This window comes from Anguilla rostrata, chromosome 4 (genome assembly GCF_018555375.3).
Source record: "Anguilla rostrata isolate EN2019 chromosome 4, ASM1855537v3, whole genome shotgun sequence".
Classification (NCBI taxonomy): Eukaryota; Metazoa; Chordata; class Actinopteri; order Anguilliformes; family Anguillidae; genus Anguilla; species Anguilla rostrata.
The window spans coordinates 32,900,989-33,015,307 of NC_057936.1; the positions used below are offsets into that span (position 1 = coordinate 32,900,989).

General features: G+C 42.1%; 6 protein-coding genes across 11 annotated transcripts; 4 read left to right on the forward strand and 2 right to left on the reverse strand.

Annotated features, from left to right (window-relative positions):
* The first annotated feature begins 1,682 nt into the window (after nucleotides 1-1,682).
* agtr1b (angiotensin II receptor, type 1b) lies at nucleotides 1,683-10,435 on the forward strand. Of its 2 annotated transcripts, XM_064332311.1 has the most exons (3): nucleotides 1,683-1,873; nucleotides 2,335-2,428; nucleotides 7,281-10,435. In XM_064332311.1, the coding sequence occupies exon 3, from the start codon at nucleotides 7,357-7,359 to the stop codon at nucleotides 8,428-8,430; it is 1,074 nt and encodes a 357-aa protein (XP_064188381.1). In that variant the 5' UTR covers nucleotides 1,683-1,873; nucleotides 2,335-2,428; nucleotides 7,281-7,356; the 3' UTR covers nucleotides 8,431-10,435. The 2 variants fall into 2 exon arrangements, with proteins under 2 accessions (XP_064188381.1, XP_064188380.1); XM_064332310.1 differs by lacking the exon at nucleotides 1,683-1,873 and having other exon boundaries at nucleotides 1,978-2,428.
* Nucleotides 10,436-12,975: 2,540 nt separating this feature from the next.
* cpb1 (carboxypeptidase B1 (tissue)) lies at nucleotides 12,976-18,427 on the forward strand. Its single transcript, XM_064332309.1, has 11 exons — nucleotides 12,976-13,084; nucleotides 13,178-13,253; nucleotides 13,384-13,508; nucleotides 14,584-14,680; nucleotides 14,782-14,883; nucleotides 15,076-15,180; nucleotides 15,294-15,404; nucleotides 15,815-15,905; nucleotides 16,706-16,908; nucleotides 17,265-17,349; nucleotides 18,184-18,427. Exons 1-11 carry the CDS (start codon nucleotides 13,020-13,022, stop codon nucleotides 18,369-18,371), a joined length of 1,248 nt encoding a protein of 415 aa, XP_064188379.1. The 5' UTR covers nucleotides 12,976-13,019; the 3' UTR covers nucleotides 18,372-18,427.
* A 3,599-nt stretch (nucleotides 18,428-22,026) lies between these two features.
* Nucleotides 22,027-43,102, forward strand: gyg1b (glycogenin 1b). The gene is made up of 7 exons (XM_064332312.1): nucleotides 22,027-22,183; nucleotides 26,168-26,303; nucleotides 27,633-27,807; nucleotides 28,133-28,295; nucleotides 38,273-38,399; nucleotides 40,449-40,665; nucleotides 41,833-43,102. Exons 1-7 carry the CDS (start codon nucleotides 22,177-22,179, stop codon nucleotides 41,989-41,991), a joined length of 984 nt encoding a protein of 327 aa, XP_064188382.1. The 5' UTR covers nucleotides 22,027-22,176; the 3' UTR covers nucleotides 41,992-43,102.
* A 4,094-nt stretch (nucleotides 43,103-47,196) lies between these two features.
* On the reverse strand, nucleotides 47,197-90,463 carry nck1b (NCK adaptor protein 1b). Of its 5 annotated transcripts, XM_064332314.1 has the most exons (6): nucleotides 90,284-90,463; nucleotides 70,348-70,398; nucleotides 68,768-68,839; nucleotides 66,675-66,918; nucleotides 51,923-52,644; nucleotides 47,197-50,888 (listed from the first exon to the last, which is right to left on the reverse strand). In XM_064332314.1, exons 4-6 carry the CDS (start codon nucleotides 66,898-66,900, stop codon nucleotides 50,688-50,690), a joined length of 1,149 nt encoding a protein of 382 aa, XP_064188384.1. In that variant the 5' UTR covers nucleotides 66,901-66,918; nucleotides 68,768-68,839; nucleotides 70,348-70,398; nucleotides 90,284-90,463; the 3' UTR covers nucleotides 47,197-50,687. The 5 variants fall into 5 exon arrangements, with proteins under 5 accessions (XP_064188384.1, XP_064188383.1, XP_064188385.1 ...); XM_064332313.1 differs by lacking the exon at nucleotides 68,768-68,839 and having other exon boundaries at nucleotides 90,284-90,461; XM_064332315.1 differs by lacking the exons at nucleotides 68,768-68,839; nucleotides 70,348-70,398.
* A 5,194-nt stretch (nucleotides 90,464-95,657) lies between these two features.
* Nucleotides 95,658-105,479, forward strand: prmt9 (protein arginine methyltransferase 9). Its single transcript, XM_064332318.1, has 13 exons — nucleotides 95,658-95,848; nucleotides 97,282-97,481; nucleotides 97,605-97,753; nucleotides 98,335-98,571; nucleotides 99,181-99,348; nucleotides 99,443-99,545; nucleotides 99,982-100,091; nucleotides 100,322-100,514; nucleotides 101,349-101,532; nucleotides 102,002-102,680; nucleotides 103,115-103,268; nucleotides 104,311-104,433; nucleotides 104,687-105,479. Exons 2-13 carry the CDS (start codon nucleotides 97,284-97,286, stop codon nucleotides 104,966-104,968), a joined length of 2,580 nt encoding a protein of 859 aa, XP_064188388.1. The 5' UTR covers nucleotides 95,658-95,848; nucleotides 97,282-97,283; the 3' UTR covers nucleotides 104,969-105,479.
* Nucleotides 105,480-107,042: 1,563 nt separating this feature from the next.
* slc35g2b (solute carrier family 35 member G2b) lies at nucleotides 107,043-110,547 on the reverse strand. The gene is made up of 2 exons (XM_064332319.1): nucleotides 110,187-110,547; nucleotides 107,043-108,512 (listed from the first exon to the last, which is right to left on the reverse strand). The coding sequence occupies exon 2, from the start codon at nucleotides 108,483-108,485 to the stop codon at nucleotides 107,235-107,237; it is 1,251 nt and encodes a 416-aa protein (XP_064188389.1). The 5' UTR covers nucleotides 108,486-108,512; nucleotides 110,187-110,547; the 3' UTR covers nucleotides 107,043-107,234.
* Between the last annotated feature and the right edge of the window lie 3,772 nt (nucleotides 110,548-114,319).

Consider the following 114,319-nt stretch of genomic DNA (forward strand, 5'->3'; position numbering starts at 1 on the left):
CACTACACTACATCTTCTGGGCTTATTATAGTTTCAAAAGCTTTATTTTACTCAAGACTCTTGGTTTCCTAAAGATGGTTTTCTCAGTTTCTCAAAAGATACCATTAATTCACACACACAATTGGACCTCTTGATGAATCTGCTAAGAAATCAAGAGCTTGTGTTTTCTCTTGCTTTTTTCCCCAATGGGAAAAAACAAGTGAAAAAAAGCAAGAAAAGCGACCTTTATTGTTAGCTAAAAACAACATCCTGTCTCAGTGACTGTTTGTTCACTAACCATGCTGGTTTAAGAAAAGAAAAGCTTTTGAAAACACTGACAAAGTGTAAATCATTCTAAGGAGATGTTCTCATGGAGTGTGCAGTCAGTGGTATTCTAACTTTTCAGGTTACAAAATAGAGAAACGTGTGTAGTTCACTTATTATTCTTAAGTTATTAAACTTCATTAAAATTATTACACCAATGAGCTGCTTTATGCTTTCGCTTTCTGTAAATGTCTGTCATCCTCCACCTGCAAGTGCACAGTATCAGAAGCATCTTGCAAACAGTTTGCATTTTAGTGAACAATCCAGATAGATATAAATGAAAACAAACAGGAAGACTAATATTAACTGTGGCCCCAATCCCAATGCTAACCTGAAACATCTGCCCTTAGGCTTCAACCCAAAGCACAACAGGGGGAAATAGAAATCCAAATGTCATTTTACACTAATGAAAGACTAAGACATTAGCATTGAGGGTCCAAGAGGAGAACTGAAACTGAGCAGGAAGTATCTCTTTAATTACAGTACCTTTTTAGTGTCAGTGAGGAGGAGTAGACCATTTCACAGACTGACATTTCCTAGTTCACTTGAGCTAATGAAGCTATTAATGAAGCTATCTCTATATGAGAAGATCCAGCAATTGTGTCTGCACTGCTAAAGCACTCCAGGTTCTTTGGGAACTCTTCCACAGTCCCTCCAGAACAGGGCAGCCATTCCATAGCCTAAACAGAAGTAATCTCTCTGGGCTGACAGATGACCCTGCTGGCCCTCAGGGTCACAGGGATGGGCCAGGAACTGGCTGGAACCGGTGGGTTTTTACAGAGGCGGTCACCGCAAAATGGCCTCACGGTTGGCTTACCAAAACCAACCCAACTGGACCTGGCCACTTACCTGAGGTATTTGTTTGTTCATTTTTTCCTCATTTGTCTTGAGTGTCAGAGGATTTGTGGATGGACGTTTTCGGCATGGACATTTGGCCCATTCAAAAGGAAGCCAGACAAGAAACAACAACTGCTTAGCTAATCCATCATTTTCAAAATCAATGGAAGAGACATACATGCAGAGAATGTGACTTAACACTCTACACCAATCTAGAAGGACTGGTATAGCAGGGAGCAGCCTATAAATAAACTTTGTGCTACTAAATGAGTTAGCTTATGCGTTACATATTTAAGCCAATATGACTGTCTTATTTGGATTTTCCCCAGATCATTACAGCGTTGTTGGGATTCATAATAATTAAGGTTCTATAGCAAGTGATTTTCATTCAAATAGACAAGCATATGAAATGTAAGCCATAAGCCTTCCACATTCCAGCAATACCTTGTCTTGGATTAAATTAATTGTATTACAAAGGTAAGCAGAAACCTCTCAAAACCTCTCCGCCCAAGCAAATCTTGTTATTGTCTCTGTTTCCTTAAACCAGGCCAGTGCCAAGTAGACTTGCTCAAACCAGAAAATATCCCTGAAAAAGCTCCTGCGTCATTGTGAGTTATGATTTCAGTCAGAGATATAAAAAACCAATATCACAGCGGATGAGAAAAGTAAGAAATGTGAGATGGACCCAGCCAGTGGTGCACAGGCATCTGACAGGGGCAAAGGAAAAATATCTGTAAGTGACAGCTAAAATATAACAGGTATAATTAGGTTTCTGAACTTTGTGTGTGTGTGTGTGTGTGTGTGTGTGTGGGTGGGTGGGGAGGGGTTGCTGGTGAACAACAGTAATTCAAACTGACTAGTTTCCTCTGTTCCATTACCATACAGGACACAAATGCAGTCATCCTCCTGTGACAGATCTAATTATTAAGGGTTTCTGAGCTCAATTAGCTCAGCAATGTTCTCTTTGAACTGTGGAGGGGTATGACAGGAGGAGGATATGAACTCGCACTAGAGATGGGATACCATGGTGGGGGATGTGTTAATGTTTGGAGCACTGATAAAGCAGACAGAGACAGGGAGGAGCGGCTGGTGTGTGTGTGTGTCTATGTGTGTCTGTGTGCGTGTGTGTGTGTGTGTGTGTGTGTGTGTGTGTGTGTGTGTCAGGCAGTATCACAGTTCATCTCGCTTTTCCAGCAAACTTGTGTCAGGACCATTCAGCCCTGAGGAGCTTTCTCTACCTCTGCCTCTCCTTTCTGAAGTATCTTTGCCAACCACTTGTTACTTGCAGGTAAGCACTCAACCTACATCTGCTGCTTTACACTTTTAAATGTAGGTATTTTCTTTTTGAATGGGGCTTTTACACCTAAAAATTAGCCACATCCCACACCCCCTAATTCAGCGGAACTTTCTGGCTTATTACCAACTTCAAAAAAATTTCATTCAGCCATTAATTATATAAATACTGATACTGAAGTCATGATTTTGCTTATGCCATAATACAACATTGTAAATTTTGCAATTGCTAATCATTGTTTACTATCCAATAATTGGCACAGTTCATTAACACATCTTATACCAGACTTTTTGGCAGGCTAGCCTTTTTATTTAGAATTTTTTCCCTGAATTGTTTTTTAATTAAATAGTAGTTTTTCATGTCCATATCAAATATGGTCAGTAGATGGTAGGTTTATATATAGGTTTGTATAGATTTATAAAACATCCTGTTTTCTTGCATCAGATAACTTCGCTTAATGCAAGAGTCAATCCCATGGAGAGAACAATGTGTACAAAACCAGAGGGCTGATCCCAGAATTCCCGCTGCGGAAAAGTTTCACTTCCTGACCAACAACAATGCATATTCACTGTTGTTTATTTTTCAGTCCCCTTGAGAGTAAAACAGGGATATAGATGGGGGGACCACTGCAAAACACCGATTACACAATAATAGTTGAATCACAAGCTATTTCATGGGGGAAGCTCGGGTTGTTTACTATGTTATGTTGTTGAAGTTATGTCTAAGTATCTTCTGTCAAGTAGGAATATGCATGCTGGCCAAAATGTAGATGTGTGTGTGTATAAATAATATAAATTATAAATATAAAATAAAATGATAATATCGATACTGTGTAAGGCACTGAAATAAGCACAGATAACAAATGGGAAAGCTCAACTGAACTGAGATCAATTTTTGCATCTGTCACAATATGAACAAGACCTTTGTGGCTGTCTCTATCTATTAAGTATGGAGCAGAACATAACAGAGTAATGTAAACATCATTGCCATATTGCTGTTATCAGTAGATCAGCAGCATCACCTGAGGCATGATTCAGATGAATTATTAACTCATCGTAGTCGCTCATAATGACACCGTGCTTTGCCAGCCAGATGGCTGTGCTCATATCAAACGGCTGAGTTGAAGGACCAGATTGATATTCTAGTTGAGGGGGAGCAAAAACGTTACACTCAGCGAGCTGTTCACTTATTGCAGGGCTGCGAGGCAATGCGGTGTTTGGGGAAGGTCAACATTTTCGCAGGATTAGTGTTAAGCGCTCCTGTACACGAAACTCACGATATCAAAGTTCCTAGCATAATTTGTTTTCATGCATCTGCTACTTGCATAACATATGCTTCAGGCTGCCCATCCAATCAACTGCATTTAATCAATTAAATTAAAATCAATCAAATTCCATGTGTGCGTGTAACTAGTAAGCTACCATTTTCAAATGTGTGGGAAATTGATGCACTCGCATACAGTACGTTTAGCAACACCATAGCAACTGTATTGGCTAAATATGAAAAAAAAACAGTATTAAAATGATGTTCCTTCAAACAAGTGCCAACACCAGTGGTGATGCATAAGGACAAAGAGGCCTGACAATTTTACATTGTTACTGTGGTTTTAAGTATCCTACACCTGGTTTTAATGGAAGCTGCACATAGACTTCATCTAAAAGCCCAGCATTTATTTTGGCCATTTTGATAAGTGCATGTGGCGAGCACTCACATTCAAGAGCTTGTTTGCTTAGCTGTCTGTTGTCACCCTGGCTTTATGGTGGCAGCTCCGTTATGTCCGCTGTGCGATTTCCAGTTGTAATCACAGTGTCACCTTCTCATGGCAACACAAGAGGGTTGCTCACACTTTAGAATAAGCCTTTTAGTTATAGCTCCCATTGCTACTTTGTTTATTATGGGCTTTATGCTGAAGTGAGATTAATGGTCACAGTTTTGGTATTGATTATACCAAATTGTAATGATTTGTAAGTCACATGGTTTTGCAGATTAAAACCTTATATAAAACTAGATCTGTTGTGTGACTCAGAATAATGGATAGTTATGAAAGCTCAATAACTTACTAATACATATGCATTTTACATCATAAAAATATACCATTAGTATATTACATACCTATTCTACCCTTAAAAAATAATTTATTTATTTGTAAATACCAGGCTTTGTATTATTATATTTACAAATATTTATGAATGATTTTTTTTTCAAGAAGCAGTTAATAATGCGTGAAGAATAACGAAAACTGCACTATCTTCAATTTTGTTCTCTAAACATTGACATTTTGTGATTAACTTACATCCTATATTACAAGCCATGCAATAGAGAACATATTTATATTGTGCTTTGAGTCTGTGGAAATTATTCTTTATTTAAGAACAAGGCACTGATTCTTCAAATGAAATAACTATTCTATTTTATTCTTAATGTGGTTACTTTGCACAGAACATGTGGCAGTGGACATTTCTTGTATATTATATTATCTTAGACATGGCTGAGCAGCGTGATACATTACATGCCTGGCATAGGAAAATTCCAGAATTAGAGCCAACATGCGCGCATGCAATAATACGTTTACATAATTTGGTTGTTTGCCTTCCTTTAAGACTTTCCAATATCAAAGAGTCTGCTCTTTGTATTACATTTTATGCTCTTTGTATTTCAAAAAAATGTTTTATGTACAGTGTTAAATAACTTATCAAATTTGCACTGTCATATTTAGCAGGGCGCTTGTCAGGATATCAAGAAAAAAGTAATTCATGAATATGTATGACTGTAAAACCATAAAACTAAATTAGTCTCACCAGGTATGTTGAAAATGCTCAGCAATATTTAAAGAAATTAAAAAAATATTCACAACAAATATGGAATCTTTTAAATTAAACAACAATGCTTGTGATGTGTGCCCTGCATCTGGTCTAATTTACAGCCCACCACTGTTATAATCATTAGCGAAAGAAAACACTTTTAAATCTAACTGGTGACATCTGTGTTGCTGGTTTATTGCACTGGGCCAGCAGAGGAAACCCAGAGTGATATTTCATTATTCTGTTGCCCTTGGCACCCCATGTCCTCCACTTGCAACAATGTCCACATCTGCAACTGATATCTTTGTTAGTTTACGGAGGAAGTGTTTTTTTTTTTTAAGAATGCCTGAAGCATGTAGCCCTGCTTGGTGAAGTGCGTGGCATTTTCCACTGAGGCCACACCGATTCATCAGCTGAAAGAGACTCTACCGGGATTTTTATATTTATATATTATATAACGATGCAAAGAAGCAGCTTTTCTGTGACCCCCACCTTAAACATCAAAGGTGAAGCGGAGTCCACCATGCCAGTGTTTGAGAATAATGTGTTTGTGTATGGAGCCTAAGTATCAGCTGCCACACAAAGTAATAGCTGCAATAATTTTTTAAACCCAAAAGTGGTGGCAGCTTCAGGGACCTTGAAGATATATGGGAAAATGATTTTCTTTATTTGCATATTCTTGAGCAATTCATATTTTTATGGCTTGCATTTGTGCTTAAAAGAGTTTTAACACCTTAAGTGGTTAAGAAAATCAACACATCATATAATTTGTTGGTTGGAAGCAAGAATAACTAACAAATACTTTCCTTTTATAACGTTTTTGTTAATTTTTTCATTTTCATAATTGCCCAGCACGCCTTGATTTAAAGGAACAAATAAACGCTTTTCAAATGGTCAAAGAGAAATACTGATTAAATGTCCTTATATGTGGGGGTTAGAGAATTATTTCCGTTCTGATGTTTTCATGTCATTATCACTATTATTTAAGTTATGGTAAAGCATTGTATTATTTTGCACTGGTGTCTAAATATTAAGCTAGGTAGTAATTGATGGCCCAGACAAATAATTTCCAATTATTTTTAAACCACAATGTAATGCACTGAAAGACATTCTTGTCAAAGGTAGACATTATTTAAATGTAGAAGGAAATAAGTAAATAGGCTGCCACCTTGTGGCCAACGTCTTTTCAAATCATCTTTGCTGCGTCCTCTGTTATTTATTCTCTTGTTGGTTTACCGTGGCAAATAAAACATAAGAAGAAGCTGTACAGACACACTGAATACAACTGCGTTGTACCTCCAATATAAGTTATGAAAACTACAAAAAGAAAGCTAAATGCAAAGGACTGGTAAGGAGCTTGATTTCCTCCATCTAAAATGACACACAATGTGTTAGGTCAAATTTTCCAGACCAAACAGGTTTTATTTTCTCACAGTGAAAGTGGAATATTCCTGACATTCCACGTTGGTGTTTGTTCAGCTGTATGTCGATTAGGAGCTCCCACACTGTGTATCACACAGCACAGTCAGCCTTAAACATGACTGGCAGTGTGCAGTGACATTCTGTCAACTTCTTGAGCATTCATGACCATTCAGCTCATATTTGCTATACCACTTTAATGCTTAATCCTTCTTTGCGCCAGTCATAATGCACAGAAATGGTTTCCTTCTGGACATTGGCCATTTGTCCAAATGGAGTGCTTAAGTGATAAACACTGTATAGTTTCAGTAATGCAACTCATTAGTGAAAAAATGTTCAAAGTAAAAAATAAATTTAAAAAATGAAATCCAGACAATCAGTATAATGTTTTAAGGTGCATTAAAAAGACAGAATAATACAAAACATGTGTTTTAAAGGTTCTTTTAGCACCAGTAAGGTGGACCCCAATGGATATTTTTATTGGGTGGGTTTTAATGACAGTAAGCACCTTTCAACTATGGTCATTTTGGTTATTTTTATGGTTAGGTCCTGCAGTAATGAGCAATGAGAAATATCTTTTGCAGATTAGTCTCTGACGTTTTCACATTTTTTGTGTTTTCTAATAGGACAGTGAGACACGCTCCGTCAACTCAACACCTGTTGTACTTCCTGTAGTACTGTGTAAAAATAAATAAATACAAAATGGGCAATTATACAGCTGGAACTACAGAAGGTATACATCTAAAGTGCAACATGTCTGGAAACCACAATTTCATCTTCACTTTGATCCCCGTTGTCTATGGCTGTAATTTTATCATCGGCATTGTGGGGAATAGCATGGTGGTGGCTGTCATCTACTGGTACATGAAGCTGAAGACAGTGGCAAACATCTTTGTGCTCAACCTGGCCGTGTCCGACCTCACCTTCCTCATCACTCTGCCCATGTGGGCCACCTTTACCGCCACAGGCTACCACTGGCCCTTCAGCGGCTTCCTGTGCAAGGCCAGCGCTGGGCTGGTCATCTTCAACCTCTACACCAGTGTCTTCTTTCTCACCTCGCTCAGCATCGACCGCTACCTGGCCATCGTGCATCCGGTGCGGTCGCGGCAGCGCCGGACGGTGGTCTACGCCCGCATCACCTGTGTCCTCATCTGGGTCTTCGCCTTCCTGCTGAGCGTGCCCACCGCGCTGACCCGCGACGTCTTCCAGATCACGTCCTCCAACATCACTGTCTGCGCCATTCTGCAACGCACCCAGCCCAACCAAGCGCTGGTGGCCATCAGCCTAATGAAGAGCGTCCTGGGCTTCCTCATCCCCTTCATCATCATCATCACCTGCTACTGCCTGATAGGCAAGGCCCTTCTGGACTCCAACTGCATCCAGAAGGACAAATCGCACAGCGACGAGGTGCTGCGGATGCTGGCCGCCGTGGTCCTGGCATTCTTCATCTGCTGGGTGCCGCACCAGGTCTTTCACTTCATGGACGTGCTGGCTCTGCTCAAGGTGATTGAGAACTGCCGCACAATCGACATCATTGACACGGCCATGCCCTTCACCATCTGCATCGCCTACTTCAACAGCTGTATGAACCCCATCCTGTACGGCTTTGTGGGGAGAAACTTCCGGAAGAACCTCCTGCGGCTGCTGCGGTGCGCCCCGCCCGCCGCCAGGCCACACCCAGGCGTCGCCCACAAGACCAGCAGCCTCCCCTACCGCACGTCGGAAATGCTGCCTCTAACCACCGGCAAAGAAGTCTCCTTGCCCGATGTTAAATGAGGTCCTTGTCTGAGACTCTTACAAAAACTGTTCTTAAACAGTCAAAATTTTTCCCATGTGTTTATGTCCCTTTTTTATCCTTTTCACCCATTTCTTTCCTTTTGTCACAGTTTTTTATGCTAAGGTACATTCATAGGCCCATTTGCAAGGTCCTCCACCAATTCAGGACAGCATAGGAAAGTACAAGCTATAGCCTTTATGCTTGTTACTGATTCTTTTCAGTCTGCAGTACACCAGCTGTACTATGCAGTGTTCTAGTATTACATTTCATGAGCAGTAACTGCAGGCAGACTGCAGATGCCTGATTGACCGAGTCACTGTTGTGCGATGAGATGATGACAGCTCTATTGAATGAAACCCTCCTTCCCCCAGGAAGACTATGGCCACCCTATAATCCCTTCATAAGAAGTTTCATATATCAAACTCTTGGTGCTTTTTTTCCTCATGTAAAGCTCCTGTTTAACTTCTGAGTAACATTTACAATTATTTGGCCAAAGAGGCTAATGGATTTATTGTCACCATAAAACAAAAAAAGTATTTGTAAATTACCGGTCATAGAACAATATAGGATTGGCAGTCATTGGAATTACTGGAATATGCTGTGTGATTAACAAACATTTCTGGCTTAAATGTATAGTTACTCAAATATTCGTACCTGTTTATTTCCCAAAAATACTTTGGAAAGATCATTTTGGCGATCAAATAAGTTAGGCCTTAAGTATACATATACTCCATATGTGTGATGGAGACCTACATATTAGCTTGTTCACTACATAAATTTAATTAAAATAGAGAATATCATTCATAAATTAAGAATTGTATGTGGGAATCAGTACATGTACAATTGCAATTTAAAGAGATTTTCTAGTGCTGGACTATTATCACATGATGACATATCACCTGATTTGTGGGTGGAGGAACGTTGTGACTGGAATTGAGAGATAAAATACATTGGGCCTATTGTCCAAGGAAGAAAATGTTAGTTTTCATTTTTATCAATCAACCAATATTGGATATCCATTCTGATATATATATATATATATATATATATATATATATATTTTTTTTTTTTTTTTTTTTTTTTAAACAATAAATGCTGATTCTGATTACACCATCCACCCATTTAAATGTCCCTTATGGTGGCCACACACATCTAGAGCTCAAACCTGCAGGACACTGGATTGGCAAGACACACAGAATATTTCTTGATAACATTTCTTGATAGCTATTTATTTGCACCCTGGGAGAACAGGCAAACTCCACCCAGACAAAATGTAATTATAAATCATATATAATTTAGTTTTCTGGTGCTATGTCTTATTTTCTCTGCCATGCATTGGTACGGAACATGAAATTGTTGTTTGATTTAGAAAACTGGAATATTCATTTTCAAATATTAATATTAGAAAGTAAACTTAAATTCAAACACATATGTAAGTATACTGGGCTTTAATTTTGAATCATCTGAGTTAAAAAAGAGAGTTTCTTTTTTTGATATGGAAACTACTGTGCCCTGTACTGACCACAATTGTGGTCAGTACAGGGCACAGCAGTTCCACACTCAATGCTGGATCTTGAACAGGAATTACATTAATCATTTGCTGGTTACAGCTGAGAATAAGGACTACTTCAGTAAGGTCCATCTAGCATCCATGTCTTTAACTCTGGCATCATTCAAACCATTTTAACTATTTGTCTTCTTTCGTTGCAACAACCTGCATATTCTGCTACTTGGTCAAGGGATTGTGTAAATATGTGCTAGTATACAAGTAGAATATTTTTGTACAGATTTTCTTGTGTTGCAATGTGTTTTGCTACTTCAAAATGTTTTTGTCACATTGCCTAGTTGCCTTTGGTTCATATTTAAGTACTTGGAGGTAATGAATTTGAGTGGCAAAGCTGAGTTTTCTAATTCTAAGCAGCAAAATTTAAAAATAATATAAATCTGGGGGACACAAATAAAACTGATTTTCAGAGACCTCAATATTTAAAATTGTGATAAATATGTCCGTATATGTGTGATATTTAAATGATCAAAGATTTGCGAAATGTGGTTTTGTGCATTGTGCATTTGTTTTGTACAGTGCCAATCAGATGAATTTATGAAATGTCTAAATAATGATGAACTCGCATTGTGTTAATTATTTAACATGTCAGCCATTTTCCCGATCAGCAATTGCTGCTGCAGCAAAAATAAATAAATAAATAAAGAAAGAAAGAAACCAATAGAGCATGACAGCCTGTCCAGCTGGCAGAAGTACATGAATGAATATGTCAAGTGATCATGACCATCAGTGATCTAGCTCATGCTATGTTTAAGAGGATCAGCAGTCTGTTTGGTTAGACAGCATTTGGAATACATTGTTTTGTTGTGTGAGGTGGCAAGCTACCATACTGTAAGTGAACCCTTGGTTTTGAAATTGGGCTTGGATCTAAACCTGTGCTGGACTAATACACTGAGCTCTTGTACCACTGTGCTTAATTTTAGTTTTTTTTTTTTTTTTTCATCAGGCAAAGAACTTTAACACAGGTTCAGAACTGAGCTCAGTATATATTTTTTTCTTTTTATAAGTGACTCACAGACCTGTGTCTGATGCATATTTACATTTAGATTTTTTACAGTATTTAAATATTGGAATTTTGGACGTTTTTCAATTATTTCAAGTTACACTGACCAAAACAAATTTATTTTTGCAGTATTTCAAAAAAGGTTTTGAGAAAGCAGACCGGAATAAGCATTGAACTATACTATGACACATGACATATTGTCCTGTTGATTGATGAAAATAATAACATGATAAATGGTAACCAATCAATTACACACAACATTTACACAAAGTCTACTTAGAGTACTTATAAATACATTCACTAAATTATTTGCAATCACAAATACTTAATCAACTTGAAACTGATTTCATGAAAAAATATTTGAAGGTCATTTAAATATTCAGATTTTTATTTTACTCAGGTCAGGTGCTTAACTTTCTGATTAAAATCTTGTTTTTGCAAACTCATCCACACTTCTTGGCATCTGTCTGAAGCCCACCTTACGAAGACCAGTAAATAGAGGTGCATGGCCCATTTTCAGTGACATCCATGTCATCATTGTGACTTAGGTCAAGTACGAGTGCCATTGTGCTCGCATTCGAATTTCCCCACTTTTTCAGCATTGCCGGCTCTTACTCACTTAAAATATAGCTCACAATACTCCATATAATTCAGATTTAATAATATATATTCATAATAATAATAGATTATTATGTAATCTTAAATGTGATACAAACTTACGCATAGCCTATATTTTATTTTTTTAAATTAGCTTTTGCGCTACCTTCCTTTCTCATACCTATCATTGCCCTGTCCCATGTTATTGTCGTCTAATGGAGTTCACTTCCTCCCAGCCGTCTATGAAAACCCATTAGAGCCGTAGGTGGCTATTACCTGCATACGTTTGTTCTACAGAGGATGAGTAACTGCATGGTTTTATGGGTTACTTCCTCATATGATAATACTGCCCCCTCCATTAAAGCCAGACGGAGCATGATTTAATGGTCCAGCAGCTTTGAGCTGAAAAAGAATCAGAGGACTCCAATGGAAGGCAAAATGGGAGACATCTATGAAATGTGGAGACTGAGCTATAAGGATGAATTTAGACTAGATTTATACATTTTGTCTTATTCATTTTTTAAATTCATTTTTTAGACAGCAACATATTATGTTGCGTAAACAGTTTTTGTGTTTGCTGAAATTCGCCAGTTAAATTTCTGGACAATCCACAAAGTAGAAGAACCTCGAATCCACAAGGCGCTGGATGCAGAACAATGGTAGGCAGAATCCTCCTTCATTTTGTAAATAGTCAGTTGCACAACAGTGACCTCGAAAAATTAAACAAAACAAAGCAATTTAAATATGAAGCAGAATTTGTTTGTGGAGATAAAACTGTGCACATGGCTTCTCTATGTGCAAGCAGACCAATGACTGAAATGACCCATGTGACACTAGATTAATAAGTAATCTTAAGAAAATGCACAGCATGAGATAGAGTTACATGCATGTGGTGTTTTAAAAGATGACAGACTTTCAAAATGAACAATTAAGCAGCAGTGCCATTCAACACAATTCAACACATTATCTGTTTGATGCATTTGAGAAAAATGAGCTGCACAATGTTTACTTGACTACCGACAAGACACTGAGCCTTCGCAGTAATGCCAGAGAATCACAAACAATACAGGCGTCACATCTGTTTCCCTCAGGTACGGTCAGCAACGATGCATACTGTAGAAGCACATGTCTAAAGACCAGCATACATGTCCTTGGCTCAAGACCTATCCTTCCACTGGAACAGCCACGAACCTGTACAGTCATCTGTTAATTATTGATTGAGCATCATTCTGGTGTCAGTCTCACTGATTAGAAGTTGTGCATTGCCTAAAGGAACATTTAAAAATAGCAGGTCCCGGAAGCACAAAGCAGATAGCATAGGGCACGTCATACGTGCCACCATCCAGGCTGTAGGGATTGGTGGAGTGGTAAAAGGAGGGGGTTATAAAGGTCGAGCAGACTGCGAGGTCGTTCACACAGTCAACATGAAGGTCCTCCTGCTCCTAGGGTTTGTCGCGGTCGCTCTGGCTGAAGTGACGAGATTCGATGGGTATATTTCAAATATTCAACAAGACCTATAGCACCGAACCTACAGCTTGGGCTCTGTTCCTGACGTTTTCTGTGTTCTGCTCTCGATTTTCAGTGAGAAAGTCTACCGTCTCAGGCCAAAGACTGACGAGCATGTGGCCATCATCAAAGAGTTAGCTGGCAACATTGAGGTACAATGCTAACTACTTATGTGTTGGGAGATGAGCTCAGAACGTGTGTACATGTAAGTGTGTGTGTGTATGTGTGTGTGTTCTGCAGTCATACAACAGTCTGCTACTATTTGTTTGTCTCCCCCTGCAGGTGGACTTCTGGAGCCCAGAAGGTGCTGAGCAGGTGGTGGTGAGCACTGAGGTGGACATCCACGTGGACGCTGCCCACACTGATATCGTCAGCACTCTGCTGCAGCAGAGCGAGATGGAGCACGAGTGCGTTAGTGAGGCTGAGAGGAAACAAACCATAATCTCAGATTCTAATATCAATTTTTACCTCTTTTTTACTTAGACAATTACATTTGAAAAAAGAATGAGATTTTCATGCATTTACATATATTTTCAAGCCCAAAAATATTTTTTTCTGTACCTTTTTGTTTTGATGAAAACATATGTCTAATTTTCCTTAATAGGAGTAGTGTATGGTCAGTGTACTCCTGGATAGTGGGAAAAAGATTAACAGAAATTGAAGAATTATTTAGAATTTATTTCAATGTGGAGGAGCAGAAATTCTTCTGCTAGGGCTGCAGATAATCAATCTGTATGTCTAAACTCTTTGTTTTTACTCTCATTCTCTGTATGAAATGTTAGTGTTTCTGTGCAGTTAACACAAGCGGCAATGGTGTCCTGTAAGGTTTACAGCAGACAGCCTAGTGCTAGCAGCTTTTCTGTAAGGTTTACAGTAGACAGCCTGGTGCTAGCAGCTTTTCTGTAAGGTTTATAGTAGACAGCCTGGTGCTAGCAGCTTTTCTGTAAGGTTTATAGTAGACAGCCTGGTCAGCAGTTTTCGTAAGGTTTATAGTAGACAGTCTTGTAGCAGACTTTTTGTAATTTACAGTAGACAGCTGGGCAGCAGATTTTCTGTAAGGTGTTAAGTAGCAAACCTGTGTGCTACAGCTTTTCTGTAAGTTGAGTGCAGCTGGTGCTTCACAGCGCTTTCTGTAAGGTTTATAGTAGACAGCCTGGTGCTAGCAGCTTTTCTGTAAGGTTTATAGTAGACAGCCTGGTGCTAGCAGCTTTTCTGTAAGGTTTACAGTAGACAGCCTGGTGCTAGCAGCTTTTCTGTAAGGTTTACAGTAGACAGCCTGGTGCTAGCAGCTTTTCTGTAAGGTTTACAGTAGACAGCCTGGTGCTAGCAGCTTTTCTGTAAGGTTTGCAGTAGACAGCCCGATGCCAGCACATTTCTGCATTCAAGCATGGATCAAGCACTGTCGATATTCTGTGTAAATTCCGGATGTTAAAAGAGGCAAAGGGCAAACTGAGGTATGTGTCCATTCTCACTCCCCAAAAGGGTGCTGGTTGAGGACCTGCAGGCTTATGTGGAGGATCAGCTGGACAACCAGGAAACTAAGGCCTACAACTACATGAAGTACAACAGCTGGGACAAAGTAGGGGACTCTCTCTCTCTCTCTCTCCCATTTTTGTTTATCCATTTTTCCCCTTCTCTTCAAATGACTCAACAGCTCATGTTTCATATGTATTTCCATAGATTGAGGCTTGGATCTCCTCCATGGCTTCATCTAATCCCAGTCTCATTAGCACACAAGTGATTGGTACAACCTTTGAAGGACGTGCTATGACTGTCATGAAGGTATTGCTCTGTTACCATTTTTGGTAATAATCGAAACCATGCATGATTTTCAATATTATTTAGCACATTTTTTTTTAGTTCAGTCCCAAGCTTTGAATAAATGAATGAAATAATTAATGACTGCAGGTTTTAAGTTTATCACATATGTTACTGCGATGAAACACAAGAGCCTGTTCCTCTTGTCACACGCAGATTGGTAAGCAGTCTAGCTCCACCAAGCCTGCTATCTTCCTGGACTGTGGCATCCATGCCAGAGAGTGGATCTCCCCTGCCTTCTGCCAGTGGTTCGTCAAAGAGGTGAGGTGTGGAGGCTTGTCACCGGCAGATGCTGTGTGTTATCAGTGTGTGTCTGGCTTACCAATGACATTGGCAACGGTGTCTGTTAAGTGATCTTTCCGGCCTTACATCAGGCTGTGGAGACCTATGGAAGCGATGCCCAGATGACCAGTCTCCTGGACCAAATGGACGTCATTGTTCTGCCTGTCTTCAACATTGATGGCTATGCATACACCTGGTCTAATGTGAGTTCTGGCTTAGTAAAATCTGGCTTTTATCTGTTATGCCATAATGAACACACAGCCATTTAATGCTCTTCATAACCACGCATGCATTTGCGAGCACCATGTTGACACTGGATGTAGCCACCACAAACTGTCATAGAAATATATTTACGACATTCCTTGAAATCAATGACAAAATTGTCAAATGATGTCTTCATCATTGCCTCATGGTAACTCAAATGAATAATTATCTCTATGAAATTTCAATATTATGTTGGTTATTGCATGTCACACACAAATTCAGTGCTCTTTGGATGATCAAGAAGCATGGCTGACTGAATACCAAGCTGAAAATGTTATATTTGCCGCAATGTAAAGATTATGTAATATGGTGGTGCTTACCATGTGACACTTGGTACTTGAAATTGTAGAACAGAATGTGGAGAAAGACCCGCTCCAGGAGGTCCGGTTCCTCTTGCATCGGTACTGATCCCAACAGGAACTTTGATGCTGGCTGGTGCAGTGAGTACTTTGATACTGGCTGATTCAGCCCTGTGACTTTGGCAACAGTGTTAGTAGCCTGCAATTCAGCCATAATCTGTTACTTATCTCTCACAACAAATATGGACAAAAGATAAAGACAAGTTTCCAGAAGAAGCTATTGAATCTGAAAGTCCATTTGGCGCACTGTATACAAATGAATATAGTTTTTTTTAATGCAAGAAATCGGTCTTGTTTTTTTTTGGTTTTTTTGTTTTTTTAATGCAACCTCAGTCCATCACAGGTAAACAGTTTAATTAGGGTTTAATTCCAAAATAAAATGGGCAGAACCTTTTTTCACAAATAAACTTTTTATGAACAGCTGTTTTATTGGCAGCTTTTGGCTACATTTAAAGGCATGAGCAATTGAATAATAAAGGACAATAAATGGAGGATATCAAGTCATAGATGGTTATTAAGAATCATTGTGACCCACAAGAAAGCATTAACACTACTGGAGGGAGTAACTCAATTTAAAGTCAATTTTTTTTCTGTTGCTTTCTTTATAAATTTATACCATGTTAAAATCTTTAAATACTTTTTTTTTTTTAAAGAAGTACATTTGGGAACTTTACTCATCCTACAAATCTTTCTCATAAATTACTATTGGTAATTATTTTTAGTTAAATAGTTCATAAGTAATTGCAGTATTAATGGGACTACCGGATTCTGTAGTAATTCCTCAATGTAGTATTTCATTTCTTCCAAATTATGCTAATTAGATTTCCTAATCGTGTTTGACAAGTTTCACCCACCCTGACATCTTCTGTTCATCACCTCAGCCACTGGAGCCTCCAGCAACCCCTGTAGTGACACCTACTGCGGCTCCAAGCCCGAGTCTGAAGTGGAGGTCAAGGCCGTGGCTGACTACATCCGCAGGAACCTCTCCACCATCAAGGCCTATCTGACAGTCCACTCCTACTCCCAGCTGCTGCTGTTCCCATACTCCTACTCCTACCAGCTGGCGGCCCACCACAGCGAGCTGGTACTAGCCCACATCGCACACCACACTTCATGTCTCTGCTTTCGGCTCCATGCTCCACTGGAGAAAGACTTCCCTGGTTTGTCATTAGTATGGTGCAATTATGAAACTGTCAGGCAACAAAGTGGCGTGTGTGGGTTTAGAACGGCAGAAGCAGAAGTTTCGAAAAGGAAGCAAACTATCACAGGGTCTGTGCCACGTGTATACCAGTGAAAGTGTCCAAGGTTTCAGCTCATGTGCATTTGAATGTAGTCTCCGTAAACTGACACGCTTGCACCTCTATTGCTGTAACCTCATCAGTATTAAACTTTTGTCTCAGTGAGCTGTTATCCAGCATCCTGTCACTCTGTGTCTTTCAGCTTCAGGTAGCTGAGGGAGCAGCCGAGGCTCTACGCAGTCTGTATGGCACACGATACACCAGCGGCCCTGGTGCTACAACCATCTGTAAGTAACGACCTCACTTCCTGTTTCATTCCCATAATTACTTACAGGGAAATTCAACTTACATTATCAAAGCAGAAACTGAGTCATGTGTACATATCAAGAGAACACACAGACACACACCACTTGGTGAAATACAAACCACCTAAGCATATATCATGTATACCATGCAGTAAATCCTTCATTCTAAAGTAAACTGAGACTAATTTATTCTATGGAACATGTCTCATTTGTGATAGTGGCATTAAGTTATAAAAATGCGTTTGTCCACCTAGCATCTACATTAACGTCTTTCCTTAGAAATACATTTTAGTTCATGAAATTAATGAATATGCATCAAAGCATACAAATATGTCCATCTGTTATTTACCTCTGGAGAAGGTTTAGCATTTCACACCTTAAACACCTCAGTTGCCCCATTTGTTAGACCTGCTATACATAGTAATGCTTGCTGTAGCAGCAAGTAGCAGCCACTGCTTATCCTGCATTCCGACATGCTGAAGATAGGTGTTTTTTAAATGCAAAACTGGTAAAATGTAGAGACAACATATGCACACTATTTAACTTGTATATCTATGATTCGCATATATCTATGGTCTTGAAAATGAATCAACATTTGTCCTTAACTTTGACTTAAAACACTGGTAGCTAATTAAAAATACCAAAGTAAAGTGACTTGGCATGGCATTCGGCCAATGCAGCCTCTATGTGCCATGGCATTGAGTCCACTGTGGAATCCTGCAGGAGGACTGTGACTGCATTCTTCCACCAGAGTTGATTAACTTTCAGTTAGCTGATGGAAGTGAAAAACTGTATACTTAATCGACTGTCTTCCAGACCCCGCTGCCGGAGGCTCCGATGACTGGGCCTATGACCTGGGGGTGAAGTACTCCTACACCTTCGAGCTGCGTGACACTGGACGTTACGGCTTCCTCCTGCCTGAGAGCCAGATCAAGCCCACCTGCGAGGAGACCATGCTGGCCGTCAAATACATTACTGCCCATGTGCTGGAGAACCTCTACTAGGAAGTTGTGCTTCAGCCTGTGTTGAAGTAACACGTGCAATAAAGTATCTAAAAATCTACAGGACCAATGTTGTTGCTCTTCTATGACTAAGTGTTAGTGATGACTTCATGTGAGTGTGTGTGGTACAACCATTTTCTCTGTGCTGTGTAAAGACTTTCTTCTCCTATTTCCATCACCCACTAACAGGAAAAGATGTCATAATTTCAAGAAATGGTCTCATAATAACAAGAAAATGAGTTTATCACTTCAAGAAAAGAATCTTGTTGACTTGTAATTACTTTATTTATTTCACTTTTTTTATTTCACAGTTTTCACATTTTAATGCATCATGAGCCTAAGAGTGCAGGAAGACAGTTCAAGAAAACAAACAAGAATAAGCACAAGACAATAAGGTAAAACCACAATAGAATATTTTTTAAAAAATAAAAAGGGGTACATTTTGGAGTCAATTATAACTTCAATGGCATGTTGCTAACAACAAGCAGCACAACATCACAGCTGATCTCAAGGTTGCCATACTCAGACAAAAGTATCTTTAGACCCTTGTAGAACAAACCTGATCTTTTCTACCTTCAAAAATTGTAATGTATCTCTAATCCAGCATTTAAGAGAAGGAGGAGCAAACTGCCTTCAGTCAGCCCCAAAAATCATCCCCCTGGCTAAAAGAGTCACATAAGCAATGTAATTTCATTGTGTCTGAGGAAGATGATCGTCCTCATGCTGGATACCAAACATGGGTCTATTAACCTTTCAAGTATTTTAGATATGGCACCATAGATAAAGGACCAGCAACCTGAAACCCTGGCAAGACCAGACTGTATGACTAGTGTTGCGGGTGCATGTTTACATCGCCGGATTAACTAGAGCCAGGAGGGGTGTTGGCGAGCAGGCGTTAGCCTCCTTTTGTACCCTGTACTACCAATGACGTAAGTCAGAAGCCAATATGTCCAAGCGCTGCCATTTTTGGCAATAGACATAAAAAACATGACCTTCCTAATTAGTTACTGGTTTTAACACCCATGCACTGTGAGAATATTCTTTTGAACCAACAGCGTCTTGTCCTGTAAATATTGCACATATTAACAATTTATGGGCTTATTTTTTGTTGTTATGATTTTACCGCACCTCTGTTACAAATCTCACAGAAGAAGTTATAAATGACCATTTTGGCACAGTATGTCAGCCAGCCTACAAGAGGGAACTTAATTCTGGATCTGGTGATATGTAACGATCCCAACAGAATTTGTAGCAAAGAGGTAATATAGGCACTTGGGACTAGCAATCATTCTGCAGTTAGTTTTGATGTATTTTGACAGCCAAATTTTTTTATTTTAGAAGAGTCTATTTTAACAAGATGCAAGCGATTTTAAGTAATATTGACTGGGTGCAACTTCTTGACTGCACAACTGAATGAAAAGTGGGGCAGGTTCAAAAGGGTTATTCTTGAGGCACAATGTAAATTTATGGAAGGAAAAGTAAGTTAAAAAAGCAGCCTCCCCAGTGGATGAAAGCCATACGCGGCAGTTTGAGAAAAAAATGTACTGTATAAGACGACTGAACATTGTAATATGTAAGCAAAGGTTAAAAAAGAACAATGGGAAGCCAAGAAGTGCTTTGAAAGACAAATTGCCCATGATGCAAAAAGTAATCCTAAATGTTTCTTTCAATACTGTCGTAGGAAAAGGAAAGTGAAGGAAAATATCAGGTGCATCCGCACTGAAGGAGGAGCATTGCTTTAAAGAATAATGTTGCTGATGCTTTAAATAGTTACTTTATCGAGAGTTTTAGAGAAGACGTTATGAATAGACTGGGAGGCATATTCAGTATTCAGAATGTCAGTACGCAGATATTGAGGTAGAGGATGAAGAAGTACTGGATACATTACATCAACTAAAGTCAAATAAGGAAGCACGTCCTGATGGCATATCCAAGAGTACTCGAAGAGCTAGGTGTGATCACCTTTGCCTGTAATGTAAGCTTTAAAATACCGGCAGGTACTTTTAGACAGTCTTTAGAAACAGGAAAAATGCCTGTGGACTGGAAGCAAGGTAATATAATAACAATATATAAGAAAGGGCTGATCATACCAATCCATGAAACCACAGGCCTATCAGTTTAACTTGCATCACATGTAAAATATGCATTCTGTGTACACTGGAATCTATCATTAGAGATAAGTTAGAAGTGTTTCATGAAAATAACAATGTCCTAAGGGATGGCCAGAATGGTTTTTGCAATGAAAGGTCATGCCTGACAACCTCTTGGTATTCTTTGAAGAAGCTACCAAGTGGAGAGAGAGAAAAAAGATAGACTTGTCCACTCATATCATCCTAAAGATCAAGGAGGGCTGCCGTATTCTTCACGTGTATACAGTACATTATAATTTGTAGTTGTACAAGCCTGTCCTAGAACAGGCCCCGATCCAGGCTCTGGCTGTGCTCTATCTCTGGATAGTTGCATAGCTGTATGGCTGAATAGCTGTCAAATACTATCTCACTGCCAAGAAAGTATTTGACAGATATACAGGCCTGGCTCTATAGGTGTCCCTTCACCCAGTACAGCATGTCTCTTACTTGGAAAAGAGCAGCATGTCAAATTTCCTCTGTATGGGAACCTTGCATAGATCTTACATGTTTCATGCTTACCTTACATATGGGTTTATACTTTTTCATTGGTTATGAGTACATGATTATGAATTAACTGCTGGATAATTTAAAAGATGAGAATTGTTATTGTGTATAAATGTATGTCTATCTGTATTAATTTACATAGCAATACCATCCGCAGCACACGATGTTGTTTATAATATTAGCAATTAATATATTGTTATATGATACATAGAGCTGAATGGTGATAATTTCAGAGTATGTCGTCCTTGTTAAACCCTAAACATAGACCAGGGGGAAACTCAAGATGTGTCAGAATTACCTACTGTTATGTAATGTGAAGTAAGGGCTGACAGGAAAAAGGAAATGCATAGAGACATAGCAGAGTCTTTTTTGTCACTAGGTGGAGCCCGTCAATTGAAAACATTTTACAATCATGATGACATCATTCGCTCCTTTGTGGGGTACGTTTACGGCATACATGCCGTAGGGTTTATATGGTAGTATGTTCTATGGAATCCTTGAAAAGAACAGTTATACAACAAAATCTTTATATGCGAATACTTCTGGTTGTCATCATAAATCTTGGGGAAACCAAACGGTATTTTGGTTGAAAAACTTGTAGGTGAAAAAAGAATGTCTCAGATTTATTCAGTGTTGGTCAAATGACGGGTCATACATTTGAATGAAACATTACCTTGTCAATTTACATATTTCCGAGTGTCATATTACAAAACAGTTATGAGATTGTGAATTATGATATTAATAATTTAAAGTCAATTAGAATTACAATCATAGTGACTATTATTATTATTATTAGTATTATTATTATTATTGTTGTTGTTGTTGACAAAATGTTGTTGACCTGAAATGTGGTACAAATAGTCCTATACAAAGTATACAATTAAAAACGATAACAATTATCACAATTATCGCTTGCTTTAATATACCATTAAGACAGAGAAGCAGTGAAGTACAAAAAGCAATAACGCACAAACGTCGAAATGGTGGCTACAATGTGCAAAGGATGGTGGAGGAGTGGCTGGTGCAGTAGCGGTCACGTGACAAAGAGTACATAAAATGGGAAGACCCCCTGTTGTAAATCCACCACCTTACTGTGTACCCGTCCTTTCTGGAAGCGTGGCTGCTTTTTGAAATCCGAAGTCTTGGCTACACAGTAGCTTTGACTTCTACGAACCATGGCAGGTATGTGGATACAGTCTATTTCATGGAACTATCAAAAGGGGGATGCCGAGGAAATGCTTATGAAAAATGAGTTACAGTATAGTTGCTTTACATTTTTGAAAACCATTGATCGTAGAATTATTTTGTTATTTTCATTTAGAAAGGTTACGAAAATGTTGATTAGTTTCCCCTTTTTTGGATGTTCTCGAGTTTTGAACGCGGATGATCTAAATGAGGCAAGTTGTCAGCAGTGGTGGAATGCACAAAAAGGGGCGTGGGCCTGTGGATCTCCTGTGTCTAACAAAAGAAGCGTTTTCATGAAAGAAGTTATTTCATATTTGTTGGTTGTTTTTGTATTACGTAGTTTTGTATCACGTAGTTTTGTATCATTTCTAGTCTTTAGCTGGTCGTTCTATTCACAGGCATGTAAAAACGGAAATTTTACATCATTATGTAAGGTACTGTTTGCACGTATACACGCGGTTTTTTATAGGAACTTCTAACACTCTGCAATTAATAATAAGCATAGTCTGGTGTTTGAATGCTATGTCAATCATGACCGTGTGAAATGGTGCCACTTTATCGATAAACGAATATTGGTTGCCTACCGTTGATTATGAAGTGGCTTTTTACATTTTCACGCCAACAGGAGATAATGCCTGTCGTGATGTGTAAGGTTTCAGACGTATGTAGTTGTGTAATAGGATATGAAGCCTGCGTGCTGAAAAATAAAACGTGACAAATGAAAAGGCAAAGAGGGGAAACCCTCATTCCTTTCACGAATTACATGAATGCTGGACTTCTAACCCAAAAATCACAAGTTTGATTCCCAGGTTGGGCGTCTTTGAGCAAGGTACTAAACCTAACTGTCTCAGTAAATGCCTAACTGTATAAATGAAAAATGTAAGCTGCCCTGCTTCAGAGCCTGTGCTCAGTGTGTGTGTGTGTGTGTGTGTGTGTGTGCGCATGTGTCTCTCTCTCTCTCATTCGCTCACTTCTACTTATCTACCCAACCAGCCAGGGAGGGAGGGCTCAGTCAGAAAGTTTACCCAACCCCCCCTCCATTATGCAAGAGAGACTTCTTGGATCAGTCAGATGTCTGCAGTCCAACCAGATACCTAAGCAATGCTTGTTGACCTCTCAATTCCAAAATATATAATTGTCCATGGCATTCTCCATGGAGGAAATGCTTCCTGCCTCATTATGCATTAGCCACTCCTGTGGTTATTTGGGGCTCTCCGCCCTGTTGCTGGACCTCTGGGAGGGGAATAAACAATGCTTCACAGGATGCACTTTATTGTCTGTGCGCTCCAAAATTTATGAAAGATGTTATAGCATTGGTAAATGCTAACACATACAATGCAGCATTACGAATCTGGAGGAAAAAACAAAATGAGAGATTCAAAGATGTTTACAAAATTGATTGACAGGTGTTTGTGTGCTTTCAGAACTAGGTTGGTACACACCAGATGACCATACCTCATAAGTGTAATGCTACTGGGTAATATGTTAATCTTTTTCTGGCACAGACCTATAAATTGATTTATTGAAGTCTTGTCATCTGTAGTATCTTGTGATATTTATATAGAGTAGTCATGCACTTTTGTCATCCCGTTTGCACTTTCTAGTAATATGCTTTGTGATACAAGATGTCATTTGTTTTCAGTAGCTTATCCTTACACTTCCATTGTACGGTGTACACATTTAATACATTTTTGACGTAAAAATGTGTGGTGCTGTGGTGAATTAAAAAAAAACAAAAAATGTATTTACTAGTTTGTCATATGTTGTCTAGCCCTTTTACACTAGCTAGTATGAATGGATTTGGACAGAAGTGAATGAGTTTAGCTAACTGCATTGGTGGCAATGTTGGTTTGGTTAGAATCAGATTCCTTTGTAGCATGCAAAGTGTATGTATACAACTGGACCAATTCTATTTTTTCTTTATAGCTAGTAAAGCAAACGGCAGTAAATAATTTATAGTAATCAACCATTTGAAGATATATTTTTCAGTCTATTGGCAAGCATGCTACTGTAGGAAGCCAGGTGCTTCAAGAGTACGATGCATTGAACAAATGTGTGTAAATTGTAGGTATTCCTTAGTTAACCGTCAGTGTAATTGTTTTATTGATATAACCAATTATTTTCACTATATCAGACCATAGCTAAACATAGTTAAGAAATTATTTTAGTATTTCGCTTTTAAAAAATGCTTCTCAATCAATGAGTCAAACTTTATATAGCACTTTCCGTACAGTCAAATGCAATACAAAGTGCTTCCCTTAATGAAACATGAGATCTACACAAACACACAAATGACACAACAAAACATAGAATAAAGCAATGGATAGTATACCCAAGGAGAGTCCAAACTGGAGAGAGGAAACACTAGTGATTCGGTGTATTTTATGTACAATATAGGCTGTAAGGTTTTGAGCTCGTAATCCTGTGGTCTGTGTGCTGTTTATCAGATTGAGTGGCGGATTCTTAAAGAGTTGCAATTTAGCTTTAACAGAGGTACTCAACCCTGGTACTTGGTGGCTTCATTTATTGCAGGCTTTTCTCCTACCCTTCTTCCTTCTAAATACCTCGCCTAGCATTTGTCTTGACCAGGGGCACACAACTTTGGTCCAAGAGGGCCGGTCTGCATGCTGGTTTTTGTTCCAACCAATTACTTTAGTTTTAGTTTTCTGACAGCTCTATATACTATGCTGCTTCGCTAATGTATGTAAGCACAGTGAAACCTTTATGATACACTTATGATTGAGCTAATTAAATAAGTAAGGGCAAGTATTTGGCAAAAAATTCAGAAACAGATTAGCCCTTGAGGTGCACCCATCTTGACTGAACAAATATTGCTTCTCTTCACAGTTCTATGCATGTTAGTAGTTAAAAGAAAGCTGAACATTTTGCAGGGTTGTTGTTCTCCAGGGTCAGAGTTGTGTAATCCTCATCTGGATTCTGTTTTTTATAATCAAAATTGATATACATTAAAAATCAAGCTGTAACATCCTGTATGACTGAGTATTCATTGCAGAAGGCATACGCGGGATAGTTGCCTAAGCAAATTACGTTTTTCCTACTTGGACCTATTTTTCTGAACAATTTCCACCATGTTGTTTGGTAATGATAGTAAAACATCTTTCTTTGTTGAGCTTTTGTCACCCTGCTTTGCAGTGCAGTCTGGGGCCACACTTTAATAATGGTGTTCATTTTCAATACTTTTTTGCACTGTAGAAGTACTTGCATGCACTGTGTCAGGCTGTGTTCATGTGTAAAGGGGGGGTTGTAAAGTGGCTCAATACAGTAACTTCCTTGGCAACTCATCACATGCTTCTCTGCTTGCTGTAGTTCTCGTTGAGAACAATGTATGCTTCTGCTAACAAGGAAGTATGTCAATTGAAACACCCAATACCTGGTAATGGACTGATGGAAAATGATATAAATGAATGTCCCCTTCAGGCTATGCAGTTACTGTTTTGAGGGAGGTTATTTTATGGGCATTTCAAGGCTGGTCTGTGTGGCCCATTGGTCTGCATTGCAAAGCAGAGTGGAACGGTTCTCTGTGTGACCAAAGCTCAACAAAGAAAGATGTGATAAAATGATCATCAATACTGATCACCATGGTGGAAATGGCTCAGAAAAATAAGTCCAAGTTGAAAAAAAGTTATCCTTTAACATTGTTGATTTATGCCAGACCTTGTGCTGTCAAGGTGAAGTATGTACTGTAATGGGTGCAGGTGTAGTTTATTGACCAAGGGGGTTTCAATAAAAGAAAAAGTACCCAAACTTCTGTGTAACCGTAGCATTGTGCAGACACGAGTAACTTTCTAGAGGATGCTCTTTACTGTATATTCCATTCATATAAAAAACATTTTCCAAAGACTGTTATGTACATGTGCTGGCTGTAGGAACTGAGCCATATAATTTTTTCTAAATTTTTTTTTTTTTCAGGTAAAGGGAATATTGTCCAGGTTTATTAAATGGTTTTCTCTGTTTTTACAGACCAGGCCTTTGTGACCCTGGCCACAAATGATAACTATGCAAAAGGTGCGATGGTTCTCGGCAGATCTTTGAGGAGCCATAAGACATCCAGGAAGCTGGTGGTGCTGATCGGTCCTCACGTCACAGACCCTTCCAGGTAAGACTCTTTGGAGGTCCCACTTATAACAAATTCCCTCAATGAAAGAGATTTACCTGCTTAACTCACAATTAGTTTACTCTTCAAATGCTCAAACCAGGCATCAAAACATTAGAAAATGCATTGCTTGTTTCCATAACATTCTTCATCACTATCTTGGAAGATAACATGGAAACTGTGGACTTGCATCTAATAATGGGGGCACCCTTAAGGCAACAGTATACTTGCTGCGGATACTTACTTCACTAGTTCATACAAATTAATTTATGAAAAATAATCACTCTGGAGAATACAAAACATTGCATTGCCTTCAGCTACTGCAGTTTGCACATCCCTGGCTGAACTAGCCTAGATGTTCACATAACGATATCAATGCGGAGATTGCTTGCAATTGGTCAAAAATACCACGTGGGTGGCTGCATACTTTCCATTCCTTCTCCCCGTCTGATTGAGAAGATGAACATACCATCTTCTCTTTCTTCTTGTCTTTTTTTCAGTGCTACACTAAAGTGATTTTGAAATCATTGTCTTTCATCTGTCAACATTTTTGCTCCTTCACCATTGCAGTCATTGCTGTGTTTGATACTGTAAATGTGGTCACTTCCATGTATCCCATAGTTACCACAACTGCAGAATCTGAATCTTTGCCCCCACTGGCATGGAATGTTGCTAATGGCCTCCCTGTTTTAAAATTCTTTGAGGTTTTAGTCACATTAAACTATTAGCTCTCGATGTGCCTTGGTTACCAGATAGGACACACTACGCGTTTAACACGTACAACCGCAGAGAGGGGACAGTGAACGGTCGGAATGAACCGTGTCTGCAGAAAAAAATTCTGACAAGCCAGTCTTTCTGTCGGGGCGTCGTGAGGCGTGTTCCACTTCACAAAATGAAACGACCGATTATCATCCCCGATGCTCACTGTCATTCTCGATGCCCCACATCTGTCAAACTGTGCCATTTTTGGGCTAATATTGTATAGTCTGAGGAGGCCATAAACAAACACTTTTAAGATGCAGTGAGTATGCAGCACTGTGTTTGGCTGTGGTTCAATTTAGGACAAGTTTGCTTTGTCAAGTATATGGTCATTCTCACTCTTGTTCAGGAGTGGTAGGAAAGATAATGTATGCCATGACGAAAATTAGCACATTTTCCTATGTAATGCTTGAAAATTGAAGCCATAGCGGGAATTACCATGGGTAGCTGTGTGATGTATTTTGTTAAGGAAAATGGAAATTGCTTTGATATAAGCTTACAGCATCCCTTCCCTCTACCAGTTGGTGAATGATGAGCTTGTTTTTGTATCTCCATCTCACCCCACTTTTTTAGGGCAGTGCTTCACAACATCTTTGATGAAGTAAGGCTGGTGGATGTGCTGGACAGTGGTGACGCTGCTCACCTGGCTCTGCTGAAGAGGCCAGACCTGGGGGTGACCTTCACCAAGCTGCACTGCTGGACCCTGACACACTTCTCCAAATGTGTCTTCATGGATGCAGACACTATGGTCAGCCTCGCTACCCAAAATTCAAATCAAAGCCTACATGAGGCAGAGCGGAATCTCATTACAGACCCTAATCGCATATAACCTGAAATACATCTCACTGTCTTATATCAAGGCGATTCAGAGTACAATGTAGGCGCAGTAAATTCATAAATGTTAACAGCCATGGCAATTTTGAAAAGTGAGTGGGCTAAATTTGTCATCAACCAAATTTCGATCTTTTTTTCTGCATTTCTTTGCATTTTTTTGCATTATTTTTAGTTTTTTTGCGTTGTTATTTAAATAATCACCAAACGGTGAATGATAATTACCTCTCTTCTCCATGCAGGTATTGTCGAACGTGGATGAGCTGTTTGATAGGGAGGAGCTGTCTGCTGCCCCTGACCCCGGATGGCCCGACTGCTTCAACTCTGGCGTGTTTGTGTTTCGCCCTTCCAAGGAAACCCACAAGAAACTCCTCACATTCTGTACTGAGCACGGCAGCTTCGACGGCAAGTCCCTCCCAATTGCCCTTAAGACCACCCTTTCATTTATTCTATTTCCAGTCATGTCAGCCATTCAGTGGAAATTCTTTTTTTTAGTGTCAGCCTATAATGCAAGAAACATATATTTAGTGTAGAATTATAGAAATACCACTGCATATAATATCAGATTTATCAGTCATTTTTCACTCTTTCTTTTGTGCACACTACTACCACTTTAACCCCTTCATGCAAGCCCCCTAGTGGGCAGGACACCGGTGTCCTGAAATTGATTTACTCAGACATTCAGTGCTCCTGCAATCAAACTATGCCTGGAAACAAGCTCTGTGTTCTAGTACATTTATTATTGATGATACACGACAACTATGCAACTATACTTTTGGTTTTGTAGTGTATCTGGACACCCCTTTGTCTGGGGCTGTTTTTCATGGTTTGGGCTAGGCCCAAAATTCCAGTGAAGAAAAAAATCTTAATATTACAGCATACAATCACAGTCTAGACGATTCTGTACTGCCCCAAGAGTTTGGGGAAGTCCCTTTTCTGTTTCAACATTACAGTGCCGTTGGGCACAAAGCGATGTCCATATATAAATGGTTTTTTTGAAAACGTGTGGAAGAACTTGATTGCCCTGAGCAGAGCCCTGACCTCAACCCCAACCAACACCTTTGGGATCAATTGGAACGCCAGTTCCATGCCCAACATCACTAATGCTCTTCTGGCTGAATGGAAGCAAATCCCTGCAGCAGTGCTCCGACATCTAGTATAAAGCCTTCCCAGAAGAGTGGAGATTCTTATAGCAGCAAAGGGTGGATCAACTCCATATTAATGCCCATAATTATGGATGAGATGTTAGATGTCAAATGTCCACACACTTTTGGTCATGTAGTGTAGTTTCTGAGTGCCACCATTGTCTTATAAGTCTTCCATTTCACAAGCTCCCTTCCCTGCAAGTTTCGCATCTGAAACTATACTCCCAAACATGACACACTGGAGGATGGCATCTATCTGGTAGTTCATAAAAAAATTATTTCAACACCAAAAATTTGATTTCCACCATTGCAACAAGATAGTCAATAACCTGAGTATGCATACAGCGGAAAATACTCATGATAGTGAAATAACTTCAACTGTACATTACGAGAATATAAGCACTCATGAGTAATCTTTTCTTGGTTTTGGAAGATTTTACGAATTATGCCAACTCATTAACATGGCTAAAGTGAAATTTAGCATTGGGGAAGTAGGTCAGAAAAAGAGACAGAAACATGAAGTCTAGCCAGGGTACGCAAAGATATACATTTTGCTGCTTGTAACATTTCAGTTATTTATGTTGTCATATTTTTTATATTTTTATATTCACATTAGCTGTGAGAGACAATTGTAAGCCTTTGCTAATAATGCTTGGCTTAGTAGTATTGGGGGATTAATAGTTGTTAGTATAGGGGTTATTGTTCACATACCCTGCACAGTGTTAGAGTAGTGGCTCATAGTGACTTGCTTTGTTAGATTTCATACCTCTCCCAATGAAATTGAGTTTTTTCAAGAGATCTGCGCTATTCTCTATTGTGGTCATTTCACATACTGTAGTGTAAGCATTCATAGGTGGCTCAGTCATGTGGAGGCAAGCAACTTCATTTTTGCATTTTCGTCGATAACCGCATTTGTGGCAGTACATTTTTAGCTACATTTAGAATGTAAACTAATTTAAACTGATCTAGTATGTATTGTTAGTACTGTAAATGGTACAGGTGTCTTGCTTCATTCAAGCCATTTCTCAAGTGTCAGTGATGCTCGCATCTGGATTTATAAAGCCTAAAATAGAACACACCCTAAACGGGCAAAGATTGGCCAGATTTGGCATCTGTGCCAAGGGGGTATGTCTTCCTATCTTTCAATCAACAAACAAGTTAAAGCTGTGTCCTCCCAACAAAAGTTGTTACCAAAAGTGTCAGTGACATCGTGACAGAACCCTTTGACTTCAAAAGTGACTCTTAACATTAAATCAAACAGCTACCCAAACACACCTTAACTGCCTTTCACATACTGTAGTGTAAGCATTCATAGGTGGCTCAGTCATGTGGAGGCAAGCAACTTCATTTTTGCATTTTCGTCGATAACCGCATTTGTGGCAGTACATTTTTAGCTACATTTAGAATGTAAACTAATCTAAACTGATCTAGTATGTATTAGTACTGTAAATGGTACAGGTGTCTTGCTTCATTCAAGCCATTTCTCAAGTGTCAGTGATGCTCGCATCTGGATTTATAAAGCCTAAAATAGAACACACCCTAAACGGGCAAAGATTGGCCAGATTTGGCATCTGTGCCAAGGGGGTATGTCTTCCTATCTTTCAATCAACAAACAAGTTAAAGCTGTGTCCTCCCAACAAAAGTTGTTACCAAAAGTGTCAGTGACATCGTGACAGAACCCTTTGACTTCAAAAGTGACTCTTAACATTAAATCAAACCGCTACCCAAACACACCCTTAACTGCCTTTTGCAGATTTCTTGTCATGTGCGTGTAAAATGGCTAAAGCAGATATTTCTGATTAGATATACGATTATTCAACTGCATAAGGAAGGTGAAAGTCAAAGGAAAGTGAGTGAAAAAAACTGTTTCCAAAATTGAAGTTCAAGAGATTATTGCAAGTTACAGAGAAAATAAATGGGACTCCATGGGACAAAAATGCAAGGAATGGTAGACCACTGAAACTATCACCATCATTACTTACACTGTGAGAAGACCACTAAATGACATGAGTCTAAAAGCTGTCAAAAATCCCACTATACTACATGCCACTCATGTTACATGTACCTCCATTCCAGTGCTTATTGTAATTTGTATTTCTGTCCTAATATTGTAGCTTGTACTTCCCCCTAGTTTGACTTGCATAAGTAGGTCAGAATAATGTTCACTGCGTGAACTGAACTGTGTTTTTGGCTATGAATAGCTGTACGAAATTAGTATTGTACCTTATCGAGCCTGTGTTTTGTAGTTGTTCCAATTATCTTGATATGCACTTTTGTACATCACTTTGGATAAAATTGTCTGCTAAATAAATGTAACATAATGAAATAAACAAAAGAGGAGAACATTTTTAGTACACCGAAACTGGACACCTGAGATGTGGAGTAAGGTTTTATGGACCAATGAGTCAAATTTCATATTTTCAGAAGTATGAGTATGTACAGGTATGCCACCAAAGCGCTGAAAGACACTGGGAACCATGTCTACAAGCATCAGTGAAGCATGGTGGAGGATCAGTACAAGTTTGAGGTTTTATAACAACATCTGGAGTTGGTGCTGTGGTTTTTATTGAAGGTATCATGAATGCTGATAAATACAAACAAATCGTAACATATCATGTATTACCTATTATACAATATTTGATTGGGAGAAAAATCATTCCACAACAAGATAATGACCCCAAGCACCCTGCTAAGAAGATCAAGCTGCTGGTGTTCTCAGAACAATAGACTAGCCACCCCAGAGTCCAGACCTCAACATCATTGAATGTATTTAGGATTACTTGCATTGAGAGAAGCAGAAAATGCAACCAACAAAGACTGACCTTTGGAGATGTTTACAAGAAGCGTGGAAAAATATTAAAGTATCCCTGCAGATTTCTTTGGAAAACTCAAAGCAAGTCTCCTGAAAAGAATGTAAGGCAGAGGCTGGACAGACTAAATATTTATAAGATTTTATATTGTACATAGTTGTAGAGGTTTTTGTGTAATTTGTGTTTAATATATGCTTTGCTACATTGTTTTCTGACACTGAAAAAATAAATAACTTGCACTGAATGGCTGTTTTCACTGGAAAGTAAATAAAAGAAAGGATAGTCTCTGATTTTGGCACAGTACTGTATACATTTTAACAGAAGGCAAAGTATCACAGTGTTTCCTTAAAGAACAGTGTGATACAGGGGAGAATTATGTGTTTTAATTAGATTTTCATCTTCAACTATGATGTAAGCCCAGGGTTTTGAGGCTGTTGTCTGACTGCGTGACCACCAACTTACGTAAACTTGATGCAACTTCAGAAAATGGCTGCCTCATACAGACCTTGAGTTGCTCGAAGTGTTGGAATGTGTTATGTAACCCTATATAATAGCAGTGTGGGACTGAACACCTTGGCTTCGGGGATTTAAATAAGCCAATGAATGTGGCCTCTGAAAGTTTGGAATGTTTGTATCTAAAGTGTTCTAAAATCAGAGCTTCCAAGTTATGTGAGAGTTTGTGTTGTAGACGCAAGCCGTTTTCTCGTCTTTATTCCTCTTTAGGTTTTGGAGGGTTGACAGTTTAGTAAAGGTCTCTGTTTATAAGTCATACAATATACATGTTTACCTTTGAATCAAATAACTTCTTTATCAAGTTTGGTGGCTAAACACTGAATTTGTCTGTGACTGTAATGCTTTTGCTCATGTTATTCTGGGCGTCTCTCTTTTGGGGGGAAGGGAAGAACGAGAGGCTCCAGTTTGCCACAACCACATAGTTGTACACACCGACTGAAGGTGAATTGTTTCCTTTTCATTCTGTCTTAAACTTAATGACAGAATGTTGGCAGTGTATTTCTGCATAAGCAGCCCATTTATTTGAGCTGTATACATTTTTAGTACCATAGCTTTAGTTTTAGTCTATTCATTCATGCTAGACTTGTAACATTGCCAAGTGGAATTGCATAACGAAGCCGCCATCCAAGTAATGAATCAAGTCTCGAAGGACATTCAGGCTGGCCACAGTTCTCACTTGAAATAAGACTTTCATTGCAGTCACTTTGTATTTGTGTCTTATAAGCTAATCTATTTTTGTACATTCTTTATTTGATTTAAGTACCAATATGATTTTAGTTCTGTAGTAGTTGATTGCATTAAACTTCCTGTGCTGTTCATCTCCTGTAGGTGTTTTTGACGTTTAAAAAAAGATGAATAGGTACTGCATCGCTTGGCGGGATTTTCTGATTAGTTACACATAGCCTCCCGGCAGGTTCTCCAACTGCTTATTCTCACTTGAAAGAATGCAAAGAAATGGGCTAAAGTTTATGTCTGTTGTTTTAGTTTAACAATTTTAGCAGACACTCTTATCCAGAGCAAATTACACAACATTATAGCATTATAGCAACATAGGATTTGCACAGCTGGATATATACTAGAGCAATGCAGGTTAAGTATCTTGCTCAAGGGTACAACGACAGTGTCCAACCTTAGAATCAAACCTGCAAGCTTTAGGTTACAAGACCAGCTCCTTACCCGTTATACTACACTGCCGCCTTCAATTGACGTTCATTTTTGTATTTGTTTTGCCAAAAATAGTTTTTTAGGCAGAGATTCCATGAAATTATTAAGGAACCAATCAATTATTTAGTTCAGTGGTGAGTTTTAGTTTAGTTTCAAGAACTTTTTATATTCTGAACAATTCACATATCTGCCTGTTTTTCATATGTTCACATTATTTCTTGGATTTTTCGAAAATTGCTTCAACTGTTTGTTTCACTTGAAGTCAACAGCCTATCTCCCATCCAGATGTTTGTGTTTTTGTTTTTTTGGTGAATTGAATGACATGTTAATGGGCCTGTGGTGTGCTAATTGGTAAAGCTAGGGTATTTTTAGCATTGACAGTCTTCTATATCCACAACATGGTTTGCAGGTTCTTTGACCTTTAACATTTGTTTCCACTCCTCTGGTATGAATAGGCCCAAGTGTGTATGTATGGGTACAAATGCTGAAGGCTATAGCAAATATGCTGAGACTGTCAAAATTGAAAGGGGAATGGCAGAAACTCGCCTTTTGTTGCTGTGTGTATGTAGCCCTAGGCAGTCTCTTAGACTGTAGTTATAGTTTCATCCAACGCCAAGAGAAACATCAGCAGATGATGCACATTCTTGTAGAGGTCTGATCATCCCTTTTTTTAAATGAAGAAGCTGAACCCATATAAAGTTATGGAGCAATTTGCTTGAGGAAACCCTCCAAGGAGTTTCAGCATTCTGGGCAATACATAGTGACAGCACACCTGTTTTAAACTGCATTAGCACTTGGTCTTTGCTCTGGAACTCTTCATGACAACTCATGCCCACGTATTTATCACTGTTGGTGGAAATTGTGGAAAAGGGTGACACCTTTAATAAATGCCATGTTTAGCGATGAGAATAACAGACATGACATGTCTGTTAGAGTTAGCTGGGTTATGGTTGAATCTGTAGGATTATTTTTTATTTGTTCATGATTCCATGATGGTTTACATAGTTCATTTATACTTTCTACTCAAAAGCTGAAATATTTCATGTTTCTAGTTCCTACAAACTAAAGTTTTTACATTTACATATGGAGATAGTAGTGATTGGCTGTGCTGTTATGAACTGTTTGTTGCTCTTCAGTGGTGTCTGGCTAGATGTATTTTGGGCTTATGAATAAACTGTAGTGGAACAAGCCTCACTGTAGCCCCCAATGACCATCAGGCTACTTTTATGCCTTTGGCAGTGTAGTTGTTTCGCCTCGGCTTCTGAAAGAATGCAGCTCCTCCTTTTTTTTCCCTTACTGCGCAGCCCATGGGAATTCATGCGCTTAGTCATTTGCAGGCTAATCCTGTGTGTGTTCAGCTGCCATGGAAATTTCCCAGATTGCTCTTCTGAGAGATAACAGGTGCGGAGAGCACTGAGCATATGAGGACTGAACAGTCCAGAGACTTGGAACATCCCCCCTACCTTAAATCTCAACAGCTCAGGCCCACTTTCTGTATCTAATACACTTCTGTATATGCCTCAGTTTAGCTTGGACTAGCAGTTCTATCTGCACTATACTATAACATACTCTATTAAAGTCTAGACAGCATGCTATGGTTTAAGTGACAATAAGTGTTGACAATGCCAAAAGGCATTGCAATGTATGTAAGAGCTTCTACATGACGAATGTCATGAATGTGTTTTCCAACATAACTGCCTTTCAAGTTGGCTCTGTATCATGCATGGCATCATTTTGGGTGAAATGTGTTCACCACTTGGTTGGTCAGTGGATTGGGTTTCTGAAGATTGAAACATTATCCCATACAGCCTAAAATATTTTCATAGCAGTAAGTCTAATTGACCATGATCACAATAAAAAGGGTCTAAACAATGAATAATAGGTTTTTAAAGTAATGGCTAATTTGCTTAAGTTTAATTTGGTTTTCATCATATACAGTAACCCCAAAAGTGAAATTATATACATAATTATATCAAATAACAGAGCCCTACATACACTTGACATATTTGTTACATAATCAAAACATTATCCAATTTCTGAAATTACTATTATTAAATTGGTTGTCATTGCGCTGTAATATTTAATATTAATATACTAGCAAACTATACATGTGAACCGTAAAATAAATTGATCAGTTTTCCTTCACAACATTGATTCTGAGCTCACTGGCACTGTGTAAAATGTTGTGGCACTGGGGTTCTGGCCAGCTCGTGGCCTGACTGCTCTATTAAAGGTGAATGCATGTTTAGTGCAGTGGTTAGAGCAGTCGCCACTCCCCCTGAAGAACCAAATTTGAGCTCTGCCGGGTCCCTGCCTTTAGATTGGTGTCAGAATTGGGAGACGGGGCCTTGATGGACAGGGCGGTGTCTCAAGGGGGCGGCAGTCTGTGAATAGCACCCGAGTGTGAGGGCATGCTCTGTGGAAGGCTGGGAGTAGTGTAGGGATTAGTTTAGCCTCCTTTCCCCCATAAGAGTTCAAGCCTCACCAGACCTCTACCTTTACAATATCTTGCAGATAGCTACTATTCTTCCTCAACCAGACGCAAACTACAGTGAGCTAACATCGGTGAAGTTTGTTGGTTAGATAAAAATAGTTTGTTGCCAGATGAAAATAATTAAGAGAAGGTAGCGGGGTAGCAATGTAATATTCCCAGAGATGCCAGGTTATGCCTACTGTAAGTGAAATGACAGCACAAATGACGTCCCCAGTCAGAACAGCTATCTAGCTAGCAGACTCTTAAAATGGATGCAGCAATGCTGGCAGTAGCTAAATAATGAGTATTTGAGTTTCACAATACATATAGCTAGTTGTATTGTAGCTTTAGGTTAGCATGCAAACTCAATGCAGTGCCATCACTGAATTTTAGTCAATGTAGAAATCTGAGGTATTAAACCTTAAAATGATTATTATTAAGCCTTTTTTTAACTAGATAACTTATTGGTAGTGCTGATTGTTGTTGTCAGCTGGTACTTAGCTCAAGATTGGATTTGCCCATGGCTGTTACTAGTAATTCCAACTGGCAGTGGCAAGCTGGTCCTGTATTGATTGCAAGCAAGTCAGCCATTGGTAACGGCTGACAGCATGCCAGAGTTTTGAAATCGGCACTACAGCAGCTGTTAGGAGGGGGTAAGAAAACTTACCCATGTTTTGTTTGTTGTCTTTCATATTAATATATTTAATATGTAATAAGGGTGCTTACAACAAAGCTATATTGGCTCAGTTCTGCTATCACTACCTAAAGTTGTCAGCTCTAGCATGGAAACTGGCAGTGGTGGTTTTAGACTCTTTCTGAATGCAGACTTTTTATGATTCAGCAGGAGGGAACTAGGCTAGCTACATGCAAAACCGCCCTGCACTATTCTATTTATACAGGTCTAAAGGTATGGAGTCAGGACTAAACGCTGCAAGGGTGTGAATGATGCTTTTCACATTATCCTGTGAATAGGTTATCCACAAAGATAGGGTTGCAGACTGTTGCCCTTTCACCGCATGGTATGAACTGAGCATGTCGTTCCATTCTACTGGCTTGACTGCTGCTCTTTACATTCATGACCTCGTATACATTACAGAAAACCCACAGTAAAGCTCCTCAGCAACAGCAGCTGCGTATACATATGGCCAATCTCTGATGGCCTCCGTGGACAGATCTTTTAAGAGCTGCTCCTCACAGTGAACATTCAGCTCTTTTTTTTTTTCCCAAGGTGGAAGTTAACAAAAAATGAAATGCCCCGGAGGGTAAGCTCAGTCTTCCCTAGCTCCCACGCCACCCCCTTATAATGACTGACTAAAAACAAAGCTGTCTGTTCTGGAGCAATATGTTCTTTTATGACTTTACAAAGGCCTAGTTAGCTGCTCATTGGTGTGCACTTCCTGTTGTCTGAGTGATGTTTTTGGAGCGGGTTGATTTCCGGAGTGCTGCCAGCATAACTAGGCCGGGGGTAATTGCAGTGGGTGGGACAGGTATATGGATCACTGTGCTGTCACTTCCACTAAATTACCATTCATCATCTGTCACAATCTAGTTTTTATCCAAAGTACATGTCATTGAATATTTAGCTCGGTTCAAGTATTTCAGCCATTGCTGTGCAGAATCTGAGCAGTTTTATATGTGCAATGCTGCAGGCTGACAGCATTGGTCCTTCATTAGAACATATGGGGCATTTACAGTACACTGAACATATTTTTAGATCATTACATCTATGAATGGCCCCTATATATGGAGTTTTCTTTTTTTTTTTGAAGTGGGACAAAGGGGAGAGATGATGAGAGAGAGAGAGAGTGAGCAGAGGAGGGAGGGAGGAAGTGTATGTTGAATGCAAATCTGACCAGCTAAAATACATATTGGAGGGATTCTATCCTCTTTAAATTTGGCTCCCAGTAAATGGGAATTCAGTTGATTGGAATTTTTACATGTTTTCAATTGTAAATTGTTTGCAAAACCCTGCTGAATGCAAATTTTATACTGAGTTGTAATTGAACTGAACTGAAAATCCATGATTAATTATTGATTCCAACCCATGACTGCAATATCAGAAATGTGAAGATGCTATAATATTGAATGCTAAGAGAATATAGAGAATATTTATATTCTGCAGAATTGAATTGTGGACTGTTAGATTATAGAGCACAAATTCTGCACAGTTTCTTATGTATTGGGTGGTGGTGAACAGATTTTGATTGCTTGTATGATTTGAACTGTCTTGTGATCTCTAAATGTTTATGTGTGACTCATTGGCTTACTCATCTGCAGGTGGGGACCAGGGAATTCTAAACAGCTTTTTCAGCAACTGGGCAACAGCTGACATTTCGAAGCATCTTCCTTTCATTTACAACCTCAGCAGCATAGCCATCTACTCGTATCTTCCAGCTTTCAAACAGTAAGTATCTTTCAAAAAAAAACATTTGGCGGGCTCTCCGTGCTGCAACAGCACTGGCATCCTTGTTTGAACTGATACTACCTGTCGAGTCTGTGGGACAGTCTTGGGTGTTGTGTTAAAGTTGAGAAAGCGTAAGAGGATCCAAGGTCACATGTCCGTGCCATGACATCAGGTTACAGGAGATGAGGGGAGCAGTGGCCCCGGGTAACGCCTCGCCAACCCCCAGCCTCCTGGCCCCGCACTTGAGTATCCACCACGGGCTCCACTCCACAGACACCAGCCGCCCAAAATAGATACATTTATTTAAGGACCCTTTACACACGCATGAGGAAGGGGTGGTTAGTATGTGGCTGGACACTGGGGTGTTTGTGAGGTTTGTTTTTTTTCCTTTTTCCTGCGAACAGCTTTCCCTAGAGGAAACAGCCCAGTGGCTCTGGTTACACCGGATTAATGGCTTCTAGTGGCTCCCCTATCAAAGAATGAATGACCAGCATGTTTTGGCCTGTTGTGACCTCCCATCACGGGGACTCAAAGTCCTGGATGATGATTGCTTCTAAATGCAAGTCACTATTAGAGAGCAGTGCTATGTATTCAGCAAATGAACTCATAAAACAAGCAGGTCTTTTCAAAGTTGTTGAATATATATATATATATATATATATATATATATATATACATACATATGTTTGTTTGTTTGTTTCAATTAGTTAATTAATTCAGAAAATGTAAAAAAAATAATTAGTCATGTAAGTGCTGCAATGCTTTATTCAATTATGAGTTTGGCTAGTACTAATTTTAGGCCTAAAATAGAAACTTTAAAAAATTACAATCTATTTATCTTTAGATTTTATTTGATACATTTGCTGAAATGTATCATTGTAACCATCATACTATTACAACTATTTGATCAGGACCATGGTTAAATTAGAAAAAAAGTTTAAATCTTCTGAAAGTGGTGACTGTGAAAACTGATGCAATCCATGCAATCTTTGGAGTGGGTAGATGAACCAGTGGGTCTAAAATAAGTCAGGAGACCAGCAGTTGTGAGTTCATCAGGCGTTATAAGTAGGGGCAACAGTTTGTCTTCACCATGTGACCTACAGGGATGTAAATTTGTATTTCAATAGTTATCCTCCAGGGGTCCCCATAGGCACTCCAAGGGCATAGTTAAGTGACTAATCAGACAACTGAGTTTCTCATTTTTACCTTTATAAACAATTATTTGATCCAATATGGGGAGAGTCAGGAAGGAATGTGAACATGGATAGAGTTTAAATGCCATGAAAAGCATCTCTTTGAGCCAGTGGACCTCATTCCTGTTCACGGAGAGCCGCAGGGCCTGCTGGCTTTCATTTTTATTCAGAAGAACTTGAGCAGCGCAGCAGTTGATCAGTTAAAACTGTTGATTTCACAGTTAACTCAGGTCTCCTGGTTTCTTGGGTCTGAATTGGCTGCTGATCATAAGAAAAAAAATAAGAAAAAAACCAGCAGACTCTGTGGCTCTCCAGGACCAGGATTTAGTATCAGTGCAGTAAACAGAAAAATGCATCCATATAAAGCAGGAGTCTTGTTCGGTTTTTGTTTTAGCCCAGCATTAATGCTCCTGATTCTGCTTAAGGTTATCCAGCCCCTTTTCAACATTTAAAAATACTGTAGCATGTCCACAGTAGTAAGTAATAAAACTAATTTTAACATGTGGGTGTTGCTTGTAAACATCCCTGTCAATCGTCATCTGTGCTTAATTAGTGGAAATTGCTTTATCAACTTAAGGTTATTGAGGTGGGGCAGATGGGATAATTGTTTGAGAAGAGGGTTGACGAAGAGGTTACCGTGACCTATAGCTGGTGGAGGACTGAAGCACTATGCAAGAAAACACAAGGAGTCAAACTGGTGGCCCTAATTAGAAGATCGTGCTACATTTCAGATCTAGGGTTTAAAGTATTGTGTAATGTCACATCTGTGAACTCCCTCTCCCATTGTTTACCATGGCAAGGTTGGTCCCTGCTGTTTGTCTAGTTGCAGAGCCTCACTTTCACCTCACTTTCACAGGTACGGTGCCAATGCTAAGGTGGTCCATTTCCTGGGGCAAACCAAGCCATGGAGCTACACGTATGACACCAAAGGGAAATGCCTCAAGGGTGACCTCCAGGGGTCCCCCTCACACGGCACCTACCTTCAGACGTGGTGGGAGATCTACTCCACGGCTGTGCTGCCCATGCTGTTCAAGGAGTTTGGAGACCAGCCCTTCCACTCTGGATGTGTTGCAGTAAGTGGGATGGCCGTCCTTCTCCACACTGTGCCATACATGAGAGAGGTTAATGGTGAGCTCTCTCACTGTTGACGGGTACTTGATATACGAGTGCATTCCTCTTGAAGATTAATATTAACCTGAGATTGCAGTGTTTCTCTCTCACCCTGACATGCACAGTGCATTAGCACTTTTGAATAGCACGTTATTTCCTAAAGTTAAACAAACATGTTTGTCCAGTTTGAGTTTGTCACTAAAAAGTTTTTTTCAGGAAATAAGTTATCCATCATTTCTTTTTGATAGGTTCATACGATGTTAAATAATCGCGTTGTCTTCAAAGTTTTCTCTTAGGTTTCTTGAGGCTACCTGAAAGCTGTTTTGCTGCCATAAAATTTACGTTATTGTGATGTTTTAAAAGGTGTGCTCTTGTCTGTTTTTCAATTAAGTTTAAGTTCACATCTGACAACCTAAAGTAGGTATACAGAGGATCACATGCACTGCGCCTCGTTGCTAATGCAGCTGACTTGTGAAACCTTTCCTTATTTCATTCAACTTAGTGTTGTGGTTTCACTGAATCCGGAATTGTTTGTTACAAGTTAGAGAGGAGCAAACATATGGGAAGGTTTCTGCTGTTCTGCCAGCTCTGGGATCAGCTCATGCTCTACTTTACAGTTGATCACAAAGGCTTTGGTCAAGCTTGTTATCTAAAAAAAGAGAAAAAAGAACAGACAACTGTCCTCCTGGCTGTGAAGCCTAAATAAGCATGTATATTAACGTCCCTTAGACTCAGTTTCTGAATCCAGACAGCATGCTGTTTTGGGCACCAGACCGAGGGCTGTGAGATAACATGATCTGTAATTAGTGACGCTTCAGCTAGCCATGTCATATTCCCACCGATTAGCCATGACGATTGGGTGGACAGGTCTCATGGCAAATAGCATTTATCCTTCCTCAGCTCTTCAGTCACTATTGCAGAAAAAAATGTGCAACAAATATGGACATAACTTATTTCAGGGACACAATGTCATTCTGGAATGCAGTAAAGAAAAATGTTTGGCCTCTGCTTCGTGGCTGCTTCGACGGTTGCGTTCCAGTACATTCCATAGAATTCAGCCTGCATTCACTGTGCATTCCCTCCCCCTCCCCCACAACCATCCCCTCCCCTCCTGTTCCCCTTGCACCCAGGGTGAAAATGGCTGCGGCGAGCTGGATGCCGTTACCCACAATGTGCCTCTTATGTCCTCAGAAGAGCGGAAACAGCTGTGGGAGCAGGGCCAAGCAGACTACATGGGAATAGACTGTTTCGATAACATACAGAAAAAGCTGGACTCTTTCCTCAAGTAAAAACAGTGATAGAGAGAGAGTAATGAAATGCATCTAAGGCTATGCAGTAATACTGGTTGCTTCCACGATTGTGTATGTGTGTTTCTGTGTAGTCCCTATGGAAATAACAGTCAATGTCATGTGCTTATGGACTTTTTTAAATTCATCTTTTAAAAAAAAATGTTTGTGAATCCACCCTCCTGCCATCTTTTCATGTTGGAACCCCAAAGATGGCTTGGACATGATGCTGTTGCAGGAGAGGTAGTTGTTGTAGCAGCTCATTCTAATAGTGCAGCGCTGTATTTAGAATCTCTTTCTGGCTCTGTACCTTTTCTAACTTCTATAACAAACTGACTGCCACGCACTGAACCACAAATGTACTCCTACTAGTAGGGTACTGTACCTCACATTGAGCCTGTTTTCGTCATGGAGGCATTGTGAGATTGAACTAGTGGGACTTCATGGTGTCAGTTCAGACATCAAGTTATCATTGAAGCCATGTTTTATTGCCATTATGTGGCCAGAAAAGTGCCATGAGTTAAATTATTTTGCACTTAATTCTCCCCTTTAATAGAGAAAGGGTGGCAGTCGGGCATATGTTCCATTGGACAAGCTCTAGGATATTGCTGTATATATTTTACATGTTTGCAATCTATTATGAAAAAATATACTGTAGCAAAAAAAACTTTATGTTCAATCAACAAAAAAAAAGCTTTTGTAATGGTTTGCTACTGACTTTTTTTCTGAAGCCTTTTCTTTCACCCCAGGGACAAAAAAAATTCTGTTGCCTTTGCTTGATACACTGTTTACAAAACACACCATATGCTGCTGAAACACTGAAAGCCTCCGCTCATTTTCACATGGTCTGTAGGAATACACTTGTCTTCTGCACAGTCCAGAAATGAGTGGGGGTTCCACTTCTCATTGCCGTGGTTACAGACTGTTCACTCCCAGGAATGTGACGTGGTGCGATGGTGTAATATTCTGCGGGTTTTTCTACTTCTGTAGGTCACTGTGTATGACACCGCACTTGAATAGCTGGTTTCTCATTGTTTTTTCATTAACTGAGGGATTACGGTATGTAGCCGCACTGACACCACTTTTACCAGCAATAAAGTAGTGACATTATAAACTTTGTGGTCTGATTCATTTCTGCCCTGCTTGCTTCCAAGCAGCCTTGATTGTAGGGCTGTAGTCGAGACCACCTTGGTCGAGTCCAAGTCCAGATCGAGTCATTGATGAATCGAGTCCGACTGACCGGGGGGGGGAGGGGGGGTTGAGACCAAGACAGAGGGGAAGTCGAGAGGGTCGAGACCGAGTCGAGACCAAGACCGAGGGGGGGTTGAGACCGAGTCAAGACCAAGACCGCAAAACTACGAGTCCAATTCGAGGCCAATACTATAGCAATGTGTTATCCAAGGCTACCATTGAATTTATTGCCTAAAATAGAAGAAGGGAGGTTTCTAAAGACATTTCAACAAAATTAGCATGTTTTGAGGACAAAATTAATTGTAGGCAGCGTGTTTATGTTCATAACATATGTAATAATATGTAATGTTAGCTATGCAATTTCGAACACAGCCTTTTGTCTCCTCTCGGAACGAGTCTTCCGAGACCAATTCACCCGAGACCGATTCAAGACCGAGTCATATTCACTCCCGAAACCGATTCAAGACCGAGTCATATTAACTACGAGTCCAAGACGAGACACTATCAAAAATCAGTCTCGAGACCGAGACCGGACTCGAGTACTACATCCCTGCTTGATTGTATGACTGCATGATCCTTCTCATCAAAAGGCTTCAGTCTAAAGAAACTACACTTCTTTTTCTCTTTTGAATTGGGTGCATCCAGGAATTGGCATCCTAGATGCACCCATTTTCCATTTTTATAACTGCATAAACCAAACACTGCCACTGAAGTGAGGCTGAAATTGGATTGTTCCACCTAGTGGGGTGCATAAGTGTAATGTACTGTAACAATAAATATCCATAATAATAAAGACAATCCCTTCTATAAAAACAAAATTCATATTTCAGAATGCACAAACTGTATCACATATCTGATATTGTTTACAATGAGAGTATCTGCAAAAATACTATTTTCAGGTTGGAAGTGGAAGTGGAAGTGTAATACAGACTCAGTAGGCTATATAATTGTATATATTACATTTGACACTTTATTATGACAGAAGGGTCCTGATCTATGTCCTACTCCATTTCTGTGAAAATTTACTATAGCATTTTTAATAATCCCACTTCAAACCTTCTATGTAATCCAATGCTGGGCTATGGAAAAAAGTGAAATTTTGGATTGGAATGTATCACCAAAAATGAAAAGGTCTCAAAGTTTTGACACTTGCTCATGACAGTAGGGCTCTGGATCTACCATCTAAAAATGTTTGCTGTTTTACTGTATCATATTCAAATACTCGCACTTCAAATTTTTCATATAATCCCATACAGGCCAAGGGGAAAACAGTGAAATTTTGGATTGGAATATCTCCCCAAATTTTTCCGGCCCGTGCCAGTGCCAGGTGTGGCCGTTGGACCTCAATGCACAGTTGCCAATTGCATTGGCCAGGATATGGGAGGACTCAATCGGTTAGGAGTCCGTGTCATATCACTCTCAACTGAACCCCCTGTTTGATCAGGGCACCCTATGGCCACTGCTGTAAGGGGTTAAGGACATTGGAAAATGCCATTGTTTCAGACTAAGAAAGTGGTTATAATAAAATACGATCTCCAAAATTAAAAATAGTGGTTATTTTACAGGTAATTTGTAATAATTTGTAACATGAATTTATATAAATTGTATTATATAAATTACATAAATTATTTATATAAATTATATTAAAATACAGTATATATGATGAATGTAGAAGGCACCGATTCAGTAGAATTACCTTTTTCCCCTTTGCAGTAGATGGCAGCAAAACACAACTATTGCTCACACAATTAAAATAAAAAGGATATGGTTCAGGTGACTTCCATTGAGTTTTATTGGAAAAAATAGCAATGTAGAGGTGTTAAGTGTTTGATACGCATAGTGGTGTGTTCAGTGTGTGTGTGCTTGCGTTTGAGCCATATGTGTGCCATATTGTTGAATCACAGTGAGTTATTTCCGGTGTGATGCGTGTTTGTGTGTAGTGCTCTCTGCAGGGTGATGTTTGAACACCATGCCTCAGATATATGCAGAAGTGGGACTTTACGTGACTCCAGTACCCAGCCAGAGCATCCCAAGGATTTCTGATTGTACTGCAAGCCTTAACAAGCTTTTCCAACTGTTCCAATGCATTGTGATATCAGTGCAATAGGCACTGCGCATTGTGTGTCCGAATACAGTGTGGAGGCCTTCTCCAACTGCCTGTGCTACCTATGTAAACATGGAGGTCATCCCCTTTGAACCCAGCAACCTGAGATATTATAAAAGAAGTGGCAAACAAGAAGCGCCGGGAGGCAATCCAGAGAGCCCAGGAGGATTATGGGAAGGCCTGCTTGGAGCAGGCTGTCTCAGCGGTGCAGCCCTTCTGCAGCAGTAGGCAAAAGGATGTGGTGACCTTTCTGCAGTAAGTGATGTCACAGATGCCATCAGATCATGTCACTCGTTCACGTGCCGCAGCTCCACGGCGGCAGTCTGATGGATCTGCATGTACGCAGTGACCCACCCGGCAGCTGCCTGCTCAGACTGGCTGTAGTTCTACGTCATTGCGCAGCGCAATAGAACCCTCCACCCATAAGCATGACTGCAGCGGCAGGATCTTATCAAAAATGACTGCGTGCTTTTAATATTGTTGTACATAGATTATAGAAATCATTAATATTGACTTCTATATGCTCATATGCAGTAAGACATGCCATTTTAAAGTCAGTAGCCAACAGCCTACTGAATGACTGATCTGTTCCAGTTTGCAGTTGGGTCCAGCTGGCACGGCTGGTTATTAATGGCGGCGATACTTTGGACTCCATTGTTTGCTGTTCCTTTTGATCTGTTGTAGGCTTCTTTTGAGGGTCCAAAGGTTCAGAGCGGGTTCGGCCTCCTGCAGCTCCGCTGTAGCTGCTGCCAACGAAGTCCAGGCCGTGCGAGAGCTTTCATACAAAGAAAATGCCCCCCCCCCCCCCCCAGCCTCCATTGTGTTTGGTAAACATCAGCTTGCACCCATTTGCTGGAGTTCAGCCGCCCGTAGTCTGTTAAACCGGGGGGAAAAAAACATGCAATTCATCTCTATGCCCGCTGGTTGGCACATACAGTTAAAGCAGAATACCCCATCGTCCATAGTAAAATTCATAATAGAATTCTGACCATTTTCTGTGCTTTGACCACCCAGCTCATGGAGCAGAGCACAGTTCCAACAGCGATGCTTTTGTTCAGCAGGATTCCATGCAGTATACTGCAGCATCAGGAGAGGCTTCTGATCGATCAGACACCTACAGATTGGCTGGACCAGCTGTGTATTATAAGCGCGGTCCTCTGATGAAGGGACTCAGCTCAGCAGGGGGAGGGCAGTGTAGAAGGAATGGGGGCTGGTAGTTTGTGCTTCAGAGGAAACCTGTGCTGGTCAGTGCTCTCCTGAATTAACATAGGGTGCAGCAGAAATGGAACAGGGCCTACAAATATGATTGGGCATTTCAAAACTTTGAAGAAACTTAAGCAAATATGAGCTAAATTATGTTTTAGAATTCTTTTTTTTTTTTTGCAATGTAGGCTGCATTCCGATTCTGCATTATTTTCTAACCCACTAAAATGAAATTATATGCAGAGAACATTTAAATACAGTGGGGACTATTTAGAGAATAAATGCGGTACATGAATTCAGGATTACCTGTCAATACTATGATAGTATGAAAATGAATATAATATAAAATCTGGTTTACTTGAATTTGTTGTGTAGGTGTAGTTTTGAATGAAGTATTTGCACTTCTTAAACCTGCCACAAGAGTGCACAATTGTACAAGTAGTGTAATTTGTACCATTACCTTGCATGTAGAGGGATATGAATGGTCTTTTTGCTGAAGGGGGGCCCTAATGGGGACTGCACAGCCACAATCAGTCATGATTTTTATGGAAATGGACTAACAATTATTCTTTTCATTCGTTGTACGGGTTGTCTTGCCATATTACCCACTTAGCTCATTCTGTACTTTTTATAATATTGTTTAAATAAATCTGGAAACATCAAAATGTCATCGGTTGCTTCAGAGAGAGTAAGCATGCCAGGAGACCGGCTTCATGCAAAACCATTTATTATGTTGAGAGGACATAGTGACATGGTACTGTTGCATTACTGTAAGTATGAATTAAATCTTTTTGGAAAGCATTAATCTACCCTCCAAAAACCCACCAATGATTTATTGGAATTTGCTTGCTGATGAAAGCTCCTTTCAGACTAAGAGAGTTAATGGTCTGAAATATGAACATCCTTCAAAAATGAAGGATATTCATGTTTGTAAACAGCACAAATCAGATGAATTTACAGATGGTCCATAATCCTTTATAACTTTGTGATGCCGTGACTAACACTGCGTGCAAAGCAGTAAGTCAGAAACTACAACACTGATAACAGCCTAGAACACCCGTCTTTGAGTTGACCTCGGGCCAGCGTGTTTACAAACCTACCATTGGATGGCCAGAGTTTCAAGGTGGTTATGGCTGATGCTGTGCATCAAGTACATACTATATATTATATATTATGTATATTATCTCAGAATAAGCCACTTAATCAGGACTAGGACCCTGCCTCCAAGTTTGATTCAGCAAATCAATGGCTGAAATGCTACTTACTGGTTACACTAAATGATGGCTGCTTCAAATTCAGAGCTGAGCTTGTTGGAAGTACTTCGTTTTCAGTGTCTCAAATATAAAGACCAGACAATGTTCATTTAAGTCAGCCATTTTATTTTATTATTTTCTGTGAGCACGCATATATCTTGCTGAATTAGAAGAGAATAAACTCCCAGCTCTATAAAACAGTTTTTTTTTTCATTTTCACATTGTGGCCCCACTGTTCACACCTACCCTGTGCACCTATATTTCACATCCCACAAGCTGCACCTTATCCAATCTCCGGCCTGAAATGTAGAACTTGAAAAAGAAGAAGAAAGATTTCCTTGGGGTTCAAAATCTGTCTGAATTGGGGGAGCAGTTAGAATCTTTTCAATTCTCACCAGAGGTTGCCAAATAGACCTTGGATAAGCAGCATCTTGTGGTACTAGGAACTGCTGGGATTTGGGGGAATACAAGCAAGTTTTGATAGTTCAAGCTCAATCATAAAGCCTGATGGGAGATTTTCACTGAGAAACTCAGAAGGGCTGTTTTATATTTATTTATTTATATATTCATTTCAAAGCAAAGGTGAGTGACCCCATCAGCAATACTGTGCAGAGCATGAAACTGAAGAACGATACTTTCTTCCATATTTCACAAGGCTGCCAAAGAGAAAATAAATTCCAATATACAAAAGGCAGTGGCCCTGGTATAATCCTGTATAATGTTATATCTGGAATGACTTTAAAAACTATTATAAATCACCATTACCGGGCAACTACTATACAGGTAGGCTAAATCGTAATCTAAGCATATCACAGATTATTAAAAAATCAACCTACAGTATAGTCTGTTAAGGTCACTTGATACTACAGACATGAATCTTATTTGAAATACATCCAAATCATGTATTCAGCATGCCGTGCTCTTTCATTAAGTCGGGTCGAATTAAATACATATTTTTTTGAATGGCCACAGAAATTAGCGCAACGAGGAAGTTGCAGAATGTGTTGTGAGCGTCAGCACATTTCTGCCACATATCAGTTTCAGAATCCGATGACGCACATATTCAAAGAAAAAAAAAACATCAAATGAGTTGTGAAAAACCACCTGTCGACAGTGACGCTAGACCTTTGGTTTGGAAAGCAGTGGCAAAGGCACAAATTCACAAGGACCCAAGCACTAGCATCTGACCACTCCTCCACTGCTCCACTCCTCCCTTCTTCTCTCACTCACTCACTTATTCACTCACTCGCACCGGGGTACTGAAAGTCCACCCGTTTTATGCGTCTATTGAGCCTGACTCACATCCACCAAAATCTAATCCAGAAACGGTTTCTCCCTACGTGCGTCCGTTGACTTTTCCATCTGCGATCCCAAAAAACCTTCGCCCCGCGCTCGTACACAGGTCACGCTCCCGCAGCTGGGAAAATCGTTTGAGGTTCCGACGAGCTCCCTGGCTGACGTCCAAGCTCATTTTCCCTCCCGCGGAAAGTCCCCCCGCTCGGTTCCCAAAGACCCGGGGGGAGAGTTTCCGTAACAACGACCGTTTCACATTCGATGCAGGCCAAAAGGCCGGTTTCCTGGCAGAAAAGAACAAGGTTCAGCCTCCCTTCCAATCTTTGTCATGTCAAGCCCGTAAACTTTGAGACGCATTCTCAAAAACAAGGAGCTCCGAACAGCATTACAGACCACATTCTCAATAAGCAGCCACCGTAGTTTTTTTTTCTTTTTTGGTATGAAGGAGAAGCGAGTTTTCTGACATGCTTAGCCTCCCTTACCACAATGTAAGATTCACAAAAAGACAGCATTCAGACATTAAGCACAAAGAGTTACCGCATACCATGTTTTACACCTCTCTAGCTGGTGCTAGCTGGTGACTGCTTAGATTATGCCACTTGGAGAAACATAACTGCACCAGAGGTACCATCTTGCAACATAATATAGACACATGTCACACACACCCCAGACACACACATATAATTTTAACCTGCCACAAACAAGAACACATCTCCATCTTCAGCCAACGTCAGCGTCTGTTGCAAATTGACAGTCTAATCTGGACACACAAGGGCACGTACACATATCGGGAGACACATGCTCCGCACAGTCTGAGAAGAGAGGGGTGAAAAACTTAACATGACTCATTCATCAGCAAGCCATGCGGCCACTGCTGTCCCTGGTTCGTCTCCACGGAGACGGGCATAACCCCGACCAGGGCCGGCCTGATGTCTCGCAACTATGTCCCATTCGCATGTGGCCTCCCCCCCCCCCGGGGGACACGAGTCCAAGCTGCCACCACACTCAAGGAATACCCTCATCATACATCACTTCAGCTGTCATGGCAACCAGTGATCACTCCCATCCCTGTGCTGGCAAAGGCATTAAACTCTGCAACAAAAAAACTTTCTTCCGTAAACTGTCACGTGAGGACCATGTCCTAGAACATGCACCAACGCCACCAATAAATACACTTTGGTCATTTGTAATCACTTTCTCAGTACTAAGCACTATCTTTTCTACAAAAATAAACTATTCTGAATGCACAGTTAGTAAAAAATTGTGACACCTTAGATACCTGTGGCAGTGGAAGAGGGTAAAATGTGATCTTTTTGAATGTGTGATTCTCAGTTCTCCAAGCTGGATTGACAACAGACACTTAATACACCTTTCGATCACGCTTTTTTTTTTTAAGAAAATGTCACATTTAATCAAAGGAAGCTTTAAAAATTATACATATGAACAGAACTGAAGTATGATTTATAGATGCTTAATTCAACATACACTGAATTGTCTGTGAGCCCGTGGCTCGTGAAATCAACTAACCAAATGGAACCCCAGAAGTTTCTTTGCCCCATACATAGGAGTCCACAGGGATTTATCCATCGCCTCTTGAAATGATTAGAGTTTCCACCAGCCAGGAAGAAGTTTTTTGTGCTGGAGTTCTGCTGTGATCAGGAAGAGGTCAGAGCCTTGATCAAGTAGAGTTTGTCTCCCTGTTCGCTGGTGAAAATGGGAGCCTTTTTGTAATGGTCCACCAGCTCCTCCATGGAGTGGAATTTGCGCTGTCCGATGCAGTAGAGACCCTCCTTCAGCTGCACTTTGAAATGCTTGTTCTTGCTGCGGGCCTTCAAGGAGATGGAGAAGTCGTTGGGCTGAAAGGAGAAGACACAGGGGGGAGGTCAGAGACAAATACAAATCAAAAAATCCTCACCAGAACCAGCTAGCGAAACGAAACCAAAAACCGACGCAGCACGAGGCAGTACACAGGCGGACGTAATTAGGAGAGAGCAGGAGATCGACAGGGCAAGACAAAAAACCTTCAAAACATAGGATAAATCAAAACAAAACAAAAATTGCTGGGAAACACAGTAGGCATGGTGAGGTAGGCAAAGATAACTCAATATCTGTATATCAGCGCGGTTTTCATTGCTCAGAGAGCACTGCAAGGCTGTACAAGTCGAAAAAGCACCCTGCTCCCTATCTCTTATAACAACTTCTGGCACATAAAAGAAAATATCTGCCATTTGAACAAGCTAGAGACTCCATGGCACCTTGTGCTTGTGAGATACAGTACCTGATTATCCCCTTTGCTGTGACTTGTATGGCCACACTAGAGGCAGCTTCTCAAAGCAGAAGGCAAAACATTCCCCATCTTGGCTCAAATGCTACCAGCGATCACAAGAGTGCTTAAGGAAATATCGCGGAGCTGGCCTGGAATTCACAACTCTCTTGATAGTGCGAAAAGTAAAAGTGGCACCTGAAGACCAAGGTTTACAGTGTGTTCACTGCTTAATGCAAGGAACAGTACACGTCGGAATAGTCCAGCACCTTAAAGTCACAGCTTGGCTTTCCGTATGACAGATGCAGTGAATGCACATTTTCAATACCCAATACCTCTACATGTTATTCCAAATGCAAGCACAGGGTTAAAATCAGGAACGTTTCCTTCTGCATTAACCTTTTGAAAAAACTGATCAGCCGCACAGATGCCTACTCAGAGATGCTACTCAGTACCATCAGGAACGTTTCCTTCAACATTAACCTTTCGAAAAAACTGATCAGCCGCACAGATGCATACTCGGTTAGAGATGCTACTCAGTGCCATCAGGAACGCTGGACAATGCGCGAGCATCGAGGGAGCAGATAAACGAGAGAGGGGCACGATTTGGGACGCCGGCCAACTCACCGAAGACTCGCTGTCCCTGATGAGGAAGTCGCCCTCCTCGCCCCTCTGGTTGAGGGCCACCTCGGCCTGGTGCCGGGTCACCTTGCCGTAGTACCACTGGCGCCCGGCGAACCTGCCGCTGTCCGAGGGCTCGATGTAGTCGCAGTCGGGGGTGGGCGGGCCGGCGTCGCCGGGGGCGTTGCCGTGGGAGTCCTGCAGCATGGTGACGTAGTTCTTGGGCACCAGCCCCAGCTGGCCGTCGGCCTTGCGGCACTTCCACCACTCGGGGTCGTTCTCGGGCTTCTCCACCACCTCCATCACCTCGCCCTTCTCGAAGCTCAGCTCCTCGTCGTTGCCGGAGCTGAAGGGGTAGAGCGCCTGGACGGCGTGCAGCGAGCCGCTCCCGTTGGCCCCGTGCACCGCCGCCGCCAGCTTCTCCGTCAGCGAGAGCGCCGCGTCGCTCGCCGAGCCGTCCGGGTCCTCCGTCACGTAGTTGGAGGGGAACCAGCCCGAGCGGCCCTCGTAGCCGCCCCGCCACCAGCCGTCGCTGCACTTCTCCATGACGACCACCCGCGTGCCCTTGACCAGCGACAGCTCGTCCTCGCGCTCGGCCGCGTAGCTGAACTTGACCAGCGCCGGCAGGTTGAGGTCATACAGCCGCTCCCCGTTGTCCGCGAACAAGTCGGAGTCGGCGTTGGAGGCAGTGTCCCTCATGCTGGGCTTCCGCCGAACCTTCCCGATTCCTGCAGTCAGATAGAGAGGCCGTTAACACAGGGCATTCAGACAGGGAGACCATTAACACAGGGCGTTCAGACAGGGAGACCATTAACACAGGGCGTTCAGACAGGGAGATCATTAACACAGGGGGTTCAGACAGAAAGACCATTAACACAGGGTGTTCAGACAGAAAGACCATTAACACAGGGCGTTCAGACAGGGAGATCATTAACACAGGGCGTTCAGACAGGGAGACCATTAACACAGGGCGTTCAGACAGGGAGATCATTAACACAGGGGGTTCAGACAGGGAGATCATTAACACAGGGCATTCAGACAGAGAGATCATTAACACAGGGTGTTCAGACAGGGAAACCATTAACACAGGGTGTTCAGACAGGGAGATCATTAACACAGGGCGTTCAGACAGGGAGATCATTAACACAGGGCGTTCAGACAGGGAGATCATTAACGCAGAGAGAGAGAGAGAGAGAGAGAGAGAGAGAGAGAGAGCACAGGGAGGTCACGGAGAAAGAGAGAGGGAGAGAGAAAGAGAGATTATTAACACAGTTAGGTATAGAAAGAGAGACCATCATCACAGGGGGGTCAGAGAAAAATCATTAGCACAGGGATTAGGAGTTAGGAGATAATCTCAGTATGATGTGTTACCATACAGTATGTTATCATGCAACACAGGGCCTGCTTGGAAAACTGGGAGGCAGGGCCTCTTAGGAGCCATTTCCAACAAGACGGACATTATCAGTGGAAGTGGTTCTGCCTCAGCCTTTTCAGAGGTGAACAGACAGGGCAGCATTTGTAGAGGCATGTCCCTCCCTGGGCTAAGGGCTTGCCCAATCGTTGGGTCAGCTGGGAGGGTGGCTTCCATGCCAAATTGCTGGCTTTCCAAGCCAGTAAATAAATAAAAAACCTAACTCGGCAGTGACTAACTTAAATGTTTCCAAGCAATGCCTAGCCCTGATGTAGTAGGTGTGTGTATCCTCCTTTACACGTGTGTGTGTATGTATGTGTTTATGCGTACATTTTCATTGGAAGACCTAATTAAGGCAATAGATTCATATCCCCCTATGTTGGGGAATTCATTTGAGAAACCAAAGGTTGTGGTTTTTGACAGGAACGGAACAAAGACAGGCATGCAGGAGCAGAATGTGTTCACGTGTTAAAATACACGTTCCGCGCAGACGGCTGTGCTTGTCCTTTGTTATTTGGTGTGGGACTGCTCACAACAAGTGTGGGTAGACTTTATGGGTCTTGATCACGTGACAAAAATCATCCCACCCCTGACATCTGTGGAATGCTGAGGTTTTCACCTCCGCAGAACAACGGAGCAAACCATCACCCTTCACGTACATTACATTTATTTGGCAGACGCTTTCATCCAAAGCGACGTAGAAAAGTGCATAAAACGGCACTGACAAGATCGAATAACTGCAGTACAAGTACACGTATACTCTGCCGTACTCCCAAAAGCATGCATCGACATTTCAAGAACAAGATTTGATGTTGTGCTCACTCAAACCATGGAGTCAGCCCTATTTCATCTTGGACAAGGGCGCTCGCTAAACAAATAAACACGGTTACGCAATGTTCCACCTCTTCCCTGCAGTGTCCCAAGTGGACTTTCAAATAAACAAGGCCTCGGTCCTCTGAAAAGGCGCTGTCGGCAGCATGAGTGTAAAAGATGACCCGGGACCAGACCATGGGAGTGTGCAGAGGGCTCAGACAGATGGGAGACAGGCTTCCAAGGGCGCGGCTGCCTCCTCAGCAGGCAGAGAGGCCTACCGCACCCTTCACGGGGCTACGCGCCCATCCCACAGAGCTGCATTTCGCTGTGCGTTTATGATGTATTCCTCTGTGTGCGTGCGTGTGGGTGTGTGAGAGCAAGTGAGAGAGAGAGAGCAAGAGCAATCTAGAGAGAGAGAGAAAGAGAGAGCAAGAGCAAGAAAGAACAAGAGAGAAAGCGAGAGAGCAAGAGCAAACTAGAAAGACAGGGCAAGAGCAAGGGAGAAAGCGACAGAGCAAGAGCAAGCTAGAGAGGGAGAGAGAGAGAGCAAGCAAGAGCAAGAGAGAAAGAGCAAGCTAGAGAGAGAGAGTAAGAAAGGCACTGACTGGTGTGTTGTACTCCTTTTTAGACATATTGCAGGGATCCGGTTTCAGGTTTGCAGATGAAGCAGAACCTGCCGCGCACTTGTTACAACTGCAATCGCGTTTCTGAAGTACGACAGCTGGGAGAAGTCGATATCAATGATACCCACCTATAATGAGCTCCAAAACACCGACCCAAAAGCACAGCACAATCTTCCCTCGCTGAACTCACATCATCACATGCGCCCTACTCAACTTAAGCTGAGCCAATGGACATCTTCATATCAAACCCATTAAAATAGCAGGGATTTTAAATGGAAAGATCAAGTGAAGAGTCATGTTCCAGTAGGCAACATCACTGTCCTAAATCTGCCCCGACAGCCAGACGAAGGACAGTTAAGCTGGACACGGGACTGACGCTAGCCGTTGCTTAGTTCCGAGAGTTAACTGAAGGTCAGCGGCTACACTTGACAGACAGGAGCACCGGTGTGAATCAGACGCAGCGATGTCTTGGCACTAGAGCTGTTGCTAGAGCGCTAGGGTAACTCCCCAGGGATCTGGCATTCTCCGCGTGGCGCTGACTCAGTGTTTGCGCAGAGAGAGATTGCTGTTTAGATCGAGCCAGCCCCCCCCCCGTTTAGCGACATCGCAGCGGAGGTCCGGGGAGAGAGGCACGGCAGTGTGCCACCGTCGCTGAGCCAGAGCAGAAGCCCCGTCAGCTCGTACGCACAAGCGGATCGGATATATGTGTTAATGCCATCCACATAAACCATTGTACCTGGTACAGAATCACACCTTGTTATAGAATGACACTGCATATTTTATTCATATTCAGAACACCGAGTGAAACTGCTGATGATACCAGGATCAATCCGGAAAAAACACACCTTTTTGCTCTAGTGATCCGGATCCACCTGACTTAAACTGAAGTATCGAGGAACTGGGAGAGGTTTTGCCAATTTTCTGTCTGGGCGAGGCCCTAACACATTTAGACCCACCCTGTGACACACGGTAAAACGTGTGAGGGAACCTTTGGCCTCATTTGCCTGTTGGAATTCTATAGCATGCAGCATAATGATATGAATGTTCAAGTCCTGACGTGTCGTGAAAGCAGCGCGCGTTGACATTTCGCATCGCGTCTTTGCCATTGCGTCAACACCCTGCTTTCTGCTCTTCCAAATAAACTTATCTTACCGCAATACTTCATTTCCTACGATCTGATATAACGGTGCAACACTTCCCTAAGTTTCCTCTCAGTGGTCAGATTTACCAATGAAATCGCGCCTTACGGAAGAGAAAGGTCAGCGATAAAGCTGTCGCCTGACACTCGCGTGACGCCGCCCTAACGGTCACACGGGAGCGGCAGGTTTTCGCGACTTGCTGCACAATGCTCAGGGGCTGCCATTTTAACAAGGCCCAGAGCCTGTAATTAAAGCAGGGCGTGTGTATCGCGACGGCCATTGCTGCTGACACCCGAAGCCAGATAAATCTGACACAAGCAGGAGGAGAGCGGTTCGCGCGGCTCGAAACCCGACGTCAGCACAGCCGCCGTCGCTGCGAGGCGTCTAGCCGGGGAAAGACCTGACGAGGCAAAGCCCTCACAGGCTTACGTGTACAGCCTGCATAGCCTCCCGCACCAACTGTACATTATCTCTAGCGTGAACAGCATCTCCGGTAATTACCACGTCCGAGATAATTGCACAGCACCGCGCTTTAAATTGTGAGAACAGACACTGGTATGTCGTCTAAAATGCGCTAGCACACCGAAACAATAGAGACGGAGAGATTACGCCATGCCATGAATACAGACGCAGGTGGATCTGGTAAAAACTCAAACCTGAATAAATTCATTTCACAAGAATAAGCTTCCCTGTGCAAGCTATTTTGGCAATCTATACGTCCAATCCACGGAGACAATTTTCAAGTGAACGCAACAGAAATTAAATCCTGTTCATGGCAGAATTTATTTACCAATAGTGTGTGACTCTTTAGCTGTAAGAGCGCATCTGCACAGCATGACTTGCAACTGCAAGAATGGCAGTCGTCTGAGGCACAAGACTTCACAAGTTTAAGCATTATTAGACATTGTAACACAAACTATCAGTTTTCAATAGATAAACCATTACACTGCTATTGTACTCTTGGGAAGGGTACTGTCCCAAATGTGTACTGTATTCAGAGAAACCCTATTTGACCCCTAAATAATGCTTATTATTATTTTCCATGACACCCTTTTGAAACTTTGTTTATCCCTCCATGCTCTCCTGTTGTCCTTTATTTTTCCCAACATTTCCAAGAATGCTGAATGTATCAAAGCTATAGGAGAGTAACAGGCACAACGGACAAAATGCAGACATTTTAGTAGCTTTCAATTTCTTCACCTCACACTATTTAAAGTAACATAGTGCTGGAGGGGAAGTAGGTGTGCATAAAACGTTCGGTGGTTTTGTCAATCCTGCAGCCCTGATCAAAGAAGCACATTAATCACAAACAAGCTACACAGTGGCACATTTACAGCAAAATCACATCAAAATCGGCTTCCTATTCCAGGCACTACGCATCACAATGACAGGATATACATTCAAAACGCGATAGCAGCTACTGGAATATCAAAGATAAGGGGATGGGTGCCAGTGTTCCACACTGAGTCATACGCAGCTACTGCGATTCACATGCAAAGCTCTCAACCACAGTAGCGTCACATGCTACCGTAGCTCGGATGGGAGCGTGAAACGCACCGCAGGTTTTGAATAGAGATGGCTGCCCCGCAACAGTCTCACAGAGAAGGGGCTGGTGGGGGAAACCATACCTTGCAAACACGAGGTGCGCGCAACACACAGAAGCAGAGGATGTCCCAGGTCACAGAAAGACAGCAAATTACAAGGTTCGACCCCAGATCTTCCAGTGAAGCGGTTTCCTGTGTTTCCCTGCGCGCAGCCAGGTGTTACATCCCACAATGCCACCCCTCCCCCCACCCCCTCACCCCCGCCCCCCACCAAAAAAATAGAAAAAAAAAACATGTCAGGACACAGCACTGCCTCTACAAGTCACCATCCGACCTTAAAAAAATCTGGGACTGGCATATGAAAGAAAAAAATCATACTTTGCATTTTTCATTTAACAATAATGGGAGCCAGAATGTAATTCTCCATTTTATATAACTTATGCAAAAAGAAATCTCAAGAGAAATATTAAATTGGATGTACACAGTAAAAATGCTACTTCCCATTACAACACAGTCTTCCTCTTGGCATTTGAAACAATGGTCCATGACCATGAGCATTAGAAAAAAGCCTTCTTCTCACACATTAAAATGTTCAAGGATGACGCGGCAGAACTCAAACATCAGAGCCCTGGTCCCTAGACCTCAGGCCAAGGTACGGCCTTAAAACTTCTATACCGGGGCGACATAGCTCAGGAGGTAAGACCGATTGTCTGGCAGTCGGAGGGTTGCCGGTTCAAACCCCGCCCTGGGCATGTCGAAGTGTCCTTGAGCAAGACACCTAACCCCTAACTGCTCTGGCGAATGAGAGGCATCGATTGTAAAGCGCTTTGGATAAAAGCGCTATATAAATGCAGTCCATTTACCATTTACCATACGCAAACATGCCCGAGGCAAGTGAAACACAGGCCATGTTTACACCTGGCATTAATATGCTTCTCTCACCCAAATTGTGGCCATTCACGACAACATGCGTCTTATCGAGTCCGCATTGAGAACGGATTTATTTTTCCATCGCAAAGTGCAGATAGTCGGGCATGCACTTCCCCGACTATCTGCAATTTGCGCGAAGTTTCACCTCCGCCCATGTATGTGGATCAGAGATGTAATTGCATTACACTAGTTTAGCAACGTGGTCAAATGTGTCTCAAATGTGACCACCTCCTGAAGAGGTTTGGGACATCAGATATCCACTGCATCTTGGGTGCATTTACACCTGTATTTTTATGTGGCTTAGCCCGATCTGCATGAAATCCGACTGCTGAGGACTCATGCTAACACCAGGTGTAAACATACGGGCATCCTTCATGGCAGCAAGGCTGATTCATGCTCATAACCTGGGGACAGCCAGACAGCTGAAAAACTGTCACTAAATTTACTTGCGATCATGATTTCTGGTGGCTTTCTCATCTACCCAGGCAGGTAATGAACCCTCCCCTACAGTTCCTCCATCCTGTCTTGTTCAAGCCCATCTGCAGCTGTCCACTGCATCATGGGAAATGAGTCTGTTGCCTGTGCCTGCTGGAAGAGAGTGAACGTAAGCAAGGCCAGGAACTCCCTTCCCATCTATTTTCTACTAGCAGGGAGTTCTGGGCAGGAGCCACAGATCTCAGCCATAAATCATGGAAGCTGGATGCAGGTTTTTTTTGTTTCAATTCACCACTTATGTGAAGGGGTGAATTTCTTCAAGTATTCAAAATCACTGACAGATTCAGAGAACAAGCAAAATAAAGGAAGAGGACAGCATTAATAAGCTAAATTATTCGATTTCTTAATGACAATTGAAATTCTCAATTTTTATTGAATATGTTGAACACTAACTTTTTAAAAAGCTTTAAAAAAAAACCGAGCTTGGAGAAGAAAAAAAAACACTGTTTATCCACCAAATTAAGACAATCCAAATAATCTAACGGACGTTGATCGATCAATCATTCAAACATAAATACATAAATGTTGGTTATTCGCTCGGCACTATTTGTGGATGATGAAGCTACTGACCTCTGCATTAGTGGACAATGCAGGGGCCAGGCAGCTATTAATACTACGCTCCCTGCTTTTGTTGCGTTTCCTCTGTCGCTCACACTCACCATCCTGCAACTTCCCTTAATTTCCTGGCTCCTCCTCTGCATAAAACAATACGCAAACCGGGCGGTCGGAGATTAGCTATTTCCCAAATTCCAGAACATCCTTATTCCCTGCAAAAATATTCAAAGGGGGTTCTAAACCACTGGCTGCATGTCTAAGTTCTAACATATGTACTGTTCAAAAAAGGGGAATATTTTGATTTAAAGATGTACAGCAGAGTGGTAGACATGTGGATTAATTAAACTGGATTTATGACCACAAGGTTCCAGGTTCCACTCCCAGGCACTTCATGATATTGAGCCTGAGCAGCATACATAAACTGACTAGGTTGAGTAAATATCTAGCTAAACAAACACATGAAGAACACGAAAAATACATTTAATCCACACAAATTTTAATCTACAGAGGACATTACAGATAAAGCACCCGGTAAGATATATATAGTTGTTGTTATAATTGCAAAAGTACTGTTGCACCTGTAAAAACCACTGAAATCGAAGCACTGAAAAGTTTTTCAGGTTTACATGGAACAGGGAATTATAAGCACTAAAACTGGGAAACAATTCCCCCCTCCCCTCCGCCATTTTTCAGATCCTGCCTATCTATGTTTTTTATAAACCACATCAGGGACCCCATCGCTCTACAACTCTCCAGTTCAGCTGTCAAGGAGATGAAAGGAATTGGAAAAACGCATTCACTTTTTTTGCGTGTTCTGGTAGCGGCTCCATCCCAAATGACAACGTGAAGCTAACAAAGAGTCGGGGCGAACTGCAGGAATTATCAGTGCCCGCACAACTGTTGTCATGGCAACAGGCCTCTTTGACCCTCATTCACCTAAAGAGGTTTCTAAAGGCCCGAATCACATGCAGGTGGCCATGATCTCAAACAGCACTAGAACACGAAACAGAGCACTCATTTAGTCAGAAATCAGGGCGCGGCAGACAGAGGGCCCATTTGTAATTCGGCCCGTGTGCCTCGTCTCCAGCATAACTCAGGAAAGCTGTGCTCCATTAGCCCAACCCTCTGCAGCTCTGAAGAAAAACGCCCTCTTACTGAGCAATCCACCATTTGACATGGTACACTGATTAACAAACCCCTCTGATGCACTTGAGATGTTCTAAAAGAGAAAGATTTGATCTAGATGTTCAAATTTGCACAGATGTAGACAAAATGTAAAAAAAATATACTGAGCTGGCCTTCCAAAAAAAATCTGTTCCTCATGTCCACGGGGGACTGGGGTTTCAGAACAACCCACAGCACAGCAACACGCTTGCCTGGCTGTCCTCTGGCCTCCACAAGGCTAACACACAGGAGTGCATGGAGGATACCCTGGATTCGTTGGCATTTCATTTAAAAAAGAACTACAAGGTGGCCACCAACCCCAGAAGTCCGTGGGAGGTGGGATGGAGAAAAGTACTTCAAGAAGAACCCGAGAGCTTCAATTACGCCCCGCCGCAGCTGCAGCAGTCTGATAAAAGCCGCTGCGAAAACAAACTCTTTCAACTGAAGACATCTCGAACATCAGAGGGCTCCTGAGCGCAAACGCGTTCGCGTTTGTGTGCCGGCGTCTCGGAACCGGAGCGCTGTCTGGACGAGCGCGCAGCTTTGCGGTTACATCCACCACCCCACCCACCCCCCAGGGCATGGAACCTTCAGACACCTGCAGACTCCCCACACTAAACACACGGTTGTGGTCAAGCCCCCCCCCCGGGAGAACAAGTTTCTTTTTTCTTTTCCATGCTTATAGGGAATGTTGGGGATTCCACGCCTGTGAGACGTTACGTGTTGACACCTTAATAATTGAAACACACAGACAACAATGGACGTTCCTGGAGTACATTACCATGTGGCTCATGCCTTGTGAGTTTAACAACAAAAGAGAGAACAGGCTTTGCTAGACTGAAGTTCTGGCTACTCCTACGTGGATCGGACTACATAACATGTAAATGAAGGTGGCTGCACTTCACAAAAAGAAGCCCTTGTTTCCTTATGTGCAAAGATCTGGCTCATAGATTTTCCAGCGAAGCGTTCAAAAAGAAGATTTCACTGAAGCAACAAAAGTAAAAGGGATAGTCTGAGCACAAACATATTGTAAAGAGAGGAGTAAATGGCTCCCAACGCTGCTTTTGTCAATAATCCCACCCGCTTCGCCCTGCCAAGTCATAACATACTGACGCTTTCTCAGACATCTGCGCAGTAGAAAAACAACACAAACTGAATCAGAGACAAAGCCAGACACAGAGAGAGAATGCAAGACAAACTCAATAAAGAAGGGAGAGCACAAGACCAAGAAACAGAGACCGAGGGAGAGAGAAAAGAAGAGTGAGGGAGAGAGAGAGAGACAGGCAGTGCGTCAGACGGCCGTGATTCAACAGCCTCGGTCTCTCCACTTCCTCCGGCTTCGCCCCTCCAGGGATCTGGCAGAAATCTGTCTCGAATTAGACAGCTTCCGCTCCCTGGGAAGGGAAGAGAAGGGCGGGAAAACAACGCAGAGAGGAAAAAGGCTAATGGCTCTGAAGTGTACACACAGGGCAGCTTTTTGCCGTTCGGCGGCCAGAGGCTTAAGAGCACCTCGTCCATCCCACAGCGCTGCGCTTCCCTGGCCGCAAGTCAACACAGCCCCACACCTCCACCCCCACCCCCAACATCAAACCTTTGCTCTCCACCTGGAGACAGGAGACAGTAGCGATTACTCCGTACGGTTTGTGCGATTCCAAACATTGACCTATGAAACCTGTGTCAATCTGGCTGCGCAAAACCCCATGCCCCCGGAGATGCGCCGCTGTGACATTCCAATGATATCTGCTCGAGGTTCAGATAAGCGCCTCCAATCAATCATCGGGGATGGGAGCAAACCCGCCCAATCAGTTCTGATTACCAATGGAAATGTGTCCAAAACAAACTCAGGACTCTCCTAAACATCCGATTCTTATTAGGTTGAAATACATAGCAATCACCAAGAAAAGGTATTCTTGCAAACTGTAAAATATATACACAATATATAATGTATACATCATGAAAGTACATACAACTAGCAAATAGTATTTCCCATGGCGCAATTCAGTATAAAAATGCTACCCTTCTAAATGACTGTTTCAACAACGTCTTTACTGAATTAAAATCACTCTGTACAGATGGTCGTTCTGGAATATAATCCTGTAGCAACCCACAGCATATGTCGGTTGGGGCGGGGGGTGAGGGACACATTTACAGCAGTATTGATTGCAGTGTACGTGGAATGTATGCACAATTACAGGCTTCAACAGCTGGCTCTGTAAGCCACATCCACCCAGTTCATACAGCCATCATCAGGGCTGTGAAAACACTCTTTTCTCACCCAGCCCAAGACTATTAACTGCATTATATTTTCAACAAAGAGCACTGACAAGATCTCCATCTCCTTCAGGCACAACCGCACACAAACACTTCTGAGCAAAAGAATAACTCTGACAGTTTTCACGCAAAGTTGTAAAAAGAAGCAAGAACTTGGAAGTGTTACATGTACAAAAAAAAGAAAGGGAGGGAAAAAACTTTTCTACCCACGTTATTTGAGCTTTGAAACAAGAGAAAGAAAAGTTTGACGGGGTAGAGAACAGCCCAACTCACGGAAGAAATGTTTGAAGAGGTTTGTCATATCCATTTTGGATTCTCCTGTCGGCTCCTCGCTTCCTACTGCCGCTGCAGAGCTAATCCATGTCAACTTCCAAGTCCACAGCTCATAGAAGAGAAGCTCCACACCCTGACCATGTGACTCCCACCAGCCAATGGGAAGCAGAGGGGCCTCCTCTGAAATTCCGTATCCTCTGGCCTGCCCCCACACTCTCTCGCTCCCTCTCGCTCCCTCTCTCTCCCTCTCCCTGTCCTTGAATCCGAGACGGAATGCATCTAACCAGGCTCCAGGAAGCCTTTGAAGAATTTTACTAATTCCACGACCTTTCAGTCTATCTGCCGACTGTCTATCTAACTATTTGGGTTTTCTACGTTCTAATCATTTAGAACAGTCGTTCTGATATTAGTCATCCGAAACGTGCACGTACGCATGCAAGCACACACACACAAATGCACCCATACGCATACACAAACAAGCACACACTTGAAATTCCCATTCCGTTTGAAGTCTTCTTTGCACGTGCTTTACACAAACTACAGCAGTCCCCTACCAGTGTTGTAGACTTTAAATGGTGCTATGTGCACTGTGTCACCATTCAACCAGTCAGCTCTAACCAGAAAACAGCTGCTCCTTTCCAGGAATGCCCCGATTTCCTTGGGGTTGATATCTGAGTTCAATGTCCGGCAGTTCCCGGAGACGTTAAAGCAACCGGCTGTCAGTAATCTGGTCACACAGTGATTATTCAGAAGAGTGGGAAAACAGAGCGGCTCTGGGGAAAGCCCTCTCTCCGCAGCCTACCCAATGACATGCCAGGATAAGCAGGGATTCAATGAGCGGGGATTCAAAACCAGATGATGTGCTGCTCGTTTGCAGAGAAGGAAATGGCCGCAGGTCACAGGAAGTGACCTCGTTTTCAAATGCTCTTCAGATTATTATTGCCGTTAAATCTGGCAGATAACCGTAACCAGGGTGACTTACAGAACATCAGAAGAATGTAAAGTACATACAAACTTATGTTATACATCTAAAATGTTAATTCCTAAGTGTTGAGTATTCCTAAGAGGCCACTAAGTTGCATCTAAAAAGAGCATTTAAAAAAGAAAAAGCATCACAAAAATGGTATTCTTATCACCTGTAGATAACAAGATAAGAACTCCACTCCTGTTTAATGGCAAATGGAAATTTGTATTTGTGCTCATAGCAACTTATCACTGTCTTTTTACTTATTTCAAATTACCTTTTCCATTTTATCTCAAAACACAGAGCATTCAGCAGTTTACATGTTTGCCTTGCTGTATGCTCCCATGGTTTACTGCAAAGTAATTGTCCGTTATGCGTAGACGAGGATGACTAAAACACTTGTATTGTATTGCAATGACAAATCGGAAGAGAGAATTTGCAGAGCATGACAGACATCCAATTTAACACTCATGAAATCCAATCAAGCCATATGTAGTTATGCCACAAAAAACACGTAGAACAACATATGCATTGAATTAAAAGGAGTAAATTTTTACTGTTAAATTGGGTAAATTTTAAATTCACTTTAGGTTTCAGGTAATCTGACTAGAGAATTAGAGAAGTTATCCAGAAGATATTCCAGTAAATCAAATACTTCCACATATTATAATTGAAGGAGAAATCTTGTTTCTACATTATTTGTACAGGTGGATGACTTTAGGAATGTTTTGCAAAAAAGAAAGAAAAAAGATTCAGGACAGCTTGTTTTGGAAGAGAAAGAAATGACAGTTTTTTATCATTCAGAGAATAGAAAGAGTTACCATGCAATGGAAAACTGCCAGCGACAAATAGAAGCCTGTCCGATGGCAAGCTTAGCCATGTCCTGCATATTGCAGGAAACTGAACATAAACACTCTCATTCACACATCTGGCCAGAGGATCACATGCTAATGACCTTGGAAAGTGATGATTTGCCTTGTGCCCCGGCTGCATTGTAAGGCGGCGCTAGCCTGGGTGCCCCAAAGCTAAAATCTCACACTCCCCAATTTCCGGCAATGATATCAGGCTGATCATGTGAGACACGAACACACAAGAACACAGTTTCTGCAAACCCCCCAGACTGAATAAACACAATCGCTAAGCTTATCATCAAGCACGTCCAACTCAATACCCCACCATCTTGTGATGGCAATGATCAGAATAAGACGATACATAAGTGCCGCCATTTCAAGAGGCACACAAAGAAACTCACCCAGGTCTTGTCTTTGTAACATGATACAGTTCAGATAACAGTTCTGCATATCAGACATTGACGTGATGCTCTGAACAGCAAATAGACAATTGGGAAACTGTAGGAACTTTGCCGTTAGTTTCAATAATGCTAAGTAGGACATATTTTAAGCATAAAATTAGCAGAAACTCAGATATTTAAAAACTGAGATAAGAGGTTAAGTGGGAGACACAGATAAATGGGTTTTAAAGGGAGCATTCATAATGAGAGAACATTAATGCACAGTTATTATTGCATGCACCATTTAAAAAAGAAAGGCTCAACATCTAAAAAAAAAATAATCTGCTTAAATTTTTCAAGTTCAGGATTTTGACATTTTTGTTGACAGCAAGAATATACCCTAATTTACACCATTTCCAGGCCTGAGAGCTTATCTTCATAAATTTACCCTGAAGGACAAAAAAAGGGAAGCACCCTTTGCACCTATTCCTGAATTGTGAATGCACACTGATGCCTGAGAACAATTTAGTCTCACCATCACAAAGTACCAGACAGGAATGGCATCTGTGACAATGCTACACCTTGCATTCTGGGCTTAAAGAGAGTAGTGTACCTGTTCCAGTGATATTGCAATAAAGTACCCGAGAAGAGAAAAAGGAACAAAACCATGACCCTACCTGAGGAGTCGATGAAGAGGAGAGCAGAGCAGTTTTACACAGTAAGATTTGGACAAGCAGCTTCAGCCTCTGAGGTTTTACAGGAAGGGGTACTTGCAGGCTTAAGCGATGTTATTTATTTGAAATGCATCTGTGCTTACAGAGCTGGGGGTTGACTTCCTCTGCATCTACTCTGTGGTCAGATACCAAAATTCTGACCTAAATATCGCTCTGTAGTTCCTAGTGCTGCTAAATGAGCGCTGCTAAATGCAGTTCATTTGGTTTGAAACATGTCTCCCCAGACATGTTTCAAACCAAACCACACATTGTAATGATGCAAGATAACAGATAATAGACAATAGTGCTTCAGCTAACACACAAATTAGGAAATTTGGCATGTAGATTTTAAGTAGCGTGTGAAACATTTCTACTTGAACGGGACATCGCAAAGTCTACAGATCATATCATGAATCCAGTGAAAGCACTTTGTTTATAATTGATCTTTCCCCCCTGAGTAGGTTATCTGTTTGGAATGAACTTCATATGCCCAACCAAACATTTTCCGTAAGTCACCTTCGTAAAAGTCACAGTTTTAAAACTTAAATTGACTTAAAAACTCTAAGGTGACTCTACAACACTGATGGCATAAACAAAGAGAAATACTTCTAAAACTGAAAAAAATCCACTACCTAAAGTATCCTTCAGGTTTTGCACGATGGAGGCCTTCCTGGCGCTGTTTTTCCTTTCAACGTAGTTGGAAGGTACAAATCCTGTCTTGTTGGTGGCGTTACGAACCCGCCACCATGACTTGGAGTCGTCCAGGAGCCACAGTCTCTCATTCTTCTTGATGTCCAGCTCCTGGTCCTGCTGTGCCACGTAGTCAAACTTAGCGATGACTATCACTTCTTCCGTCATCTTTGACTGGATTCAGTGCTGCGGAAGAAAGGGAGAGAGGGGGAGAGAGGGATTAGACAGACAGACCAAGCAACCAGAAACTACAGGCCTGAAATCACACCACAACACACACACTTTATTTTATATTACACAACTTCTGAGACTCATACGGCAGCTTGACTATGCAAAACTTTATTTCCACAGTCATATCTACCCATCTATGAACATATTTTACAATACATAGAGAATGCCTCAAGTATGTTAAAGAGTATGTGTCAAGCTTAATGACGTGCCTCTCAGCCTACAGAATATGGCTTTTTCTTACCCCTATTTTATCTCATGAGATTGTTAGCCCTTTTACAAAGGCATCAATCTGAAAATGATGCCTCAGTAAAAGGCAGCCATTTTCAATGATTTCATTAATTATTAATTTGTCAATAACTATTTGTCATCTGTAGCTCTAGCTCAGGGGTGCACAACTCCGGTCCTGGAGGGCCGATCTGCATGCTGGTTTTTGTTCCAACTGATTACCATTTCTTACAGCTCTATAAACTATGCTGCTTCACTCCTGTACTTGAGCACAGTGAAATCTCGGATAAACTGGCAGACTGTGAGTCTAGCTGGTGCTTATACACGTCAGATCAAGATGTTGGGAAATGTTGGCACAAAATCCTGAAATGGATTGGCCCTTGTTGTGCACCCCTGCTACAGCTTCAGTTTTAGTCTTTACAGAAATATGTATATTAAAAAATAAAAAATAAAATAAGGGATTCTGAGGAACAGGCCCAACAGCATAGTCCATTTCCTGTGGAATGGCAGTTGACCTATGAGGAAAAATGACTGGCAGGACATCAATGGAGAGAAGCACTTACGGGGAGAGAAAACTGCGAGCGATTCCTCTTATACAGTGTGCTGTAGAGACTTTACTTTTCACAACACTCACAAATCACGTCACTTGAGGAAAGAGCTGCCACCTCGTAAACAGTACAAGCTAAACATCTGGAGCTGAATGGAGCCCAAAAATGTACGGCACAGCTGCAGACTTCATGGGAATACTACACTCTCAGAATCAGCACAAAATAAGGCAATAAGCCTTATGCAAACACAAACTAACAATCTATTCATATTTTCCCTCAATGCATCATAGGAGGGTCAATGCAGAACACAATGCAGGCCCAATAATTGAGCCTTAACCCTAATCCTAGCAAGCAGCTCAAAATAAATGTTTATTTTAACACAACCACTAGCAAATACAAGTAGAAAACAAAAGACTCCAGGATCGCACACAACAGGCATCCTTCCACTACGAGCAACAAGAAGATCTATTGCCCCGATTAAGTTAATTTATTACAGGTAATTTATTAGCCTACATTTTAGCACACAAAGGTGCAATGCAAAGCATCACCGTGCCTGAACATCACAATGCGTGTTACAGAATTTCCCACTTGCCATAGGTTTGTTATCGTGTTCACAGTCAGTCAGCTGTTAAATCTCAGCATGAGTTCATCATTCAGTCGTCAGTTCTCCCGTTAGGCACTCCCATGGGCTACATGTGAGTGCATTCCCATAATGCAATGCACTGTTATGCTGCTCTTAGGTCCATGTTGGGCACCATGCGAGTGCCTTGATTTAATATGATGCTGTTGTTAAGGCAAGTACGTTTCAGTGTAATACTTGTATGCTGATGTCAAACTGGTGTGTATCTGCTGAAATCAATCATTTTGAGCATTTTGTCTAGAAACAACTGAAAATGTTAAGTGTTAAAAGAAGGTGATTGTATTTGCAGTACTATTATTATTATTATTATTATGCAGAAGGTAGTACTATATTTTTACAAATGTTTCACTTATATTTTCCCATAAATATATGAAATATAAGATTGCTTCACCTCTCCTTTAATCTGTGGTCCCACACATTGCTTCAGTCCTCCGCCATCTCAGACTGCCGCAGACCTATCAGTCTGGGAAGCAGATTCTACATCCATCAGCCGTTTTTATACACAATGCACTTAGCATAGCAGGCTCTGACACAGCATGACAGTTGTGCCACTGTCAGACCTAACAGTTACGAGGTCAGAGACTTCAAGGGCAGACATCCACTTCTTCCACTCAGACATATGCTGCAGCAATATGCAGCCGACAAGAGCGGATACTACATTATGTACAATAACTACCATTAAATCAGAGGGTCTCATCTATGTGCATATTGTATACTGAACCAAAAAAATAAGTATGGGATTTAAATTTGCTGCAGGATTGTAGCATGTATTTGGAAATCAGTTCCATCAAAGTTGTAGCCCAGCAGGGTTTTCATTGGAACCGTAGCATTCCTGACACAACAGTAAAGAGACAGACTCCCTAGTTTTGCGTTGCCTGTCAGATTATGAGGACATTTTTGGAGAGATGCCCCACAGTCATTTTCTGACTCAGAGCTACGGTTAGAAAGCATGCAAGGACAGCACAGAAAAATTCACTGTAACAATGCTGAGCTCTCACTTTAAAAAGAGAATTTTATCCACATTACATTTTTATATATTGTCCTTAGAGCTTATAGAGCACGAATGAAGCTGAAAATATTTTTTTGCAGAATTACTTAAGCCACAGATCTTTCCAGCAACTTCCAGTTCAGGTTACTGAAGTCGTAATTTAGCAATGTACACACAGTTTCTCTCTCATCTAGCTTATTTCAGACCAAAAAGATTAACAAGCTTGAAATAATATTTAGTCACATAATCACTCATGTTTAGAACTTCTCTCTCCACTCCATAAGATTGTTAAATATGTTTGGAAAATGACACCTAAAAAACACATGGAAATCTATGTAAGTAGTTGCAACAGTGTAGCTAATAGAGGAAGAGAAGTGACCCAGCAGATGTGTGAGGGATAAAGACTCTCCCCCAGAACCCACATCCTGGCTGTGTGACTTCAGCAGGATTGCCTCAGAAACCAGGCACTCCGTCAGGAGGTCAGTAGGTCAAAAGCACACTGTACAATGTCCAACCCTTCCCAACTCTCCAGTACTGTCTGCTGCCCAAACCTGTCCCCTGCCTGACCCTGTCCCCTGTCCAACACTGTCCCCAGTGCAACACGGACCCCAGCCCAACAGTGCCTCCTGCCCAACAATGTCCCCAGCACAATATTGTCCCGAGCCAAACACTTTCCCCTGCCCAACAGTGCCTCACATTGTACCCTTCTTAAAACTGCCCTCTATGACATAAAAAATGACAAATATTTGAAGACATTTGACAAGTTTTTAATTTTTTCGAGATCTTACCAAACAAGTATAAGAGACAATGAGAGCCATGAGATTACACGACCTCATGTACTCCATCATATTTCACTTCGAATTTCCAAAGTATAGCAAATGTTATATCTAGTCTATTAAACAGATCAAAAAATGTGTCATAAGAGAACAGCTGCATTTTGTAAACTGGTTAGAATGCCTTTTAAGGGAAAAAAAAACTATTACCTGTGCCACATCAAAGCTGACAACTTCAAAGCTGTAGTGTTGTATTTTGATCTGTAAAAAGAAAATGTCATGAGCCAACATGCTGCAAAATAAATTAACTGTACAGTCATCAAAAATCAGGACGTGAATGCCTGGAAAATAGACAAGTGAAAATGCAGAAGAGCTAAACTGAGGATATAATGCATCAGATAACTACAGTCATATTTATTTCTCTGCAGGAAGAACATGAGTGAATGCAATGGTTTTACTGGGTTTTAACCTTTACCATCATTTATCACAGTCACTGGAAAAAAATCTTTAAAAACATAAATACATTGTTAGAAAAAAACTCTGTGCCGCCTTTCAATCCATAAAACAAAAAACAATAGCTTACTCATTCTTAGACATTCTTATTGTGAGATCTATGGACTTTAAAGACCAGGGATATTATTGTATTGGTTAGGATAGATCCCTGGTCTTACAAGTCAACAGATCACTACTGAAGGAGAATTTAAATTCTACATCTTATAAACTCCTATTTTAGTGTTTCTCCAGAACTGTGCCAAGGGATTGTCCATTGTTACCTGAAAAATAGCTTAGGAAGTCAGAAAGACAACACAGGAACACATCAGCCAATACAGGCTGGATTTCTTCTCATGCAAAGGGAGGACACTTTGAACAATGTTAAAGCTATAGACAAATTTAGTCATAAGAATGCAGTAAGCTTCCATTTCTGCATTATTCCATTAAGGGGAGGCGTACGCCCTCTCCTATAAAGCACTGATGGAAACTGTGCAGAGTTTAGACCAGGAACAAGGAGCATTAACCTACAAATTACAGTTCCCAGTTCAACGTTCAAATAAATATGAGTAAATAACCTATGTATTATGTAATCAGTCATCAGTCTTTAGCCACAATGCTAGAGGCTGAACACAGCCCTTTAGTCTACCAACAATGTAGGCATTTAAACTCTGAAGAAAAATATTTCAGAAAGTTTGTTTAGAACTTCTCACAGCGTTTTTCCACTCCATAAGATTGTTAAATACGTTTGGAAAATGACACCTAAAAAACACATGCAATTCTATGTAAGCAGTTGCAACAGTGTAGCTAATAGAGGAAGAGAAGTGTGACCCAGCAAATGTGTGAGGGATAAAGACCCAGAACCCACATCCTGGCATGTGGGAAATTCTGTAACACTTTGTAATATTCAGCAGATACACACCAGTTTGACATCAGCATACATGTATTACACTGAAACGTACTTGCCTTAACAACAGCATCATATTAAATCAAGGCACTCGCATGGTGCCGAACATGGACCTAAGAGCAGCATAACAGTGCATTGCATTATGGGAATGCACTCACATGTAGCCCATGGGAGTGCCTAACGGGAGAACTGACGACTGAATGATGAACTCATGCTGAGATTTAACAGCTGACTGACTGTGAACACGATAACAAAGCTATGGCAAGTGGGAAATTCTGTAACACGCATTGTGATGTTCAGGCACGGTGATGCTTTGCATTGCACCTTCGTGTGCTAAAATGTAATAAATTACCTGTAATAAATTAACTTAATTGGGGCAATAGATGTGAGATGTGGGTTCTGGGGGAGAGTCTTTATCCCTCACACATTGCAAGATGACTTGTAAATGCTTTGTAAAAAGACACAAACACGACTGTGACATGGATCATTTGGTCATTGCAAAAAACTATCAAGGGGAGTTACAGAAAGTAGAGAATTATGGTAACACAACTATACTTATCCCAATCAGCAAAGGCATGCAGGAAAACCATTTACCCCCAGCTACTTCTGTATTACTTAGGATAAAGAAAACACTCGATTTCTTCCACCAATCACAGAGTTGCACAGGAATGTTTTAACTGAAAGTATTCACTATTAGCATGAAGGATGAAAGCTCCATGGACTAATTACCCAACGTGTTAAAATGGAGCTCTTACAGTGCACTTGACCAGTGCTCTTTGGTGGTTAAACGTAAACGTTTGAAGAGTTATAAGCCTATTAGAGTGGTAACTACTTCCTGTGAAAGCCCAGGAAGAGGGCTCGTAAAGTTTAAAAGCTTCAACTCCAACCTGAGGTCTTCACAGCAATTACTGCATTTGTCTGTGGGGAGAGGAGTTTTAATCCCCCCCTCCTACCCTCCAGAATACTTCTGTCACTCCAAGACAAGCTCCGAGTTTGAGCTCTGGGACAATTCTGATATAGCTACTGTGTGAGGAGGATGTGAAGTGATGAAGGCCAGGGTACACTGGCCCCAAAAAACAAAGCCCAGAATGACCTGCTGGATGTGCTTTTCTGCAAGAGCCGTCCCCCGCTCTAACCACCCGCACTTTTCCTGCCATTGGGCAATCACTCCAGAGTCAAAGCAACCCACGGCAATATGGGGGAACCATCAGCCTGATCATCTGTCACTGTTACTTCCCAAAAGCCAACTCGAGTTCCAATAACTGGGGACAGCAACAGACAGTAAGTCAACAAATGCCACAAACTAAGCAAGGAGTCAAAATCTACATACAATAACAAAAATGTAAGATTTATTACAGACAATAAGACAAAAAACAGAACACACTATCATGTGTAGGCTAACAGGATGGTTCAGGCTTAAAATAGACCACAGCTACGCTACTCTTCATCTAAAAGAAAGCTCTAAACCTCACTACCGGGGCAAGGAAACTGCCTGACCCCTTGCAACCTACAACAGAAAAGTACCAACAAAAAACATACAGAGAACAAAACGTGAATGCAGAAAATTGAAAAACACAAAAGTAAAGGGAGTCTTAAAAAGTCTGAGTCAAAAAGGAATCTCTCTTCCCAAACGAATTTCTCAAAAGCACCCACAACTGAGGTGTCTTTAGGCTTTATTCAGTTGACTTTAGTGGACACAGATGCGCATCGTCAGACAATCAAGCCTGAATCAGCTCCACCTACAGGGTTGAGACATGCACGCAGGCTCACAGAGCAAGGGAACCTAACAGTCACCTGTAAAGACTGTCCAGGAACAGAACAACTCTAGTTTGCCTGCCTATGAAAGTGCGAATGCGTCAGTCTACCAGATGAGACATGTCGCTGGCTATTTGACCATTTTTTGGAAAGTATGTTGCATCACAGGAACATAACTTTCTTTCGCTCTGCCTCTGTGACCCCCGTCAGCCATCCATAGATAAACTACCAGACAATAGGGGGCGGCAGACGCAATCCTGCACTGAAACAAAGAGGCAATTTATGCGAGACCCGGCCCACACTCTCCAAACAAAGAGACTGCACTGTGCTCCTCTACAGCCTGATAGCTAAAGCCAAGAAGACAGAGGTGACCTCAAGGGTTAGAACTTCCCACTCATGGCCCATGATGCATCGCTCCCAGCGCGTCCCGTTTCCCAGGAAAACTTCCCACAGCTTCTCGGTTCTCCTCATGGACAGTCTAGAGTATGCACAGCTACTGAAGTTATTTCAGAGGAGTCGTGCATGTGAACTGCATCTGAGCCAAGCGGCTGGTGCTTACAGCCGCGGTCTGAACTAATGCAGGGGTCAACCGCATTTGGCTAAACGGAAAGGGGAGAAAGAGGCAGGAAAACCCCCTGGTAGGGCATCTCATTAATCTCAACTCTTCCGGTGATGACCACCCGAATAAATGGGTCACAAAAACAGCAGCTTGTTTCTTTCCACATCACAACCTCAGCATCCCCACTGAGGGGAAAAAACTGGAGCTGACTCAACTTTTCAGCAAAGCATGCCAGTCTGAGCTGGGCAGGATGTTCGCATATTTTTATCCCTTATCAAGCAGGAAGCCATTTTTTGGTCTCTTTCTCGAGAAGAGCACACATACTTTCAGTGGGTTTAAGCCACACTTGTGTGCTGATGATGCTGCAATCCAAAGCAGTGGTTCCACAGAGTTCTGGTTTCCAGGAGCCACTCAATTGACCTTGTCAAAATGTTAGTCAACTTATTTTCAACTCAAACCATAAGGCTAGGCCTATACCACCAATAAAATTCTGCAAATTATGGAGCTTTTCATGGTTAGCCAGTGATGCAGTGGCCTTTGTGGGTGGGGCACCTCAGTGTTGAAGGGGCACCGTCTCCATGGGATGGGGCAAAGTTCTTAATGCATACTATGCTTGAATCCACACAGCAAAATCGGAGATAAGCCACCATGCCATGTCACAGCTTTGGTAGGGCGCTAAGTTTGAGTGAGGCAAGCAATACAAACCTGCAGCCTGCACAAGAACACATCAAACAGGAAAACAAGACCTAAAAACACCATAATGCAGATGTACGCCACTTCAGCACCTCCCTCCGGAAGTGTAGAGCCCTGTGTGATGTACACAAGCACCTCCAATTTCCTCACAGTTGGTTCTCAGGGTGTGCTTGTGACCACAACTTCATTGTGTCTGTGCACCTAAATGCTGGTGGGGCATCTGCTAAAATCAACCAAGTGCTTTGTACTGCAATGTTTATTTAGTATTTAATCTGTACAAATACAAATGATTAGCCACTCCCAAGCAGGCAACAGCCTATAGCTTGCAATGTCTCTATGTAGTACTAACCACCCAGTTGCAGAAAATCACAGATGCTACTGCCTCAGAAACATTTCAGTGTAGCGTTTCAACAATGAAGGAAACTCCACGGATCGACATTTTATACAGCACACGTAGCCTGGACTTATCTCCTGTAAACACAGGGCATTAGAATGGCACTTCCATGTTCTGATGCGCAGAATTTAGTTTCCGGTCTAATCGGGGGCTCCAATAATATCCCAAAAAGATATTTTCCACAAAATTTTCAGGAAATATTGCTCCGGACGCATGATGTTTACAGGGACAGATATAGACATAGCACTCCCAATGCATAGCATTTTCAGCCATTCCAGACTACAATGTAACAGCTGGCCCAAGCAAATTATCAGAGAAGCAAGTATTGAGTGGCATCTCCCACCAGGCATTGTATTCTCTGTCCACTAACCTGATTACAAAAATGGTTTAATGGCTCAAACAGCAATACACTGAAATATCTATTACAGATTTTAGCTATGCATGAGTAGCTAGGAATGGCCATTCAATCTCAATAATCATTGAATTCTGGTATGATACAAAAATGATCTAACCTGTGTGTATGTTTACTTCATACCCTCTCACACAACAGTTACATGTCACATGACCATGAATCTGAGGCTACAAATGGAAAAGCACAAAAGGAGACCCTGAGGAGAGACTGAAATGGAGATACCACACACGGCCTGTGACGCAGGCCCAAACACCCCTCCAAATGGTTTTCCCCTTATTGTGCTTTTCTGAACTGAGTAAAAGCAAGCTACCAAAGGAGAAAACAAAACAAAAAAGGGTTTGCTACTGCACAAATACTTGCTCCAGAAAAACTGAAATAGTCTCAGGACCTTAGCTTGTCGCCGGATCGTGTCTGATCGTATCCGTGACATGACACGAGATACAGAGAAGTTTTAGCAAGATTCTGCTGGCAATTTTGAGTTTTATTCACTTGCTATGGACGAGACAACAGATGTAACGAACACTAACCAGCTAACCAAATTTTGAGATTTTCTTTCATTGTTGGCTATGCATGACACTACCAGAGGTGCCAGAACGCATGCAGCTAGAGATCATTGAACTGCAGAACAACAGTCAGCTAAAACCCTGGCACAGCATCATGGATCTGCTAGATGTCTACAAGCAAAACATAAGCGTTGACGAATTTCCGAATTTGAGGAAACACGCACTTAAGATGGCATCACTGTTCAGAGCCACACACCCCTGTGAACAGTTCTTCTCAACAACATCAGTGACACCAGACATTCCACAACTGGTTGAGGCAAAGTGTAGTCAGCCATCACACTGTAATTAAGGTTCGTTCAGTTTTAGATCAAGTTTATGTATGAACATCCTGTCAGCATGACATGGAAAAAATGTGTCTGCAATAAACATGAGAGTTCATAAAAGCCAATGGCCCTCTGTCGTATATGCAAATATTAATCTGACCCCAGAGAGGAAAAAGGTTCCCCACCCCTGAACTAAAGCATCCACCCCCGAGCACACACAGGCACACCGAGTCCATTTGAAACAGTTCAACCTATCTGTCCCCAGCACCACAGCAGTGGGTGACGCAGCCACTATGTTTCGCAATGAACATTTTTCTCTTCCTCTTTTACCGGCACAAGATCAAAGGGGAATACTCAACAGACTCAATCTCTGTGGGACACCCAGAATAGAAGGCAGTAAAGCGCCACTGTTCTCTCTCAGCACCCATCCCACTCGGCACTAACCTACAATGCAGCACAGTGAAGTGCAGAAAAAAAACATCATCAAGCCACCACAAATGCAGGCCTTCCTCCCCTCAGCACACAAACACTCACCAGAACAATTGGCACATATCAGATTCTGACAGACAGCGTGCGTTCCTCCGCATTTGCATCACAGATGCAGTTGTGTTCATGTAAGAAAAGCAGGAGGAAGTCGATTACCACATCCTCAGTCGCGGTGTTTGAGTGATGCTGGATGTGTGCCCTGCAGAAAGCCTGCAAAACCTCATCGGACGGCACACCCCAGCGCAGAAATTTCCAACGATTGTCGACATACTCGGCGCACGCCTGCGATTCACAAGGAAAAGAGCGTACTGCCTATAGCAGTCTGCAACTCTGTGGTACTGATATTATTTACAGAGCACCGTGGGCCAAATCACAATGATGGCAACTCGAGCTAAAGGTATTAAACAGAATTCAAAACTGGGATTATCGTCAATTGATTTTTGGGCACTGTGCATCCTAACTGGCATCTGTGTCTAAGTCTGCGACTACTGGAGAAGAACCAGAACAGTTCCCAGGAATTTCAAGATGAAGAGGGCCATTTAGCTCAAATTATACTCTAGATTCACTCAGATAGCATTAAATATTAGGCCCTGAAAGCTTTTGAGATCCCAGGAGAATGCGAACATGTTAAAAAGCCAAAGATCAAAAATCCTACCCCTATGCGCAGAAGCTAAAGCAGGACTTTTCGGTTGCATTTAACCCATTAGCATTTTGCAGTTCAACAGTGTCAAATGGTCTTTCTGTGTACAGAAGAAAAGAGGGCACAGTCTCGCTTTGCGGAACTGCGGAGGCCCAGAGACAGCACAGCATGAGCTCACTCACACTGTAATGTAACGCCGCTGACAGCACTCTAAAAATCAGCAAGGTTTTGTGCCGGTTGGAATGTGCTCTCCGCCGTCTGCTCTCCCCTCCGGCGCTGCTCTTCCTTCGATGGGGCGTAAGGATGACAGGGAGCCAATCGAAACGCCTCAGAATTTGCCGAGCCGCACTGCGACCGTCGACGGCCAGCTACATTTCACATGCCCACTCGCGGCCAATAAGACAAACAGTGCACATCTAGGCTACCTTCTAAAGAATGAGAGCTGGTGAAAACGCACATCAAAGAACAGGCCGCTCTCGACAAGCAGCGGCTTGAAGACAACGCGTGCCTTTGAAAGGAATGCGTCTCAACGCCACCACATATTCCAAAACACCACCACCACCACAGTACCAGAATCTGTGGCAACATCACTTTCACCAGCCACATGGAGATTTGAAACGTCCTCGTCCTTCCTTATCTACGGCCCGATGAAGGCAGGCGCTCCTTTCCCTCCCTTCCTCTACGTGCCTTCTATCTGCCGCTGAGATCAGCACACACAAAGGCCTCCTGTAATGCGCCCTCCGCTTCATGCAAAACAGAAATAAACCACTCATCGCATCTCATCGCGGAACGCCACGGGGGTTTTTCCAATCTGTGTCGCCCCGCTCTGGAGAGCGGGGATTAACCCTGTCGGACAACGTTGTGGCAAATGAGCCCTGCCAACGATTTAAAAAACCCGCCGATCGCTGGGAAGCCCTAACCGCGCGGTTAGGAGACTCGCCGTGCAGCCAGGAAGTTTGAAATCTCAGGCGCTAACTACCGACTCGATCAGAACTGCTTTTTCAAGCACGGATGTGTCGGAGTGCTTTAAGATTTTCTGTGGAATACTACGTAAATGAAGAAGGAAATATTCACATACTGACTTCGAGGACTCCCAGTAAAATGAACTGCATGTCTGCACCTTTTGGCCCGCCCATATGGACCTCTTACATCTGGGTCATAATCACAGCGCCTTCAAAGGCTGAGGGACAAGGGTGAGGAAACCCCCAGGAAAGCCATAGTTTACGGAGGCAACACGCGATCCCTGCTTTAAGCCACCGTAACAATGACCTCCCTGTGCAAGTGCCTTTATGACACAGCCCATTAGAGTGGGCTTGTTCTGAATGAGGCCTCAAACTACTTTTCAATCAGCCGCGTTCAGCTGAAACATTAGCAAGAGAGACAAGGTTTTCAACAGTTTAAGAGCTTCTGGATTACCTAGAAGTACAGTCAGCAAAGATAACTTTGAAACCCAACCTCTAACTGATAACTAGTCTATTACAGCAGCCTTGCACTTACCTAAAACCACAGTTAACGCAGTTTATCTGACTATGCACACCCAGCTCACTAAAGGGAAAAGGGACAAGCCAAAAGTCTGAGATACCTCTCTACTCTAAAGCTAGGTGAGAAATGGATCAGTCCGGCCGGCCCACTTTTCGCCATAATTTCCCCATGAAATAAAAACAGTGACAGGAGACAATGAGTAGGTGGAGAACAGGAATGGACAGCGGGATAGCTGGAAAACAGATGAATGTGCATTGGAGGAAGCAGGACAGACAAATGATCACCTGTGTTTGTGAACGTGTGCCTGTTGTATGTGTAGAAACGTGAGCGAGTTGCGGGCATTTGTGCATCTTGAGCATGTCCATGTGGATGCCTTAAGGAATAGTTATTGAATAGATAAAACTTCACATGATGATCGCTTCAAAATGCACATGATCTTGATAACTCATGAACTTATCCACAGAATGGCTTTGCCTTAATGGTCACAGCATTAAATTAGTCAGCATTTGTCAGTTAAGCAGGTATAGTCATGACCTCAGCTGCAGTTAGCCAGTGCAATAGGGCTAGTCATGACATCAGCTGCAGTTAGCCAGGACAGTAGGGCTAGTCATGACATCAGCTGCAGTTAGCCAGGACAGTAGGGCTAGTCATGACCTCAGCTGCAGTTAGCCAGCGCAGTAGGCCTAGTTATGACCTCAGCTGAAGTTAGCCAGTGCAGTAGGGCTAGTCATGACCTCAGCTGCAGTTAGCCAGGGCACTAGGGCTAGTCATGACCTCAGCTGCAGTTAGCCAGCGCAGTAGGCCTAGTCATGACCTTAGCTTCAGTTAGCCAGTGCAGTAGGGCTAGTCATGACCTCAGCTGCAGTTAGCCAGTGCAGTACGGCTAGTCATGACCTCAGCTGCAGTTAGCCAGTGCAGTAGGGCTAGTCATGACCTCAGCTGCAGTTAGCCAGTGAAGCAGGCAGTTATCTTGGAATCTTCTCTCCTGACTTGAATGAAGCAGCATACAGGATACGAAGCTACAATTATAATGTTTACTTAGGAGTTCCTAAATGAGAGACGTGTAATATTCATATGCAGGAACAACACAATGTGATACCCAGATTCAGCGAACTCTGCAGAGGCAGTTTAAGCCAACACTGACTTTAACAGTTTAACCACTGTGTGAAATACTGCCAATAAGAATTAAACTGAAAATAGATAGAAGCCATCAACTGGTCTTAGTAAAAGTGAGAGAAATTCATACCACAGAAGGCTTTGCAGTCCTCAAGTCAAAGTCAAGAAACCTGCCCTCACGTAAATCATTCAGCCTGATCCAGCAGCTGCTGCGACAGAATTGTCCTGACTGGTCAGATCTAGCACCTTTCTTATCTTTGTCTAGCAGACAAAGATAAGAAAATACTTCACAGAGCCTGGGTCACCCTTGTATGACGAGAGAGGTCTAAGATTCTAATCAGGATCCAAAACCCACCTAAATCAACTGTCAAAACAACCAAGCGAGATGGTGACCTTGAGTCAGGAGCTGTGATTGAGTACTCCACAGCCACGAGAGGTTACGATTAATGAAAATGAAGTTCTTTATTCCAAGATCACTTGATGGGGTGATCTACGTCTCCCCAATTATTTCCCTCTTAAGACTGTGAACCCAGAAGCACTTACCTGAAGCCTAAACACCGTATCATCTTAAAACCAACACAGAGCACGAAAAATGATACAACAGCAGCTGCTAGATATTCGCCTCAACACAATTTGACAGGCCCAAGCCCTGGGGCCTGGCAGTACGAAAAAATACACGTCTTTGCCCTGAATCACCTGACATACTGTATCTGCCAGGACTTGCAGGAGAGCAGGGAAAATGAGGAGACGCATTCCAATGACATCATCACGCAAACTCAAAAAGGAAGAGAGTTGGGGGGGGGGAAGGCCAAGCGGAGAGGAAACAGACACCGCTCCGGCTCGGGGAGTCGAGGCGCAGTCGCACCTGCAGAGCCGTTAACGCGCGGGCCTGCCACCGTAAAACCAGGTCAACGCGCTGAAGCGTGTGCGTGCCAAGCAGCCTCCAGCTGCCAACCCAGAAGATGCCATCTCCCTGTGAGCGGAAGGCATGGGCGCCGGAATAGAGGGGGCACCGGGATTTTTTGTTCCCCCACTTTCAGGAATGCCATGCTAAAAACTTTCCATTGGAAAATGTTTTTTGGCGAGAACGTCTAAGACAGGTATTACAGTAATAGAACGTTGGCATTGGTGGTCACTATCAGCCAGTCTATGCTATCAGCACGTCTTGGAATCCGTACATATTCATAGTTGTAACCCAAGTCGCAGGACGCAAAATAGCCGTTAGGAAAGAAGTTTGAAATTATGAAGCAACGTCTGCGCCATTGGATTTAATGGGTCGCGATGAGATCATTCTGAGTGTGTTGCTTGTCGTAAAGTTGATATAGTAAATAAGGTTGTATTAATATAACTAAATGTATATGTATGAAGTTGTTTTTTTTACATTTAGTTTATTATGTGTATTTTTACAGGACTCACATTTTAATAGGTAACAATGTCCAGTTATCTCTAATAAATATGAAATAAATAGCCTACACTAGCGGTTTGGGTGGTCGATACACGTGAGCCGGTAAATGCGGGCAAGAGTTTACGGTGTTGCGAAAACTGAAAACAGAGTGGTCAACTGCACACAAGGCTGAATATGAATTTCTTCTACTTAAAGGAGTACCATGGTGATTTTCACACTTTCTCGGTTTTATGTGCTATTTGCACAAGAGGCATTGAAGAAACACAATGAATAAAGTATTAAATATGTCCGTTCTGTATTTTTGGAGAAATATGCGTTTTAAATTTATCGTCCTATTTTCAACCGGTTGAGAAAGTTGTCAACTTGGTGCGTCACGAACACAGTAACCACTCCCCTTTCCACGCCTCGTAAACCCATGGTTAACTCGAGACCCATAGTTTGCGCCGCTGGCTTACGGGCAAAACAATGCAAATATTTGACTAACGTTAGGTTCACTTAAATTAGAGTGCCTTTTAAGGACTATTAGATTATTTCTGGTGATATTCATTTAGCTAGCTAGCTAGCTAACGTTAGCTAACTAGGTAGTTTGCTTTCATAAGGCAATGTTATCAATAACGTTAGCTAGCTAGTTTGCTTTTATGAGGATGTTATAGTTGTGCTTTTATCTTAACTTGGCTAGCTAGATAGCAAAAATTATAATTGGATATAAGTCAACGTCCTTATCTTAGCTATCTATCGATACTTGATATACTACTAAGCTAGCTAGCTTGTGAAAATTCTCCCAAAAAGGGCGCTTATCATGGGGGTAGCTATGGTAACAGGGCACGGTCTGTCAATCATAGCTAACTGACAGTTCTCATTACCACGCCCAGACGGTTCGGGTGAACTTTTATAGTGGGAAATTTAGGCTTAGAAAAATATGTTTTAAAGTACAGTGAAATGACTGAATAATAAAAAAATTATGCACATTTGTTTTGTTGTTGCCTAAAGACAACTGGGAAGTGTCACGTTCAACCACCATGTTACTCCTTTAAGGGTAACGGATACTCGTAATTTTGCAATCATATCTAAATTAAGTCGTTAGGCTAACAACGTTAGCTATTTTCCAACGTTAGCTAGATCAAAACTATTAATCTATAGGCTAGCCTTCTAAAACATGAGCCTAGGCAGAGAACAAGCCTATTTAGAGATTGCAGAGGCGAAACAATGTTGCTAATCGCGTGTCAGTGTTTAGTTAATGTTTTGCAATCGCCGCCTGGCTACATCATTACAATGTTGCAGTCACTCTGCTTGTCTGAAGCAGGCGGCACTTACGGCTAGATGAGAGCATCAATGTCACAACATTTCAGTTCAAATAAAAATATAATTGTTGCCACACAATTAATCTCAAAATACACTATAAATAAAGTGCTGTGTTTTATGAAACACAATGTTGCATGGAGTTCTTCTAACTTTCATTAGAGTAAACTTGATTTTCCCTTCGTGTCCCCCCACTATGTGGTACAATCCGGCGCCGTTGGCAAAAGGCGGTACAATCCCTTCTTTTTAACGTCCTCTAGGTCGATGAAGACAATGTAGAGCATTCGATCATTGGGTGGGGTGTAAATGTTTGGCACCGTTCCTTAAAGATTTTCTTTCTACTTCATTTTTCATTCTTTTACTTTCCTTTTCGGTGATTTCAGAAAACGCACCCCAAGGAGGGTGAGAAATTTCTGTTCAAGCAGAATATTCATATGCAGGTACTTTCATTCTCACCACTGAGACAGTCTTGCATCCACACTATATTTTCAGTTGATCGAAACAAGAACTTTCTCTCTGTTCCTCATTTCTATAAACAAAATTCCTACATCACAGTTCAGGGACTGCACATGACACCAAAAAATATCATTCATTTGCTAAACAGACACCCCCTTCAACTCGCCTTGTCTAGGACAAATAAGGGTTGTGACTTGCAACACTCAATAGGCGCTTTTCCACCATAGGGCCAAACCGTTACCAGGGCCGCTCCGTGCCGTTCCGCGCGGCTCAGGACTCGTGGTAACGGTTACCGTTTCTGTTTCCACTGTCGGGCTGCTAAAACCAAGATAGGAAGTATCTAAAGAAAAACTAGTGACAACAGCAAGTGAGGCGGTGGATCAGCGACCCGTTGTGTAGCTAATATGCGCCAGCTGTTGTCGTCGCTCCCCATTCTGTTTTGTTTTTGTTATGTTATGTTTCGTTGGCTGACGATATGGAGGAGGATTCTGTGTATTTTAGTTTGTTTTTGGTTTTTCTTTTTTGCGTATCCTCCACTGACCATCACTGTTGCACGCATCACAAAAACTATTACACTACTAAGTAACGCTTACATTACAGTGTGAAATATCCACATTATATAATACCACTAACCTATTTAAAGACACTCAATTTCAAAAATATAAAAATAACGTGTATAACTGAAATATTTTGAGCAGTAATACAAATGTTATCTGTGTTCAGTAGTTGGAGACAGACAGTAAATCAACAATACAGTTCAATCCACTTCTGTTTTGCTCCAGAAAACGATGTCAGATAGGTCTATCAGCAAATATATGGCTTAGCTATGCCCAGAAGTCCTCAATAATAATAATAATAGTATTTTCCAAGAAATTACAAAAAATCGTTAACAACGTTTCGTTAAGTGCAACGTCTTTTACTGCTACCACAGAATGCGTAAGTGAATGCGATGATAAGAAATTTTTCGGTTACGCTGACCTATAAAACGCTATTCCAAAAGCAAAATTAGACATGTTATACATCGTTAGAAAGCTTATACTCTCACCTACTGAATAAATGAATTGTCAATCAAGCCAGACTGTACTAAAAAGGGCGACAACGCCGCAAACGACACGTGTGGTATTACGCACAGCTATTTTGGAAGGTACCCAGACATCACAAATGCGCGTACATTTCACAAACGGATTGTCCAAGACAATACATGACCACTAGGTCTCAAAAGCTAGCTCTCTACGCGTAAAACCAATGGTAAGGTTATGTATTTATTCTATATTTAGTCCCAGATATTGACTGTAGAATGACATGGTATCATTTTTTAAAACTTTGTCTCGTTTATTTCGTTATTCAGTGAGCAGCGTTTTCACTGCTGCATTGGCATATCTTAGGGCTATTGTCGGGTTTATCTTGTTACTATGACGGAATTTTTGAGTGGAATTTTTATTTTATTTTAGCTTCTCTACCGACCTAGCTATGGAAGAGGACGTGAAGAGACCGTATGCGGAGTCACAAAACTGACGTAATGTGAAACCAAGTGAATACCTACGTCATTAAGCCCGCCCACCAGAACGGTTCTGCTGCACTGAGCACGGTTGTCTAACAATGCCAAAAATATTGTGCTGGGCACGGTTTATAAGCATTCCGCACCAAACCATTTACAGGTGGAAACACCATTGGAACCGTTCCTCTGCGTGCTCAGAACCATTCGGCCCTACAGTGGAAAAGGGGCTATAATGTATTCATTTATGTTGCATGATATCAAATAGGCTACCGAAGTCATTCAAGTTGTAAATGAATACAACTCCAGCACCCCACGGGAGATCTGAACCCCAAAAACCTGGATTACAGGTCCTGTTGTCCTAACCTTTGCTTTTCACAAATCAACGTTTTACCACTGGCCCACATGTGGTCTATATCTAGCTACCTACCACTACTATGGTCCCCAAAATGCTAAAATAAGAAAACATTGCATGTTTTCCTTACAATACGGGTGAAAAATAAAATCAGATAAGCAGAGGAGTAAAATCCAGGTCAAAAGATGAAGCAGTGGTATCCAAACAAGCATCCCCAAGGATTCTCCCTCTGAATTTTACAGCTTTACAACTCTGTTAAGCACACTAGCTCCGTTTACTCGCAACGTGGTCTGAAAACATGCAACGAAAACCAAAGTAAAACTGGTTTTTAATCCCCTCTAAGCGCTGTATGAAACAAAATTAAATATGCATTTTTTTCAATCTGAAACCATTCACACAAGGGTGGGAAAGAAATGTACAAGAAATTTCCCCAGGCAGAAGTACAATTGCGCAAGCACATTTTCTTCTTTGATTTCCACAGCAAACCCGACAAATATAAAAGTTGAAGCGGTCTAAATATCAAGAAACAACAGATAACTTCTGTAAGAAAATGAGGAAGGAGAACTGCAGACAAAAGCCAAGGAACAGTTTCATTATTATGGAGGTAAGAAAAAAAACCTTTCCAGGAATTAAGCAATGTGGTATGATATTTACAACAACAAAAAAAGACAAACGGCTGAAGATAAAATACATTAGGCTGAAAAATAAATCCCAGACAACATAGGCAACTGCATGTTCCACCTTTCAAAAGCAATTTGCTTTAAGGTAAAATCCATTGTTAATTAAACAATTCTGACCACAGCAACTGTCCCTATGCAGTCCTGAGACAGGCCTAGCAACTCCTGGCCCATTGTCTCGATTTCAGGCCAGGGCTGTCCATCAGTATACAGAAAACTGTGCAGTCAGGCCAGTGAGGAGCCAGTCCATAGCCTCTGGGCCTGGGTTGCCCTGGCTGATGTGTAGTGGGCACACGGCATCTCTCCAGGAGACCCAGGTTTCAGGGCTAATGCATGAGACAAGCGACACTAAGTGAGAGAGTCAGCAGGCGAAGCTAAACAGGACCAGACACACAGATCATAGGAACACTCACTATCTGAAAAGCAACGGTTAGACATCGATATTTCTGCGAAAACTGCGCAATGGCGCTTTGTTTTTCACTTGTTTTTTACATCAAGAGGTCAATTAATGTTTGTGGTTCATTTTAATTTGTAGTCTATAAAATAGACTTGAATATTTTCATGAACGATTTCATGAATGTTTTCATGTCATTGAAACAGCAGGCCTATTGGAGACACAAGCTCACAGAACCTTGAAAGATAAAGGATAATAAATGTGCGTGATATAAAAGTGACTGGTTTAGGCTATATCCAGTACACAAGAGATCAGGGTGATAAACACAGATTCAGAAAATGCGTTCAGGGCTCGGTCACAGCACAATTAAAAAAGGCATTTCCCCCCAATTGAAACAATATGAGAGTCTGGCAGACACAGACACCAATAAAAATTGCTTAGTCAGGCTGATTACGATTAACCACAAATGAGGAAGGTGGAAGGCTTGTTACACAATTATGAGGCAGATAAAGGCACAACTGAAATTACGTCACATTAGACAGATTTAATTTTAAACTTGAGCGCATCCTCTTCATGCCACTGGCAACACCAGTAAAATCAAACCCAACCATGTTGTCCACTGAACATTTTACAAGAAACTTTAAGAGCACAGTATCCTTTTAAAAGCAATGTCTGCGGAAGTCCACTGTCCTTATAAAGCAAAAGCACTACACAGAAAAAAAACAGTTATGCAGTGTAAGCCAAAACCAGATGTTATCATGGAACTATCAGAAGACCTACACAGCATGCACACACACATACACACGCATACACACACGCACACACACGTGCGCGCACGCACACACCAGGGGGTCAGAGGCAAAGATAAGGCTACTGCATGATTCCGACACCATCAGTCAAATGAAGGGAGGACCCAGGGGTATAGTAGGAGTGGTCTGGGACGACAGGGTTTGCACCGGGAGAAAAGGGCAGGAGACCAGTTTTCCACAGGCACTGGACATTTCTGTGACACTTAAGTTGAAGGCGCTCAGTCAAGTGGGATGACTTCTGCCCTCAAAGAAAATGGCTCTTTATAAATAGCAATTCTCATCGCATCACATCTCCCAGACTCCCAGTACAGCAAAACCTCTTTCTCTGTCTCAGCTCCAATGAAGGGCTGTGAAATGGTCTGTCAGTGTGGCAGTTATTACAGAAAGAGCACCTACCTGCCAGCTGCAATAGCCCCCTTCCTTCTGTGCTCTCCTGCTGTCTGTCTCCCTCTCATTTTCTCTCTCTCTCTCACACACACACATTTACGTTCACGCATTATTATAATTTTGACCATCTACGCAGCAGATGACCTTATCTAGAACAACCTACCGAGCTCACATTTTTACACACTACACTATTTTACAGTTGATTCTGGAACAATTGGGCTGCTTAAGCAATGAAAACGGCACAAAAGAAGGGGATATTGTCACTCATTGGTGTCGTGCCACTTTGAACAGGAGACAGAGCCGGGTCTGAAATTACAGCAGGTGTGCCTTTTAATCCCTGTAATTGTGACAGCGCTGAAACCCGGGTCATTACCGACAGGCCAGCTCAAGGAGAGCCTCAGCACGACGAGGCTAATCTTTAACATGCTAGCACAGGAACAGCAAAACAGCACAGGCGGATGGGCCTTTCGGCCGTGAAGAAGGGAGAGGTTTTCCATTCACTCAGTGTGTGGAGCCAGGCTGTCTACTGTAGCCTCCAGTTGGAAAAGTATTACAAAGCATACACCTCCACTAAAAAAGACATCAAGCAATGATGATGTATTGGTGGTAATGGCAAATAATGTAGAATTAACAGCTTAAAATTGATTTTTTGAGTTAACAGGCTACTATGTCTATCTTTTCAAATGACTCACAAAGGGGCAGGAAGAAAAACACAAAATAAATCTGATTGATTGATTTCTGAAGGTTGATTGGAGATAACCCAAAGTTCTACACCGATGCACTGTCAAGTCAGAACTCTATACCAGCCAAGACTATACCAGAAGACTATACCAGCCAAGCAAAGACAGAAAGAAGCAGTCAGCAGAGCTTCAATGCCCACATGGGCCAGCGAGACACAGCGAGGAACAGAAAGCTACAGCCAAAGGCACTGAAACGCCACTAAACCAAACCAAGCACCAATAGCCTCACCTACAGGACACTGGCTTAGATTCATTCAGCAGATCAGGACAGTCTGCATTATCACTCACTCGGTCACTCTGTAACAAACCCACCTTGTATCCTATTTTTTTTAAAAATAGGATACAGGTGTAGTGGACGAGACAATTTCATAGTACCTCAATATCCAATTACAGCATTTCTTAATCCTTACTATGGTCAATGGCTCATAAACCCCTCTTTAGTCATATCCAGGGTCAGGAAGAGCACTCTTGCAGAGGTTAACCACAGGCACATTAGAATGTAGCCTATAGGAAATATCCAAGTGAATAGAAAATAGCACAGGAAAAGTAAGCCAGGAATTATATTATAGTAAAAATACTGTATTATTTTGAGAGTGGCATGCGTTTTTATTCTTAAACCCTGCTTCTAGTTTTCATGTCTTAATATTCACAAAAGCTACAACTTTCAATCACGATCAGAGGGCCCTGTTTCACAATGTAAAACTCCACTGAGCAAAAACCGGAATCCTACCAAATCTGGAACGAGGACCTGTACCAGGTTTTACTTAGCTCAGTTATCCAGCTAACTCAGTAGTCCTGCTTCATGAAATACCCCCCAGAGCTTGAAGTAAAATTCTCTGAGCATCCCAACACCTTTTATCTTAACTCCAGCCCACAGCATAACATGTAATTGGCTGAAATAGGTCAGTTTTCATAAGAACTATCGTAGTGGGCATCTGTTCTCTGAAAGTGAGCAGCACCTAAGCAATCCCCAGAAAAGGTAAGTCATCGTGGTGGGATGCAGAGTACTGGAGAAACCCTGGGGAAATCGCAGTCCCGCTCAGAGCAGCAAACACAACATGGACACTAACAGGAGGGTGACACATGCAGCTGTAGGACCTCCATTTTCCTCCAGCGCACATTTTATTTGGGAAATGTTGGAAACTTTCATCTTGAAAGAAAAACGACCAGTCTCAGACAATGACTTGCAGCAATTCAGGAGTTAAGTTTCGGGTGGAGTATAAGGTCAATTTAGCTTTTTGGAATTCACCTTAATATCTGTGTATATGTGATGTGGGTGGATAGAAATTTTATAGACTACATTTATTGGGACGCCCTTCTTTATAAGAGGACACTTAGAAAAATATACTGAATACACCAGTATAATGAACTGTAATGAATCAGGTAGCCAAATTGCCATGTCCCTTTTATGAGCTTTGCGTCATACACACGGGGAAATGACATTTCATTCTCCTCTAAATGGCCCACAGAGTATGGCTAACTCCTTGAAGATATAAATGAATAATTTAAAAGGTTACATCTTGAGGTTCAGAACAGAATAATCTCTATATGAAAGTCATGTGACTGAGAAGTAGGCTTTGCACAATCAACACATCATCCTCCTAGTTGGGTCGTAAATATCCACCAGAATTCAGTTCATATTAGGATTGAAAAATATTTTTTTTAAATCGATAGATAGAAGCCTAGCTATTAAGATCTCAGACATCCCACTTATCAAAAGACATTTTTAAAAAAGGGGAAATGATGTGACAATAAAAATTACTTTATTCTCTCTTTAAATGCTTTGACAGTTTAGACGACCAGTAACGGTGCCCAACCAGGTCAATATTTAGACTGGTTCTGTATGGGAATTGTGAAAATACTGTCAATGAAACATTAACTTATACTGCTTATTTATTACGTGTTAAGCGACATCTTCCACATCCTAACAACAACTGGTGAAGAGCAACATCGCCTGAAGGACAGCTTTTCCCCTTAAAGAAATAAGAACTAACACATCATCTTGAGGTCTCTGAATAAGAGGCCATGCCGATTACTGTTGCACGGATATCACTATCAGTCGATAAAAACGATTCGTTGTATAGAGACTTGACTGATAATATAGTTATTTGAATGGAGTTTTTAAATAATGTCTTGTGAGTTTTAAACAAATCTTCCACTTATGAACAAATGAAACACTATCGCATATACTGCATCAAGTGGAACGAGCAAGGAAAACATACCGTCTATAGATTAAGTGAAACATTGAATTGAGAAGTTGAGGCTCTAAGTTTCTATTAGCACGGAGTAGTGTTAAAATCCCTTGTCCACGGCGTGAATGCTGGCATCCAAATAATCAAAACAAAAACAAAATGTTGCTCATATTCTTACCTGATGTCTTGCTCTGAGATCAACAGCTGTACATGCGTACTGAAATATAAGTACACGCATTAGCCGCAAAAATAAACACAAATGATTATATTCTATTAGACCGCCTTGATTCGAGTGTATGCGTTTCAGCATGAAGCGCACCCCTCTATCTAACTTGTTTCTACCCTAAATCCCGTGTTTGCCTCGATTGGCTGGCTGTGACCAGACTTCCCCTTTCCATTTGATGATAGCTACGTCTGTCAAGAATTACAGCCCAGCAATAAAGTTTCAACCCCTCGGGAATTTCGAGGTCCTGAAGCGCTTAGTGGCGAGTTCCTTCATAGCAATTTTCTCCTTGTGAGCTTTCTTGAGCGGCGTGACACTAGCAAGACAGACCCACATGGTTCGACAACGTAATGAATGCGGTTACGTGCATGTCAATGTTCAGGAAAGGACTATCGATATGTTTTTACTCATGCAAACACACATTTTGTGTCTTTGAAAATGTTTAAACAGTCTTATATATGAAAATATATAGAATTTTGACTGTTATCATTTTGTGTTTTAATAAATTTAGAGTCAGTCTACCATTCAGGAAAAAAGGTGTAATTTGTGACTGGCTGACAAGTAGTATGAAGTCAAAATGTGATCTCCTCCTTGAACAAGGTTAGTTAGGGTCAGTGAGATGTCTCCACATTGTGAGTTTTTGTCAAACATAAATGCCATTTCTGACCATAAAGAGACAACATTCCACATTCCGTATTCCATATATTTTGTGAGAAATGTGCTCCAATTTGCTACTTTGTGCAATGTAAAAAGTATTCCTCATTTACATATTTCAGTTTAACAAGTATGGGTCATGTCATACAGTTCCTTGAAAAAGTATTTTAAACAAGCATTGTTTCTCCTGATTAATTTTCCTGTTGAACTCAATGGAAAAAATATTCAGGAGAAACAATGCTTGTAGTATCTACTGCATATCTGGTAGCAGCACGGTGGTTTGAGGCTCATTTGATACCTTGGACCCTTGATGACTTAAAGCCATTTAGCCAACAAATGTGTTCCATACTGTATCAGCATAATTTACAGCTGAATCAAGTCCAACCTCCCAATTCCCATAGAGATCCATTCAAAAAAGACTTTTTGTATCGCTTGTAGGACAACCTGAAGGGTGGGGGGCGGATGAGTGGGGGATGAGGGGGTTGTGGTTGTGGATGTGTGGGTGCGTGGGTGTGTGTATAGTGATGTTTTCCATCTGCTGGATGAACACAATATAGTTTTACCCATTAATTTCCTATGGCGGTCATATTAGACCCGGAACACCACAGGTGTTACACCACAAGTTGACTAAACCACTCAAAATTCAATGAAAGTGGTGATCGGCAATTTTGTATGTTCAAATGCCTAGTGTGGAGGAAAACATGAGGTCCTGAGGCAATCAGATGAAAAACACAATATTTATGATTTAGGAAAGTTGTAAATCGGTCAGATTTGACCAGAACACAAGAGGAAGGTTAAAACATTATTTAATTTATTTAATTAAAAAGGTTATAAAACACCCATATCACCCATTTGAAAAAGTAGTTAGTTACTCAATCAACCAATATACCAATGACCAAATTTAATTGATAATTAGATTCAGCTGATTGAACACAGCCAGGCATGATTTCAGCCAGCCCTGTTGAATCTAAACCTCACTCGTATTGAACCTTCTTATTGGAGTGAAATAGTCACCACACAGTTTCTACAAGCACACTATGCTGAGATCAAAGGAAATTCCAGAAAAGATGAGGTAGAAAAGTTGCTGAAATATATCAGTCTGGAAAGGGTTACAAGGCCATTTCTAAGGCTGTGGGACTCCAGCGAAGCATGGTGAGAGCCATTTTCTCTAAATAGAGAACACTTGGAATAGTGGTGAATCATCCCTGGCCTACCATAATTTCTCCAAGGGTACAGTGACAGCTCATCCAGGAAGTCACATAAGATCCCAGATTGACATCCAAAGATCTGCAGGCCTCTCCAACCTTAGCTAAGCTCAGTGTCCAAGACCAACAGTGTTCAAAACCTACCCGTTTGTCTGAATTCAATCAGTTCTGCAAAGAAGAGTGGGCTAAAATTCTTCCACAGCAATGTGAAAGACTGATTACAAATTAATGACATTATAGGAAGTGTTTTTTTTCAGTTATTGCTTCAAAAGGTGGGGCAACCTTTTGAACACAGGTTATATGGATGTTTAATAACTTTTTTCATTAAATAAGTTTAATAATAATGTGTTTTGTGTTTACTCAGGTTCCCTTTGTTATATTATATTACAATACTACATTTTGCATGAAGATCTGAAACCATTCAGTGTGGCAAATGAGCAATAACAGAGGAAATCAGCAAGGGGGAATATTTTTTTTATGGCACTAAGTCATAGACTACTCCACATTTTGTCTCGCTGGCAGTGTATTTAGCAAAGGTATTTTGTTGCATGCTCTGAGTGATAAAAGTGCAAATCCATTCAATATGTTTTTATTTAGGGGGAAATCCTTCAATGCCATTACTAGTGTTATTGCCATTACATTCAATGCAGGAGTAATCCTAATTTTTGCTTTTACTTTAGCAGTTAAATGGGGCATGCGTATGTGTGTGTGTCTGTGGGTGTACATGTGTCCAAGTGCAACTTATTGCAGAAGAAGCATTACCTTTACAGTCTGTGGGAACATCAAAAAGTGAATGATGCATTCATAGTCATTGTTAAAATTTGGCCGCATACAAATAATTTATTAATTAGATCGTCCATAGTTCATAATAAAATTATCATTGCGTGGCATTTTCATTTCACAAACCCAACTTGGATTTTGGTCAAACTTACAGTATACATTATAGAATATTAAATAGTGACTCCATAATGCAAGTGAAGAATATCCAATATTACAGTATACAGTTTAATAAAGAAGACTTTAGTGGAGCAGTGCTTGATTGAGTTGACATGTGCCAAGAATATGGATGCCCTAAAGTCTCAGCAATGCCTCGGCCTGTCTGAGTATAAAGTTAATCTCAACTGTGCCTGGTCAGGACGCTCAGTTGTACCTAAGACAGGAAATTAAGTGTTTCTTGATAATGGTCTGTGAGTGTTCCAAGTAGATCGTTCTTTCCTTACAACCACTACAGCACAACGCTGATGTTGCCTGAACTTTCAGTTAAATGTTTTTTTTAAAACATAGCTTCCATGGTGTTTTCACATGGCCAGGAAGTGACGCGTTTTCCTAGAATGGAATGCAGTATCTCTGACAGGCAGTGCTAACAGCGTTGCTTGGAAGGGTGAAAGGCGCACTGCAGGATACAATCTGTTTCCTGTACAAAAAGATGTCTTTACTCTCGGTGTCCCAAGTGCCCATTTCTGTACTTGTTAATCAAGAGGACATGCTTGGTTTGAGAAAGTACTCATCTGTGTCTCATGTGCGACCACAAACAAGACAGGTCACTGCTTTTAATATTATAGCTCTTACGCTGTAGATTTCCATGAGGTTTACCTATGTGTTTTTTTTTTTTTTTTTTTTTTTTTTTGTGAGCAGTACATGTTAATTTATACTTGCAAGTCTAATTCTATATAAATTATTTAATGTAAAAGTTATCAAAATGCACATGTGTCTGTGTCTGTCTAGGAAAATAACATCATAAATGTATCACAATCATTATGTAGAAATGCATATGCATATGTACTCCTGAGTATGTTAATAATTAATTTTTTTTTTAAATTACAATAATAATTGTCTATATGTAAAGATTTAAGTTGTTTTGTGGTAAATCAATATTCAGTTAAACAATACTGTAGGTACCTTTTAGCAAATAAGTGTATATGCATTCCACCTGGTGGTTAATGTGTGAAATATACTCTGCATACATTGTCTGTAATGAAGGTATAAAAGGCAATCCATTTCTTCTCTAATTTCCCTGCACAGAAACACTTGAATTTGCTGAAAGTACATTTTCAGAAATTGACATTTTTATTGAAACTTACCCTCTCATAATTTTGGCTAGTGTCTTCAATGTTTAGTGAGTGATTAAATGTTGCAGTGGTTGTGCAGCCATGTATGCAATCACATTCAACACAGAAGGAAAAACATGTTTACAAGGTACCCCAAATATGTCAGCAAGTCTCTTCTTGCTCCTTGCTCACCATTATGAGAGCGTAACTAAGTGTTATGGGTACGGCAGGTATGCTACTTTTGCATGCAGCATCCCCCGTTATAACTATGTAGAACTCAAAATTACAGCTTATTTGAGGCTGCACCCTAAATGTCTCTGAGGCATTAGAATGGCAGTGTAGTATAATGGGTAAGGAGCTGGTCTTGTAACCTAAAGGTCACAGGTTTGATTCCCAGGTAGGACACTGCCATTGTACCCTTGAGCAAGGTACCAAATCTGCATTGCTTCAGTATATATCTAGCTGTATACATGGATGCAATGTAAAAGCTATGTGTAAGTCTCTCTGAATAAGAGTGTCTGCTAAATGCCTGTAATTTAACTTTTTGTGCAATATACTAAGCTTATTTAAGCATACCGCACTGAGATAAATCCCACAACTGCCACATAATTAATCCGCAAACTTTTGTACTTTTTCCTTATGTTTCTTTTGCCCAAATTTTCACCATTAGAAACAACCAAAGCAGGTTTACTTATGCTACATTGTAATGTAATACATAGACAATACACATACCTGTACATTATGAAAAATTACTGACTCGTGCTGTAGATTTTTTTTTTAATTTTATATTTGATGGAGCACATAAGGATTCTCTTGAGAAGGTAAGATAGAAAAATAACATTTTTGTTACAGTGGGCCAGTCTATGTATCACTTCACAGGGTGTGTGAATCGACCAACACATCCAATGTTGCATGTCCTACCTATGTGGCTTGCTCAGGTATATCAAGGAAAAACTATGGTTGAGTTATTAGTGAAATGGTAGAGGCTTGAAAAGGAAGGTTTATTATTCAGCCATGGTGATGCCTGAAAGCCCTCACCTGTTGTTTCAAAAACCTTTTCTTGAGATGGCTTTTTGAAAAGCCATCCAAGAATGAGATCAATGACGGGAACATCTGCATAGTAGTATCCAACATTTCCGGCATATCAACAAGTGTATACTGATGTCTCCAGTAAATTTGTTCCAGATTACATTGGCTCCAGTAGTTTTTTGTTTGTTTATTTGTTGTGCAATCGAAAATGTATATGTGGTCGCTGTATATCAGTAATTATTGATCTGATGGTGGCATTATGACCCGATACGGGAGGCACTGGCGTACTGGATACTGATGGTTGGTCCTCTGCTCTGCACTCCAGCACAATAGATGGCGGTATGTACCTTTTCAAGTTAATTAAATCAGCAGTAACGCAAGCATAGAAGAAGATTTCTAAATGCACTTCCTGAAACAATATGGCGGTGATTTGAAGCTAAGCGCCGTGTTTTCTGCAGTATCTGGTCTAAATATTTTTGTTTTAAAGAGGGCTCAATGGCATACGCCATGCGTAACTTAAAAATAAGTAGTTGCAGTAACGCATGTTAGCAAACCTGCGTGCACATCAGAGAAGACGAGCTAAAGTGAGTAGCTGGCGAATGCTCTGTTTTTTTTTTAAAGCTAGGAATGGAAATGTGCTGCCCTACTCTTAAATCCTGTGATTTGTGTTTTATTTATTTAAGTGGTTTCTAGCTAATCCTTGCAAAACGCATATATTGCGGTCTAGCTCACACGGTGTGAGGTCAGGCCGTAAATTATCCTTAATAGCCTACTGCATTTTTTTCTTTTGTTAGTCTGCAAGTTGGGTTGCACAGAGTCCTGCTAATTTTAGATCGTTAACGTTATGTAGCACAATTGACGTTTATACAATAACATAATCAACACTCGTTACGTGGTGCACTGTTTACCTGAAGACCCGTGTTTGTTTCGGAAACCTAGTGTGGTGTATGCCCTGGTGGAAATTCCAGCTTGGTTCTCGCCTGGTTCTTCATTTGGTCCAATGCATTAGCCTACATTTTATCCAAAGCGACGTACAATAAGTGCATAACGAATGTCATTGGAATCACAAAATCCCAGGTGATATCCAGTTGGAGCAGAAGCTGGTTCCAGCTCGATTCCACCTTGGAATGGTATCTGAAATTTCCATCCATCAGGGTGCTGCTATGATGGCCCAATATGCAACAACCAAATTGTCTTTTAATGATGCCCCTGCTGGGTTTAATTTAAAAAAATCTGTGTGAGAGCTGCATCAGTATTGCACAGCTTTTTAGGCACAGTACCTGCATCCTGGAAGTTCCTGCTTAAAATGCTTAGTCTTTCCTTTGAGCAAGGTACCTGAATTAGGCTATATGTTGTTACTATGAATGGTTGATTTTTGAAGTCACTCGAGATATGGGGTCTACATTAGGTGCTTATGTATTAACTATTCAGACATCTGGTTATCTTACCAAACATACCTAGTACTTGCATTTTAGGCTTTTAGCAGATGCTATTATCCAGAGCAACTTGCACAGCTTTCATTTTATTTACCCACCCGCAATACATTTATACAGCAGATATTTATAGAAGCAAGTAATCTTGCTCAAGACTACAAGTCAATGCCCCATCTCGTAATCAAATCTACAATCTTTGCTCACATTCACGAAAACAGGACCCCAACTGCTACAATTGGGCGACGGGCTTAGCTTCCTAATACATACAGGACATAGCCTAATCTGTTAGACATCCAACAGGCTGGCAAATCTATAAAAGCATTTTTCTCCCTTCACCTAATAACTAAGCAAATGTGTGGTGAGCGTTGTGTTGCAAAATGGCTACTATCACCAAAGTGTGTGCTACATGGTGGTTGGTGGTGAATACTACTACCACTACTGCTTTTGATGGGAAGGTATGCTGAATGCTAGCACTCAGCCCATGCTACTGTAGTCTGACCCTTGTGTTTTTGTGGGAAGGTATGCCGAATGCTAGCACTCAGCCCATGCTACTGTAGTCTGACCCTTGTGTTTTTTGTGGGAAGGTATGCCGAATGCTAGCACGCGGCCCAAGCGGGTGAGGCGGAGCCGGCGGGCTCCCAGGGAAGACCCGGCCAGGAACGAGCTGGTCTCCAGGTCCCTGGAGAGCGCGCAGCAGTGTCTGTTCAACCAGGACTACGGGACCGCGTTCGTGCACTACCTCCTCGCCCTCAACCTCGCCCCTGTGCTCAAGGACTTCGCCAGGGTATGCGTTTTGCTTTGCCCTCGGTTGGAATAATGAAACTGTGCCTATTTGGGTGGGGGATTGCCTGTGCCAGTCGTTCAGTGGGTCTCGTAGTCACGTGTAATTCTGTGTGGTTTCCTGCAGGAGTCCTTCAGATTCACACTGTTCAAATGGGCGGAGGAGCTGGACTCTCTGGGCCGGGTGCAGGATCTCTTCGACTGCTACGAGCAGGCCCTGGAGCTGTTCCCCGTGGATGAGGTCATAGTGAACAGCATGGGGGAACACCTGTTCAGGTGCAGAGCAGCACTTCTGTTTCTATAGCCTTCTCATTCCGCTTTCTCTGGTGCGGTCATTTTTACACGGCTTTCTCAATTGTATGTTTGCACTCCATTATCGGTGCAATGCAGCGCATATTGCAATGTGAAGATCGTTGGTTATATTAAATTATACCGTTTATAAAATCGAAGTATGAACTTTGTAATATATTACTGAAGAAAGTTTTGCTGCATGAAATTACATACATGATAATTATTTTGTTGTATTTACAATAAGTTCAAATTGTAAACCATATAGTTGAGCTTTACGTTTGCATGAACTTTACGTTTGTATCACAAGTAATATCACATATCACAATATCACATCACACGGCTGATTTTTATTTTGTTGATATAGAGAATGGTAGAGATTTAGTCAGGCACATCTTTGATATTCAGTAGAGTGTGTAAGCTCTTCACCTTTCACCAAATCAAGTGCGGTTGCTGTTTATTATTTGCTGGCAGCTCAAACAGTTGAAAACTGCCCCAGTAATTATCCAGATGTGTCTTTGTTTCTATACTTTGCAAAACTGTACTCTGTTCTCTTTCTGCCCTCTCAGAATGGGCTTCAGAGATGAAGCTGCAGGGCACTTCCACAAAGCGCTGAAGCTCAAACCGGACTTTCCTGAAGCCAAGGAGAACTTCTACCGGGTGGCCAACTGGCTGGTGGAGCGCTGGCACTTCCTGATGCTGAACGACCACCAGCGCAACAGGAAGTACCAGCAGGCCATTCAGAAGGCCGTGCGTTCCGGCTGCGCCACCGTGCTGGACATCGGCACCGGCACGGGAATCCTCAGGTGAGACTCCGCTTCCCGCGATCCTCACTGTCTGAGAGGCACATCGATCCACAGCTATTTAAATTGGTGTCATCGCTGCCATGAAATGAGCTGAATTTAGTTAGAAAAAAACAAACTGTGTGCTTTCTGTATCTGTAGCTTGATATCAGGAATATGTAGAGCATGTGCTATGTTTATCATCACTACAGTGGTGTCTAATACTGTATATGCCCGTTAGCTCCAACTAAAGTATATCAGGTGTCCTGTAACAAAAATAGTGCAACCTTTTATGTTTTTTCCTCGTTATATATTTCCTCTGTGGTTTGAACAAGGATAGTCCCTGATATGCGAGCTATTATAACCTCGGAACAAAAGGAAGTTGTTCCCATGTTAGAATTATTAGAATCAGTTTATAATTCAGTGAAAAATGTAGAATTACATAACTTTCCATTCCTATAATTGTTCAGATTTTCACAATTGGTCGTGCTTAAATTGAAGTCGACCATAAAATGACCAAATCTTACCACAAAAAGATCTGAATCTTTGGTTGGTTCATTATTTTTTATGTAGTGTTACTCTATGTAAATGTGAAGAGGAAGATGATTTTCTGTGTGTGTGTTTGTACGTTAGCATGTGTGCTAAGCAGGCTGGAGCCGCTGAAGTGTACGCCTGTGAGCTCTCCAAGACCATGTACGAGCTGGCCTGTGAGGTGATCTCAGCCAACGGGATGAAGGACGACATCAAGGTCGTCCACATGAAGTCTGTGGAAATGGAAGTGCCCAGAGATCTCCCTCAGAGGTGAGACGCGTCTCCTCCACCCTGGCCTACTCACGGCGCGGCGTCCTGCTTGTTGGGACGCTAGCTCACCGGGCCACGTGTTTGTTTGCGGAAGGGTCTCGCTGGTGGTGACCGAGACGGTGGACGCAGGCCTGTTCGGGGAAGGCATCATCGAGAGTCTCATCCATGCCTGGCACAACCTTCTACTGCCCCCTCAGGTACCCAGTGCTGCTCTCCATCCAGGCTTTTAGTGTGGAGTATCATTTGCGTGCCACAAACAGGCCTTGTTCCAAAAGTATGTCACTTATAGTGTCTTTCACTTTCTCTGAGCTGTATTTATAGAGAGCAATTTTCTCTCTTAATTATTTCGATTTTTAACTCATTTAAATGACCGCCGTTGTGGTAATCTATCAGATGTTCATTGATAAAATCAACAATTAATTTTTAGAATTGACATTTACGATAAGATCAGTACGCAAACAGAAGCATGTTTGCAAACCACACATGGAAGCAACAGCGAAATCTTTTTTATTGTACCATACAGTTAAGAGCACTACCTGGAGCCTGACTATCGTGTTGCTTGTAGGAAGGTACTATTTTAAGATTTAGCTTTAATGAACTGATGTTGTAGCGGACACCTGTGTCCCCCTCCAGAGTTCAGGGGACCCGTCCTGCAGCGCCGCAGAGATGGGGCGGGTTATCCCCGCAGGGGCCACCGTCTTCGGGATGGCGGTGGAGTGCCAGGAAATACGCCGGCACCACCGGTGAGTCGCTCACAGCGGGCAGCTCTGACCTCATTAGACAAGCTGCTCGGTGCGAGTAATCCTGTTCCCTAGCAATGCTCATATCTGTTCACGTTGGACATGTTAACACAAACACACAGCTGAAGTTGTGAGATTTCTCCATTTTTTAAATGATTTGTGTGTGTGCGTCTTTGTCTGTCTGTCTGTGTGTGTGTGTGTGCGTGCGTGTCTCTGTACGTGCGTGTGTGCAGGTTGTGTGTGTCGGAGGCTGGTGACCTCTCCTTGTCAGCGGCGGGAAGGCTCCACAGCCCTGTCAGCTGTTCTCCGGATGCTGATGACTCCTCGGAGCCCTACACCACAGAGCGACTGAGCAGGCTGCCTGGGGGGTACTCAGCCCTCACTCAGCCATTTCAGGCCCTGGACATCGACTTCAACAACGTGCAGGTGACCACAAGTACTACCTTAAACAGCTGTGTATCTCTGACAGGATGTGATTTTTTCCTACGCCGCGCAGGACTGCTATGCGTGGCAAATTGTGGTCACTTACTCACTCTCTCACTCACTCACTTACTCATGGACGACCTGAGAGGGACCTTTGGTAGGAAGCATGCACAGGTGGTGCTTCGTTTAGTAGGACGCATGCGCCGGTGCATCTCCCAAAATCACCACTTCGAACGGCACAAGATTTTTAAGCACAGCTGTATCGCCTAACGTTACTTTAGCTAACCCTAACAGCGTTTCGCCTACTTTAGTTAACCTAGTTAGCGCGTACCCCCGATACAGATGTATGGACACACGGAGGACAACAAATAACGTTACAGAGGTGAGGACATGCCATAGCTAGCTAGCTATATAGTTAGCCAAGTTTTACTCATGACACTTTATTCAGGTGCGCCGTAGGTCTGGACGGTTTCGTGCTTGTTAACTGGTGTGTATCTGTGACTGGTAATATCTACCACCTGTCTTTGTCAGGTAATGATATCTTACACCCATGTATCTCTGACATGTAGTGATCTCTAACAGCTGTGTATCTCTGACATCTCTGTAGTGAACTCTAACAGCTTTGTATCTCTGACAGGTAGTGATCTCTAACTGCTGTGTACTTGTGACAGATCTTGATCTCTAACAGATGTGTATCTGTGGCTGGTAGACTGCGGGTCGATCTTACATTTTGATTGGCAGGACCATGTGCGCAGGTTGACAGAAACGAGACGTGACTGAATGCATTTTTTACTTGGCCTTTGTGCACGTAGAGAGCTAACAGCAGCCCTGTTCCAGGAGCTGGAGGGGCTGTGTACCCGGGAGGTTACCCGCTTCAGGCTGCCCGTGACTCAGGAGGGCGTTCTGGACGCCCTGGCCGTGTGGTTCCAGCTGCACCTGGATGAAGAATACAGCCTGTCGACTGGGCCCCAGGAAGACACCTGCTGGGAGCAGGCCGTCTACCCCATCCAGACCCGCACCAGTAAGAATCAAACTCATACTGTGCAATAATGCATCAGCAAGAGTGCTACCTTAGAACTAGCCACATGCTGCATAGAAATATATCAGAAATATCACTGCCACATTAGCACCAAATGCCTGAAGACTGCATTATACACAAATATGCCTTAAATATTGTATATGTGTAGCTTCTAATTATCCCTAATGTAAAGCGCTAATAATAAACAAATCCACGTCACACTTCACATTAAGAATTTAAATACTATTAAAATTAGACCAGAGGCACAATGTTTAAGATATAAGGGTTGGGGAGACCGTAATCAAACTTCACGTAACAGGCTAAAACAGATTAGTGAACGTCGGATGTTATTCTTAAAGTTATATTAAATGTGATGTATCTGAATACGAGGCTGAGGTCAGCAGTGCGGTTGGGTCTCTCAGAGAGCCTAGCAGAGATGTCCGGCAGTATGAACTCTGCTCTGTTTCTGCAGACTTCTCGGTGAAGCCGGGGGACGAGCTGACGGTGGAGGTGTCTTGCGAGGACGCGTACCTGCGCGTGCGGACCGTCGCCGTGGTGAGGGACGGCCAGGCGTTCAGCCTGGACTCGGAGTCTGAGTCGGACTCGGACCCGGGGTCGGCGGGCGGCCCCGCGTCGGCGGCGGCGGCGGAAGCGGAGGCGCAGCTGTGCAGCGCTCTCTCCTCCCTGCAGACGGACTCGCTCCGGGACCACAGCTGCGTGCTGGAGTGCGCCGAGATCGCCCTCCTCAACAACACGCACTACCACCGGAGCTTCAACCGGGCCCTGGACAAGCTGCTGGCGGCGCTCGGGCCCGGCTCCGGGCCGCCGGGCCCCGCCCCCCGCGACCCGCTCTACGTGCTGGACGTCTCGGAGGGCTTCTCGGCGCTGCCGCTGATGGCTGCCAGGCGGGGCCGCGTGCGGGCCTACAGCTCGGTGGAGAAGGAGCAGCACCAGGCTGTGCTCCGGCTGCTGGCGCAGGCCAACGGCGTCCAGCAGGAGGCGCTGGAGTTCTGGCTCAACCACGTGGAGGACGACTCGACCGTGCTGCAGAGGCCCGACGCCGAGAAGCTGTGGAGCGCCATCATCCTGGACTGCGTGGAGACCTGCGGGCTCATCCGGCAGAAGCTTCTGGAGAAGGCCACTCTGGCCAGGTCAGCTCAAATACTCCCCTCCTCTGTGTCCAATGCTTTTCTACACAATGACAGCGTTATGGTGGCTTTTACTCTGATTTGTGCGCTTTCCCGCGTGTGTGTGCGTGTGCGTTTGTGCGTGTGCGTGTGCGTGTGTGCGTGTGTGTGTGGTGTGTGTGTGTGTGCAGTGGGGGTGTGTGTGGTGTGCTGTGTGGTGTGGGTGTGGTGTGCGTGTGCGTGTGCGTGTGTGTGTGTGCATGGGCATGTGTGTGTGCGTGTGTGTGTGCGTGTGTATGTGTGTGTGTGTGTGTGTGTGTGTGTGTGTGTGTGTGTGTATGGGCGTGTGTGTGCGTGTGTGTGTGCATGGGCGTGTGTGTGTGTGTGTGTGTGTGTGTGTGTGTGTGTGTGTATGTATGTGTGTGTGTGTGTGTGTGTGTGTGTGCGTGTGTGTGCAGGTGCTTGCTGGAGGACGGCGGGCGCATATTCCCGCAGCGCATCGTGGTGTACGGGCTGCTGGTGGAGTCGGACACCCTGCTGTCAGAGAGCGCCGTCCAGGGCAGGGAGCCCACGCTGGGTTTCAACATCGCGCCCTTCATCAACCAGTTCACAGTGCGTGCGGTCCCCTGCTCTCACACTCCGCACACTCTACACACTCCACACACTCCTCACTGTGGGGCCGCTTGCCCTGGACCTGCAGAGCCACAGGGTCTGTTGGATTTCCTTTTCACTTTAGAATCATCCGCTAATTTAGACCCAGTGAAACCAGAGAGATCAGCTGCTTCATGCTGAATAAGAACATAAATGGCAGACATTGACTTTTCAGATCTGGGCTCATCCACCCAGGAGGCTACATTGACTCCACACGTTGACTTTTAACACCTTTATCGTGGATACAAGCCTCAAACAGGCTTTTATGATGTGTGAACACTGTCAGGGCTAAGGGAACTGGCAGTTTTACACCTACTGTGCGAGGCTGTGCTGTTGTACCCTTGAGCAATGTACTTTAATCTGAAAGGATTGGGTAAATATTCAGTTGTACAAATAGGTGTGGGTGATGTAGGTCACATTATGTAATCCATTCTAGTGAAGGTGAATCTCCCTGACAAGTAAATCATCACACATTACCACGCGGATGTTTGTTTTGTTTTGAGCCGTTTGATCAAATTCATTCTCGCTTAAGAGTCCAAATCTATTTTATTAACTTATTTTTTCAAGCTTGTCTTTAATGTTGGTTGTTCATTTTCGGTCGGTCTCTCTCCTGGCACGGCAGATTGCTTCAGCTGATATGTTTTTGAAGTTCGCCCCCCAGTTCACTGCGTCTTCTGCAACAGCTGTTACCGCGAGCCGCGTAGCCTACTCCGCGCCAGCTGTCATTGCCTTAACGTGGCAGAAGCCGGGGAGCGCGGAGAGGAGGAGGCGCCGGTGCTTTCCGCGCGTCGGTTACCGCCTTTTCCGAAATCACGTATTCCGTAACCTTATTGTACCTTTCCGCTCAGTCAAAATGATTTCAATTTTTTTTCTATTGAATTTGACTGCAGTTCTGTTTTGCGTCCGAGAAGACCCTGGGCTTTAATGCGGGTGTAGCTGAGGGTGGCGGCGTTAGCTGGGTTCTCGCTATGTCAGTGTGTGACCCGCTGCCATGTCCCTCCAGGTGCCGGTCCACGTGTTTCTGGACCTGTCCACTCTGCAGTGTAAACACCTCAGCCAGCCAGTGGAGCTGCTGACCCTGGACCTCATGACCTCCAACGAGAATTCCACTCACCGACAGGTGGAAGTAAGGATCCACGTGCATTCAATGAGCATGAGCCTACGCTACACGATATTATGGTGGATGAATAAAGTAATGTTGCTTGCTGAGTTGCCGTATTAAACGTATTACGGTGTGTCAGTTTCATGTAGGAAAGGGGGGTGTGTTTATGGCGAGTTGTTGTAATCTAATCCTGATTAATGTCTTGTGCTTGTCGTCGGGGTCCTGCGGATTGAACGTATGCTGAGTGATGTCCCCTGTCCCCCGTCTCCCTTCCCAGGTGCAGGTGACCTCCGCAGGCCGGCTCACCGCCATCCCGTTCTGGTACCAGGTGCACCTGGACGAAGCCATCAGCGTCAGCACCTTCACCCAGGACTCCCACTGGAAGCAGGCGGCCGTGGTGCTGCAGCACCCCCTGGAGGTGACCGCCGGAGAGACGCTCGTCCTCGGCGTCCACCTCCACAAGAGCAGCATCTCCATCACCGCCTTCAGGGAGGGGCACGGGGAAGGGGAGGGGCCTGCCGCCATGGACTCTGCCAGCTCCGCCCACTCCCTGGCTTGAACCTCTCGGCCTCCTGTGCCTGGGAGGGGCTGAACTCGAGGCGTGCGCTCGACCGAATCGTCACGTGTTGTCTGTCTACGCAGCTGGCGCTGTAAAACGTTGTTTATAATTGTGGGTGCTGTTGCCAAAATGCTTTTTTTTCTGTCAGATATGTACTAGCCTTCATGCAAATGAAGAATTTTAAAAGAATCTATACAGAGAATCCATATTAGTTTTTGACATGCCCATTCAGGAACTCTTACATTTGCGCAGTATTGACTGCTAGTTAGTGAAAAGTATTATCGGGCATGGATTCATGTATTTAAGCGTAATTCCAGTGAAGTATTTTACTCTTCAGTATTTTGATCTATCAGAATTGTGAGTGTACATCCAAGGCAATGCTGCACGCCATTTTACAGGACATTCTGCAGATTAGTGGTCTGATGTGCACTGCTGTTCACATTATATGGATGCATGTATATTGAGTTTATTTCTGCTCTGTTACATCCATTAAATATACTTGGAAAAACAACCGAATCTGGCTTTTCTTATGTGAAATTAGCACAACTTTTGGGAACACTCAGTATTTTGTCATTTAGAGAAGCCATTCGGATGAAACAACAATTTGTCTTAAGATATTCTGGATGTCAGTAGTTATTTTACTTCCTGTTAAAACGATTCGCTAAATACAAGTGCATGCCACAAACTAAAAGACATCATTTGCCACCCCCTAATATAAACCCCAAGTAAACGTAGAAACGGGACAGTGTGTGTCTCTCTGTGAGGTACGTAGACAGTACAACATTTATCATGTAGAAATGCTTTACATCCATTTTATGTGGCATCCTAAAATTGCAACTGTTAAAAATAGTTGCATGTGCCCATGGTGAGAACAAATATGAATAATTATAATAATAATCATAATAACAATGCCCTAGAGCAGTGGTTCTCAACCCCGATCCTGGCAATCTGCATCGTCTGCTGGTTTTAATTGTTACTCAGCACTTGCTTAATCAAATAAAACTGCTGATTACTGTTCAGCCGCCTTACCTGGCTTCTTGGATCTGAATTGGTTACTATTCTTAAAGTGAAAACAAAAATCAGCAGACACTGCAGCCTGTCAGGATCCAGGTTGAGATTCACTGCATATTATTTTCTGTCTGCATTTGTATCCTCAAAATAGAGCCCTATATATCATTGGAAGCCATTTCGGTTATATGTTGGAGATAATTATGATGAGCAAACAGGATGTTTAGGATGGAAATGGTTCAGCTTCAGTTCTGCTGTAGTGGATACACCCCTCTGTGATAATTTATGGTTATTTAAACTATTTTCTGCCACATTACAATCACTTTAAATATTAAAATACCTCTTATTTCTAAAGAGTTTGCTTGGTAAAAACATTTTACTGAACACAAAGCCTGTTATCTTTCTGGCACATTCTATAGCTGGTATTGTTAGAATTGTTAGTCTCCTTCTGTATCACAGTGAGACCTATAGAAAAAGCGCTCTTTCTGAATCATAATGGCAGCAGTGTGACTCATTAGTTCTCTGTATGACAAATATTTTAATGACAATTCCTTCTTAGGATGGGTCAAGTGACACTTAACATCAACAGAATTGAAATGGGAATGGCGTCATTGCTGCAATCATGGAAATGTCACTTGACCCACCCTAACGCCTTTCCACTAAAAGAGAACCAAGGATTACACCGATAGCCTGAGCCGGCAACAAACAAGCCCGTCAGATGTAATCAGCACTGCCGCGCTTGAAAAACGTGGTCTCAGACAGCTAGTCCTTTTTAAAATGCAGCAAACCCAGACAAACACCTTTGCAGATGCTGAAGATACTGAAGGCAGAAATGAATCCAATACAAAGTGGAAAACGTCTCTGTGGGTCAACTCCTTTAATTGCACTGACTATCTACCCTCAAATTCTACCCTTGAAATTATAATTCTCCTGCATAAATATCTCTTCGCATAATTCATAGAAGCAGTGTCGTGTCTTATGCTGTTGGAACCTTCCTGTCTTAACAAACAGAAACGTCTAGTTCCCTTAGATATCTAAAGTGAAAATTAATTAGACAAAAAGCAGATCTGAGCTATTTTCTTTATTTTCTACACATGATAGTTTCCAAAGACATTACAGAACTGTCACTCTTTCAACAGCACAATACAAAATAAAGAGATCAGATTCAGACATTCATGAGACTGTTACATGTGAGGGAGGGGAACTCATAACACTGTGTGTGGTAAAGGTGGGGGGTACGGGTGGAGGGGGATGGTGCTCATTTGATCGGCGAATCAAGGATTTCTTGATAATCTTGCCGCCTGGCCCTCTCCACCCTGTACAGCTTGACCCCTGTGAGGACGAAGACGCTGACGATGATGACCAGTCCTCCGATGACGTCGTAGACGGACGGGATCATGCGCAGCACCAGGAGCTGGAGGATCATGGCCACCACGATCTCCAGGTGCTGGACGGTGCTGACCAGCGCCGGGTGGAACTTGTTCAGGGCGTAGTAGACGCCGAGGAACGCCACCGTGGAGCAGATGCAGATGCCGATGAGGTAGCCCCAGGTCTCCCCGTCCAGGGGGATTATGGGCTCCTGCATGATAAACATGGTGGACGCCCCCCACACCGTGCCCGTCCAGCCGAAGGTGAAGAGGGCCGTCCACATGCTGACCCGCTCCTTGATGGCCCGATAGACGATCATGGAGAGGGCGGCGGTGAGCCCGGCCATCACTGTCATGGTGTAGCCGAAGGCCTCCTTCCAGAAGCCCAGGGGCGACTTCTCCTCGTCGGCAATGTTGGGGATCATGACCAGGCAGAGGCCGAAGACGCTGCTGACCACCGTGACCACGTCCGTGTAACCCAGCCGCTCGTCGATGAGCAGGAAGGCCAGCACGGCGCTGAAGACGGTGGTGGTGGCTCGCCATATGATGGTGGCGTTGCTGGGCGGCACGATGGCAAAGGAAGTGTAGGCGCAGGTGATGGATATGACGTTGCAGATGCCATAGAAGAAGAGGCGCAGCCTGTAGCCCTTGGGCCCAAAAGGGGCCTCCTGGTAGTAGTAGACCACCGTGATGGAGAGCACCTGGATCACCGAGCGGATGAACAGGAGCTCCAGGGAGGGCACCTTGGAGCGGTCCGCTGCCAGGCGGGTGATGAGCGCCACGCAGCCGTGGGCCAGCGCCGCCCCGAAAAGGGCGGCCCACGTGACCCGCGAGGCCAGGACCGAGGCCTCGCCGAAGCTCTGGAGCTGCTCGCCCACCCCCTGCTCCCTCCTGTCCCCGCCCAGCTTGGGCTGGCTGTTTATGGCGCCAAAGAAAGTCCTCCCGTGCTTGCCGTCCGTTATCAGCCTCTTCTTGGGGTTGTCGTCCACGAAAGTGCTGAAGTCTTCGAAAGAAGGCGCATCGTCGTAGCCCTCGTCGCCCGGCTGGGGGAAGTGGGTGGTGTACTTCACCGTCACGGTGTTGGGGTGGATCTTTACACGCTTCTTCGCCCCATACTGCTGCCTGGATGGTGACGTATCCATTTTTTCTCTGAGGCTGAGAGAGTTTTCCTGAAATGAGATACAGGTCTTAGACAGTGACCCATTTCAGAACACCCATGTACATGCTTTTTCACTTTAAAAAAATAAACATAACTGCCACCCTCTACTGTTTATTTTTACTGCATCAGGAAATGAGGATGACTAAAATAAATCAAATTTGCTGGGAAACACAAAAAGCAGGAGCAACAAGACCAAGATTCATCTTGATTTAGTAATTCTTCTATTGAATATATATTTAAGATCAACAATCATTGCACAATTCCAAACATGCTACATCTCTCTCTCTCTCTCTCTCTCTCACACACACACACACACACACAAATGCACACACAAACTGCTTGTAGATGTGCGCTGCCATTTCTATATTTAAGTAATGCCTGTTCAGATGAATCCCACCCAGGCTGATTCAGTGTGACGGGCCAGGAATTATGTAACCAGTTGGAGAAGACAGGCAGAGGATATGCTGGTACGATAGCAACCAGAAATCTCTGTTATAAATGAAAGTATTTATATTTGCTAACATAGAACTCGGAAGTGCAATCTTGTATCTTGTGCCCAAGATAACCGTGCACATTGTAAACGGCTCATAATACACAGAGATGTTTCATGTAATTAAAATAGCTGAATAATCAAATTATTCATATATAAAAGTATTTTATTTGTAAGCAAAGAATTTTTAGTTTTGTTTTATGTATATGCAATCAAATATCTAAATGCTTAGTTTAACTGCTGTTATTACACAGATTAAGCACCATACAGCATAGAGTAGCCTAATGCATATACATTGAAATGTTTTATGTAATGTAAAAAATTATATATATATATATATATATATATATATATGCACGCACACACACACACACACACACAAATAAAAACATTTAAAACACTCCATATGACTCCATGCGCGGAAAGCTCTCATCTTTGAAACACGTCCATATTATAACATTCCACAAGGGGGTAGTAATATTCGTTTTACCGTCCCTCTCTTTTTCTCTGTTTCTGTCTGTCCGTCTCTCAAGTCATACGGAAAATACACAGTATTAATGAAATCAGACGCACCTTTCCGGTCATTAATAAAAGTGTGGGTTCGTGGTAATGTCGTTTGCGGAAACGTATCTTCACTTTAATTTTCTCTATTATTTTTCTTTTTGACCAATGACTAACTCAGACATCCAGTAGCCTAGTCGTCTGCGCGTTTAGACTGGGGATGAACGATAACAGCGTCCCATTCAGCAAAGCAATTAGTTTTTTAGCTGCAGTTTTCCTTCTTTCCTTAACCTCCCAAAATAAAGCAGTTCCATACGTTATTTTGAACTGTAACAATTTGCTTCACTTACTTTTATTGAAGGATGAAAGAGAATGTGAACAAATACAAGGAATACAGTATGCATACATAAATATCGATTAAAATAATTATTCGCACAATGTACTGGTTAACTGACTGTGGCTGGATGGATAGGAGCGGAAATCGAGCCATGCTACCGTTTAAAATTTGTTTTCTCAAACTGAATCCACGAATACCTGAGACAATCGGCAATCCGAAATGTATTCTTCTGCAGCAATTAGTCGTCAAAACATGTCTTGACAAAGAGATCAAACCTCATTCATGAGACCACCTAGGTTTCATGTATGTTTAACAATAAAAGCATGGATAACGTAAAATACTAGAACGTTACTCACCTTGTCAGAATAAACTAATCCCACCGGAATGAATGCAGTGACATGTACTTAGTATCATAAATTTAAATGGTCAACTGGTCCTTTCGATATAAAAAATCGCGCTTGCTTTCCCCCCATCTTTCCCTGGAATGACTGCGTAGACCGTCTCCAAAGAGAGGCAAGGTGCGCTCTAGCTCGATATTTTGGTATCCACGCCTCTCACTGGTCGCTGTCTTTTGGGCGCGATGCAACTGCACCCAAAAAGGAAAGGGATAAGAAAGGAAATCCTTCTTAGGATTTCCAATTGTTTCCCGAATGTGTCCCCCAAACCACAACTGTTCGCACGAGCAGTCGAAGGTGGGTGTGGAGGACGGGACGACTAAGTCACTGGCTCTGAAGAAACGATCATCATCATCATCATCTGTATTATTTATTGTAATGTATGCTGCCATATACCTCCAGTCTGCAAGTAAATTAATTATAATACAATTCAGCTATCGTTCGCAAACTTGAAACGGGTGATAATTATTAATGGCAATGAATCAGTAACATCATTTCTAGACACCATATTCTCATTTGTTTTTCTGTCAAGTTTGTTTGTTGAACAATGTGCATCTTCCCACGGGTTAATCGTTGAAAATATATATATAGTGAGCTAGCTACATAATGTTTGGGACAGAAACATATTTCTTCTTGCTTTGGCTCTGTACTCCATATTCTTAGAAATCAAACAATCCACATGTGGTTAAAGCACAGATTGTCAACTTCTATTAAAGGGTATTTTGTATACATTTTGGTTTCAGTATGTAGACTATGAATGAAGACTAGATACCGAAAGCTTTCTTTTACACTACATGGGCAAAAGTATGTGGACAGCTGACATCCAACATCTCATCCAAAATTATGGGCATTTATATGGAGGTGGTTCACCCTTTGCTGATACCATCCACAACTCTCTGGGAAGGCTTTATATTATTATATTTATATTAGATATTGGAGCATTGCTGCAGGGATTTGTTCCCATTCAGCCAGAAAAGCATTAGTGAGGTCAGACACTGATTGGGGGATTAGGCCTGGCTCGCAGTTGGTTTTCCATCTGATCCCAAAGGTGTTGGATGGGGTTGCGGTCAGGGCTCTGTGCAGGCCAGTCAAGTTCTTCCACACCATTTTGACAAAACCATTTATATATGGACCTAGCTGTGTGCCCGGGGGAAGCAATGTGATTGTATGCTGCCTGCAGCATTAAGATTTGCCTTCACTGGAAGTGAGGGATATCCAAATACTCTGGTCATATAGTGTGTCTGCACAAAGAAAGTGACAGAACACACCTGACTAATCAAAACACATGTGAAGCCATTTGTCCCATATATTACAGTGCCCTGAAAAGGGAGGACTGTGTATAAAAAATGTGGTAATTTCTTCATGGTAAAACCAATATACATAAAAAACAGAGAATCTGCACTTTAACCACATGTGAATTGTTTGATTACAAATCTAAAATTGTGGAGTCCAAGCCAAATCCAGATAAAAATATGTCTTTGTCCCAAACATCATTACAATACATTTATTTAGCAGACGCTTTTATCCAAAGCGACGTACAAAAAGTGCATTTAATGGTCATAGACAACTACTAACCACAGGTTCAGTAAGATACAATACTTATTTTGTACAGCTATTTCTAGCCAAGAACACAGTTTAGTTCACACAGTGAACACTATTCAGACCTAACCTCTGCAAAGCCAACTAGGCAGAAGAATAAGCTACAGTATTAGGACAAATACAAATTACCAAAAAGTTCTGGGATGGGGCAACATGTAACAAGTGTCATGAAAAGGGGGGGGGGGGATTTAGAGTGAAATATACAGCGTGGTGGTGGTTAGTCTAGGTATAGTCTGAAGAGATGAGTCTTCAGGCCACGGCGGAAGATGGGTAGTGAGGGGGAGGTTCGGAGAGGGACGGGGAGTTTGTTCCACCACTGGGGAGCTAGGGTGGAGAAGCTCTGTGATCCCTTTGGTCGGTTGGGAGGGGTTACAGGGCACCCTGCTGCCGCAGAGCGGAGTGGTCGAGCAGGCACATAGGATCGAATCATGTCCTGCAAGTAGATGGGGGCTGTCCTGTTGGCCGCAGTGTAGGCAAGGGTCAGGGCTTTGAACCGGATTCTGGCAGCGACCGGTAGCCAGTGGAGTGATCGCAGCAGAGGAGTGACGTGGGAGAATTTGGGAAGGTTGTAGATGAGTCGGGCAGCGGCATTCTGAATCATCTGTAGTGGCTGTATGTGTCCTATTATGTATTAATTAATATGTTTACAGTATTGAAGATTATAACTACTGAGGATAGAAGTCAGTGGAAAAAGCACAGAAAGAATCCTTTTTATGTTCAATAATTGCTGTCTGTCCTCTCTCATGATTTAGTTGCCTATTTTCTGCTTGTATCAAAAATCAGTTGAATACCTTTATCAAGGGGAATATGCAATGCATGCATTTTACAAACCACAGCAATTTTCTGTTCTACTCATACAAATTGCGGGCCGTATTGTGTTGTCAGGTGTGAAACTCTTGTTCCCAGCCCAGAGTTCAGATCTTATCTCTAGTCAATGACTGTTTTGAATTGCTTATGCCATTGCTGTATCCCAGCATCCTGTTCCTACATTTCTGTATCTCTTTCACATCAAGGAACCTCTTATTACAGTAAAAATGAAAACTACGAATCAGTTTTTTCAATCAGAGTAACACGCTGGGCTATGGAGGTGTGTGTTTTCCATTTGTTAGGGTTTATCTTTGTTGTCACCGCACTAATGTCACTATTTTACTAATGTTACTAAGTTACTATTAGTTTTGTTGAAAATAATAAAATGATTACTATGTCAAAATCATTTACGTATCACAAAAGAGATAATCAAAACATACAACTCAATATTTTTCCTGAATACATTCAGAAGTGCTTAGTTAGGGCAAAATATGCTACCTGCAGATGCTCTGTTGAAAATTAAACATTTTGGTGACAAGCTGTGTACCCAACCCATGGCAACACATCTCTAGCCAAAATGAATATTAAACTTCAACAAGAGGGATAATAATAATAATAATAATAATAATAACAAAGGGAGAGAGAGAGCGATTGGTTACCAGGGTTATGTTTCTGCAGTCAGAGAAAAGTACTACACCTTATGCAGGATAATGAGTCCCCTGCTGATCAAAGAGAACCTACAGTCCAGTGCTGTGACATATGTGCAGGTGTTATATGCCAGGTGTGGGCAGAAGCTCTTCTTGAGCTGGTCATAAAGATGATCACAGTGAGATTTTGGCCTCTTGCCTAATGTGGCTTGACAAGAGGATGGAGGATATTTCATGCCTTCCGTTCTGGAGCAAAATAATTTGATTGATATCACTGTGTTTGTGTGTGTGCATGTGTGTGTTTGTGTTTATGTGTGTGTGTGTGAAAGAAAGAGCACGAGAGAGGGAACATAAGGTTCAATATTGTTGGCTTTTTCCCATTATTTACCATAGACAGGTCCCAATAAGTAGAATTTATCCTTCAAATTACTTTCAAGTTTCTGTTTAATAAGTAGCAGTGCATTGATAAAGTAATCTGGCAATTACAGTGGATGAGAGGGACAATAATGCACACACACGCGCACTAGAGAGACTACAGTTGACCATGGTGATTGTTTTATCCCTTTAATGAACAGTCATATGTGTTGTTCACATACCCATCGCTGAGTCATAACTGACATTTTATGAGATCTACTGCTGGATATTGTCAATATATTCAATCAATGTCACAGACTGACAATGTGTGATTTGATTTCCAGGGGCACAGACATGAAACTCAATTCTTCACCGTTCCTCTACCCTTATATTTGGCGTGGAGAGTCCAGAGGAAACAGACCACATTATACAGTTACTGTAATTACATTTGCTTTAACAAGTTTCTAGGGAGATAAACTTTGCTTGATCATGTGAGCATGGGAGCTATTGAACGAAAATATTGAACATTGGGCCCCAAGACGACAGGCCACCCCAACCCTGCACAATTACAGCTTTATCAATTACAATTTTTTGAGGGCCCCTGTCAGTCAGGGCCCTTAAAATTGTCCTAAAAATGAAAATGAAAAATTTTAACAATGAAAAATGTGTCAGTAATTAAATAACGTG

Excerpts from the sequence above, each read along its gene's own strand:
- agtr1b (XM_064332311.1), top strand. The coding sequence starts at position 7,357 with ATGGGCAATTATACAGCTGGAACTACAGAAGGTATACATCTAAAGTGC.
- slc35g2b (XM_064332319.1), bottom strand. The coding sequence starts at position 108,485 with ATGGATACGTCACCATCCAGGCAGCAGTATGGGGCGAAGAAGCGTGTA.
- cpb1 (XM_064332309.1), top strand. The coding sequence starts at position 13,020 with ATGAAGGTCCTCCTGCTCCTAGGGTTTGTCGCGGTCGCTCTGGCTGAA. Across the intron at positions 14,884-15,075 it reads GTGCTATGACTGTCATGAAG|ATTGGTAAGCAGTCTAGCTC; the intron begins GTATTGCTCTGT and ends TGTCACACGCAG. Across the intron at positions 15,181-15,293 it reads GCCAGTGGTTCGTCAAAGAG|GCTGTGGAGACCTATGGAAG; the intron begins GTGAGGTGTGGA and ends GCCTTACATCAG.
- gyg1b (XM_064332312.1), top strand. Across the intron at positions 26,304-27,632 it reads CACGTCACAGACCCTTCCAG|GGCAGTGCTTCACAACATCT; the intron begins GTAAGACTCTTT and ends CCACTTTTTTAG. Across the intron at positions 27,808-28,132 it reads TCATGGATGCAGACACTATG|GTATTGTCGAACGTGGATGA; the intron begins GTCAGCCTCGCT and ends TTCTCCATGCAG.
- prmt9 (XM_064332318.1), top strand. The coding sequence starts at position 97,284 with ATGCCGAATGCTAGCACGCGGCCCAAGCGGGTGAGGCGGAGCCGGCGG. Across the intron at positions 98,572-99,180 it reads ACCGGCACGGGAATCCTCAG|CATGTGTGCTAAGCAGGCTG; the intron begins GTGAGACTCCGC and ends TTTGTACGTTAG. Across the intron at positions 101,533-102,001 it reads CCCCATCCAGACCCGCACCA|ACTTCTCGGTGAAGCCGGGG; the intron begins GTAAGAATCAAA and ends CTGTTTCTGCAG.
- nck1b (XM_064332315.1), bottom strand. The coding sequence starts at position 66,900 with ATGACGGAAGAAGTGATAGTCATCGCTAAGTTTGACTACGTGGCACAG. Across the intron at positions 52,645-66,674 it reads AAACCTGAAGGATACTTTAG|GAATCGGGAAGGTTCGGCGG; the intron begins GTAGTGGATTTT and ends ATCTGACTGCAG. Across the intron at positions 50,889-51,922 it reads TCAGGGACAGCGAGTCTTCG|CCCAACGACTTCTCCATCTC; the intron begins GTGAGTTGGCCG and ends TTCTCCTTTCAG.